The sequence below is a fragment of the Rutilus rutilus genome, assembly GCF_951802725.1.
Source record: "Rutilus rutilus genome assembly, chromosome: 8".
Classification (NCBI taxonomy): domain Eukaryota; kingdom Metazoa; phylum Chordata; class Actinopteri; order Cypriniformes; family Leuciscidae; genus Rutilus; species Rutilus rutilus.
Genome location: NC_140222.1, coordinates 25,415,777 through 25,559,955, shown reverse-complemented (window position 1 = coordinate 25,559,955; position 144,179 = coordinate 25,415,777). Strand labels below are relative to the sequence as shown.

At 37.9% G+C, this 144,179-nt stretch overlaps 7 protein-coding genes and 1 long non-coding RNA gene across 16 annotated transcripts; 4 read left to right on the top strand and 4 right to left on the bottom strand.

Annotated features, from left to right (window-relative positions):
* Positions 1 to 9,105: 9,105 nt before the first annotated feature.
* Positions 9,106 to 12,052, top strand: s1pr1 (sphingosine-1-phosphate receptor 1). The gene is made up of 2 exons (XM_084415639.1): positions 9,106 to 9,243; positions 10,141 to 12,052. The coding sequence occupies exon 2, from the start codon at positions 10,341 to 10,343 to the stop codon at positions 11,427 to 11,429; it is 1,089 nt and encodes a 362-aa protein (XP_084271765.1). The 5' UTR covers positions 9,106 to 9,243; positions 10,141 to 10,340; the 3' UTR covers positions 11,430 to 12,052.
* Positions 12,053 to 14,584: 2,532 nt separating this feature from the next.
* zbtb37 (zinc finger and BTB domain containing 37) lies at positions 14,585 to 20,822 on the top strand. The gene is made up of 4 exons (XM_084417779.1): positions 14,585 to 15,091; positions 16,423 to 17,393; positions 17,841 to 17,940; positions 18,186 to 20,822. Exons 2-4 carry the CDS (start codon positions 16,453 to 16,455, stop codon positions 18,705 to 18,707), a joined length of 1,563 nt encoding a protein of 520 aa, XP_084273905.1. The 5' UTR covers positions 14,585 to 15,091; positions 16,423 to 16,452; the 3' UTR covers positions 18,708 to 20,822.
* Positions 20,823 to 22,174: 1,352 nt separating this feature from the next.
* On the bottom strand, positions 22,175 to 26,496 carry serpinc1 (serpin peptidase inhibitor, clade C (antithrombin), member 1). 4 transcript variants are annotated; one of them, XM_084417782.1, is made up of 8 exons: positions 26,203 to 26,496; positions 25,347 to 25,708; positions 25,052 to 25,267; positions 24,837 to 24,974; positions 24,082 to 24,300; positions 23,826 to 24,000; positions 23,434 to 23,501; positions 22,175 to 23,328 (listed from the first exon to the last, which is right to left on the bottom strand). In XM_084417782.1, exons 2-8 carry the CDS (start codon positions 25,701 to 25,703, stop codon positions 23,149 to 23,151), a joined length of 1,353 nt encoding a protein of 450 aa, XP_084273908.1. In that variant the 5' UTR covers positions 25,704 to 25,708; positions 26,203 to 26,496; the 3' UTR covers positions 22,175 to 23,148. The 4 variants fall into 4 exon arrangements, with proteins under 4 accessions (XP_084273908.1, XP_084273907.1, XP_084273906.1 ...); XM_084417781.1 differs by having other exon boundaries at positions 25,347 to 25,797; positions 26,203 to 26,336; XM_084417780.1 differs by having other exon boundaries at positions 25,347 to 25,757; positions 26,203 to 26,336.
* A 2,897-nt stretch (positions 26,497 to 29,393) lies between these two features.
* rc3h1a (ring finger and CCCH-type domains 1a) lies at positions 29,394 to 49,043 on the bottom strand. 2 transcript variants are annotated; one of them, XM_084417776.1, is made up of 20 exons: positions 48,927 to 49,043; positions 44,547 to 44,982; positions 41,269 to 41,389; positions 40,082 to 40,327; positions 39,823 to 39,998; positions 39,200 to 39,400; positions 38,858 to 38,990; positions 38,636 to 38,754; positions 36,557 to 36,669; positions 36,191 to 36,478; positions 35,439 to 35,641; positions 35,003 to 35,358; positions 34,757 to 34,918; positions 34,108 to 34,254; positions 32,615 to 32,819; positions 32,440 to 32,524; positions 32,258 to 32,351; positions 31,944 to 32,075; positions 31,618 to 31,709; positions 29,394 to 31,343 (listed from the first exon to the last, which is right to left on the bottom strand). In XM_084417776.1, exons 2-20 carry the CDS (start codon positions 44,775 to 44,777, stop codon positions 31,187 to 31,189), a joined length of 3,261 nt encoding a protein of 1,086 aa, XP_084273902.1. In that variant the 5' UTR covers positions 44,778 to 44,982; positions 48,927 to 49,043; the 3' UTR covers positions 29,394 to 31,186. The 2 variants fall into 2 exon arrangements, with proteins under 2 accessions (XP_084273902.1, XP_084273903.1); XM_084417777.1 differs by having other exon boundaries at positions 35,003 to 35,355.
* Positions 49,044 to 49,570: 527 nt separating this feature from the next.
* Positions 49,571 to 60,409, bottom strand: stil (STIL centriolar assembly protein). Its single transcript, XM_084416497.1, has 17 exons — positions 60,160 to 60,409; positions 59,819 to 59,905; positions 59,604 to 59,711; positions 58,224 to 58,339; positions 57,961 to 58,142; positions 54,777 to 55,018; positions 54,611 to 54,694; positions 54,374 to 54,460; positions 53,704 to 53,851; positions 53,333 to 53,442; positions 53,066 to 53,192; positions 51,984 to 52,970; positions 51,782 to 51,914; positions 51,500 to 51,698; positions 51,271 to 51,415; positions 50,880 to 51,166; positions 49,571 to 50,803 (listed from the first exon to the last, which is right to left on the bottom strand). Exons 2-17 carry the CDS (start codon positions 59,902 to 59,904, stop codon positions 50,080 to 50,082), a joined length of 3,765 nt encoding a protein of 1,254 aa, XP_084272623.1. The 5' UTR covers position 59,905; positions 60,160 to 60,409; the 3' UTR covers positions 49,571 to 50,079.
* A 2,665-nt stretch (positions 60,410 to 63,074) lies between these two features.
* On the top strand, positions 63,075 to 91,455 carry eps15l1a (epidermal growth factor receptor pathway substrate 15-like 1a). 5 transcript variants are annotated; one of them, XM_084415850.1, is made up of 27 exons: positions 63,075 to 63,121; positions 64,663 to 64,704; positions 64,796 to 64,885; positions 64,969 to 65,016; positions 65,096 to 65,191; positions 65,270 to 65,335; positions 65,432 to 65,557; positions 67,329 to 67,388; positions 67,781 to 68,023; positions 68,101 to 68,258; positions 68,345 to 68,501; positions 69,686 to 69,748; positions 70,326 to 70,411; positions 72,276 to 72,308; positions 72,435 to 72,507; positions 73,711 to 73,872; positions 75,406 to 75,603; positions 75,821 to 75,985; positions 77,164 to 77,269; positions 77,474 to 77,524; positions 78,933 to 79,069; positions 79,163 to 79,223; positions 81,533 to 81,615; positions 81,806 to 81,896; positions 85,329 to 85,487; positions 87,857 to 87,873; positions 88,449 to 91,455. In XM_084415850.1, the coding sequence occupies exons 1-27, from the start codon at positions 63,095 to 63,097 to the stop codon at positions 88,593 to 88,595; spliced, it is 2,745 nt and encodes a 914-aa protein (XP_084271976.1). In that variant the 5' UTR covers positions 63,075 to 63,094; the 3' UTR covers positions 88,596 to 91,455. The 5 variants fall into 5 exon arrangements, with proteins under 5 accessions (XP_084271976.1, XP_084271975.1, XP_084271978.1 ...); XM_084415849.1 differs by lacking the exon at positions 87,857 to 87,873 and having other exon boundaries at positions 85,329 to 85,534; XM_084415852.1 differs by lacking the exon at positions 87,857 to 87,873 and having other exon boundaries at positions 88,449 to 90,937.
* A 3,137-nt stretch (positions 91,456 to 94,592) lies between these two features.
* Positions 94,593 to 97,379, bottom strand: klf2a (Kruppel like factor 2a). Its single transcript, XM_084415854.1, has 3 exons — positions 96,973 to 97,379; positions 95,645 to 96,542; positions 94,593 to 95,530 (listed from the first exon to the last, which is right to left on the bottom strand). Exons 1-3 carry the CDS (start codon positions 97,042 to 97,044, stop codon positions 95,355 to 95,357), a joined length of 1,146 nt encoding a protein of 381 aa, XP_084271980.1. The 5' UTR covers positions 97,045 to 97,379; the 3' UTR covers positions 94,593 to 95,354.
* Positions 97,380 to 105,393: 8,014 nt separating this feature from the next.
* On the top strand, positions 105,394 to 121,288 carry LOC311296259. The gene is made up of 3 exons (XR_014628542.1): positions 105,394 to 105,527; positions 113,887 to 114,002; positions 121,228 to 121,288. It is a non-coding gene; the product is annotated as an uncharacterized lncRNA (long non-coding RNA).
* Positions 121,289 to 144,179: the final 22,891 nt, after the last annotated feature.

The following is a 144,179-nucleotide window of genomic DNA, read 5'->3' as shown; positions in this document are numbered from 1 at the left end:
TGAAGCGAGCAGCCTAATCAGTTTACATCGTTGACTATGTCCATCACTAACGATGACTGACGTATTCAATGATGTTGTCGGGACAGATGAAGATGCCGTACATCCGGCTTAGTTGGTCGGTAGCTGATTGGATTTAGACATCATTGATTATGCAGTGATTTAATTAAAATTCATAATGAACTTAGATAACATTGTGACGGGCTTGTGCCCTGAGATTAGGACTAAATAAACAAGAGGGACGGAAGTAAACGTACGCGCTCTTGAAACAAAATAAACGCAAAACGCATATTTTACCGTCAGTCAGTGCACTTTCCGTACATGCAACATTAGATTACTATGAAAAACACAATTAAACTAAAGTTTAGTGGAGATTAGGTCAGTCTTTGTTCACAAACATTCTCAACAGGAACCCTCCCGCGTGCCTCGTACAAATAAACGACTTGTTCTCTTTGTATGTCAGACCTCCTCTGTGCGACGTAAATGCAACGTTGATGGCTGTATAGATGATTTATGCTCCTTTCATACACAGCATATGTGTTTTGTGAACGCTGACGTTTTTGCTTCAAGTTGAAGCGTTGATGATTGGATACACAAGCGCTTTGTGTCAAGTGCGTTCTTTCATATTATAATAAGCCATCCCTCTTCAAAAATATGTAAATTATCTCGGTATTATCTGGTTAAAGTGTAGGCCTATCCCACTGGCGTCTAATTAATGAAACAGGCATTTATCAAAACAACCCCGGTGAATTATTAATGAACTTGACGTTTTGTTTGTGTTACGTCTTAACGGCTTGAAATTTGTAGGCAGGTGAAATGCCTTTTCTCATTTATAATGGACTGAGAGGTATTCAGTAGGCATTTACATTTTATTAACTCTACAGTTGATTTAACATTACCAAGAATGGTTTGGATTCACAAGCATATCATTAGTGCGGCAGTCAGATTTATAAGACCAGCCATACATCAAAATGGGTTTATGTCCGTTGGGATGAAAAAATGCACTCATATTATTACTGTTTGATGGGACACCAAGTGGAGGATGGTTTTTTTGAGCCATTACGGAATATATTTAACACTTTTTGATGCTCACCTTTTCCAAGCAAAAAGGCAAATCTTTCAACAAAGCCCTTTTTTTCCCCTGTTGCTCAACTTGTAAAGCATTACACTAGGCCTATATGCCAAGGTCATGGGTTCGATTCATGGGGAACACACATAGTATAAGTGTTTAAATTTACATTCTTTCTATATTTTATACTAAATGTATACATGGATAAAAGCCATTAAAAGTGAGACTGAAGCTATAATCACCAGCTACGTTATTTAAACATATAGCAAAAAATTTTCATGTCAGTTTATGGGAAGGTTGCATATGGAATTTTTTAGAAGCATGTAGTTACTCCAGTGTAAAGTTTACTTTGGGATATTCCCGGGATGTGAACCCTCTTCCACCTGGTATGGCACTAGCCACATGATTATATGATGGGACGGGGCCAGGCTTTTGTGTTGAGGTTGTGGTGCTGGATTATACCAAAGGAACCAAGTGTAGGAAACAGGATTGGAAAATAAGAGCCAATCCTTCAACAGGACGGTCATTACTGCTGTGAGTAATGGTTTAGTCATCTACTTGCATCCTGGAACATGTATCCTTTAATGTGCAACACTCAAGAATTCAGTCTCATAGGGTTATTATAATGGAAACAGTGTTGCATTTTAGTGTACAAATGGAATTGAAGATACAGTCTTTTTTGACTTATGGCTTCAGTGTAATATTGGATTAGAGTAAGAGGAGATCGCTAGCTGTAACAAGCACGTCTGTGACTAAAGGAAAGCTTTAGCGTCTCGGCAGGGAGGCTTAGGCCATTATCTGAACAGTCAATCTGTAGGAGGAAATTAGACAATTGCTTGAGAACTGGATGTTTGTGAGATTTAAAATAATGGGATTTCAACTCTTTTAGCTTTTAGTGGTTAAGGGGCTGTTCATTAGAATAGCAGAAGACATAAAACTTTATATACAACTGTGTGTGTATATATAGACCTATATTAAATGCAGTTAATAATTTATATATATTATGTAATTAAATTAATATATATATATATATATTTTAATTATATAATAAAGTATCTTATGTATGTAATGATGTATTATAAATCTATATACGTGTATATTATATAGTATTATATTATGTTCTATATTATATTTCATTTCTATAATATATAACTATAATATATAGCTAAATTTAATGTATATGTTTTATATTTTAATGATATAATACAATATTATAAAAAATTATGAATTTGAACACTATGTATAGTAAATTAATGTATTAAGATTCTTATGAGAATTGCATTAATTTATATATCATATTTCATTTTATTATATGATACAGTACTTTAATATTAATTTGTTTATATTAATTTAATTAATATGTATGTAATTTATACACACACACACACACACACACACACACACACACACACACACACAAACATATATTATTGCTGTCAAATCGATTATATATATGCGATTAATCGATTTGACAGCACGTATTTATTATTGCATTATATATATATATATATATATATATATATATATATATATATATATATATATTCTTTTATTAATAAAATCTAAGAAAAATTAAATTTACTGTAATTCAAGATTAGCAACAGCATGTCCTCAAATGACAGCATGCATGCAAAGTTGGTTAAGTCCTCATGTTACATACAGGTTTTAAGATTATGCGATGTTAGTGACTAACCCTGGTTGACGTGCCTACAGAGGAACAGCGTCCCGTCCACTTACGTTCCCTCAACTTCCTTCCAGCAGCTCGGCCCTGAGAACTGAGTCAGACGGCTGCTGATAGACTGGAAGTTGTGTTTATATTCCTACAGAAGTGTGGCGGAATATCGATTGGAGCGGTAAGAGAGGTAAATCTGTGTAAGAAATGAATCATTGGAAAGGGAAAAAGTGAGAAGAGATGGTGACAATAGCATGGGACCTCTTGAGAATAACTGTAAAGTTTATATATTAGGTATGCTTATTGTGGCAGGTTTTGTGGCAATCGCGTTCAACAGCGCAATTTGTGGTTAAAAACGGCATTACCCATAATGCTGTGGAGAAAATTACGACAAAAGAGCTCTTTTGCGCCGCCCACTCCCATGAAGCACTGCGAATGACGTAATCAAGTCGGTCTCCCTATATGCTCTCAAAATACTTAAATATTTGTATATGTATGCATATTTTGCATAAAGCCTATTTTTGCATGAAGCAAAAGGCCTATTTCTCTCAAATATTGTTCACAAATCTGTCTAAATCTGTGTTAGTGAGCACTTCTCCTTTGCCGAGATAATCCATCCACCTCACAGGTGTGGCATATCAAGATGCTGATTAGACAGCATGATTATTGCACAGGTGTGCCTTAGGCTGGCCACAATAAAAGGCCACTCTAAAATGTGCAGTTTTACTGTATTGGGGGAGGGGGGGACCGAAAACCAGTCATTAGGAGAAATAGACCTTTTGTGTACATAGAAAAATCTTTGAGTTCAACTCAAAGGGCAAAAACAAAAGTGTTGCGTTTATAATTTTGTTCAGTGTAGATATTCATACAACCATACAATATACTTTAAAAGTGAAAATCACAGCAGAGTTATTGTCGAGCACAAACTGAGACACATTACTGGTGTTGAGAGGAGATGGCGAATGGAGAGGGGAAGAAAAGAGAGGGAACTGAGTGTGGACTCCGCATAGTTTTCCCTGCTCCGTGGCAACCGGTGTATAGCAGAGCGCTGAGATCTCTGAGATCTCCAGGCTTCAGTGCTACAGTTCTTCACCTCTCCAGCCCAAATCAGAGAAACAACAGAACTGCGCTGATATCTGCAGCGGGACACAGACACAGCCTCGTGGGAAATGGCTTTTTTCAAATGTACTAACATAATGGTGGCAAAGCCCACTTTTGTCATCTTCATTCACAATACATTTGCTCGTTTTGTTTGCTGCTTATTATCATCAACCGTTTTGGCAGCTGGCTTAGTGAATGAAGTGAGTCAGCTGTTTCAACAGCTATTGTGTGATTAACTAGCTGATTGTCATCTAACTATTTAGCCCTGTGTAGTTTTATCTTAGCTTCCACCGCTTATGTTGCCCTTGACAAAAAATCACAAATCGTTCCACAAGGTTAATATTTTATTTTGTTTAGCTTTAGTTTGTTTTATTTTTTAAATCTTTCTTTCTTTTTATTTTATTTATCTTATTTTATTATCTATTGTGTGTATCTTTATGTATTTAATTATTTATTTATTGTGTTGTATCATTTTTTATTTTATTTTATTATTTTATCTTTTTTATTTTATCTTATTTTATTTTATTATCTATTCTATTGTATTGCTTTCTTTATTGCTTTTTTATGGTTTTATTGTTTTATTTTAGCTTTTTTATTTTATGTTATCATTTATATTATTTTATGTTATGTTATTTTATAGAGTTTTATTTGTTTTTATTTGATTATTTTATCTTTCTTTATTTTATCTTGTTTATTTCATTTTTATTTATTTTTTGGATTTTTTATTATCAAATTTATTTTATTGGGTTGTTTATTTATTTCTTTAATTATTGTGGGTTATCTTATGTATTTATTGTTGTTTATCTTTATTTATATATATATACACTTTTCACTTTTTTTTCCACATGCATTGTTCTATGCCTCTGAGAAATGTCTTTTTTTTTTTTTGCATATACAATTCTTTTTGATGAAGGAGATTGCCCTTCACAATGACAGATCAGTTGCATTCAATAACTAAGTGCTGACATGGTGACCTTGGTTGTCCTTTGGTAGATTTTGTTTTATTTAGTTAGTTTTTTATGCTTGTTTCTGAACTGAGATCAGTTTTGAAATTTGAGAGGACGGAGAAATCTGCTCTATGGTCAGCATATAATGCTGTTTTTATTTTACCCTGCCTCTAATGACTAGGGTCCAATATCATCTTACATAACACTGGCCAAATCATGCGTACGTGTATGTGTGTTCATGTGTCCTGCGTTTAACCACAAAGTCTTCTTTTGTTCCAGAAAGCCTCAGTAATAAACAGTTCTGCAGAAAGGCTTACACTGAGCTGAATCACGCAGCGGTTGGATTTACCCTGGACAACAAAGACCATGCGGGTGGCTTTCTAGACTCTGGTCTCCACGGTTGTTTCACTTTTCCTCCGGCCCATGAACCATGAAGTGACACCAACATGATTTTACATGCTTTTCATCACTCTGATGTTGGTGGGATGGTCAAAAGTTATGACTTATGTGATAACCTGATTCAAAATGCATATTTAAATATTCTACACATTGGTTTTAAATGGATATAATTTCATAGGAACGTCATATTCCTTGTGCAAACTTCTTGACGTTGCAGTAAATATAGGTGTCTATAGGTGTTTAGCTGTTGTCTTGACAAGTGAAGCTCCACAAAAGCAGTCGAGAAACGTCATTATTTGGGAGAAATTCCTTCGTCGGCCCAGCTGGGCATGTGGAACTAATTACTGTTGAGGAATTTACACAGCAAGTGAAACCGAGAACGTGTGCTGCATGTCACGCAGCTTGTACGAAATGCTAGCAGTAACGACGTTGTTATGAGCGTCTTCCCGCCTCAGGCTTAATGGATGGAACCCGAGGTCAAGAGACGAGGTCACTGGCATATCAGTTAAAGTTTATTAATTACTAATGACTAAACCGGAGCAAATACACAAAGACTCTACCTAGCATGTGTGCAGTTAGTGTCTACGTCACGTGATGTGCTAGCTTTGCCTGTGAGAAGCAAAATGAAATTTTGGTTGTGAGTAAGAGGATAGAGTTTGACTCTCAGGATTGTCCGCTCTCACCCTTTGACCTGCTACTGACCTGGTTTTTGTGGACATTTGCGAAGCTGTTTAATTTTCCAATCTAGGATTTCAAACAAAAATATCTGGAATAACAGAAAGAGGAGCTATTTGTGCCGTGTTTTAGTGCGGTCAGCATGACCTTGGGAACTGAATATAGCTGTCTCACTCGCTTTTCCTTCTTTCTAGGAACAATATGTTTTCTTTATCAGTCACTTTTCCCATATTTGTCAGTTAAATCATGTCAGCCTGTGTAAACACCTGGACGGCCTTGTTAAAATAGCAGTATCGTGTGTGTGTTGGCTGGCTGGCAAATGAACAACTCATTTGTTGTTCATTTGTTGTTTCCTGAGATCATATTCCCCAGGAATGCTTTATGAGGTCAATTTGATCTAGTGACTACAAGTTGCAGCCATTTTTATTACCCATGCCTGAAGGGGCACCAGATCTTTACACTTTTTCAAAGACTTTAGACTGTTTTGTTAGTGGCCTACATCTGGATTCAAAGAAAATGTTCTGGGTTGTTCTGGGGCGGGCAGCTAGCGGATTGTTAGGAAAGATTAGATGAATGTGATCATTTTTTTGGGGGCCTGAAATCACTGATACAACCTTTATTCAAGTAAAACTCTATCGATAACATCTGTACCAAAAATATATAGTTTTGAATTGTTTAAGTCAATGAATGATTGAATCAATCAATCAATGAATCAATCAATTAGTCAGTCAGTCAAGTCAAGTCATTTATATAGCGCTTTTAACAATATAGATTGTTTCAAAGCAAATTTACAGTGATAATAGGAAATTAAAGTAACAGAGATTGTTTTGGCTTTACAGCAGCTCTAGGATAAGCCAGTCAGTCAGTCAATCAATGAATCAATGAATCAATGAATCTATGAATCTATGAATCTATGAATCAATGAATCTATGAATCAATCAGTCAGTCAGTCAGTCAGTTAATCAATCAATCAATCAATCAATCAATCAATCAATCAATCAGTCAATCAATAATCAGTCAGTCAATAAATTAATGAGTCAATCAGTCAGTCACAGTCAGTAAGTCAATCAATTTATTATTAATAATATTTTAAATATTTAAAAAAGTATATGTATTAGTTTTATTTTAAATGTATTATTATAATTAAAAGTATTTAAATATGTAAATAATAAATGTATCTATTATTTAAATGTATATTATTATTATTATTGTTATTATTATTATTAATTTTATTAATTCATTAATTCCAATTTAAATATTTAAATAATGCATGTATTATTTAAATGTTTTTATTATTATTAAAATAATAAATATGTTATCAATTATTATATTAAACATTAAAAAATCTATGAATAAATAATAATAATACAAATATACAAAACTGTAAATAAAATATTAAATAATAAATGTATTAATTTAATCAATGTTATTAATATTATTTAATATATTATTATTATTGTTAATAAAAATAATTATTATTATTATTTAATTAATGATAAAAGTAAAAAAAAATTTATGAAAGGTTAAAATGCATTTTTGTTTGTTTCTGTAAACTGAGGGATGAATGGAGTGGAGATGACTTGTTTTTAACCCTGAATTTATGTTTTTATTTTTAATGTTTTGCCTCAAAGAGTCATGTGAGTCATGTGAGCCATGTGATGGAAACAGGATTTGTAATATTTTCTGCGTGGGTCAAACATCCTTTGGATCCACCAATCATCAATTTGGCACTAATTGTAAAGCTTTTTGATCCCGAAATGTGAACTGCAGCTGTAGGGGAAATTATTGCATACTAAGTGCCGAAGAATGTACAGATTTTGTGTTGAAAGACTTATGTGCGAATTGTGCACGATGCTTCGGACACTTTCCTCGGAATGTTTACAAAATGGTCCGTTGTAATGGCCGAAAATCATCCGCGTTTTGCTGGCATGGGAAGGAATGGGGCGAGGAGTTGACAGGAAACACATGTTAGGTGAAAAGCTGGGAAGAGGAAAGAAACAAATGTCAAAACCTGTAAAATGTTGTGTAACCACAGTAGCCTACATCATGTGTCATGCCAGTGCGCCGTTGCACAGAATTGGGTTTGAAGTTTTTTCTAAGAAGACACACCAAATACTTTCGCCCCCAATGGGACTATTGCCTTTCTCTTTTCTCTGAAGCTGTGAAACAGTACCATAGGTGAAGACAGAGAAACAATTAAAAATACTGCTCCCTGTTCAACTTTGCTCTCTTCCCACCCCCCAATCCCATATACAGCTGCAGGTTTTCTCACAGCAGCCCCGGGTGTGTGAACTTTGACCCTTTGCAACCTTGACCTCTCGATCTGATCTTTGAAGAGGCCGCCTTAACATGAACAATCGCTCTTGAGGACGTGTCTTTAAGATTTTGTGACTTAACACCCTATTGCAACCACTCAAAAAACCTTAGCAACCACCCAGAACACTCTAACAACCACATAGCAACACCCTAGCAACCACTCAGAACACCCTGGCAACCACCAACAATGAGTCTGTTTTTCCCACATGACGGTGATCATAACGTTTTATTTTTTATCCTCTGTTTAGCCTGCGACACATCCGAGAGATTTATGGGTGGATGGATGACTTAAGTGTAGCTTAACACTTTTTTGGGGCCACTATATATTCAAAACATTCATAAAAATATCACAAGATGCAGATCACCCCTGACTGGGAATAAATCTATTAATCCAACTATGAAGATGTTCCTTGGAGGTGTAAATCCCTGACATATCAAAGAGCCACAGGCCTCTGGACCTGCAATAGAGCTTTAGGGGCCATTGAGAGCAGTAGACCTGAACAGACCGGGTAGCGCAAGTGATTAATGCTGAGTTGAAATTAGGGCAAATGGGGGGTAGATGAGCAGTCATGCTTGGCCTGCCCACCCTGTTCAGGTCGTGGTGTTTGGGGTGAGTCTGTACGCAGCTGGGACATTCCCATAGGAAGAAACAAAAGAACAAGGGATATGGGGTTAATCTGAATTTAGCATAATGTGATTTGACATAACACAAATCAGATCTACTTCTATAATGAACTATAACTATATTATATGAAATATGGTGCCATTCTTTATTATCGCAGTGTTTGAAGTTCATTGTTTTGGAATGTCTTGGAGAGCTTTGGATGCTGTGGAATAATAAGAGGGTAATGATTCTGAGGGAAGGGGGAGGGCTATGAAACTGGTGGGCTGAACTGCAGAGGGGAGAATTGGCTGTCCAGTCTCTCTCCAGTCAGAGAAAAATTACCCCTACAATCCTCCACACGAGACTCAAGCGAGAGAACCAAATACCAAACCTTTGATATCTGGCCATATTGCATCAATATTGCATGATTACACGGTCAAGACGTTTGGTCTGGAGTTTAAAGGTAAGAGAAACTCTTCTTGTCCAATCTTTAATTTTCCGAATGTCATGCGACAGCGATCTTAACCGTCAGTAAGTCTCACGTTTTGCTATAAAAGTTAGTAATGGACGGTTATAAATGTTAGTTTAAGTTGTAACAGAATATTTTTTTCGTGAATATGACTTTTTTTTTCATCGCGATTTTGACATCTCTTGTCATGTACAAATTCGAGACTGTTAAAATAACTATTCACAAAATGATATCGAAAATTCAAAGAGCGAATATTTAAAAGGTAACGCATTATTTAGCGCGATTATTCAGTTTTTCTGGGTTTAACAAACATTTTTTTTTAACAAAAAGTAAATTATTAATTTGCTTTGCTTTTAATTTTCTTACATTAGCAATACGTTTTTATATTTCCAGTAGGCTATAGGCTGTTTGAAATGTTGCTTTACGACTGTTGCTATATGATAGAAAAACTGTATAATCGTCTTGAGTTTATATATCTGTTGTGGCATTTCTTGGCATGTCGTCTAAATTTGACATTGCTGAGATTCGTATGAAAAAGAGAACACCGAACATTCCAGTAGCGAATACTGGACATTCGAATAGCGTTCTAATTTAGCGGGGTTATTTTAAATTATTAATCGCATTTACCCTGTGTTCTACATGTAGTGAAACTTTTTTTAACAAACGTTTTCATGTAAATTATTCTCTTTTAACAAGTAAATTATTCGTTTAGATATTATATATTTTTAATAGTTTTTGTCACGTGCTTTTTAATTAATTAATAAATAAATAAATAATTAAACTATTTTTCAGTGAAGCTGTGTTCATAACATCAAGAAATATAACTATTCTATTATACTAGGCTAATATGCCGTTCCAGTGTTCTAATTTATTGCTATTTATTTCTTCTAGCGTTTTCATGATGCAGTTTTTGGATTTGTGGACCGCATTCATCCTCTGTAAGGATTTTTACCTGACTTGAGAAAACCTTGCTTACATGACATCATACTGAGAGGAGAACTGGATACCCAGCTTCCCAAGTCCACCAGCACCCCTCTGTGGCCTGTGGTGGGTTGCACATTGGATATAAAAGTACCAAGCCAGTGTGAACCATGGATGACCTAATCGCCAGACACTACAACTTCACTGGGAAATTTCGTAATGTCGACAAGGACCCGGGACTCAAAGCGGACTCTGTCGTGTTTATCATCGTGTGCTGCTTCATCATCCTGGAAAATGTTCTGGTTCTCCTCACCATTTGGAGGACCAAGAAATTCCATAAGCCTATGTACTACTTCATCGGGAACTTGGCCTTGTCAGACTTACTGGCCGGGGTTGTTTACACGGCAAACATCTTGCTGTCGGGAGCCAACACGTATAAGTTGACCCCAACGCAGTGGTTCTTCAGGGAAGGGAGTATGTTTGTGGCTCTGGCCGCTTCAGTGTTTAGTCTCTTGGCCATTGCTATCGAGCGACACCTGACCATGCTGAAGATGAAGCTCCACAACAATGGCAAAACGTGCCGGGTCTTCATGCTGATCAGCACCGTGTGGTTCATTGCCGCCATCTTGGGTGGCTTACCCATCATGGGATGGAACTGCATCGAGAGCATGAACAACTGCTCCACAGTTTTGCCTCTCTACCACAAGACCTACATCCTCTTCTGCACCACCGTATTCAGCGTCATCCTCATGGCCATCGTCATCCTGTACGCCCGCATCTACGCCCTGGTCCGCACGCGGAGCCGCAAGCTGGTCTTCCGCAAGGTCTCCAACGGCCGCGGCAGCAACAAGAGTTCGGAGAAGTCCATGGCCCTGCTGAAGACCGTCATCATCGTGTTGAGCTGCTTCATAGCGTGTTGGGCGCCGCTCTTCATCCTGCTCCTGCTAGACGTGGCCTGCCAGATCCGCTCTTGCCCGATCCTCTACAAAGCCGAGTGGTTCCTGGCTCTGGCCGTGCTCAACTCCGCCATGAACCCTCTGATCTACACCCTGACCAGCAACGAGATGCGCCGGGCCTTCATCAAGATGCTCAACTGCGCCGTCTGCTGCCAACCAGCGGGCAAGTTCTCCAGACCCATCATGGGCGCCGAGTTCAGCAGGAGCAAGTCTGACAACTCCTCCCATCCCAATAAGGACGAGCCCGAATACTCGCCCAGGGAAACCATAGTGTCTTCTGGGAATATCACCTCTTCTTCTTAAAGGGACTATCTTCTTCATTTCCGTCTCAATCCATAGCAAGTGTTTGTCTGAATGAGTGTGTTTGTTCGGTCTTCGGCGTCCTCGTCGAACGGTAGCGGAGTGTTGGGAGAAACCAGGATTTTTTGGAAGCCCCAGCTTGCGCTTACATTTGAGTCTTCTGCTATTCCTGACAGCCCACCTGTTGAAACTTTTCCGCAACTTAGGGAAGCACTTAACAAACTGTTATTCATTGTATGATTTTTTTTTTTTTTTTATCCCAGTCAAATGGATTCCTGTAGACAAGCACTTTTCGGGGAATTGCTCCTTGAGAACCAACATAGGCATTACTGACTCGGTCTAAAATGGATTGATGTGAAACATACTAGCTTTTTATGGTTGTTTGTACTACATTTTTGAAATTAAATTGAAGAAATGCGGTCGAGAGGTACTTGTGTTTCTTTGAGTTAACACTATGGTATTAGGATGTTATTTCGCCCCTGATCCAGAATGTATTTTGTAAATGTATTTGTTTTTTCTTCACCTTTCAACAAATAAACTGTTGTTGTAGAAGAGTGTGCATGTACATTAGCTGTCAATATTAATTTATCTTGAAACAGTTCCAATAAATTTGAAACTTGGAGGGATGGAACTAAGTGTTGTGTTTATTAATTGTAAATATATTTTATTATTTTACTTTGATAGTATGCCATGTATTATAGCTTGTGCACATTGATCTGCTCTGCCACCCAGTTTTGTCTTTGCTGGGTTGCATGGCTCAACTCTAATGAAATTAATCTGATGGAATGGAAAGATCCAGAGAATTTAAGATTACATTTTCTGATGGCATGTCACAATAAAACAGAATTCCAGCTGGTTTATTAATGTACAGGCTTCTATTTATCCATATGTTCCTCATACATACAATCAAATCATGAGCCAGTTTTATCCTCTGTTCACTGTTGCACATTGTAACATCTAGCCTGTGTTTTTGTTCTGTTAGTTGTTAATAAATATTGTCGATGAAAAAGAAATCAAAGGTGTGATTTATATTTGATGTATTTAATGTTTTGTTTAGTATTTAGAATTCTAAAAGTTTGAGACCATGCAGAATCAAAGAACTCTGGAGAACATTATCATCAGGTTTGACACAAAACCATCAGCTGCTACTGTCCATGCTACTATTAAAGAAGATATTTTGAAGAATGCCAGTAACCAAACAGTTGATGGGCCCCACTGACTTCCATAATATGGAAAAAGAAAATACTATGGAAGTCAATGGGGACCAAAAACGGTTTGGTTACCGAGATTCTTCAAAATATCTTCTTTTGTGTTCAACAGAAGAAAGAAACTCATACAGGTTTGAAACAACTTGTGGGTGAGAAAATAATGACATTTTGGGTGAACTATCCCTTTAAGGCAGATATACTGAATACCGGGACATGCTGGTTTTTTTATTTATTTATTATTATATGAACTATTTCAAGTTAAACTCAATTTATTATGCTGAGGATATAATTTGTAATTAAACAAATCAATCAATCAATCAATCAATCAATCAATCAATCTATCTATCTATCTATCTATCTATCTATCTATCTATCTATCTATCTATCTATCTATCTATCTATCTATCTATCTATCTATCTATCTATCTGTCTGTCTGTCTGTCTGTCTGTCTGTCTGTCTGTCTGTCTGTCTATCTATCTATTATATGAACTATTTCAAGTTAAACTCAATTTGTTATGCTGAGGATATAATTTGTAATTAAACAAATCTCTCTCTCTCTCTCTCTATATATATATATATTGCATTTAGAAAAAATAAGCATTTTTACAAGTGTAATAGACTTTTGGACCCCATTGAATTTTAATTAAACAATAATGATTAAATAGATACACTTAAATTATATGACTATTTAATAACTCCTAAAGATCACAAAATTATGTGTAAATGTAAATGCAACTGATTCATTCACAGTGGCAAAGATTTTCACATTTATGATCAAATAGCGCCACCTACTGCATACCTACTGAAATGGCAACGTCCTAACTTTTATCAATGAATTATTATTATTATTTATTAAAATCGTTTATTACAATGTTGTAAATAATAATAATAATTCATTCGAAAAGCTTAAATGCTTATCATGTACACATTTACAGTGAAATAAAACACATTTACATTTAAATGGATGATACCATAGTATGATTTTTATGACATTAATATTCTAGATAATTACCATGCAAGTATGAGCATGCAGATAATTTGTTGTTTGACCTTAGATGTACATTGTTTATCCTTTATACATCCATAAAGCCTATATTTTAATCTAAAATCTTGATGTTGATAAAAAAAGACTCATGTTATGAATAACCCTTTTTTTTTTTTTTACCTAAAACGCATTTTCCCCTCAGTTATCGTTATACTTATTAGGCTAATATTATTCTAATAATAACGCAAATTAAAATGGAATTTCATTACTGATGAAGAAAATGTAGAAGACACTCTTCAAATTTATAAAATAGAATGTAGAAATGATAGAAATTATTGTGACAAGTTAAATGGATAGAAACAAAGATGTTGATAATACAATGATGAAAACATTTTTTACAGTGAACCAAAGCATTACCATGACAATAAACACAATAATTCAATATTGCAATAATCTGAATATGATTGTGAACACAATGCAAATAATGGATGGCAAGGTATGAATAATGGATGAATTGCCTAAAGAGTTTATTTTAGTTAGGACATGACTAATATATATATATATATATATATATACATTTTTTGAAAAATCAAATGGGTTCAATGGGTTCAGTTTGATTGATATCATGGAATAAGCCTGCATTGCCCTACAAGAGTTTATTTTACATGTGCGTAATTTATCCATCAAATGCAAAATATTCATGTTTATAACAGCATACAGTATTTCAATAAGTAAATGTCTCTTTGTTTATATCTTTATACTCCCACTCACACATACAATAGAGGAGGAAACTGTCACCAAAAAATGCAACCAAACTCTTTACCCACTTTCACGGCGATGGTAAAGCAAAGCATCATGGGAGCATAGTCCTTTTCGCCGAGTTTTCCCATTGCTAGTTGCTATGGCTGCGAAGCGACAGAACTACATTTCCCAGAATGCCGTTTTCTGTACATTGGCTCATGTTATACATGGGGGAATAAGAGAGCGGCGGAGGAACCGAAAGCGACAGCAGAATCCCTGGCGTTAAGTATAGCGATTAACAGCGATCGTGAAATGGGGGGAATTCAATGCCAAATCACTCAAAACAACGTGTCGTAAAAGGAAACTCGCATTTTGGCATTGTATTTTTTAAATATAAATTTGGCGTGGACCGGGGTAAGGCACCTCCCTGTCTTTTCTGCGCCGGGGTGTGTGCGTGTTTTTCGGGTAGGCTTCATCGCATCACCGCGCTGCAGTGTGTTACTGGAACCGAACTGAGGTGCCACGCCGCCGGTTACAGCTGCCCTGCGTCGTCGCCCGATACTATGTCAAAAACAGAGAGAGACAAAGTAACACTGCGAATCAAACATACTGACCTATGCAATGAAAAAATGGCAACTTTGCTCTCTAACAGCTGTGGTTTGTAGACATAAAGAAGTGCAACTGTGCCGAAAAATAGAGTGGAGCGATTTTTGTGCCTGGTAATAAAAAGGTGAGGTAAAGAAATTGCATCTCACTGCAAATGTAACTTTCTTAAAAAAAAAAAAAAGGGGGGCCACTTTACATTACAATGTTACAGTCAATGCTACGGTTTAATTGCATAGCTACAGAATGTTATTAATGAAATATGTATGTATGGTGTTTGTGAAACTGCTTGTAATTGCACAAGCTTATAATTGAACAGGTTGTTGTCATTGCTGCTGTTAACCCATAAATTTAGCTATCCATCATTCAGCATTGTAATACAAGTTTTTCAGCATGTTACATTGTAATGTAAAGTGTTACAAAAATATCTTGTCAATTGCTGAAGGTGAAATGTAAAATTTCTGTCCATATGCATGTCCATTGACCGAGAGCTCCCTGCAAAGTGGACTACACAGGGTCACTTATAGTGGAATTTTGTATTTGCACTGCATATGGCTTAGGTAACAAATGTACAGTTATGACTTTACAGGAAGTAGGAAGGGGAAATGTACCCACAAGTCATGTTATACCACATCGAGATTGTGTCTTGGGTATGAGTGCTTTGCTACAGTTCTGAATGAAAATGCCCGTTACATTTGTTTTAGCCAAACATATTCTGTGTCCAAAATCCCATACTATCAGAGTGTGTACTATTTTGATGAATAATTGACTAGGTTGACCAACATTCTGGTACCTGTAGCTCTTATATGTGGAAAGAGCCACCCGTCTAACTATTTTTATTTGTCAGCTTTTTGACAGCTCCTCAGTTTCATAAGACTTATGGGACAGGAAGGTGGCCCCTGGCTGCACACCTCAGTACTAGCTAACTGCAGTTGTAATCTGTCTACTACCCAAAATTTTCACCTACTGTTTCATGAATACTGCATATTTGGACACAATGCTCATTTGACATACTGCCTTTTGCATATTTTTTAATTAAAAAGATTTGCTGTTTGTATGGTAATGCATATTTACTTCTATAAGTTGACCCTACAAGGGACCCTGTGAATCGGAATACAGCTATACTTACTGTTTTTCAAACAGGTTTCCGGAACACTCTCCCATCGACCATTGGTCGGCTGAACAGATAGTCTCGCCCTAACTCGTGCCACAGAGAGACAGTGTTCATACTTTTTGTGGGAATCAACCTTCGAATGGTTAACTTAATAGTTTTCTCTGTATATAAATTTGGGATAGGAGAAATTACTTTCATACACATCACCTGCAAGGATGCAACATTGTTTGCTAATAATGCAGATTAAGTTTGGGATGTTGTAATGGATTTTATTGCTGACATGCTCAAAAAGTCCAACTGTGTCTTGTCCAGTATCCTAAACGTTTCTTGTTTTTTGTCAGCAGCTTTGAAAAGCAACGCAATAGGCAGCCCGCATGGAACGAGCAGGAAGCATTCAACTTGATATTCCAGACTTCAGCAACTCCGTCCTGTCGCACCTGAACCAGTTGCGAATACAGGGCCGTCTGTGTGACATTGTGGTCAATGTTCAGGGCCACAGTTTTCGTGCCCACAAGGTGGTCCTCGCTGCCAGCTCCCCTTACTTTAGGGACCACATGTCACTGAGCGAGATGAGCACCGTGTCGATATCAGTGATCCGCAACCCAACCGTGTTTGAACAGCTCCTTTCCTTTTGCTACACGGGACGCTTGTGCTTGCAGCTTGCCGATATCATCAGCTACCTGACGGCTGCCAGCTTCCTCCAAATGCAGCACATTATTGACCGCTGCACCCAGATTTTAGAGGGAATTCACTTTAAAATCAGTCTATCAGATGTGGAGGAGGAGCTCGGAAATGGGGCCCACAGGACCACCAATCAAACCATTGAGTCAGGAAGAGTTGGGACGGCGCTAGGTGTGTCCCGCTCCCTAAGTCCAAGACATACCAACTCCCGATTGATCAACACTGGGGTGATTAACATCCGTGATGTGAGGGAAGTCCGAGAGATCAGTCCCCCTGGGGAGTCCATGAGTCCCCAGATAGTGGAGCACAGCGGCATAAGCTCGGAGGAGGTGGGATCTGGGAAAGAGCCCATTCTCCGTATTAACCGAGCCGGGCAATGGTATGTCGAGACAGGGACTGAAATGGAGAGAGGTGGAGAGGAGAATGTGCGGATGGTGGAGGGGTTTCGAATTAAGACGGAAAGGATGGAGGAGTGGATGGGGGCAGAGACTCAGGCATCGGCAGAAGAGGGCAGTGGGGCCGAGGAGGGGCCGACAGTGATGATTGACACCTCAGGACGCAGCACACTGGTGCAGGAAGGAGGAAGAGGTGGGAAAGGTTCTCAGCCGTCCAGTAGCTTCAGTGAAACAGAGAGGTGCGTAAAATCTTTTGGAAGTTCACTTTCACTGTCAAAAGGAAATAAAAATGTACCTTACTTATTGCACATAATTCATCAGTTCATGTTATTCCAAAGAAATAATTTTTTTATTTTCCTTTATCAAAATGTAATACCTCTTCTATCTCTTTTGACTTGTCACCAAGCCATCTTACTTCTCAGCCCCTCGCCTTCAAACATTTTTTTTTAATGATCTAGACAATTCTAGGTGGATAAAATCTAATAAGTCACAGACTACATTTTGTTTTTGTATTGGATACGTATCCCATTCCACTCTCAAATATGGCATATTGGATGGAGTCACAAAAATTGTCATGTTGCTTTTAAGGTTTGAAAAATCCAGGTGTGATGCTTTAAAATGTGCTACATTTTATTTTGTCAACGTGTACTGTAAAAGATGTAACCCGTTATGGGGTTTTCTTTCAGGTTTAGTCCAACAGGAAGTGTGGTGGTAATGGCTGATCGCCAGAGAGCCAAGAGTGAGTCCCCAGGAAGAGTCGACGATCAGAGACTCCCCACCTCACAGGTTGGGCATCCTAAATGTAGAAGACTTGATCAAGAATCGACCTTTACACTTACTTAGTTTCAAATTAATATCAGTGAAGCACACCTTATTAAGCAAATAAGAAACTATAGATTGGTTACATTGCTCAGAACAGGTGGTGTGCCTAAGTTAGCAACAATTTTAAAGTGTAATTCAATTTGATTTCAATTTGGAAATTGGGTGGGGATCATAAAAACAAACAATGACCTCTCACCTTTTCCTTACAGGGAGAGGAACAAGCTGTGTTTGACATGGGGGGATACGAGGAGTACCTACGAGAACAGGTAGGTGACCGGTGGTTCCGCTACAACCCCCGTCTCACCTGCATTTACTGCTGCAAGTCCTTCAACCAGAAGGGCAGCCTAGATCGTCACATGCGTCTACACATGGGCATTACCCCCTTCGTCTGTCGAATCTGCGGGAAGAAGTACACCCGCAAGGACCAACTCGAGTACCACATCCGTAAGCACACAGGAAACAAGCCCTTTCATTGCCACGTCTGCGGCAAGAGCTTCCCGTTCCAGGCTATTCTCAACCAGCACTTCCGCAAGAACCATCCAGGCTGCGCTCCACAGGAGGTGTCCCACAGTGCCTCGCCCGAGACCACCACGGTCACCCCCCGTGGAGGCCAGAACGAAGATGAGTCGCCCTCCCAGGAAGAAGCCGAGGGCAATGGTGGAGGGGGAGGCGCCGGCTCGTCCTTCGGAGAAGGGGTCCAACCTTCAGTATCCACCACTGGGCCCGACTGAAACCCTTCAAAGGAGAACATTGCAAGTTTAGGGAGACACAGGACAGTGGGGTGCAACAGGACCTTTTCTCGAGAGATCCCTCTGTCCCTTGTCTCCCGCCATCTACACTGAAATTGCAAGTTGGAAGGAGTTGAGCGAGCAGGAGGTTCTCTCAGCTGCTGTCAACAAGGAACGGATAAAAAGGGAGAGTCTTCTGCGTCCTACTGGGACAAAGATCCTCTATTTTCTTCATGATAACAAAGATGCAAGGAACAGTTTGCTAGGAATAGTATACTCTAGGGATTTATAAATGGTATTTCCGCTTTAAACCGCATCTACCTTCACCATACAAACTGAACAGAACGTCAATATATGAAGACAAGCCACACTCCAACAACCTCACACACCACTGGATGCAGTGATTTTTGTTTTCTTTCTTTTTGTTTTTAGTCTTTCCTGTCTTTTATATGTTACTTTTTTATATTTTTGTACTACTACAAATCTTTCAGGATAAACAAAAAGAGAAGCTCTAGCCACGATTTGGTCAAATTGCGTTGAAATTGCCAAACTTCTCTGTGCCAGAAGATGAGTTTTAAAATGAGAGGACATCGTAGTCCTTCGCTACTTTGCCTTGAGACAATCTTGATAAAATTAATCTGGGGCTAGACGTTGCGCTCCCCAGCCATGGCAAGCTTAGGAAAACGGGTTCAGTTTTTTATTAGGGACCCTCAGGTCTGATCTAACATCAGATTCTTGATTTATTTTTTTCGTTTTTGTGTTAAGTGCCGATCTGGCCTGCCATAAAACCGAAACACATTTCTCACACTCAACGTAAGGAAATTGTTGCAAGTAGTTGTAGAACTTTTGGTTTATAACAAGAAACACTCAGATCATATTATTTTACTGTTTAATGTTGGTGGTAATACTGTGATATAGGCACGCTGTTGAAAAGATGATGGTAGAGGATAGCAGTTACATACTTTATTTATTCACATTTAATTCCTGTTAAGGCCTTCATACATCTCCGAGCTCAACAACTCAGCTGCTGAATGTTGACGATACAGTGATTTAAAACACAGGAAATTCTTCAACCTCAGATAAGCTACAATAGACCGCTCAGTTACCTCTCTCTCACATCACTACGCAATACCGATCTGTCGCACGCAGATGCGTGGATGCACTCGGCCGAATTTTATGTTCATTGTTTTTTTCTTTTCATACTTTTTAACTGCTTATAAGTCGCTCATTGAGATTCGCAAGTCTCACCAACTTGTTTTACTGGTCTGACAATGTTTTGTTTGAGCAGGGGGAAGGGGTCTCTCAGAGGGCGTAACCTTCTTCCTTTTTTATGTCAAGAATTGCAGGCTGTGTTGTCGATGCCGTTTAGGATAACGGAAACCGTATGTCTGTGATGACTGGGAAACGTTGAAATGCCACGGAATGACTTTGAGTGTAAGATTTCCCTTCATCTGATGGAAGGCACTTTAACCTTGGGGTCAAGTGCATTTACACTTGGCTTATGAACAGATGTTTCCAGCTGGTGCTATGACGTGAATTTACTGAAGCTTTCAGTAACCAAAGGAACTGAAATTTATTATGGAAGTTCTAAACCCTTAAGATTTGGAGGGCTAAGAGGGGGGAAAAAAGAGATTACATCAGGCACTTAAAGAAGGGGTGGGGGTGTTTTTTGTTTTGTTTTTAGAATATTTGTATATCTATATACATGTCACTTATGCATATTTAGACAAATTTATACTTGTAATAACTATACGGAGGCAGTTTCTAGAACGATCAACAAAAGCAAAGGTGTTTTACGCGAAAGTAAAGCTGTTATCATTTTTATAAGGCTGTGAATCACACTTGGTTGTGACTGATTTTTTAGGAAAGGTTTGATGCATATTATAAAAATCAGCTACTGATGTTTCCGATAGGGATTTTGTGCACCTCACTTCATATCAACACTTACTTTTACCCTTACTCACATCTGTGAACACAGGTCAGCAGGTAAACACTTACAAAAATCAGGAACTCACTGTTTACTTTTTGTGTTTACCTTTTTGGGTTATACCAAGCCGATTTTCTTACTTGGAATTCTAGCTCTGGGTAACTTGGGTCAGCAAATTTCACAAGTGCAGCAAAAGAAAAAAAGAAAAGAAAAGAAAAAAAAACATGCGTATGATCATTTTCTCTCAGTGTAAATACCCATGCTTCAGAAGCAGTGGCAGTGAATTACAATCCTGAAACTGTATAATTTGACGTTTGTTGTACAGTACAGAACCCAGGTAAAGAGCATGTTGATATTGCTTTTATTTGTCACAATGCAACCTCATTATAATAGAAAAGGGCAAATGATTTTGTCTGTAAACAACATAATCATAACCTAATATGTTACAATATATCAAGAAAATAGGTTCTTTTTATGGCCTTTAAGTTTAAATTTAGATTTGGGGCATGGGCCTGTTTTGTGTATGCCAATCATATAAGGGTGATAGTGTTTTAAATTATCTCTATGTGAATGAATTAATTGCAATTTAATAAGGGATCTATATCTGTAATCAGTCATTCCAATTATTGTACTGCACATTTTAGCAGTCTAAATTTAATCGTATTAATTTGAGTTTTAGGGCTAATGATAACTTTCAGCATGTTTTCCCTTTGTTGACCTTCAAAACATTGATGGTTGACCAACCTGCCCGTTTGTCTTTCATTTTAAACGATATTATTAATTCAAATATTATGTGTTTGGCTTCTGTATTTGTTTTTCAAGCTTTAAATAACATGACAGAGGATAGATGTGTTGCTACAGTGTATATATTAGGCTGTAATATTTAATGTTTCTGTATGACAATACATCTACTGCAGTTTATTGGCATTGACTGAACAAGTCATGCGTAACCAAATTATGTCTAATCCTAACACAGTGTTACTGAATGTGTGGAACTACATTTAAAGCAATATTTCACCCCATTTCCAAAATTGCCAAGTTGCTTTTAGATAAAGTGGGGAATTAAAACACACCATAACAATCGCAACATCTTATAAAACGTTGTGCAAATGTTGACCGACTGATTTCGACTAGAAGAAAATCATGTGTCCTGAATTTGTAAAGCAATTATGCATATTGGCAAATGTGATCAAATTTGTTTCAGCGATTACATTTACCTCATGGTTTTTTGTTAGTTTGGTTTTTCATGGTCTGGCTTGTGAAAAGTGATACAGTGCATGTCTCTACTTAGTTTTTTGGGTAGACCGAATGACAACACTGAGCCATATTTACAGAGTGTGTTCAGTCTTGTCGCAAGTCCCTCTGGAGCGAATATTTTGTACGTGCAGCACATTTCAGAAGTGGACACTTCAATGCAAATAGCCTACTTATATATTTCAACACTTAGTCTGTCTGAATAAGCAAGCAAATGTGATGCATTGTCAAAAAAAGTTGTCAGTTGTTTTCTTACCTCAAAAGAGTCTTTGTACAAGGAAACAAGACATTGTTTTTCAGTAGAATTTGTTTATTTGCATGTTGTCTGTCTTTTGTAATGGCCAAACATATAGACATTTCCAGGCATCTAAATTTGCACCAAGAGAAGCCAAAATATTGACATTTACGATTTGTCTTGCTATATTGTTTTATCTTGCAAAAAGCAATATAGTCTTTCCATGTGTCTTATATGTTAATCACTTTAATTTAAATCATACTTCAGAAAATATTTTATTTTACATAACCATGAAATAAAACAAAATATAACAGTTATTTTATTCTTGGAAATAAAAAGTCAAATTCCAAAACATGAGCATTATTATCTTAGAAGTCAATTTCTCTGATTTTATTTGCAAACCAATATATTTATTGAAATAGTAAATATGTTTAAAAATCTAGAAATTATATTCATATGCGATTAAGGTATAATTGCTTGTTTGAAATTAATCAGAGTTTAATGATTAGTTAATTTTAGACTTTTCACATTTAAAAAGGTACAGGAATCAAAAAAGATTAATCATTATTAATGTGAATGCCATTTTCACAATAACCACTATGTTTTTTTCCTCACTGGCAGTGTGTCAAGTCCATTCTTCTAAATAGAAATAAAGCACTTTAAGTGTAACTGTGAAGGATTTTCGATTATGTTCTTTAAATGTATAATTATGTAAGCCCAGATTGTGTGATACTGCTAAACCCAAATTTCTAATATGAAAAAATAAACCTGTTTTATCCTTGTTCTGTGCCTGTACATAGTGTTTTTATTTATTTATTTATTTTTCAAATCCTATTTGCATCTTGTTGCTCCTCAATGTGTTTGTTTCCAGTTCTTGCTTGGTGGACGGACAAAAACAACATAGTTACAAATTGAATCCTCATTATTAAGCAATAAGACAAGAAACAAGGCAGCCTTGTCAAGTTAAAAATTAGCCACGATCAATAACCGTCCTCAGCCTGTCCTGTCAAATCCATATCCAATCCATATTAGCTGCTCCCACAAGGATTTGCGACTCGGCCGGTGAAGATCAAGGCGTTGATACTGGACTCACGGATCAGCAGAAGGAAGGGCTGGTCCGCAACAAAAAAATCCCGGAAGATGTTTAAGGAACGTCCGGTAGCCACTACTGCTGTGGCGGCAGCCGCCTCACTACCTTCCTCATTCACCTGAAGAATGGGAAAATCAGGCCGTTGACTAAGAAACTGGATGCGGTATTGCAAATCATAAACAGATGGTACTTGATTTTACAAAAATTACTGAATGCGTCTTACCTCAAGGAAGGCCTTATGGTAGGCGTCAGAGATGTACAAGTTGGGCCCATCATCGCCGGCAACCATCCCTAGTGCAACATGTCATGGGGAAATATTATTTTGTGCAGTCATCAACTCAATAGTTCACCCTGACAATGACAATCCTGCTTTTTTCCAAACTCATATGATGTTTTTGTCTCCATGGAACATACTTCCATACAGCAAAAGTTCATAGTAATCACACCAAGATCAATAAAAAAGATCCATAATGTGCTCTAGTCTTATGAAGCTTTTAGGTTCTATAAGGAAGCAAGTCATACAAGTTTGGAATGACATGATGACAAAAGGTTCATTTTGGGGTGAACTATCCCTAAACAATAGTAACAGGTTTTCTTTTCAACCTAATGTCATACCTGGGAGACTGGCATTTTCTGGACTAAAAAGATCTTCAAGTCCCATTTTTGTCAGCTGCTCTTTGAGGCTGAAGCTGTCCTCGATACGGAAACGAGGAACCTGCACTGAAACTGTGGTCTCTTTCATGGCATGTATCCAACCAACAAGTTTCTTGAGGGTCATATTTGCCACCACCTTAATTGGATGAAGTTTTGTTATGTAGGACTACAGAACAAAATCTTTAAGGAAAACATTTATTGTTTATAATCGACTTACTTCCGACAGGGTTATACCATCAGTAGGTAATATGAGCACCATTGTGATGCCATCACCATTGTAGGGCAATTCAAGGATCTTCACTTTGTCATCACTGATTTTTGCGTACGGGAATTTCCTCTCTTGGTACATCATGGGAACAAGACACTTGTGTGTCTTGCTAACATGAAAGTCTGACTTTATGACATTTAGCTTATCAAACTTGTGTTTCCATTGACCCTGGAATGCAAAAAAAACAAACAGATTGTACAGAGTTCACAAGTCAGAGGGTCCAATCCTGCTCCTGGAGGACCACTTTCCTGCAGAGTTCAGCTCAACAAACCTGCCTGGATGTTTGTAGTGAGCCTGAAGACCTGATTAGCTGGTTCAGGTGTGTTTAATTGGGGTTGGAGCTAAAGGTGCGTTCACGCTATGTCGTACTTACCGTAACGATTCTGAACTGTAAAAAGCCTTCTCGTGCTTGTAGAACTTGTAATTACAACGGGTAAACTCGTCATTTTCTGAGAGCTACGACTTGTACCACCTGACCACTGCAGATTTAAAGTGTGTTCAACTTGAAGCAGTGCTGTTCAGACCGATCTGTGTACGACAAAAGGAGTACCAAGCATATGGAGCTTTATTTACGGTAATTACGGCATGGCGTGAACGCAGCATAAACTCTGCTGGAAGATGGCCCTACAGGTGAAGGATTTGACACCACTGTCATAGGTGGAAAAATTGCATCTTAATAGGTATCTCTCTACATCCTCACTTACTTTGAAGTAAATTGCGTTGACCAAGACTAATATGGTGTTGGAGTCTATTGAACCTTCAGGCAGGGTGTCTTTTATTCGGTTCTCCGTCTTGTTGGCAATCCATTCATTTATCGCCAGCCTCGAAACATCTGGTTGCTCCTGGAGGGCGAAACTTGAATCATTAGTATAAGGTCAAGGATCAGATACCCTACATTTGGCACTTATGGAAACGTAACCTTGAAATTGAGAGGCATCAACTTGGCTCCGTAGACCATCTCGCTGATGTGCTGGAAAGACTCATTAAAAAGCGTAGATTTGTCTCCAAACAAACGGTTTGCAGAGATCAGTTCTGTCGTCTCATGCTTTTTGCGGTATAGTCGACAGTTCAACTTGGCGAAGAAGTAGTGAACCTGGTCTGACGTCTTTTCCTTTATCGAATCGAACCGAAACACCTACATGTTAAGGATAGAGAAGTTGTTGACCTTCTCGAGTGATCAATCTTTATTTTAAGTTACAATTTCTTGACCTTACTTTCATGAGCTGCTCCAGTGTGGTGTTACAAGCCCCTAGCTTCGTCATGGCGAATGCTGTTGATATACTAATCGGCGACAGAAAGATGTTTTCATCGCTGGACTTTCCTTCGACAAGCTGCTTGAAAAACGAGATGGCGAAGAGGCTGTTGGCTTTGGACAGTTCCCACACTCGAGGGTTGGTGCCTTCTGGGATCTTCTCGGGATCTTTGGTCGGTTGTACCTCAAGATCTTGTTTGCGGTAGATGCACATAGGCTCCAATAGGTCTTTGGGCTTTGCGGTGCAGATATCTTTGGTTGCCTGGACCGAACAGAAGGCAAGTACCCACAAAGCCCACGTACATGCCAACAACTTCATCCTGCCTGAGGTGGAATGGGAACCCAGCCCAGGAAAAGTAGTTCAGTGCAAGTTCTGGTGGTCAGTCAAGTCATGGAATCATGTGATACAATGTCTGTTGCGAATTCGGAAGAGATTTTTTAAATGTATACTTCGTAGGTTTGCGCTTTACTAACTTGTTAAAATCAAATCTGCATTGACATAGTTAATAGCTTGCGCATTAAAATCCACAATGGTTACAAAGAAATAAACATTTGAAGTTTTAGCATAGCGGAGAAAATTTCGTCAATTTTGAACTTTATTAATCATACATGGCTAGTTTCCCAATCACAAATTAAGGTTCAGTCGGACTTAAATTTTACTACCAATGGATGAATTACTAATAAAGATCCACTTTATACTTGGATCGTGTCTGAGATAAGAAAAGTAAACGAATCGCCAAAAAACTTTTACAACTGTTCCAACAAAACTGCTCTTTTTTATCATGATATTGATTGCATTTATGAATCTTTCCACTTACCTGATGTTGTAGTTTTTTCTTTTTTTCTTTTTAAAGACCAGTTTTGGGGCAATGAGGTACTAAAGTAAGCAGCCAAGTGAAGAAAAACACTGCTCTCTGGACAGGTCAGTGCCCTTAAGAGTAGTTACTGGAGTGACTAAAGAGATGAATTTACTCAGAACAACCTTTGAGCTATTGATTGGTTTTGTTAGGTTAGACCCAAGTAAAGCAACTATGATTCATAATGTGGAACCCGTTCAAAACAACCATTGTTAAAAAGAACAATTTCAGTCCAAATGTGTACATCAAATGCCTTTTGAGGTCTAAGGTGAAACTATTTTGTTTGGCGACAGTGGTAAAGGGTCTTTTGTTTAATGTTCAGCACCTAGTGGTTGTTGTGTAAAAGTACATGAATTTGTAAGAAACACCAGGGAGGAAAATGGTTTACAATATCATTTAATCATAATCCATGCCAGAATCACTGCTGCACATAAAATACATTTCTTATTAAATAATTTTTTTCACGTTTTTTGATATCTAATTCAAAAATCCAGTTAGTAATACCCCCTGCCCTCTCAAAGAAAAGCAATTGTATTATACAAAAATGCAATGCAAAATTTCACACAGTGAATTCTTGTACAAAGAGAGAGAGAGAGAGAAAAAAAAGGTTTTACAACTACATCCACATTGGAGAAATATTCTAAACATTCCTTAATGGAGTATAATATACACACATTTATTTTCTTATTCAGGTTGAAGTTAAAGTGTACCTTAATTTAAGCAGTCTATCATGAGATAACATGGGAGAAATCATCAAAAACAATTATAAATCCCAATGTTAAGAATCATGGTATAAAGACCACAATTCAACACCCCATCTCACGAAAAATAGTCAATACATGAGTGCAAGCAATGAGTTTCAGTGGGAACAAACATACAGAAATGAGGTGGACAGCACTCTCTTTGGACACACCTTAACACAAACACGCAACCATTCATTTCAAAACTACTTTCTACAGCTATAAGCTAAAACACTAAAGCCTGTATTTGTGCACAACCCTTTTGTTTTCAAGTAACATTATGACTTTTCATAAATCTACTACGTGTGTACGTGCACGACGCATACTTTCCCCTCGAGACCAGGGAACAATATGTACCATTAATCGTTTTTCTGTGTGGGAAAACATACTACAATCTCTGGTGTTTCAGGCACTAAGTGTCAAAATTCCGATTTCAACCATTCCTACCTTCTCATTTTTACGACGTTCGACACTAATTAGTACTACATTCGTATTGAACCCTGAACACAGTCAACAATCACAATAAGAAAATGAGTTTCAGTGAAGAAACACTGAGGCTTTTTATTAGACACTGATCATAAATACAAATTTTTTTTTTTTAGAAGTCAGTATTGGGTGGATGAATCTCACGAATTAGTCATATTTCACCCCCCCCCCAAAAATGAAGCACATCTTAAGGGCCATTTATTTTTAAACAACTAAGCCAATGTACCTAAATGTAATTACCGCAATGCAAAAAAAAAAAAATTCTCATTACCGTAATACAGTAACAAACAAATCATTTTTTAAAAATCAAATCAGTACAAGTTAAACTATAATACTATAATGATGTATCAAAACTTTTACATTTCTACAATACAAAGAATTACTTGTGCTTAATGTCATGAAAATAATATCCACAAAGCAAAAAATAAAAGGTCGCAAAAATAGGCTTTGTTTAATGTAATGAATATACACTTACTTTAACTTTGGGATGAAATATGACAGATTTTTCCAAGTTTCATGAGATTCATCAAGTTAAACATTTTGGTTCCCTTTTCAAATCTATAGTGATTCCCATTGGCTCATCGGGTGGTCATGTAAATGTTGCTTTGCAACAATAGTTTAAAATGGCTGACTTCAAATACATAATTTCAAAACCACAAGAAATGGAGCCCTTCTGCAAGAGTGTTTATACAATCTGCGTTTGGTTCAAGGAAACATTGAAAATCAAAGGAACTGTCGAGGATTGTATCAATGGCTTATATGAGAACAGTAAACCTTGATTTGTTTACGTGTATTATCAGACCTCCAATAATGTCGTTAAATATGAGCCTTGATACTCCCTCTCTGAATATCCATATCAAACTACGACGATATTCACAGACTGTCCTTGTTTTCCTGTTCCAATCCAGACTCTTCAAAGAACCCTAACATCAAAAGACCACCGTCACACCATGAAGCATGCTTAAATACTCAAGTTCACTTGCACGAAAGATACACAAAATGGCTACAACAACAAATGACCTGGCAATAAATTCCTTTATCTCAGAAAGGATAGGCAGTACTCAGTTTGGCGGTCTAAAAGCCTGCAGATTCGAAGAGATCATTTAATATAAATGCTGACTTAGACTGAGAAGAGTTGAATATTATAAATAAAGATGGTTCAGCTACATCTACACACCCTATATGCGAATAACTGCAGATCTGCATAAAGGCACAGTCCTGAAGTCTTCAAGTCTCGAAACAGACAATTGCAGTCCTGAAAACAAAAAGAGTGCGCAATGCGACAAAGACGTTTACACCCAGATACACTAAAAACCGACCCTGAGATAAAGACAGGTGTTCCTTTAAAACAAAACAATGAAGGTGACGTTACCCAAGTGAACCTAGGACGCATTCTAGATCCTAAAAATTTAATTAGCCTTCACCTTTAACTAAACACCAATAAAGTTCGTAATCCATTTGGCTTCAAACCAACAATAAGAAAAAGCTTCTGCTTTTCTGTTTCTTTCCAACTAATTTTGGGTAAATTCGTGCTATCCTTAAAGTCTACACTGTGCATCACAGTTCTGTTACCTAAACGCAGAAATATCCAATCTTGACGATTGCTTAAAATGTCAAAAGCTCAGATCAAAGCCACAGTAATACCGTAATAACGTAAATAAAAACAATAGAAATCAACTCCAACTTATGAGAAGTTCCACCAAAATAGGTGCTTTTAAGGTTGCGGTAGGATGTCTCAAGAGACTATTATATGCTAGCAGGAAAAAATAAAATAAACTAATTTCCAACTTAAAAGACTTGTTTCGTAAGTGATGAGATCTCACCACCGAGGAAGCGATATACATGGAAGAATGCAAGTTTGAGATTTACAGTGCAAGTGTTTTGATAACCCGACTGCAGATCAGCTAACTGAAATATGACGACGTGTCGTGTCCTTTGACAATAAAGCAAATTTAACAGTCACGTTTTTTTTTTTTAGGCTCATCAGCAATTGCATGAAGAATCTGCGCACATCATCATCTTGTGTCTTTGCTCATTGTTTTCAGCTAGTTTGATAATGCGTTTCGCCAAAATCTGCACAGGAAATGTAAAAAAACGTCTGCAGATTCTACAAACTTTTATACCCAACAACAATCTATAAAGTTCTTATACGCCAAACGCCTTTCATTTTCGTCGTGAGAGAAAAACACAGAACTGGCTGGTGGTGGGAGTGACGTGATTACAAAATAAATTTTTTGGTTGGGTTGCAAAAAAACGATTCCAAATAATGCGAAATATGGAAATATTCTTAATTAGCAGATTGGCTATCTTAAAAGATAAGGAGTCCAACTCTTTCTAGTTCAAACAGTCAGACAGATCAAATGGCGTAAAAGATCCGTTAATCCCCCCATCAGTGTTTGAATGACGTTGAGGAGGATTGTAATGTACACGGTTTTGAGCACAGCCTGTAGGGGAATTCGATCAAACCGGCCCATCAAAACAATGGTTTCTTGAGGCGGCTACAACTGGATCAAAGTCTTTCTTTTTGCTCTGAATATACGCCACATCTTTCCAAGTGAAAATCACTGCATATATACGAAAAATGAGGCTTGTTCTGAAGATCGTAATTTCACTGACAAAGTGAAGAGAAGTACATACGGATTCTTACAACAGAATGCATCTGTATGCATTATCGTAGCGGCTTTCTTTCCATCCTCAGGATGGAAAATGTATCTTTACCCACTATGAAAAAAACTAGACTGACCTGGATTGTTATTTCTATCCACTAAAAAGAGGCTGAATAATGCATCCCTGAGGACATTACAGCAGAAGATGATGATGATGATGATGATGATGATGATTACAGGCGGTTCAATCGAAATCCCACAGGCAGTGTAGTGTAATACACTGAAAACAATATAAAAGGGCCATTTTAAGACTTTTGGGGCTTTTGGGTTTGTTGGCATGAGTGCAATCGAGGTCAATTCAGTTAACATTTGGGTTACGAGCATTTCTATAACACACAATAACGTGCATCATAACAATCACACTGTAAAAGCCTAAATGAAGCCTAATGTATAAAACATGATACATAGATTTGACCCTCAAAGATAAAACAAAATGTTTTCTGTTGGGTGAATATGCAGCAAGCCTGCGGTTATAGCAAATGATGAGTTTGAACACTGTAAACTCAGAAGAAGACAGAAGTGTAAACACCACACCAAGCACAAACAAGAGCGTAACTACCGAAAACGTAGCACATTATGATAAAAACGCAATTTTGAAACCCAAGATAGTGGATTAATGATCATTAAGCAACATAAGCGAGATCATGTTATATGTTGCCTGACAAATACTTAAGACTGAGGATATTTTGGATTCACCCTGATTTACGAGGCAATGGAAAAAGGCTTGTCTCAGGAAAAAGGATACAAAAGAAGAAAATACTCAACAGCAGATACTGCTGTAAAAAAAGAAACTAAATCAGGGCATGATTGTGCAAGTCTGTTGAGGCACATGCACAGTGAATCCCACCCAAACTCCACCCATATTTGCCTGACGGGTGTTGGAGGGTCAGCGGAGGAAGCTAACAATCAGGATTAAGTGAATGCGTGTCGTGTGTTAGACAGCGATTGCTGGAGAATCCTGCTCCAGAGGGTTCAACTTGGGACTGGAGCGCCGACTGGTTACTGAGCGCTCCGGTGGTTTACAGAAGGAGAATCTGAGGTAGAAAGAGTCGGCTAGGAGTGGGCAACTCCGTTCTTGGGCAGATCAGGGCTGCTGGCCACCTGTTCAGAGGACAAACTGAGAGATGACGTCTTGCTGGTCAGCGAGGACATGCTGCTGCTGACGAGACCGCAGTCCTGGACCAGTCCGATGGAGCCGTTTAAACCCTCACTACAACAAAAGAGAGAGAGGTGATGAGAACTACTGAGGTGGACAAAATAAACCACATTAAATTTCATTCAGTGTAGTGGATGTAAAACATGTATTTCTGAAAGCAACACAAGAGTCTCACAAAACCTGTCAGGACAAATATCCCCCCAAAATAAAAAATAAAGAACAAACAAATACAATTGACACACTTGAAATGTTACTGGTAAAAAAGGAGGAATATTTATTTATTTAAATTTTTTCTTGAAATAATTTTTGTAAGATTCACATATTTCACCTAAGAGTTAGTGGATGCTCCTCTCGCTGCAAAGCATGTTCGTCTTGTCCGTTTTCGACTGAGACCCGCTTGTACTTGCCATCGTGGTTCTCCTGAAGGCAAAATAATTTAAGCTCAAGCAGTGATGTAAATCACATGAACTTCCTGAACTTCACTGAGCCTCTACAATGAAAAAAAAAAAAAACCCTACTTCTACAAATGACCTTGCTTAAAAATGGATTTTCTGCTTAAGAAACGGCAGTGGCCTCATGAATTATTCAGAGGTAATAGAATATATTAATTATGAATAATTAATAGAAGCTCTATAAATTGCATGTCTCACTAACCATGGCCATCTCCTGTGTCCTCATGTCGATCTCTCTCTCCACCTGGTGCAGCTCGTGACTCAGCTGTTCACTGGACAAACTCCCAGAGGACCAGTCCGCTCGAGGCGGCTGGGACATCACTGAGCTTGGCTTCTGCCAAAGGAGAGGATGAGTCGCTGAATCATGATATTTTTATACACACACACAGTCCTGGTAAACCCTACGTTATGGGGACAAAACGTCCTCACAAAGATAATTTGGTACCATTTAAGGCCTTCAAAATTGGTACCATTTAAAGCCTTTAAAATGACATCCAGGTAGATTGACAATCTCACCTCCAGGCCACGGCTCTGTGTCTGTTGGCTGATTTGCTGGTTGACCTGCTGTAGCTCCATCCTCAGCTGCTCACGCGCCTGCACTGCAGGGGATCTATACGGAAAATATTTTGCTCATTTACAGATTAAGACTAAACTGAAACCAAGCGATTGCTTGTAAAGAGCGGGGCAGGGCAACATACCGCTCGCTGAAGTGCCCCTGAGACGTTTGGTGCGGCTGGTAGGAGTCGCCGCTCCACCCGCTGTGGTTCGCATAGGTGTAGTCGGCTTCAAAAGAAAAGACAAAGACCATTAAAAAAAAACTAAATAATCGTGCTGTCCCATTAGCAATGCTGATACAAAGCAGGAGGAGTTTACCGGTGTGTTTGGCAGAGTTAGGCAAGGGTGGCATCGCACTGTTTGGCGGGTAGCCAGATTTAGGCGTGCGTGAAATGACGCCAAAGCGAGACACGGTCGGCAGGGAGCCAAAGGGAATGATGGGGTCGTCGTCTTTCACGTCCGCCGCTCTGCGTTGAAGCTCCAAGTTTTGCGCTCTCAGACTTTTGCCTTTGTCTATATTTTGCTGGGAGAAATGGTTACAATTCAGCTGAAGAACTTAACTAAATTAGAATATGCTTAAACTCGTTTTCAGCATACTATTATTTAAATATTTATTTATTCCTAAATGTAATATTTAGGAATATTATCAAACTGTTTACATGGAATAAGACTGAACCATGAACAAAAATGTCACTGGTCCTCTGTTAATACATATATGGCCTTTGGTTTGTCAACAGTATGGTTAGTACAAACTAGACAGAATAAACACTGATAACCTTTTGTAATGGAACAGCCACTGAAAACAGCTCAAAATTGAATGTGAGGGAGAAAACTGGACCAAATCTACTTGGAATGCGAAGCCTTTCAGCTTTAATGAAGTCAAATTTACATTTTCTAATGCAATTCTTGCCCATAGAAAATTCTAAATTATGATGCTAAGGTGTTGGTTGGTTGCCAGTAGGGGTTGACGACTTCAGATTTTTTAAAGTCGACATTTATGTGATTAGTCACTGATGACGTCATTGATGAACAAATCAGCTTGAACCTCGAGCCGAGACTCGACCGCGGGTTACTTTGTGCACAGCTATGGCATATGACACAGCGCTGCCCAGAAGGCTATTGCTCCTACATGACAGCTTATTTTTATCAGTTCTTTTGTCTTTGGGTCGTTATATTTCTCACAGATTTCTGCTGGTTCTAATAAAGCAGCACAGTAAAGATTACATTTATATGAATGTATTAGTGAGAGAGCATTGCATGTGAATTCATTCTACCTGGCAGCGTCCCTCTACTAATAGTGAAGCTGTGGGTTTTAGTTACTAAGAAATATATGCTAGAACTTTTCAGTTTCTAAGCTATTTTATTGATGATTCACAGAACACATTACTGCGCTCCTGAATAATTCTGTGTGTGTGCGCATTCTGCACGTGCTGTGTGAGCTCCTGTCTGTATGTGTGTGTTACAACGCAGCAGCGCATTAGTTTAGAACGGCGATAAACTTACATGATTTATTTTCCTGTTGCGCCCTCTATAAGCCATTAACAGGCGACGTAAAGCTTAAAGCGTCATTGGAAAGTATTGAACTAGTCTGTGCAAACCCTAGTTGCCAAAGCATTGCTATGCGGTTGCTAGGGAGTTTCGTGTGGTTGCTTACAGCCTCAAGTCAAAAGAGCCCATTACTAAGCTTTTATAATATTCTATTCCCTAGAAATGGCTCTAGAAAGTCTAAAGCTTTTTTTCGGCCGTTTTATAATCAGGAATGTGAAAAACATAGAAATTCACCTGCTTCCCCATAGAAAGGCAAAACTTACTGTTTCCATTGAGTTCATGCCCTCTTTGGACTTCATATCCTTGCTGCCGATGTAGGAACCGAAGGTGTCACATGACCAAGGGGAATATGAGGCGGTGTAGTCCTGTTCCCGGAAGTGTCCAAAACCGTGGGGGTTCTCCTCCATGTACTGTGAACAATACGGACATGGCAACTCATTACCAAACGCTACCTACTAGGGCTGCAAGATTTCAAATTTCGAACTGGGAAAAAAAAGAAGAAATTCTAATAAAAATTGCGCTTTTAAAAAAAGCTCTACATTTGATTTGTAGGGCTGCACAATTTCACTCAATTTTGTGATTTTATATATCAATACAACTATAACATAATAGCAACAACAATAATATTTATTATCATTATTACAAATTATTATTAAATAAAACCATAAATACTATTATATTTCACTAAAATATAATTAAAAAAATATTACAAATTATTATAATCTTTCACTGTAAAATGATTACTGTTAATAATTAATAATTATTATATCTTATTTTGCATTACAACTGTAAAATTATGTCTGTCTTCGATTCTGAACGTTGAACCAGTGTTTTATTTAGATTAAAAGTGCAGCCCTTCTACCGTCTTCTTTATTATCATTATTATTTATGTGAAATATTCTCCTGGCTTACATGGCTCTGTCCCCTCATGTCCTGAGGGTAGCTGGGGTCGTATGAGTGCGAGGAGCCGAAGTGCGGCGGGGAAACCACCTTTCTCTCCTCCAGCTGGGCCATGATCTCCTGTCTGCGACGGTGCAGGTAGTCTAGGGAGGGCTGTGCTCGTGTGTAGGTATTCTGGGGACACATTATTGGGTTACATTTTCTTTAGGTTTGAAACGGGACCGGTGCAGTTTAAATATTTTAAGCAACGCATCTTACCCTGTGGTAATTCCTGATCTGACTGGAGTGGTTATAGTTCTCAATGGCGTATCTTTCCTGAGCTGATTCCGGTGGGTACGAGCCGCCAGTGCTTTGGGGCTGTAGTGGCGGGGGAACGTCCGGACTCCTTCGGACCAGTTCCTCCCGTGGGGCGAATGTTTGGGGATGGGCGTAGGCTGAGTGGCGACGGCCATCGTGGTGTGAAGGGTATCCGTAATGGGAGCTGGGGTTGGCATACTGATGCTTTGAGTAGGAGGAGCTGGAACAAGTGTCCAGATATGGTGGCATGCCTGGATCTGGAGCGGGATGACGGGCGTAGCGTGGTTGGTGGTGGTGGTGGGGATAAGGATTACCTGCTGAAATGAGAAAATTGAAACTTTTTCCATCTACACGTGCAACAACGTGTTTGTTTACATTTTTTTGTGTGTTTTTGTACCTGCAGAGTACTGGGTGGATTCATATTGGGCGGATGGTGGTGGCGGCGCTCTAGTTTCAGGGTAACACAGTTCAGACTGGTGTGGTGAATATGGGTAAGAACCTCTAGGCACAGCAGACATGTGCTTCTGCCCGACTGAGCCTTCGCTTGCCAGCCTATGGTGGGAATTCATGAGCATTCCAGATTTTGGGATGGATTCCAATCTGAAAAATCAAGAGAGAAAGTGCAGTCAGTCCGCAGTCTCGCTTTTTTAAGATAATAAATATTTTCAACTATTTTGACACTATTTTGATCATTTATTTATTATTTTACACTTTAAAGTTAATATTTTATAGATATTTAAAATATAATTTTTCACATAGCTCATTATACATGCAAATTCCTTTATATTTTAGTAAAATAGTCCCTTGCAAGGGGATCATCACATTTGGAGATCTGTGGAGTCAAAAAGTTTGAAACCCCCTGTACTGAGTAGATGAACGTGATTTTACCAAGTAAAACATGTTCCTGTCAACCAATCAGATTTGAGGGAGTTTTACAGTTAATGTCAAGTTTAGGCTTACAATCAGGTTTAGGTGCTTCAACATCAGTGTTATTCACCTATCATTCCCCTCTGATTTTAGGGGTAAGTTATGGGTTGGGTTTAGGAGTAGGGACAGGCTTAGGACTGTGTTTTTAGACAGCGATGTTGATCCAGGAACATGTCTTACTTGGCAAAATCACAGAGACACCAATCAATAAATCAAACTCACGAGTCTGGAGGTGAGCCAGGGGCACTGTGGCTCCCAGAGTCCATCTTCCCCGGTTTGTGTGGTGGATCATAAGACGGGTCCGAGCCTCTGGAAACCAGGTGGGCCAGAGCAGATCCAGGTCCTGCTGCTAGGATGCCATTGGTGATGGAAGAGGATTTGCGTGGAAGGCCCTCCATCAGCGGCCCCTCGTCAGTTAACAGACCAGCGCCGAAGTCTATCTCGTTCAGCTGGGTCAGGGACTGACTGAGCTGTCGGCGCAATCCCAGACGTTTATTCATCTTACGGTACCTGTCGTCAGAGAAGAGAAGGTTAAGCTGGTGCTAATGCTTATTCCGTAGTATTTAACATCATTAACGTGCCGCTCACTTTTCAAGCTCTTCCTGAGAGTGTGCGAAGGTGCAACTTGCTCCACGAGGACAGCCGCCTTTTTGTTTCATGTCCCGACACATGTAGGTCTTGTATTTGCTGTGCTGAGGTGGCTGTGGGCAGGAAGTGAGATATGTTTACTCGTATTTTTGTGCAAGGTATCTGAATGTTTGCAATCTGCGATTTTGTTTCCGACCTTTCTGAATAAATTAAAGCTAAATAGAAATCTTTAGAAAAAAACAGTTTCTAAATCTTAAACAGAAAATGCTAATAAGAAATATTATAATAGTAAATAAATACTAAAATAACACTGATATATATATAGACAATTAGTCAATAACTGTTTCCATCCACCTATTTTTATGCAAACTTTATATTGCATAAAAAAAAAAAACACTGAATGGAAACACCAAGATGTGAATACATTAAAAAAAAAGTGCATTAAAAAAAACATATGCGCTCAATTGAGGCGGATATTTTTTATCCGATAAGAAGACAAGCGCATAAACTACAGAGGAAACACATTTACCGAATAAATCCCTCGACGCGCAACAAAAAAAAACTCACATGATTTTGCCTCAGAGGATGTGATTGGATAACTGGATTAACCAGCTGACCAATCGCATCACACAGCATCTCAAATGTTGGTTTGATCATTCTGAAATGCCTGAGTCAAAGTCTGTCATCAAAATGATTTGGTTTAATGCCCCCCCGAGTCTTACACAATTGCGTTCCCAAACATCAGGGAACACATGCATTTCATCTGCGGTGCTCTGAGGCGCAAGTCATTTATGATGTGCGAAAAAGAGCCACAGTTTCTTCCCTTACATTATTATGACCGCCGCTAGCATAGCTAGCGAAAGTGGTCATATAGGGATTGTCAAAGGTTTTTTTTCTTTTTTTTTTTCGTCAATCTACTGAATTTTCCGTCAACGATACCAGGGACACCGAAACACCGGGGAACATGAAATTTGGTGGGCATGTAGCCCCACTAGACTTTTACGGAAAAATTTCGTTTGGTCCCCGGGGGCCACTCCCCCCCCGCGCTGGGCCCCCCCAAACCCAAAAAATGCAGTTTTTCCTAAATAACTACTTGAACCGTGGAACCGAGGATGAAGAAATTTTTATGGTATGTTGGTCTTAAGGGCCCACATCAACCTAGCCCATAATCACTCATTTGTGATTTGCGCCCCTCCCATAAAAAATGAAAATGCAATATTATTTTGCTTTAATCGCCCCTATCTTCAGTGGAGATGTTCAGAACTGCACCATATTTCATGTGTATGATTAACTTGACATCCTCTGGGGGTATGCTAAGTTTTGTAGAATTTCATCCATGGGGGGGTATAAAATAAATTCATTTATGTGCACATTTAGTGACTGTACACTCATCGGCCTGTAGATGGTGCTGTTGAGCGAAGGGTTGCTGGTTTAGGATGATACTGTCACACACACACATGCAGGAATACAAACAAACGCAAGCATGCACACACACTGACATCCACACGCACAGACACACACCCATACACACACATACAAATCCACATGCACAGACACACACACACACACACACACAAACACACATGCGCACACACACACAGACACACACAGACAGACATGCACATACTACTACTTTTTTTAGGTATATACATAAACACGCAATACAGCCAAATTGCTCCACGTCATTTATTTTTGTGGAAAGCCAGTGCAGGCCTGAGCGGCGGTCATATTTTGTACCGCCATGCGGTACATCTAGTTACAGAAATTTTTATTTCCCAGGAAGTCATGATTTTGTTCTCTTGAACACATGGGATGGAAACGGTGCTTTATTCGCAAATGTTTTGTGCGATATTCCAATTTTGCACCCAAGTTAAATTCCCAACTTTGGATAAAAACAACTATTGCTGCAAAAAATAGTGCTTCTGCTGCTACTACTACTAAAATAATAATAAATACATGCCATTTCATCTTCTAAACACTGGTTGTAAATCATGAAGCAATGATTTAAAGCTTTTAATAGGTATTAAATATTAAAATGTTGAAAAGTTCATATTTTATGTTTGTGATCTGGTTACCGACCTGCTGCTGATCACCTCCCTTCTTGCTATGGTTCTGGATGAAATCCACCAGGCCGTGAACGACGGTCCGCACCGCTTCCAACCCTTTGGCTAGCTGCTCCCATGTGGGCGCAGGGGCATCTATCAGCGCAAAACAACAGGCGTAAAAAATCCACACGATTATGTTTTTATGAATGTATAATGGTCGTACTGGCAAATGTGTGAATAGAGCAGGCCGACAGACCTGGGCTGGGGTCGATGTCAGCCAGCAGCTCCAGATGGGGTCTGAGGCGGTTGAGATTGGCCGGATCTCCGGTTCTCTGAAGGGCAATGGTGAGTTCCTGAACACTCTGAGCAAATGATGCTGGTGTCTGCAGCTGAAACACACAAAGCCACATAAACACATACTCCACATACCAACAGACAAAATCAACATGTTTTTATGCACGATGTGACGTTTGCTACACCCAAAATGCGCTCTCCACACAGGGAGGGGTGTTACTGGAGAATTTAAACATGTAACACTGGGTAGTACCTACAGCACCACCTAGTGACATCTTAAAATAATACTTTTGCGAGTTCATACCTTGTCTATAATAGACTGCATGTGGGACTTGTGGGACTGGTCGCCGTACAGTAGAGATGACCACTGGTCAGGGGCGATACGCAGTCCGCCCTCCATTGCAATCTGAACGATCTGAGAGTCGTGCTCTCTCCGAAGAGCCTCGTATGTGCGAAACTCCTCCTTCAGCTGCATCAAGGAGGAATCCTCATCACGTTTAGTGACCTGAGGTTAAAACAAACAAAATGTTATATATTTAACAAAAAATGATGAGCAGGGTTCCTACACATTTTCCATTTTAAATGTCCAAACCTCTACATACAGCATTATCTTTGGTATATAGTACAGCAATCTGTAAATATTTTGTTTTCTCGAAGTGAAAACATGCACTGACATGATGAGAAGAAACCTGAAACGCTTTATAACCGACACATATTTACCTCTGACACATCAGTTTGATACTGTAAATGTGGTTTGATGTTTAACGATCACCAGACAGCAAAGTACAGTCTGATTTAGACAATCATTTGCACATTAACTTTTGCTGGTTTGAGTGGTACACACACACACACACACACACATTCAAATACCATACTTATACAAACTGCGAAGGAACCCTGAATATGGTAAAGCAAAAGTAGAGGCACCTTAAAGCAGGAGGCCCTGTAGAGGAGCTGCACCACGTGTCCTATGCTGGTTTTTGAGGCCTGAGGAAAACGTGGTTCGAGTCTCTGAACCACGAACAGAACCAGAACCTTCCGTGAGAGGGCCGAACCATCTTCCAGAGCGAGAAGAACCAGCTTCAATGCTTCTTCCTGCATGGCTTTTGGACGACAACCAATTTACAGTTAGTACCCACATATGATTTCACCGGCCTGCTATCACGTTATGATGGTCAAATCTTACCAGGGCCGAGAAACTGGCAGCCTCTGGCTCTGACGGCGGCCCACAGGTTTGAGGAGAGCTGCTGGGGGTTCTGGTGCTGGAGGATGAGCTCAGTGACGGTACGTTCACCCAGAGAACGGGCCGCCCGCATGGCCCGGATGCGGCCCTCCTCCTCCACCAGCTGGCAGTGCACCAGAGTCACCAGTTTCCGCTGCATGGGTCTGCTGAGCACGCTCTGAGCGGCGCCATTCAGCCCTGCACCTGCACCTGCACGGACCGAGACCAACAAAAACAAGCGTTAACTGAGCCTTTTCACTCATTACTAAATGACACGAAGGATGATACACATTGGGAATGGTTAGGTATCCAAACACTTGTAAATAAATAACTTTAAATAAAAAGATTAATTACAATAATTAATACATTAATTTGGCATATAAATAAATTAAATTTTAAATATTGCATTTAAAAAATATTAAACCATTCATTATTCCTTTTTGCGCTGCAATCGCAATCTAATTATGATATTTCTATAAATTTTATTACGTATGAATGTTTATGTTGTTAAGTATCCAAACAATTTTTTTAAATAAATAAATGAGTGAATAAATAATGTATTTATACAAATGTATTTATTTATAAATACAAAAATGTATTTAAATAAAATATTACAAAATAAAATATTTTATTTAAAAAAATCTGTATATTAAAACGTTTTTTTTTGTGTGGCGCAATCGCAATACAATTATGATATCTTGATGCATTTGATGATGTATGAATGTTTATGATGAATTACTTAAAAACGATAAACAAGGTGAATTGTTAGGTATCCAAACTATTTGTAAAAATAATAAATAAAAGCATCAATAAATAACAATAAAATTAAATATTACAAAATAAAATAAATACATTTAATATATTACAAAAACTGTTCCTTTTTGTGCCGCAATCACAATCCAATTGTCTTGATGCATTTGATGACGAATGAATGTTTATGATGAATCATTTAAAAACCATAAACACATTTTTTTTTTTAAGTAATAAAAAAAAACGAAAATAATAATTCCAATTTTCTTTTTAGATCTTTTTGTTTCTTTTTGCGATGCAATCACAATCTAATTACATTTTGATGATGTACGAGCTTGATGATAAATCTCTTAAAAAGCATATGCTAACTTCTACTGAATAAATGAACAAACGGCAGGGACCTCTGGTGTTGCTCAGGGGTTTGAGATAGAGCGCCAGGTCTTCCACACATGTGCGGGACTCCTCATAGTGCTGGACGTCCTCTGCCGCTGTCAGTAAAGTGACGGGGGAAGGTTTGGGTACCTGCAGGAGAAAAAAACAACAACAACATTAGTCTGTTACCATGCTAAAGATAGTTCTCGTCTATAACGTCTTGCAAGAATTCTTCACATAACTGACCAGCGTTTGATGGGGCTGTGAGCATTCTTCTTTAACAGAACACGTTCACACCCACAGCCTGCATCACGCTGAGCAACCATTCTCATTACAACGCGATTAATCATCAAAAACAGAGAGAGGAACGACTGTTTTGACCATAAGGTTGGGCTGTCATGAGGTTTGGCTGATTAAAGGTCATATTAATAACTGCATTTCTGAGTGCAGACTCAGCTTTAGGACTGAAACTTTAAAATGGTACATTGATTTTTAATTATACCAATTTAAATGTTTTTTTTTTTAAGAAATTAATACTTTTAGTCAACAAGGACACATTAAATTGATCAGAGGTGACAGTAAAGACATTTATAAGTAACAATAGATGTAATTTCAGGTGTGTCTTAGTAGATTGTCAAACTTCAATCAAGCTTCATGTTTATAATAAAAATGTTTATTAGTACTTATTGATCACATATTAATGCCTTATTATGCATGACCATGTTCTTCATACTTACCCAATACCTAAACTTAACTACCTTACTAACTAATAAGCAGTAATTAGGAGTTTATTGAGGAAAAAGCCGTAATGTGAATTGTATATTAAACTAAAATGTCTGATTATCATATGTTTGTTTTGACATTTGAAAATGGCAATATGTATAAGAATACATTCTATATGGATCTAATGATATGAATAATATGATTTTAAATATTAAAATGGGAAGAAATACTTCCATCCACTTTGTGATTGCCAAGCCTGATTTCCATATTCACTGTAATTTTTTTTGGACCCATCCCATCTGAACAATATATTAACATATTAGTAGTATTAGTAATAGTGGTACAAACAAATATTTTACTACTCTTCCTGGTCATTTGCATGAATAAAAACCTTTGAGTTACCTGGGTAGAATTACATGAATAATATAATTCTAAATACTGAAATGTAAAGATATTTCGCACTAATTTTTGGTACTCATCCCAACTGAATAATATATTAGTAGTAGTAATCATTATTATTTTCCAATAGTAATGTTTTCAGAGCTAATTTCCTAACTTTTTTCTTTACTAATTTTAAGGCAGTCATTGTCCGTGTGTTGTTGACCATTTTTTAACATGCTGCTCATTTCAGATTTGGACAAACGCTCTCATCTACACACCTCATCAGCTTTGTGTGAAAACCTGAAACGAACCAAAATATCTGCCGTTACGCAAATGTGACAGCATGGCATTTTTGTGTTTGCTTAAATTCCCTCATTTGAATGCAGTGAAGCGCCCGATGCCTGCGGTCATCTGAAATAATCGCGACTAGACAATTATGTAATAGTTGCGAAAGTCATACCTGTCATAGAGTGTGCAGAATAGAGAAGCATTTTCACAGACAACCCTGGGAATGACTGGCAGATGTTGATTCAAATTCCTGGTTCTTTATTGGTGTTTGTGAAGAACCAGTGTGTTTTTATTGCCTCTGATCAAGCATTCTCACGCTTGGGTATGTCACATCAGGGCTGAAATGCAACCAGACAGGAACGACCGCGAGCTGATCTTTAGAAACACGACGCCCTGAGCTCCACCTCTCAATGCTGTACCTGACACGTTCTGCTCGTCCTCTTGATTCAGAACTGAGTGGATGCAGTAAAAACTGTGATAAACACAGTCACTCCACGAAAACACAACTGCTGTACTGTTTGCGCGATCGTTATCAAGGTAATTTGAAAAGGGGAAAAAGCACAATGTTTAAGTGACAAGGAACCACTGTAGTTTTACTTCCTCATCCTCGCTGTTCAGGAGTTTTGATTGATATGGGGGCGGGAGGGGGGCGCGTGCTCAACTTCATCCATATAAGGCAAACAAAGTCAATAAAGTAAAGGTGGTGTGCACTGGGGCGGCACGTAGCAGTGCATTAAGGCAGTGTTTACCAACCCTGTTCCTGGAGGCCCACATATCTTTGGTCTTCGAGTCTCTACTAAAGATCTGATAAGTTGAATTGGGTGTTTGATTAGGAAGAGTTGGAAAATGTGTAGTATTGGTGTGCCTTCAGGAACAAGGTTGGGAAACACTGCACTGAGGTACAGTCACATGTACAATTGCGAATTTTAGCTGGTGAAATCCAGTCATTTCAATAGGAATCTCTGCAATTGGGAGTTTTGTGTGAAAGAAAATGGTTTCCCTGCCATGTTTTGCTCAATTTGGTCATGCAAATTCAGGAGTTTGCATGCGCATTGTATCTGTGCATTAATGTGCCGTCATACTTATTGTTGCTCTGCAAATTTTTGAGGGTGAAATCCAGTGATTTTTTTTATAGGAATCTGAAAAGGGCAAAAAGTTTTCCTTTAGCTCATATTCAAATTGGTTACGAATTCGCGAGTTGTAGGGCTTGCATGGGAATTGTAGCTGTGTATTAAAGGTGCAGTAAGCGATTTCTTGTAAACACTGTTGATATTTGAAATCACCAAAACAAATACGCTTCTACCCAAAACGATCGCACCCCTATCTTGATGCCTCCGCCCCTACGTGTTCACGTTGGTCACGCAAATCCGCGAACTGAGGGCCTTGCGTGGGTATTGTAGCATTATGGTGCGGTCACATTTATCATTGTTCTGCACATTTTTACAGGTGAGATCTATTCATTTCAACAGCAATGAAAATGATGAAGTTTCTCATGCAGAGAACAGATTGGTTTGTAAGTGACTTCTATGTGAGCTGTACTTCATACATTGCTACACAATGGACTTTTTTGTCATGAAATTTTGCTGATGTGACTGCACATTTAGGGTACGTTTACACGACAACGATATGCTTAAAACGGAGACGTTTTTCCTTCTGACACCATTGTCAAAACGATCCCCTTTCACACGGATCCACAAAAACGACTAAAAACGCTCTATTCTGCTGCCAGGCCAGTAGATGGCGATGAAACAATAGACTGAACATGTAATACGCACGTGATTGACGTCATGACGTACTTTGTAGCCCGTTTTCAGAAACGCAAAACGCTGTTGTCGTGTAAATGAACGGCCAAAATGCGTAAAAAGTTTCACGTTTTTAGTTGAAAACGGTGTCGTGTAAAACCCCTTAGACTCACCTGGCCGCTGACGAGCTGCAACAGCGCAGTGTTGACGGGCAGCTGCTCGATGTCCGTGCTGATGGCGGTCTGGTCGAACGGGCAGGCCTTGCGGTGCAGTTTGTTCAGGCACATTTTGCACACGGTGTGTCCGCAGCCCAGGCTGATGGGCTTGCGGTGGCTCTCCTCGAAGGTTTGCGTGCAGATGGGACACAACAGAAACTCGGTCCATTGCGGGGCTTGCACGGGCATTGTAGCAAAGCGCGGTCTGTGATGCACCGGTCCCCGAAATCTTCTCTTATTGCTGCATTTGTACCAATGTGCGTTTTGCGTAAAGCGATACGGCGGTAAGTCCTAGAGGTTCCACTGGAACCGATAAAGCTCTTCCAAAGATCACAGTTCTTAAATAGTTCCTGGCATTGTGGGGGCGTTCAGCACATAGTGTGAAAAACATAACCTGCAAGACAAAAAAAACAACAATGATTTTACTATGTAAAAAATGTCTAGCTCATTCAAACATGCCAAATTAACCTATTATTTTATTCAAATAAACATTAAAAACACCTTTCTAATACCATACCTAAATTGAGCCTCATTTATGAAACATAAGCACAACAAACTTGTGTGAATCAATGTTACTTTTCTTGTTTTTTATTTGCACATCATTATTTTTTTTTAATTCATGTCCCCTTGTAATTTTGAATAAAAAATACTTCCCCTTCCTCTTCTGTGATGATGCGTTTACTGGCATGAGGGCGGGACAACCTGTCACTCACATGAGATCGACCAATAGCAAACCACAAAAATCCAATCAATTCCCGATGGACAAAATCAAGTCCCGTCCTACATTTCTTCTTGTTCAAGACGCCATTTTATTCGTATATACACCACAATAGGGAAGAAAAGACTATATCGCAACTTCCGTTTCATGTCGACTTTAAAATAACTATTGTTAAAGAAAATAAATAAATACTCTCTCATGATTTCAAAACTAACCAAAATAAATTGGTCTCAAATTAATTTGAGTTTTTTGATACAGAATATAACCAAAAAGGTTTAAAATGTGATAATCAGCCTTTAATTAAACATTAAAATCCCAGTAATTAACACTAGACGGCCCTGAGAAATGTAAGCTAATGCTGCTATTTAAACTGTCATTAACAACACAAAAAAGTAACTTAAAAAAAACTACATAAAATGAAAAAAAAAAAAATGAAAAAAAGAAAGAAAGAATGAAAAGTCTAAAAGTTAGTAAAAACTAACAAAAAAACTAAACTAAAAGGAGCCCGAACAAAGGCAATAAAAACAAAATTCATAAATTGTCACACTGAATTGTAAAGTAATAATTTAAATTAAATGGTTTCACTAAGTCTTTAAAAAAAAATTCAGCTCACTTTATAAATAAGGCACAAAAACTTCATCACTTTTGATTTTAGATCAAATCTCAGGAAAACTTCATGATCTCCAAAACTTTGTTTATTAAAAAAAAATACTTTTCATACTTGAAAAATAACTTTAAAAACTGTTTAGTTAATAATCAAGAAAGAAGCAAAGAAAAATTGTACTTGGCCTTTGTTGAAAAAAACAACGTTTACAAAGATTAGCCTACAATTATGCATAAAATCAGATGACGTTATTTTTGTAAAGATTTTTTTTTTTCCTCATCGTAGACAATCTTATCACTGACTCGAGTACGGTAGGTTTATTTTGGTATCAAAGAATACCAACCAGGAAAGAGCTTCCAGCTATCATCACATCATTCAAACTCTTTGGCTTCAGCCAGACAACGCCTCTTCAGCACAACAACATGAGCTCTATAAAACATTCAGACCCGGGAAGTCCAGAACAGCAGCAATAACCTGACTCATCATTTATTACAGCTCACGTCTGCGACGGAACCTTAGCGCTGCCCAATATAGCCATTATATAACCAAAACAACACCTCCGCAGCACAAAACCAAGGGGATTTCAAATGACTAATAATGAGTAAAACACAACTGCTTCGACCGCTCCAGAGGAAGACATCACAAGGAAGCGTTCGAGCTCAAATCAAGCTATGTGCCCCTCGCTGTGACTCATCTCAAAGCTGCGTGAACATGTTTTTAGGAGCAAGAAGGCAGGAATACTGACCTAAAAGGAACAGAAACATGAGCCATAACAAAGATCACAGTTTCTATCACACGCACCGCAGCAGTTGCACACTCATGCTTCATTGACAAAGGGAAGCTGAAAATAAAATGATAGGGTAATAAGTAACACACCTGTTTCCTTTCTGAATGTAATGGAAAAGGTGTACAAACCAACACTGAAACTATTCAGATTCAGGACTCCACCTGATCGCAATGACACCAACAAGAACTTTCGCAAGGATTGCTTTAGGTATTTTTAGCACAAGTTATGCACAAGTGTGTGAACTGACCCCTTAAAAAATGAGATAAGTAAACATAAACCAAAAAATATATAAACACTATATATAAATAATAATTTGTATATGTATATATATACACACATATAAACATGTAGGCTATTGTCTTACCAAATGGGTGCATGTACATGTGACATTCAAATATGTGCTATTATCTTCAGCAGCCATCCAAGCAACAAAGGTACTTCCTCTTGTGGCAGCCATCAAAAGCACCGTTTTAAGAGGCCACACCCACTCATTTTCTTTCTGACATAAATTCATTGGTCCCAGGATTTCCCAATAACTATATTTACGTTTGGTGGGTGATTGAGGAAATGGGAACCACTATATATATATATATACACTATTGAATATATATAAATAACACGCACACACACACACACATATATATATATATATATATATATAGCGAGCTTGCTAGGATAGCCACTAGGTGTGTGGGTGTAATATATATATATATATATATATATATATATATATATATATATATATATATATAAATAACAAACAAACACACACACATATATATGGCCATTTGGTATAATGTTAACTGTATTACCCAGCATCTCTAAACAAGGAACTGATGCCGAAAATGCAGTGTAATCATGACATTGTGACCTGTTTGTCAACCTCATGTGACTAATGTGAAGGTAAATGCATTTATTATGAATCAGTAAAGTAATTTACATTCCTGATCCTCATGCATGTGATTCAAAAAGAAAAAAATATGCTCAGATGCCAATGCAGTCATGGAAAAAACGACCTCAGTTCAAAGCATGTTGACTTGCCATTTGTCTATTGGAAACCCCCTAAAGCAGGACAAAAAGATTTTAAGCATCACTTGATTATCAAGATTATCGAGCTTATTTATACAACTCCACGTGATTTAACAATATACGAAACTATATCCATCTTACATTGTGCTAAGAAAGAGACAATAAGCACGTGTGCATCATCACATTCACGTTAGATTTAGCAGCCAAATAAGGCAAATCAAATGGATAATTATTAAATGACCCTCCAAGAAACTCGTAGTCAAACACTTCTTGAGAAAATCAGATTTCTATGTAATATTTTGCATAACATCGAACCCCTCAGGACAGGAAAGAAAGAGACAAAGCCCTTTGACTAGAGCTGGATATAACTGGAAAATAATAGAAAACGCACGTAAAACTTTACATAAGGAACCCAATTATACCTTTAAATATAAATATATATATAATATATATATACATAACCTACTCGTTTATTTAGCCAAATGCCACACTATAATAAAGAAACATTACTTATTTAAAAGCTAAGATTGTCAATCTGTTATGCTAGTCAGCTCGCAGGTTAATCAATAGCAATTTCTAATAAAACAAAAACACCTTACTAATACCTACCTAGCACCACGAGATGTTTTCTACATATAAACATTGAACATCAAAATAAAAGCTAATATAAATGTGCATTTCGGCAGTTTTAACCGAAATGAAATTTGAATATGAACAGCTAGCCGGTGTGCTAACAAAACAAAGCTTGTAGCGTTCGGCTAAACGTCATCTGTTCAGTTAAAACGGAAGTATCGTTAAAACCCTTGGTACTTGAAATAATATTTTGTTAATTTAATTTTTTTTAAAGCATACAAACTAAACACTAACCGATAGTAAAATATATTCTTAGTTTCTTACTGAATAATGTGCTCGTGAGCGTTAGCATTTATGCTACGCCGGTTGATGCGTCTTAGGTAACGCGTACAACGCTCGATTGTAATAGTTTAAGGCGTTTCAGTCGAATTACACCCATATTTAACGATATTCACTGCAGATATGTCGATTTTAGCGTTTTAAATGGGATTCAAGCTAAGCTGCTGCATTCCTAAGCTATAGACTCTTCGCATTGTTTTAGCCTCTATAAACGGTATATATATATAAAAAACAGAACAGTAAAGGACAATAAACCTACATTATATAAGCAGTACAATATATACTCACAATATTTGGTTCAGCTCAATCTTCACAGAAGAAGGGCGAGTTTCGCCTGCTGCTGTAATGAAAGTTTCTTTGGACTGTCTGACTGAGTCTCAGAGCTCAAGTGAGAGAGAAACCCAGGATTGCGCAACCGGAGATCATCCACAAATCAAGATCATGTCCTGCATGGAGTTAAGAGTCTCAAAACCGGCATAGACAGCATTGGTAATGTCCAGTGCTTATTGTTGGCTCAAAAAACGGCTCGGTTTTGAAACACAGCCCATAATCACTGATGAGCCTCTTTAGATTTGGTAAAGGGTGATGAGAAACTCAAGAGGTTGTGTCTAAGCTTTTTTTGTCTGAACAAATGTTTTTTTAGAAAATGGTTCTTGTGCATGCAAAAGTCACCACCATGAAATGGTGTTTAGTACTTTGCTATGCAGTTTCTAGGATGTTCTGGATGTAGAAACCATCTTCAGTGATAACTTACCAGCACAAATCAAAAGAGCCTCCATTCTGGCCCCTAGATATTTTATGCGGTTTTGTTTCCAGGTGTTTTTGCTAAACATTAACCTACTAATTAGTTGACTGAGATGCGTTTTTCCTGATCTATCAGGATATGTGAACAAGGTTATGATGGTCAGAGATAAAACTCACACAAGGAAGTTAAATAAAAGAATATGTAATTTAATTGAGACAGATACATGTACATACAGTCATTTAAAAAGAACATACAGAACACGAAAGTCAATAAAAAAAAACTTCTCCCTCTGAAATTGTGAGTCAAGTAATGCCAAAAACAAAAGAGAAGATTAAAAGCGTTTAAAATTAGTAAAGGAAATGAAACAATACTGCCCGGAGTAAGTCACTTCATACATGGCACTTTTCTCGGTTGCTGTTCCCTGATGACTCCTTATGTGTCATGTAATGTAAAAATCCTTCAAGTTTTCACATAAGGCCCCTTTGGGTTACAAAAGACAATTTACAGAAATAAAACCTACTTAAAATCATTTACTGAAAAGGGTCTGTACACTTTACAAAAAATAAAATCATGTTATACTATGTAAACAAACAAAGAAAGACACATTTTTGAGGATTGCATTAAAACAGAAAGACATCCCTTGAATCCCTTTCACACACAGAAACAACTCGGTGACCATTTGGAAAATGGTGCATTTTAGAAGAGCTTGGGCAGCTGCCGTAACCTACTCAGATCCAGGAAATTTCCCACTGACCCCTGAGGCTCCGTGACTTCCTGCGTCCTCTGGTTTTCAGTTAGCGAGGACCTACGTTGAGGCAGGACATTCTTTGCGTCATTCTCCTTCTCCAGGTTCTTCCCGCCACGCATAAGCAGCTGCATTTTGGGCCGCAAGTCTCGAATTAACTGCTCTTGAGAGTCAACAGGAGTCATATAGAGATTGGTGGCTGCCTTGTTTGTAATGTTTTTGAGAACCACAGCACTTTGTTCTTCACGGTCTTGCCTAACGCTCACGTTCTTGGACGTTTCATGCTGTATGGAGCACCCGAGAGCGGAGTCTACCAGAACGGCGTCCTCTTGCTCTTCCTCACTACTGTTTTCTCCTTCAATCAGTCCGTATTTCTTCATGTACTTACAGGTAGCTAAAGACATATTGCTGGGGGACAGTATACTGAGTCCAACACTGCTCTTTTCAGCAGAAGGTCTTCTCAGAAGAATTGCGCCAGGGTCTGGATGTGGCATGGAGGACTGACCACCCAATGAGAGTCTTGACAGTTGCGAGTCGCTTAAGTACTTAAGTGCAATAGCGTTGGCCTCCAGGCTAAGGTCTACACTGCCGCTTGGTCCCCAGATGCTGGTCCCCACTGGTTCGGAAAGAGCTAGTCTTGAAATCACTGCATCAGGGTTTATGCAAGCGAGGGTACTGAAGAGAAAAATGTGTTAGAAACACAACTTTTAATAATGCTTTGATTAAACAATCTGTCAGACTATGTCATTACCTGGCACTCTCGACAGTTGCACGTGTCATCCTTGCTTGGGAAGAGTCCAAGTCTACGTTCACCCCGAACTGTTGGAGTTGTCTCAACGTTGCAGTTAAGACACGGTCCTGATCTGGTGGACTGGATCTGTGCTTAGCTTTTTGAGTTTGGGCTATGGATGTCGTCGGAGATTTTCTTGACTGACGACCTACAGGGGACAGACTTTGTCTGTTTGAGACACTCTGCTGGTCTTGCTCTACCTTTTCAACCACAACCGTGGAGCCTTGCAGACGACTTTGCACCTGACCCTGGAGCAGGAATTAAAATCAAAGTTAGTTTGAACATTAATACTGTATCAATTTCAAATTAAACATGTGAAAATTGCAACTAACGCATAAAAATGGGGCCATACCAGTAGTTCTTGGTAAAATCTTGGGTCGTCCATTTCTCCATTTTGAGACAAATTTTGGCTCTGTGACTGTGAGGGATAATACATGCTAGCACTCTCTCCCAACACTGGACTGGAAAACGAATGGGCTCCAAAACCAGACGACATGCTGCATAAAACAAATAAAGTCACAATAAACAAACACTGCCTGGAAAACAAAAACATAACAGCCTTCTACAAATCAAGTCATTACTCGTGTTGTGGAGATGTTGGATGTCGAGATCCTGGACTCTGCTCTTCAGAGTAATGAAATGCATTTTCAGATCCGAGTCTGGAAGTGACTGTACTGTTGTTTTGACCTTCAGACTTTGGCTCTATCTCGGTTTGCCAATCCAGACTTGAGGCCTTATGTGTGGGGGCCTCTTGGGGAGCGGTCCAAAACAAACTCGCCCCTAAATAACAAACAACAATAGACAAGAACTTCATGACATTGAAAAGAACAGATAATAAATGCAACAACCTTCCGTCAAAGTACCTGTTCCTACAGCAACACTGACACTTGTTAGTTTAGGTGGAGATGTTCCCATCTGATTGGCTCTTTCCTGCTGAGCATGTTCGCTAGATGATACTGGAGTCGTCTTGCTCTGAGACTCAAGGAGTTTTTGAATCTGTTGAGGAAAGTCTGTTAACAACCAGCGGTGACAGGTCAAAGCAAAAACAATGAAACTAATACGAACCTGGAGTTGAAGTAGCTTCAACTGACGCTCTTGATCCATGAGCATCCTGTACGCATCAGCAGGAAGCAGACCCACAGAGGTGTCCTGGACTTGGCAGCACTGGGCTTGACAGGAAGGGACCTGCTCAACAGAACCTTTGATGGGGTTAACTGTGGGGAAACACGGACTGGGTGATGGAGAGTAGTGAACTGGAACAGCAGGATGGCAAACAGGACTTTTAGTGGGAGAAATGCGACAACCCAAAGATTGCCGAGAAGGCGAGAGGCAGTGATCCCTAGGTGGGACACTCTCAGCGCCGCACTGAAAACCACAAGGATTGTGCACAACAGTGGGATACACTGGTGGCCCTTGCCAGTTGTTTTGATACATGGGAACATGGGTGGGTTGGTTGGTGCAGCAGCTGCAAGGGTTGGTGGCTGGGGTGCTATGGAAGAGTCTGTGTTGGGACGGATGAGGGATGGGGGTCTGGCTAGGCATTATTGAACTTTTTCTGGCACTGCATTGACCCGATGTTGGAGGTTCGGAGTAAATTGATTGGGGTTTGGTTGGAACACCTTGTGAAGAACGGTGCCTTTGTTGATGAAAAGAGCCATTGGGCGAAGCAGAGTTCTTTGTCGAGGAAGAAGATGAAGACGATGATATGGATGATGCTGACGAGCCCTCTCTTGATCTTATTGAGGGCAGGGATTTTCTATTTGCATTGGATTGTGGTGTTTGTTGTCCTGGATACGGATGTAGTTTGTTTTTCGGCTGAGAGAGGATAGAAGTTAGTGGTCTTCGGATTGGGGGTGGTCCAGGGACACTACTCTGTTCTGGAGGTCTCAACACTGAGAGGCCCTGGTGGGCAGGACTAATGCTTCTCCGCTGAACATTTGATAGGCTATGAGGAACAGGAGTTGAGTCTTGTGTTTTAACAAAACTCGCATCCAAAAAACTGCCATCTAATACCATAGAGAGTTCTGGAACTGAAGGATGAACACGCCTAGTCTGAAGAAAAGAAGAAGAATATTTGAACCTGCTAAATGGTAATCCATCCTGAATAAAGAGGTATATTACGGGTGCAAGGTCACAAGTTAACAAACCTGCTGACTGACAGGATGAGGGTTTGGAGATGGCCGAGGAGAGAGGTCTTCATCTTCTACACCTGAGTCATGATCACTGATAGACAATTTATTCTGAGGAGCAACTGAAGATGCTGCAAGAGTCATCCTGATAAGGCAAAGCAGATATAATGTGTTATATTTCTTCTTGCTTTAAAAATATTGTATTCTGTCAGATACACTAAACAGCCAAACATAAATCTCAATTAAATAAAAATTAGAAATTTTAGATAAATAAAAAGACTGTACCCTGTTAACACAGTCTGAGAGAGCACTTCCTCAAACAGCACAGTTTCCTGATTTTGGTTCTCAGCACTAAGCTCAAATTGTAGAGGCCGTCCTTCTGAAGGCTCTACATTCTGTTTTGGTAAAATATGTAGTATGATGAAAAAACTTTTATTAATTAAAGCAACCCTAAAAAACAATTAGTACAATATATGCAATACAAAAACCAAAGATCAATTGGAAAAACACATTTGCTTAAGACACATTACAAATTTATTTCATAATCAGATTACACATTATCAGTACAGGTTGCATGAAAAGGGGAAAAATGTTTCCTATACACCTTGGCATATTCAGATTTAATTTGTCGAGTACAAAGGCATAGACGGACTGACCTTGTAAAGTGTGAACGACTCTTTGCTGGTGAGCAGCTGAAAGCTCATTTGCTGCTGCCCGACACATGGCTTACACTGATAGAACTCCGGATCCCGGTGAGTCAGAGAATACAGGACCACCAGGAAAGCACCTCCCTCTGACATCACTCTGGAAAACCATCAGATGTAGACATGAACAGGAATTTTTTGTTTTGATCATCATTTTTCAAAGATTTCACAAAAATTCTAGCAACACAATGAAGAGATCACATTTACTTTGATTAACATCAACAATAATATTAAAACAATGCTTTCATAAACAACAGATCAGTAATCTACAATTATCTATGAAAATAAATAAAACATGAAACTGCATTCAGAAATGCATTTCATTTCTGTAATATGATCAGCATCATGATTATATCATGAAAAGTGGGGCAATATTTAGTTATTTAACTTTAAACTTTTTTATTAAATACTTATTTATTTAATATTTTATGGTTACAAAATCAGAAAATTCATTTCAGATGCAGAGAAAGCTATTATAAATGAAAGATTATGAAAAAACATTTAATCAGAGTAACATACACGTATACGTACATACATTTTAATTTCATGTTGTCTTTATATTTGAGCCCTTCTTGGAGTTAACTGACTTATTGGCAAAAGAGCAGATGGATGGGACACTCACTTGTCTTGGAGGGCGGAGCTGTGCAGGTACCTCAGACACCACGCCCACACCAGAGGATTATGGATATGTGTAACGCCACTCAACCATCTGCCACAGGAGAACAACTGTTACACACCTACACTGAACATCTTGCAGGACTCCAAGCATGTAATTAATGGGGCTGAATTATTATACCTTCCAACAGGCTGAATAAAGACAGCAAGACAGTCACCATTTTTAAACACTTAAAGTACTTACATTCCTACTAACGGGAGAGTGTAAGCCTTCGGATCGGATTCAAGTACGAGGAGAAGTTTCCTGGTCTGATCCATTGTTAGAAACCTGAGACAGAATGTCACATTTTAAAACACAAAAAGATTCTGAGGAGGATACATGGCCATATAAGAAAAGAGTGCTTCCTTACCCACGTTTCCTGCTGTTTTGGGTCACACCTGCTGGGCTGCTGAGGTTCCTGGCCAGTGCGGTAGGGATGACGGGCACTGCCCGGACAGGGACGGCATCTAGCGTGCAGGCCAGTGTGACAGCCGCCCAGGACAGGTCAAAGGTGAGTCTGTCCATGTTCTCGGAGCAGCTGAGACGAGCTCGCAAGGTGAGGAGTTTGGACAACTCCAGCGTCTCTTTACTGCAGCAGAAATGTTGAAGCATCTAGAAAGAGACATGAAAGTAAGCATTAATGGACCATTTAATCTAAATGTACGTAAAATTTAAAAGAAAAGGAGGAGTGACGATCGTGAAGGACGAGAGAGGACCAGGCCTGGACTATTTTTTGTTTTATTATGTGTGGCGGCAGTCAACCGTGAGAGGCTGCCGTCTTTACTTTCGTTTTTGTATTTGTTTATTTATTTTATTAAAAGTCTTTATATGTTCGCCGGTTCCCGCCTACTCCTTCTCACAACATCTAACCTTGTTACAGCTACATTTACACTACAAGCCTTGGTGCTCAATTCTGATTTATTGCTCAGATCCATTTTTTTTTTTTGGGGCTGTTCACATTATTTTTTTAAAGGACGGGAAGGCAAAAATATATTCTGTGGAAGTCTCAGGACCAAAAAGTTTATGTCTTGCCTGCCTGTCAACAGATGTATTTCCATACCTCCACGCAGACATCCCACTTCATCAGCGCGTTACGTAAAGCTATACAGAGTTATAGACAGACAGTCAGAGTGCCACAAACAAACAGCAGCCACCTTTTACAGTTCCTCATAAACCAAAACAATGAAGTTATGCTGCATTCAAGTCATGTCGTAACCGTAATTACGTGATGGCAACCCGTGACGTTCTTCTCGTCCTCAGACTCAAATTTATGCGTTTCTATGTCAACACTAATCAATGCTGAAATGATTCTGCAGCAGTCAGGTGGTACAAGTGAGAGCCCTGTAAATTGTTTACATTTGTTATTATTATTGTAATGTTATGTGCTTTGAGATATAAGGTCATTTAATGCCGTCTCTCGTCTCGTGATGCTTTGCAGACTCTGCTATGTGCGACCGTTCATGTGTTTTGAAGACGACGTGGCATTAGAGACGCTCTAAAGGAAGGGTGGGATCTTATGCTTTCAAAGCTAGCTTGCTATTGCAAGCCTCTCCGAAATTGCCTAAACATTTAAATGTGGCCAATATCAGATTCGAGTCTGAACAGGTCACAATCCTGCAGTGACCCGCATGTGCAAAAGAACAATAACAAAGATGACGCGCAGCACGGAATAATACGGAAGTAAACACAGAGGTTACTGAAAACAACATTCATTAATAAGATGATGCGTTGCGGAAGCCAGCGAATTTGTGTGCAGTTCAGTTCCAGTTTATTATCATATGCATATTAGTACAGAGTACCACAGCAATGAAATACAATGTGCCTTGGCACTCTCTCAGCACCAGTCAATAAATAACAATTATAATAACATTCAAATATCCAAGCACAGTAAACATAGTAACTACGCTCAAACCTCAACGACGAGGACACAGACGAGGAGGCAACGTTTTTCTTGTACAGTCTTTCCTCAATGTTAAGACTTGATGTTGCATTGCAAAACATCAGGGCCCGTATTCATAAAGAATCTTAATGCAAAGAGTAGCTCCTAGTGACAAAATTCTAAGAAAATTCTTAGAAATGTGGGCGTTTACTCTTAAAATTAAAGAAAAACTCCTAGTAAAGAAAAAAGTAATTCAGAAAGCATCTTAACCCTTAAAAGAGGTCTTAAGGTCAAAATTGTTAGGAGCACGGATGAGGACTTTTAAGAGGCTTAAGAGTTTCTTTAGCAGAGGAGAAAATGGCAGAAAGACGAAGAGGGAGAAGAAATGTGTTGCAGACAATGGATGACAGTGAGTTAATAAGACGCTATAGATTAGATCGTGCAGGGATCATGTTTGTGACTGATCTTTTTAGAGACACGCTAATATCTCCGACACAGCGCAGAAATGCCATAGCGCCTGAAATGAAAGTAATCACTACATTACGATATTTGGCAACTGGGAAAATTCCATGTTTGATACATTAAAACCAACATTCAAACCACCGCTTAAATAGACATGCCAGCAATCAGTGTAATTGGAAAGAGTGGAACAATTTTTATCATTCTAAGCAATCAAATACCTTATAGGAAATCAACAGCATGGTAAATAAAAAAAGGATTTATATACACATATATAATGTGTGTGTGTGTGTGTGTGTGTGAGAGAGAACGATCAAATAGGAAAAATTACGCATGTAAGTTCAAAGTGGAGGCTTAGAATAGACCCTATACTTAAAATCACTTTTTTTTTCCTTCTTGGACAACCAACCAATCACAGTCTTCAAAAGATTGTGTCATACATAGCAACGGGGTCAACCCCGCCTCCTCACTAAGATAAAAGTTTTTGTCTTTTCCTTACTCAGAGTTGCTCTCAGATCGGTCCCGAATCGCTCTTAAGCTAAGACTCCTACATAAAAGTTAAGCTAAATTAAGAGTTTTCTGAGAGGATTCTTAGAATCTTTATGAATACGGGCCCAGACCTATAGCTGATTTAGGAGCACATATGAAAGTGGCCCACATCAGTAGGGTTTTGGGCCGCTTTTGCCTGCAGTCTGAACATAGCCTTATATTCTCACTCCAAGGATGCATTTATTTAATCAAATCTTTCAGCATCATTACTCCAGTCTTCAGTGTCACATGATTATTCAGAAATCATTCAAATATGCTGACTTGCTGCCCAAGAAACATTTCTTATTATTCAAAAGAACAGCATTTTACACTTTTACCGGTACTGCCATTAATTTAATACATTGATTCTTGCTGAATTAAAGTATTAGTTGTTTTTTTTTTTGCAATTGACCCCAAACTTTTGAACTGTAGTGAATATTAAGATTTGTCTCATATTAATAACACATACAGGTTAAATTAAGAACATTAATAAACCACGGCAGATGGAAGCAGTGCCGCACGCACACACATATTATAATCACCTGTCTCTAAGGAACACTGAGTCACAATCAGGGCAGCTGTTACTGACAGGTTATTATGCCTCAATAAGTTGCCATAGCAACAAGAGGAAAGTGCCCCAGCCATTCGATCCTAAACATGTCCTGTCAGCAATTCTCAGATCAGTTACCTTAAACGAGATGTTCAAATCCTCCCCCGAGTGCACCGTGCTGATAGTAGCATGCTGGCCTTCAAATACACATGGCACAAGGATGTCTCCGGGGAGCAGGGCAGTTGGTGCTTTCCCAGGACATCCTGTCTGCTCTCTGCCCGGATCAAAACGATCCAGGGTTATCGTCACACCTTCCTCGTCTTGGAAAATAAGATCTAGTCACTAAAACGCATCGAAATATGAATCATTGTAAGATGTCCAAATACAGGCACTATACTAACCGCTCTCTACTGCCAGCGTCCCAAGCAGGAAACAGAAAAACTGAGGCTTGTTGGTCTGTCTAGCATGCCGGTGAGCTAAACGTAAGGCTTTTTCCACAAGTAACAGTCTTGGATTCCTGAAAGATACCAAATGTTAATGCAATGTAAAAAAAAATTTTTTTAAGTACAATCAACTTGGATGTTTAAGTCATTTTGACTTAAATTACATTAAGCTTAAGTTGAAAATTGCTTAACTTATTTTGATGAGTTAAAGCAACGTAAAAACATTTGTTGTCATAACTTACTGATCATATAATTTTTTACAGTGTGAGAACATAAAAATCATAAAATGATTCCAACAGTGTTTTACAAAATACTCTATTAAAAGTCACCTTCAGTAATTGCAAAAGCTAAAATATAATAAAATATTCGATGAACAACTATTTCAGTTAGTTCTAATTTTTGAAGTTAAAAGTTGAAGAAGTAAATTGACTAAAACGAAGTCTGAAATAAAAACTAATTAAAGTTAAATGGGAATAGAAAAATAAGAGACACTTTACAATAAGGTTTCATAAGTTAACGCCAGTTAATGCACTCACTAACATTGAGCAATTCATCATTTATTAATCTTTGTTAACATTAGTTAGGCTGATAACAATACAACTGTTCGTTGTTCATGTCTACTCACATCCATTAAATAATATTTACAGATACAACTTTTGTTATTAATAATGTTGAAATTAACTAAGATTAAAAAAATTAAGATTTGTGTTAACAAATGGAACCTTATTGTAAAGCGTTGTGTTACTGAAAAAAAAAAAAAAAATGACAAAGGTACATTCAGTTACTACACTAACCCCCGGTTTCACAGACAAGGTTTAAGCCTAGTCTTAGACTAAAATGCATGTTTGAGTAGTTTCAACCGAAAGCAATTCGCACTGATATATCTTAAAATATGTCAATGCCATTGCTTTGTCTCAAGATGCACACCAGTAATGTTTTTTTTCAAAGGCAAGTTTATAAAAGCTACTTAAATGCCCTAATTGAACTAAGGCCTAATCCTGGCTTAATCTAAACCCTGTCTGTGAAACCGGGCCTATGTATGTAACATTTTAATGAATAATACTATGATAGTTTTTAAATTGTAGTAAAATGGACTTTGACTGCAAAGAAATGGCCAAAAATGAATTTAATTTATTAAATTTTTTTAAATGAACACAGCGATAAACATCAAAATAAGGCTAAATGCAAAATACATTTGGCTATCATCATCACTAGTACATAAAAATTAATCAAGATTGTGTTTTTTCCCCCAGTAAGTAATCACATGACGTTGATTCATAAATAATGAAAATATGGTTCACCCATAAACTTACAAATATAGATGACAGAAAGGCTCACCTATAATATGAGAAATGCAGACTGACAACATCACCACTGGGAGATGGATCCCAGAGAGAGACTTTAGATGTTGGGAATGTCAGTGGACTGTGGGCATTGTCCGATGACCTTAAAAGCATGCAAAATCATTACTTTTATGAACAATAACAACGTTTTAAAAATAACGTTAGTGGTTTGGGTGCAATTCATGAGAAAGCTTAAGTAACGTTAGATACCTGAGGTTTTGAAGGGTTTCTGTTCTAACACTGTTCTCCAAGATGTGGGCTGGCAACCCTTTAAAATCCACATGTACACGATTCATTCTGTGGGAAAAAAAATGCCTCTCTAATGAACTGAATCTGATCATGCACCGATGCTTTTGCCTGAAGAGTACGCTTTCAAAATATCTTAGATAACGTTAACGTTACTCAGATAGGATGTTTTGATATGTTTGGCAGGTTGGGAGACTTAGCTTTCATGCTAACATTTACATTACAATACTACTAGAAACGGTTAAAAAACCGAAACATACCACTTAAAACTTCTTATAACTGATGTAGGGTATTTAATGTCTTACCTTTGGGCTGTTTGAACGCTTTGCTCATGTCTTCGTCGTGTTTTAATCGCGACGCTGCAAATCTTGCAGGGTGTGAGCGTGAATATGGACCACGAATGTGTTAAAACGGTCCTTCCAGCCCTTCGAGCGGTATTAACCGCGCCAAGACGAGTGTAATGACCACTGAGTTAATAATTTATCTCGTTTAACGTGTCAGAAAACGGAGAAATGCCAGTTGTCGTCAATAAACAATGAAATACAAAACGAACGCATTCAACAAACGCAACAACTCGAAAATAAATTGTGGCGCTGTTTCCAGGTTCCAATGGCGGGGCGCTGCAGCAGGGTGGCTCAGCCAATAGGAATCCACTTGCGAGGGACGCTCGACCAATCAGAAGAGAGGAACCGGATCCCTTGCTTGCGGAGTGTTTTTGAATGGATGGAGAGTGTGAGAATATTAGCGTACTATTTTACACGTGAATTTAGCTTTTTGAGGCTGTTTATTATAGAAAATAGAAGGATGTTATAGAATATATGAGTTTATATAATGGTATAGTAATCGTAACTTTGTGATCCTAACTGCTTTGTGTATCTTTAATCAAATTTTATTCTGATTTCATGGGTCAACATCAATATCTGACATAAGTAGAATCAAATATACTCACTCAGCACACACATTTGCATAATTAAATTGATATTTACATCATTCTAGTTTAGCTGGAAAGAAAGATTCATGTATTTAGTTTGATTTTATTGTTTCCTATAAATGTAAGAATTACTACTGACAGGTGCTAAATGCTTGTCAAGTTACTACGCACTCATTATTTGATTATAGGTCAGTTTTACTTACACAAATGTAAATTAATTATTTTTAAAAAATTGATCCAAGCTATTATTTCAATCCTTAATGCAACTTAAAAAGTATATAGCAACTTAAAAATACTTGCGCAATATATATATTAAGTTTAATTTAACTTTATAATTTACCTTTATATATTTATTATTTGTAAGTTATTAGTAGTAGTAGTAGTAGGCTACTAGTATCATCATCATCGCTATTATTATCAGTGTTAGGTGTAATAAATTAATTACAATCATTTAATTACTTGTCCCTTGGAAAAGTAAAGTAAGGGATTACTCTTAATTTTTTTGTAATTTCATTTCAGTTGCTTCTGATGTAATTGCTTTAACCCTTTCATGCATGAATTATGACAACCTCGGGTAGGATTTTTTTACCTATGTGTTTTTATTGCTCTTAGGGCATGAAAAACAAGATCTGAAATGTATTATGCATTTTTTTATTTTAACTGAAGAGATACTGTATTTAACATAATACAGTAATACGACAGCAATATTGTGTATGTATTTAACAAACCAATTAATACAATTATATAAAATGTGAAAACTATAAAATATACACAAAAAATAAAAACGCAATTTTTTTTTCCTGTTCGACCAGTTGACAAAGAACTTCATACAAGTTGACCTTTGCGTGTCTTTGATATCAGAACAAGAGGATGTGATTCCATCAAATATTTCTACAACCTGTCAAGGTTCAACTGTGTGGAAACCCAACTCAGACAGAAAAAACTAGTCTAGAGCTAGTCGAGAACTAGTCTAAACCCTCAAGTCTAGAGTTTGTCGATTTACCCTTATTAGCTGATAATTCTGTTCATGTCTCAAGATGGACACATTTCTACCCATAGCTCTCCTCTAAAAAAACCTAATGATGTTTTCAGACTGTGAAAAAAAAAAAAAAAAAAACTAGTGATCAGATGTTTTTCAATCTCATCTGAAACAGTGTTGGGGTAACGCACTACAAGTAGCATGCATAACATAATCAGATTACTTTTTTTAATGTAACGAGTAAAGTAACGCATTACAAGTAACGTGCATTACATAATCAGATTTCTTTTGTGATATTACAAGTAAAGTAATGCATTACAAGTAACGTGCATTATGTAATCAGATTACTTTTTGACGTTACAAGTAAAGTAATGCATTACAAGTAACATGCATTACGTAATCAGATTACTTTTTGACGTTACAAGTAAAGTAGGCCTAATGCATTACAAGTAACGTGCATTATGTAATCAGATTACTTTTTGACGTTACAAGTAAAGTAATGTATTACAAGTAACGTGCATTATGTAATCAGATTACTTTTTGATGTTACAAGTACAGTAATGCATTACAAGTAACGTGCATTACGTAATCAGATTACTTTTTGATGTTACAAGTAATGCATTACAAGTAACGTGTATTACGTAATCAGATTACTTTTTTGATATTACGAGTAAAGTAATGCATTAACATTACGTAATCAGATTACTTTCTGATGTTACAAGTAAAGTAACGCATTACAAGTAACATGCAATACGTAATCAGATTACTTTTTTGATGTTATGAGTAAAGTAATGCATTAACATTACTTAATTCGATTACTCTTTGATGTAACGAGTAAAGTAATGCATTACAAGTAATGTGCATTACGTAATAAGATTACTTTTTTGATGTAACAGTTAATTTTTGATTATTCTGTAATCAGAGTTCACTCCCAATCTAAAATCAACACTTGGAAAATGTTAGTGTTTTTTTTTTTTTTTTTTTGTCAATTCAGTTGTTTAATTTCTATAGGTTTTATAACATTCTAAAAGCTCTTAATTCCAGAGATACTACTAACTGGTAGGTTATTATGGAACAATAATAAAACAATGCATTGACATTTACTTTTTACTTTTGATACTTAGGCTAAGTACTTTTAAAAACGAGTAGCCTACTTCTGTAGTTACTTCAAAGTAAAAATCGGTCTTTACAAAATTTTCCTTGTAACAGAGTGATATTTGACCAGTAGTATCTGTACTATACTAACGTTACTATTATTATTATGTGATGGTTGTCCTCTTCAGCCCCCCCTCATTCCCTCATCCGCTGTTTCCGCAGCAACAGGGAAAAGATGGCAGCCCTCGCGACCCTCACTCAGGTAATACCTGCTAAAAACACCCATTGCAAGAGAATTGTGAGGAAAAACACCGGTATGTAGAAATAAATCTAAGAATTAGACACGAATCGATCTCATTATTTGCGCTACCGGCTTGTTTTATCGACACTTATAGTGAAAATGTCACGGGCCTCGTATGTCGGGCTCAGATTGCTAACCGATTAGCTCGCTTTATATCGCATGTCTGTGATAAAATACGAAAAAAGCAATGTAGTTTTCAATGAAATTTGCGATAAACATTCAGTAGCAAGAACATATAACGATAACAGCCATTTATATGAATGAGAAATATAGTAAACCGAGATGAACTAATGTAACTAGCTAGCCGCAATATATCAGAACATCACTTTATATCAGAACACTTTAAAACTGTCAAGACGCTTCACGTATAAAGTCGTAATTTCAGTATATGTTTATAGTACAATAATTAAAGCGGCTTAATTATACCGAACAACATTGTAATATTGATATTAACTCTCATAGCCTATATGATAATGGGTGTTGAACCGCTAGTTTAGCTTAGCGGTGATGGGAATTAGTGAGCATCAGTAATCTTACTGGACTGCCTGCCTTATGAATTGTAATGGAGTATTGTAAATACAGTTATGTGCACAACACATATTAGAATAAATATAAAAAAAAGCAATTACATGTATTATTATATTGCATCACCAGCGTTATTTTAAAATTATTTATATAATATTATAGTTTTTATTCATATATGTTTTGAATGAGCTTTTACTTTTCACTTTATTTAATTTTAGGTGAAGTTTTAATAATTTGATGTGCTTTTGTCATTTTTATTATTATATTTGGCTTTCATTTCATTTTTTGTTTCAGTTTAGTTGTAGTTATTTTAGTACTCCACTTATTTGCCAAGGCAACCGTTCTAAAATTTTCAAGTTTAGGTTTTGAATCCAATATTTATATTTAATTTAATTTGAGCTTTTATTTGTATTTTAACGGCTTTAGATAAAGGGTTAGTTCACCCAAAAATGAAAATTATCCCATAATTTACTCACCCTCAAGCCGTCCTAGGTGTATATGACATTCTTCTTTCAGTCAAACACAATCTGATTTATATTAAAAATGTATCCTGGCTCTTTCAAGCTTTATAATGGGAGTGAATGGATTTTGAGTCCTAAAAAAGCACTTCCATCCATTATAAATAATCCATACGGCTCCAGGGGGTTATTAAAGGCCTTCTGAAGCGAAGCGATGCGTTTTTGTATTAAAAATATCCATGTTTGTAACTTTATAAACTATTATCACTATAACTATAATAGTATATTTGGAAGAATATTGGTAACCAGACAGATGCTGGTCCCCATTGACTCCCATTGCATAAAAAAAAAAAAAAAAAAAAAACTATGAGAGTCAATGGGGACCATAATTTGAGTAAATGGGTGAACTATCCCTTTAACAATTACATAATAGTAAAATTAATGTTACAATTCTCAATAATCAGGCATGTTTGCCTTATACCCTAATTTATTTAATCATAAAGTTTCTCTTTCTCTTAGCTGTCAAGCGGGAACCCTGTGTATGAGAACTTTTACAGACAGGTAAGGCTATAATTCTGTTATTCTAAATTTGTAGATTATCACAGTGATCTTTTTTTAATACATCAGTCTTTGTTTGCGACAAAAACCATAGGTCGACCCGGGAAACACCGGGAGGGTCGGACCTACAGAGGCTGCCTTGTTCTTGAAAAAATCAGGCCTGCCAGACATCACATTAGGAAAGGTTGGTGTTTGGGGTAGATCAATGCACAACTTGTTCTGAAAATGATACGTGGATATTCATAATCACCAACTGTTTCTTCTCAGATCTGGGATTTAGCTGATCCAGATGGCAAAGGTTTCTTGGATAAACAGGTAAAAGTATCATAGTTTAGAAGAGCATCAGTCAGGATCAGACACTGAATGTTAACTTGATCCCTTTGTGGTTTATCAGGGGTTTTACGTTGCTCTGCGACTCGTGGCCTGCGCGCAGAGCGGGCACGACATCAGCCTTTCCAGTTTTAACCTCCCCGTTCCCCCTCCAAAATTCGTAAGTCTCAGGGTTTAGGGTTGAAATCATTGAACTCCGCGCAGTATGAGCTCACAGATGTTCTCATTTCTGTTCTAGAAGGACCACAGCAGCCCGTCACTGAGTTCTGTGACATCAACCAATGAGAGCCACTGGGCTGTGCGGGTAACTTATTTTGATTGGTTATTGGTTTTTCGACTGCAAATTGACAAAAGCGTTTATGATTATTCATCCTAAATCCTCTTGGTTTTGTTTTTTCAGCCTGAAGAGAAGAACAAATTTGATGGTATTTTTGAAAGTCTTGCCCCAGTGAACGGATTACTGTCCGGTGAGAAGGTCAAACCAGTGCTAATAAACTCCAAACTACCTGTGGATGTTCTCGGAAAGGTAATATTCAAATAGGTACTTAAATGAAATAGTATCTATCTATCTATCTATCTATCTATCTATCTATCTATCTATCTATCTATCTATCTATCTATCTATCTATCTATCTGTCTGTCTGTCTGTCTGTCTGTCTGTCTGTCAATCTATCTATCGTTCTATCATTCTTTCTGTCTCTCTATCTATCGTACTTTCTGTCTGTCTGTTTGTCTGTCTATCTATTGTTCTATCGTTCTTTCTATCTATCTAGCTATTGTTCTATCGTTCTTTCTGTCTATCTATCTATCTATCTATCATCTATCTTTCTATCATTCTATCGTTCTATCTTTCTATCGTTCTATCTATCTGTCCATCTATCTATCTATCTATCTATCTATCTATCTATCTATCTATCTATCTATCTATCTATCTATCTATCTATCTATCTATCGTTCTTTCTATCGTTCTATCTATCTATCTATCTATCTATCTATCTATCTATCTATCTATCTATCTATCTATCTATCTATCTATCTATCTATCTATCTATCTATCTATCTATCTATCTATCTATCTATCTATCTATCATTCTTTCTGTCTGTCCATCCATCCATCCATCCATCCATCATTGGGGAAAGTTACTTTTAAAAGTAACGCTTTACAATATTGGTTTACTCTTCAAAAAAAGTAATGAATTGCGTTACTTTTTATGGAAAGTAATGCGTTACGTTTCTTTTGCCTTACTTTTCTCACCTGGGCTGATCTTGCTTGTTTGAAATTTTTTAATAATGAAAACCAAAGTTCTATTTTTGGCAAATGTAAAGACAATATAATGTTTAACACTCTTACTTCAGCAAATAAAAACTAAAAACAAATAAACACAAATTTGATGTTTATCTAAAGTCATTTTTGCTTATTAGTGTGGTTGAATTGGATCATCGAAGGTCAGCAGCAAAGACGTTGGTTAATAAAGTGAGATTAAATACATACAGTATATTTGTGTTATTTAACATGTTTAATTATTGCAGGTTTGTGTAATATTCAGAGTTTGCATTTCACTGTTTTAATTCATTTTGAGGAATACACAGCGCACACAACGCCTCTGCCTCTTACTCACGATTCCTCTCAACATGGGGACAGGAGAGATGTCAGTCTATAAATGGGATAACAAAGTAACGTGCGTTACTTGTTTGAAAAAGTAACTCCGATATTTTGTTGTAAATATAAAAGTAATGTGTTACTTTGATTTTTTTATAATACAGTACTATAGTAAGAATGTAATAAATACTAGGGATGTCCCGAGCCAATCGCAAAGATCAGTATCGGGGACAATTAAGCATTTTTGTAATCGGTATCTGCTATCCTAAGCCCGGTCCTTTTTTACGTCAGCTGTCATGCTGGTGTTAAAAAAAAAAAAAAAAGAATTATTGCAATTATGCTGCTTATTTTGCATATTAAATACAAGAAGTATATATAAATAATTGTGACCACACAGTCTGTTTACAATGTCCATTGTAACAGATGTTTACATCTACTAATGTCTATGTATATTAAACATCTGTTACAATGAAAATACTTTTTTGTATTTTCTATGAATACTCTGTTTCGGCAGATACTCAATATTCAATAACTCGGATCGGATCGGGAGCACAAAAAAACTTGTTCGGGACATCCCTAATAAATGCATATAATTGAATATATAATAAATTGAAATATTTATTTTTAGTTATTAATATTACATTTTAAAATGTAATCGTTAAATAAAAATATCATTATTATATGACTGTCTGATCAGGTGTGGGATTTGAGTGACATAGACAAAGATGGACACTTGGACAAAGATGAGTTTGCAGTGGTGAGTAATTATTTTTTGTGTTCGTGTTATTGTTGTGTTATCACACTCATAATAGTTACACTATAACATATAATAGTTACACTCATAACTACATACAGTTATCCCATGATGCAATGCACTCCTCTTCATCATTAAATATATTATTATTAAAAAAAAGTATGCATATTATGCGTATGTATTGCATATTGCATAGTGCGTGCTATTTAACAGTACATTTTAATTGTGTGTGTATATATATATATATGTATATATATATATATATATATATATATATATATATATATATATATATATATATATATATATATGTATATGTGTTATATTTTAAAAAATTGTAGGCAGTAAAAAGAAAGTGTTAAAACGGCATAATGACATCAATTTCTTTTGTCCAGGCTATGCATCTGGTGTACCGGGCCCTGGAGAAGGAACCCGTGCCCTCCGTCCTGCCCTCCTCTCTCATCCCTCCATCTAAAAGGAAGAAGTCCTCCGGGTCTTTGTCCAACATGGTGCCAGTGTTACCAGGCAGCCCACCGCCACCTAAAGACAGCCTGCGCTCGACCCCCTCTCACGGCAGCATGAACTCTCTCAACAGCGCTGGGAGTTTGTCCCCAAAACACACCCTCAAATCCTCACAGGTATTATCGGTGCGTTTTCATTTTGATGATGTACAGAAGAATTGAAGATGGCCTGATGGTTTAACTCTAATCATCAGCATTCGGTAAACTGGGTGGTACCAGTTGCAGACAGAGGGCGCTATGATGACATCTTCCTCAAAACTGACTCTGACCTCGACGGCTTCGTCAGCGGTCACGAAGTTAAAGATATCTTCATGCATTCAGGCCTTCCTCAGAACCTCCTGGCACATATCTGGTACTATTTCAAATGTGCTTTTGATTTCTCTTCACTCTCGCTGTTGTGATTGTCACATTCATCGCTTCCTCTGTTGTGTTTGTCAGGGCTCTGGCGGACACTAGGCAAATGGGCAAACTCACGCGCGAGCAGTTCTCCTTGGCCATGTATTTCATTCAGCAGAAAGTGAGCAAAGGCTTGGACCCTCCACAAGCTCTGACTCCAGACATGATCCCACCGTCCGAACGCGGAACACCGGGACCTGTAAGTCACATGAGCACGTTTACAACTGCGTGCTTATAATGGGCTTCTGCACCTGACTGAAAGGTTACAGGTTTGAATCCCAGAGGAAGTGATCCATGGTTCATGAAGACTGTACATGTAATAAGTGTACTGTCTTTAAATTAGTAGTATCTGCCTAAATGACTGCTTGAATGAAGTGACCTGGTCCAGAGTTGTAATTGTTAACAAAAACACATTTTTTAAGCTAAAATGAAATAAATAAATATATATAATAAAATTAAATAAATAAATGCAATAATAAAAAACGTAAACTGGCAGGATTCTGAAATAAAATAAGTCTAAGTTGAAGTACTAAAATTACTAACACTAAAGCGGAGATAAAAATAAAGCTAAATAGAAATCTTAAAATTTATTAAAAAGACAAGCACGTAGCAAAATTACTCAATCTTAATGAAAATTACTAAATTACTAAAACTGAATTAAAACTAAAAGCTATAAATACTATAACGGTATTTAAATAATACTAAAATAACTGTCCTGTCCTGTCAAAAGTAAAAACAAAATATGTTTTTGCCATATTTTGCATTGTGACACAATTTTTTCATGCAAAGATATATTATTTAGATATATATTTATATTTATTTGTCATGTATATTATGTATTGTACTGAATTGAATTAAAAAATGAAGTAAATCTCATTCTGACAATAAAATAAATCTCATTACTGTAATACAGTAATAAAAAAAATCCTCCTGTCCAGATACAATGATTAAAAAAAATAATAATAATGCAAGTTTCATTAAAATCAGCATAATTTAAATGCAAAAAATAGTACTATGCTAAATAAATATTTAATTAAAAAACAGATATTTCATTTATTTATAATTTTTTTGCATTTCAGCCTGAACAGTCACAGTGAAAATAAAGCTGATTGAAACGGCCCTAAAATAGTTTGAATTTTCCTTGTGCAAAATGCAATTTCACATTTCAGTAAAAATATTTTATTGACCGATTTTTGTATTTATTTTTAGGTACCCACCTACATTGACTCAGTACGTATGAGCAATGTGAACTGAAACAATATCACTTTATAACTGAAATGAAATGACTGATCACAAATACAGATTTTCTCTTGCTTTAATGGGTTAACGTGAATCAGCACAGTTTTGTCCCTCATTTGAAGAGCTTCCTCTGTTTTTTTTCAGAGTCTGTCAGGATATATGACACCAGTGGGCTCTGAGATGGCTGCACTGAGCGAGATGCGCCGGGTAAACAGCCTCTTTCTCTCTCTCTCTCTCTCTCTCTCTCTCTCTCTCTCTCTCACGTTCTTTCATTACATGTATTTCCATTTCTTCAGTTAGGATTTCAAACCCTAAATATTTAATAGATGAAACTGTAGTCATTCACAATACATCAAGAGAGCCACTAACATCTTATCACGAACGCAACCCGAATATCTTACCAAACAATCTTCTGTTCCTTTTCATCCACGTTTCAACGCTGCTGATGTTTTATGCCGTTATTCGCTGGCTAAAATCAGGCAATAATGTTCAAGTTATGGGTAGGTAACGCTTAGAAAAAGACTGAACAAATGCTTTCGATGGTCTGTTAGCCGAGACGTTGAGTTGGAAAGCATTTGTGAGAGATCCAGTGCTGTGAAATGGTGCCGTGTCTTGACTTCCCCATGTTCTGAGCATCAGAGGTGGAAGACAAGCTCGTCTCTGCTCCCGTGTGGTGGCTCCTTTGCTGTTCTCTACCCTTCTGTTTGTGTGGTGCTCTGTTTATGTGTGGTTTTAATGCATCAGGACTGACTTTCTGTGCTGGACCCCCCCCCCCCTCATACAGGACAGCTCCAGCTCTGTGGGATCAGGCGAGTTCACCGGGATTAAAGAACTGGACGATATAAGTCAGGAGATCGCACAGCTGCAGAGGTAATACAATACGCTGGCATTTAAAGGTGCTCTGGGATAGATCTGAGCTGCCAAAAGAACAAAAGTTCACGTCACATGATTCATTATTTATTTTATTTTTTTATGCATTTTTTTTACAACCAATGTCATTCTTTACTACTATTCAAACGTTTTTTTTTGTGGAAGAAATGGAGATTTTTTTCACCAAGGATACATAAAAAAAATCAAATGTGTCTTATAATGTGATTTATAATGTCACACAATAATTAAATTATATATATATATATATATATACGGTATATATATATATATATATATATATATATATATTATATTATATTTTATATATATATATATATATATATATATATATATATATATATATATATATATAGAGAGAGAGAGAGAGAGAGAGAGAGAGAGAGAGAGAGAGAGAGAGAGAGAGAGAGAGAGAGAGAGAGAGAGAGAGAGAGAGAGAGAGAGAGAGAGAGAGAGAGAGAGAGGGAGAGGATTAAAAAATCATATTTTGGAAATTAAACTTAATGCCTCAATTTAAAAAATTAGGAAAAATCCAACCTTTAAGGACACCAATTTTCTTTGTGAATGAATAATGTATCGTAAATAAATAAATGTTCTTCCTTAAAATACAGGGTGCATAAGTGAGTACACCCCTATGTTAAATTCCCATAGAGGCAGGCAGATTTTTATTTTTAAGTATTTTTATTTATTTTTTGTTTAGGATACTATGCATCCTGATAAAGTTCCCTTGGCCTTTGGAATTAAAATAGCCCCACATCATCACATAGCCTTCACCATACCTAGAGATTGGCATGGGGTACTTTCCATAAGATCATCTCTCAATGCAAATCAAACTAGCTTTTAGGCTAACTGAAATAAAACCATGCCAATCTCTAGGTATGGTGAAGGCTATGTGATGATGTGGGGCTATTTTAATTCCAAAGGCCAAGGGAACTTTATCAGGATGCATAGTATCCTAAAAAAAACTTAAAAAAAAATACTTAAAAATAAAAATCTGCCTGCCTCTATGGGAATTTAACATAGGGGTGTACTCACTTATGCACCCTGTATTTTAAGGAAGAACATTTATTTATTTACGATACATTATTCATTCACAAAGAAAATTGGTGTCCTTAAAGGTTGGATTTTTCCTAATTTTTTTAATTAAGGCATTAAGTTCAATTTCCAAAATATGATTTTTTATTCCTCTTTTTAGTCAACTTTAGCATGGGTGTCTAAACTTATGCATAGCACTGTATATATATATATATATATATATATATATAAAATTGTATTATTTTGTATTATAATTTAATCCTGAATATGTTAATTATAATTATATATATATGGAAATGTTTCTATGTAAATCCATCCAAAAACATCCAATTACTGTGCAAAGTGAATATTTTAAGTACTTTTTAATTCATTTTTTTAAGGTAAAAATTGTGTATTGCTGAACAACTTGCTGTAAAGCAAATTAAATTTAAGCTTTTTTAAATTGCACTTGCAATTGAATGTAATTTCAGTTTTTGCGGAGGCGCACCTTTTTTTTTTTCATTTTGCCTCCTCCCATTTTTGTTGTCCTCCATTTTTCTCAGTGGCCCACCACACCAAACCTAGTATATTTGTCCCTTCTGAACAGTTCCCCTATAGATGACCCTGAAATGACCCTCATGCTCACATGCACACTTCAGAGGAAGAGGAAAGGTACCTTGAAAGCTCTTGGTGGTGGATGAGTTTCCCTCTCCCTGACAAATCCTCATCTCACCCCCTTCCCCTCTTCACAGTGTCCGTTTAATGTGTGTAGTTTTTTTTTTTTTTTTTTAAAGAAATCTCTTGTTTCACTTGCTTATTCATGCTGCCTCAGCACTCTTGCTTTCACACACTGGGATACACTCAGGTAAAACCCTCTCTTGGCTGTCACGGTTCTTGTTTTGTGTGTGAAGGAGGCAGGTATGAGGGATGTTTTCTAGTTGCCAACAGTTGATAAAGGTTTTTGCGTTTCTTTTTCAAATTATTTCAACAGAGAGAAATACACTTTGGAACAAGACATCAGAGAAACAGAGGAGGCCATCAGACACAAAACCACAGAGGTTCAGGTAAACCTGGCAGTGCAATTATTATTTAATTATTATGAATTGTTATTTTTATTAGTAATTAAACAAATATACTGAAAGTATTGTGTGTGTATGTGTATGTGTATATATATATATATATATATACACACACACACACACACATATATATATATACATATATATATATGTGTATATATGTATATATGTATGTATATATATATATATATATATATATATATATATATGTATGTGTGTGTGTGTGTGTATGTGTGTATATATATATATATATATATATATACACACACACACACACACACATGCATATATATATATACATATATATATATGTATGTGTATATATATATATATATATATATATATATGTATGTATGTGTGTGTGTGTGTGTGTGTGTCTATGTAAATGTTTTAATTTAATATAAATATTATTAAAATAATCAAAGCATTATATTAATAAAAAAATATATTTAAAGTACTAATATAATAGTATTTTATTATTATATGATAAATATTAGAAAAATATACTTAAACTATTATTAATGTATTTAAAAGGAAAAATATTAAGTATTATTCGCATTATAATCAGGAAATTATTTTTTTGTAATAATATTAATTATAAAATATACTTAAAGTATTAATATTTATGAGTAAATGCATTTATAAACATTTTAATATTTTTTATAATTATAATAAAGATAATTATTGTACTATTATTATTTGTATTGTAATTATATTAACATATATTAAATTTTTGTAATACATTTTATTTAAAAGTTATCTCATTTTTATAAATGTTCTGTGATAAATATATTAAAATACACTAACTATTATTATTATTATATTTAAAAGTAAAAATATTTTAAGTATATTTTCATAATTATAATACTACAAATATTTAATATGAATATATTATAAATATTTAAAGTAAAAATACATTTATAAATGAATTTTACTATTATAAACATATTTAAACTAATCTTATATTATTATAAATATTGAAATTGTATTCATTGTTTTGTAATTATATTAATTATAAATATATTATTTAATAAATTTGATCAATCATTTTTTATAAACAACAATGATGTGAAATGTATTATTAATGCACTATATTTAAAGGTATCTATTTTTTAAAATGTTATTTCTTTTAATATGCACAAGTTATATGTTGGCTTCGTTGTTAACTGGATGCGGTTTGATTGACAGGAGATGCAGAATGATCTGGACCGAGAGGCGTCCAGCCTCCAGGAGCTTGAGGCCCAGAAGCAGGACGCTCAGGACCGGCTGGAGGAGATGGACCAGCAGAAGGCCAAGCTTGAAGACATGCTTAATGACGTACGGCAGAAGTGCCAGGAAGAATCGCAAATGGTGAGCGAAAAACAAAACAAGACAATTTACTAGATCCTCAGATGACATGTTGTTGAACGTTAAACCCAGGGCTCGAGACTAACGGCGTCCTATCGTCCTGGGGACGATAGAAAATGTGTTTAGGACGAACAGAAATATTCTCTAGGACGCCTACAGGACGAAAGACATTTTTGTATGTGTGTTCATTTATTACTAGCCTATTAGGGTAACTTACTTAGAAAATGTCAAAATTAACCGACCAAGCGCTGACTACAACGGAGCGCGTTCTCATGCTGTTACTATAGTTACTATCACTGGCCGGCTACTCACCCGGAGACTTGTTTCGCGGTACATCTATCACATGGCTTATTTTCACAGACAAAAACGAGACGATAACTAAATAAAAACTAGTTTTGAATGACAAAAACCATGACGAAAATCTATTGACATTTTCGTCAACGAATAAAAACTAAACAAAAATGTTAGATAGTGACGATTTGGGAAGCGATCCAGTCAGAACTGATGTCCTGCGTTTGTGGTAGATGCGCACATTTGTACTGTAACGTTCTGATCTACCCAGCGGCACACGGGTTGACATGCGCTGCATGTCTCATAAAACGTAAAAAAATGTAAACGCCTGGGAGAATGAGTAGAGCAGACATAGATCTGAATAAGAATAAGAACTCAAAAAAAGAGCTGTATTCAGTACGGTTTTCTGTGCGCACACACCCGACCCGAAGCGTTCCGCCATGCACATAGACACCTATACAGCGCGTGAGTACTTTTGAGCTCTCTTTCGTGTCTGAATGGACAAATACACACAGCATTATGTCGAAATGTCCGTTTTGGAGAGTATTCACGTAAACTACGTTGGTTATGTCTTAAACAGTTTTGAGTGTATCGGATGTGCATCAGCGCACGTCACTGGACATGATCCGATGTCTTAAAGTGACAGTGGGTAATAAACCTAATGCGGTCTGTGTATTGATCAAGCAACAAAAGAAAAAGAGAAAAGCATTCACTGCTCGTTAATAGCTTTAATAATAATTCATTATATTTAATTCATACAAATAAATATGTCTGCTGCTTGAAAGAATAAAGAATGATGATATTTTTTAGATATGTTGTCACCAGTATTTATTTGTTATTTTTTAATCCAACCAACTCCAAAACGTTTTGAGCTGTATGTATTTTTATCTTAATTTTCGTATATGTAAAAAAAAATAAAAAATTCTGCATGAATACAAAAAAGCATACACTCCTGTTATTTTTTATTTAATCATTTTTTTACCTGTTTACAGATAATTACTTTGAATGGAGCTAAATAAATATAATACTATAAATCATAAACATTTTAATGGTGTTTTTGTTATGTGACTAACAACTAACAACTATAGATGATAATAACAAAGTACAGAAACAACATGTTTATTTTGGGACGGTTGACATTCACTTTAGGACGGTTCAAATCGTTTTTCAGGACGGTTCCAGGACGGAGGTGAAAAAAGTTAGTCTGGAGCCCTGGTTAAACCGATCCGTATTATTTCTGTTCAGATCTCATCCCTGCAGAACCAGATCCATTCGCAGGAGTCGGACCTCCAGAGCCAAGAGGAAGAGCTGGGCCGGGCCAAGGCTGACCTGAACCGCCTGCAGCAGGAGGAAGCGCAGCTAGAGCAGAGTCTACAAGCTGGCAGGATTCAGCTAGAAACTATCATAAAGTCTCTCAAAGCCACACAGGACGAGATCAACCAGGTTGTGCCTTTGGAACATTTGATGTATGAAACAAAAAGTGTACGCTAGGGGGAGACAAACCTCTAAAGATGTCTGTTATTTCAAACGCTTTCATGCAAATTTGATACCTTAGGAAATTAGAAGGCAGACACCAGAAGCTGATATATTTAATAATGTCAGAAGAATGTGCTAAGCATGTAAGTATGTAACAGATAACTGACGTGTGTGCATGTTGCAGGCGCGGAGCAAACTCTCCCAGATCCAGGACAGCCAACACGAGATCAGTAAGAGCATTGAGCAGTACAGCAGCACCTTGAACGGGACCCACGGGGGCAGCATGACCAACCTGGCCGACATGAGCGAAGGCTTCCCAGAGAAGGAGAACGGAGGTTTCGGGGCCATGGTGAGATGTCTCTTTTTTTCTTCTTGTTTTTTTTTTTTTTTTTGAGTTGGAAGTATTTAAGGTTGAATTTTAGGCCTCTCTCAGAGCGTGAATGTCAATAAACTAAATTTGATCGTAAAACAATATTTCTATATTTATTTTTAGAATGCACAATACATCATAGTAGTAAGCAAAGTTTGAACGTAAACCAAGTTGTATAGTCGTACTAAATCCATGGGTTATTAATTGTAGTATCAAGCTAGTATGCAAGGTCTGTACCAGTAAAAAAATTAGTTTTTATATTTATATAAATATGTATTTGTAAGTACAATAAAAATGTTATGTTGTATTTTTTTTATATATATATATATATATATATTTTTTATAAATATACAATATATATATATATATTGTATATAAAATATATAGTGTATATATATATATATATATATATATATATATATACACTGTGTATGTATATATATATATATATATATATATATATATATATACACTGTATATATGTATATACACTATATATATGTATATAGTGTGTGTATATGTGTATATATATATATATATATATATATATATTTTTTTTTTTTATATATATATCTTAAAAATATATAATAATAATAATGTAAAAACATTTTATACACACACATTTGGTATTAATGTATTATTATTGTTATTATTTATTATATAAATTATTACTATTTATTATAACTGACTACTTTTTTTATGATTATGTTCATGCTCATACTTTCTTACTAGCAAGCATGAACCTCACTACTCACGTGATTGCAATCAAATTCCTGTTGACATTCTCTGGTTTCTGATGGAAAACTTGCTTGCTTTTCTTTCTGATTTATGCCTCGCATGCAAAGGTACAATTTGGAAACCCAGCACTGTCTGACCAACAGATCTTCTTATGTTTTTTGGAACAGCTGAGGCTTAAACTGCAAAATGTAGGCACAAAATGACTGAAATTTATACTTCATTCTTATTTCAAGTATTTTTTTTCTCCAATGAGTTAGTGAAAGAGAATATTTTCGGCTGGACCTCGAACACAGTGTTGGCCTACTTAGATGGTTTTTGGACTGAAGCTAGATTCAGCTAAAAAACGAATGTGACAAGACTTCTACGATGTCTTCCAGAAAGGAAACACATTGGCTAATGGTAATTTAAACTCATTACAGGAGGACCCTTTCAAAGTGAAGACCACTGTGTTCAACAGCACCCCTCAGGAGATGCACACGGACCCTTTCCAGTCTGAAGACCCATTTAAAACAGACCCATTCAAAGGTTGGTTGTGTAATCGTTTAATCTTTCTCTTTTAATCGGCTCAAAGTAAATACGAAGGGTCTGGATGCTGTACTAACCGTTTAGTTGATTATTAAGTAAATTCATTCCTGTTTAATTTCAAATTCCACATTTGTGGGACCAAGCTTTTGTAGCCTTTGCGAAGTCTATTAAACGGATCACCCTCTCTTTTTTTGTTTGTTGTAGGTGATCCGTTCCAGAATGACCCATTCTCAAAGCAGACCACCACAGTTGCAGGTATCCATTTCAACAAAATGCATGAAGTGCATACAATTTTACTTATATATATATACATATATATTAGTGCTGTCAAACGATAAAAAAAATTATTCGCACATTTTTCTTTAATTCATTGTGATTTAATCGCACATAACATTAAAGTTTATATTAAAGTAATATATTTTCACATTGTAAAAATATCACAGGTAATCTCCAAATTAATGTGGAAACAACAAAGACAGTTATTTTAAATATTTGATCTTACAGGTAGGAATGGACAGAAATTGAATAAAGTTATTATAAATAAATTGAATAAAAGTTAATATAGATTAATCCTTATTAAAGCTACAAAAGTGATTCAGTCAAGAGCAGTGAGTTTAATGTTTTACATTACATTAATGACAGACATCACAGCCACAGGTTTGTTAGGGTGCGGTCACTTTAAGATCTGAAGCACATGACTAATGCAGAGCAGAACTGTTGTGCCTTTGAATGAATATGTGTTTTGAGCGAATCAATCAGGTGATCTAATGATTCAGTGGCCCATTCACAAAGAGAGCCATTTACTTCAATCCTGAATGAAATTTTGAATCAGCTGTTTGAACGGATCGAATTAATGAATGACTCAACAACCTACTAATTTGGACGTTTACCACTAGTACTGTATCTACTGGCAGGTTTACTTTAAATATTATTTCAGATTTTTTTTCTTCTTCATATTTTGTGAATAGTTTCCCCCAAAATTCTTTCTTTTGTGGAACGTATTTTGAAGAATATTGGTGACCAAACTCTTTTGGTCTATAAATATATCTAGATACCAATTCATGTGCAGCCTCACCCCCATCCCCCCCCCAAAGTTTATGTGTAATACATTCTATGTTGAATAAAATAAAATCTTTCTTGCTAAAGCTACTTTTTGTAATGTCTATTTGATGCTTTTCTCATTTAACCCAACTTTAAATAATATTTTGGGGGTAATTTCTCAGCCTAAGTTGATGTGCGATTAATTCGATAAAAAAATGTAATCGCTTGACAGCCCTAATAATAATATTACTTACATTTTAAATAAATGTGTATGTGCGTAGCAATATAAATGAATTTAATAATGAATGAATTATGAAATGCCACTCGTTGTTGATGCATGTAACGGTTCCCTTGCAAGAAAATGTTTAAAATGGAATATTTCATTTCTGTTTATCAAAAGACACCACAGTTCTTGCACAAAGCTTCATGGTATTGAACATCATGTTCAGGTACCTTGGCACAGTTCCCCCTTAGTAATAAATGAGGTTTTCAGTTCCCCAACTCTCATCAAATGTGGGCTAAAGATAGAAACGTGATAAGATGATATAATGTAGGGTAAATGATGATATTTGAATGCAGAAATGTCCCCTGGACAGTTACATTAACGTCTAAACTCTCTCAGATCCTTTCGGCGGAGACCCTTTCAAAGAAGCCGACCCATTTAGGACCTCTTCCGAAGATTTCTTCAAGAAACCCTCGAAGCCGGACCCCTTCAGCAATGCCGATCCTTTTAGCAAAAGTGCCACTCTTCCTTCAAAGGTACCCGGAAAATCAACAACATCACATTAAATCCCCTTCAGGTTTGAACTTTTGGCTTACGTCCCAACCATGTCCTCTCTTCTGTTTTTTTAGAGTCATCATTTCTCAAGTAATGACCCCTTCATCTCCACCAGCCCGAAACCAAAAGGCCCAGGTACTGTTTGCACGACGTCTCTCACTTACTCAGCTGAATCATATCATCCCTGCCACTCCCTTTCTTTGAAGATGCTGAGCGGAGATCAGCCTCTTAGTTTCTGCACACAACATTCTTGAACCTGCGATCTGGCATCAGCTCAAAAAATGGCTTGTTTTCACTCATGAACATGCTCAGGGTGCATTACACAACTCAAGATGCAACTTTTACACCTCGTGCCCGCACTGTCTTTTTTTTCGAAGACCACTCACAGAACAATTCGAGAGTGCTTGTGTGAAGAAGCCGTCAAAAGAGTTCCCATGCAGTAACGTCCGCTCGCATGCCCTTTGGCTGCCCCGACTACGTGAAATTCCTCTGCAGTTTCAGTAAACAGTTAATGCAGCATTCGCTTGCAGCATTGTTGAACACTGAGGCGATGCCAGGAAATGCTCAGCACATTTTTTTTTAAAACATTTTTTTTAAACCTGTGGGTTGAAGGCAAAAAAAAGAAGAGAGAAAACAAAGCAACTTGATGCTTGTCTCAATTTTGTTTTGAATTTTTGCAATGGAAAATATATACTCCTAATTGATTGCTTCAGTATGCATCTTATTTTTATTTAATTGCTATTGTGATTAAGGGAAGGAGTGTATATTAACCACACTTATTGACTTAAATAATGAAATAAATGTCATTTTATTTATTAAATTAGATATTAGTCTATAAAAGTCTTCAAATACTTCAGTTTTTACATACTCATTTAATACTTGAAGTATTTATTTGGCCACTTTTATTGGCTTATTTTTTATTTAAATAAATAAACTAGGGCTGTACTCAACCAAAGAAAATCTTGGTCGACTGAAGTCCTGAAGTTTTCGACTAAAAATCGACTAAAATCGAGTAAAAATGACGTTAGAAAAAAAACGTTAAATTAATTAGCTGCGCAGTGTGCGCAGTACTTGGTAGCCTTGTTGTCCGCCTAAATGAATTATAAATAAACATAAAAAACTAGTAGGGTATTTGCAGTATTAAATCGTTTTTGACGTAATTCATTTGCACTGAAATGGGTCTGACACACGAGTCTGTCGGCTGTCGGCTCTGACAGCGTTGCATCACGTGCACCTGCGCAATATCATAGCCTATGATTTCCGAAAATAGTACTATGTTGTCAACTAGTGATATCATGACAAGAATAGAAGAATAGAATAGAATAGAATAGAATGAGGCATTTATATAGCGCTTTCATATGTACTACTGTACACCCAAAGCGCTTTACAATCATATCAGGGAATCTCTCCTCAACCACCACCAGTGGTTGAGGTTGACAAGAACTTTTGAGGAATATGTAACATAATTTAGACAATTGTTTCTGTCATATGTAACTGACAGACACTATCATTTCAGCCGCTCTGCGCTGCTCGCACAGAGTGAGGCTGAACCTATTTTTTACAGTCTATGGGCTGAACATAGGAGCTCAGCTTCGCGGCTGAGACACAAATAGACTGTTAACTTAAAGCTTTTACTCTTAAACACAAAAGGCACGTCCACTTTAATAAAAAAAGAATATTTATTAAACAAACCAGATCAAGTAATATTCAGCAAACCTTCTAGTAGCCTACTTTCTTCAATCTGTCCGTCTTCTCCGGTGAGTTGGGCTAATCCAAAAGAAGTGAAAACAAGGGGGGTGTTCTGAAGACAGACTGTTACCTGTGAAACAGGGGTGCTCTGAAAACACCCCCATTAGAAATTAGTACTTTCCACCTGATGAAATGAACGCGGCAAAACTGATGAAATGAACGCGGCAAAACTGATTACCGGTAAATGAACGCGACAAAACTAATGAAATGAACGCGGCAAAAAATCGACCAATCAGAATTTTGGTCGAGCCAGAACGTATCGACCAAATAATCGACTAATCGACTGGGAGAAAATAAACATATATTTTATTAGTACTTTAATTAAAACCTGGTCGAAAAATCAGTGATCTCGCCTTGACCTTTATTTTAAGTAATAAAAAATAAAAATAAAAGGATTTTTATTTAAAGTCCTATCGAGAGCAAGTATCACTGAAGCAAATTACCACTTTTATCGACAGAGAAAAGTGGAAGCAGGATAAGAAATTTCATATTTTATTACAAATATGACCCTCAAATATATCTCAAAACATTTTAAAATGTCTAACATAATTTTATTTTTTTCATTTTTTTGACTTTTAGTACTATTACAGGCTGTTTTGAAATACATTTGGGACAAACTGTATGATACTTATTTCTGTGGACACATTTAACCATAGGAGATGCATGCTTCATTTGTTTTTCTCTGCCAATTCCAGATTTCTTTGGTACTCTGGACCCGTTCGGGAGCAGTACATTCGGCAGCAATAGCGGATTTGCAGACTTCAGCCAAATGTCGAAGGTAGTGAACAACTTTCATTTGTTATTTTTCCTTCTTAAGCATAATGGAAACTTAACTTTCTCACGTGTTTGTAGCGTGACATTTGTAAGATGTGGTTTTGATTGATTGTTCCACCCATAATTTGCGTGGTTTGCACCTTATTCCCTGATAACGTCCCTCTGCTTCTCCTTTCCACTGCGATTTAACACAGGGCTTCGTAGATGACCCCTTCAGTCGAAAACAAGACATGCCAGCCCTCCCGCCCAAGAAAAGCGTGCCACCGCGGCCCAAACCACCCAGTGGTAAGCATTTAACCTTCATCTTGAGGCCCACAAACAAACGGTGACCCTGTTCAAAAAGTTTATATACATATCTTAACCATAAAAGGTGATTAATCAAACTAGTTTTTAGTATCTCAAGGTAAACGATTACTAAAACTATACACAGCTGTTGTGCTGGGAACCTGGTGCAATAAACAAAATGTAGACAAAACAAGCAATCTAAACGAGCAACATGAAAGACCCGTCGAATGTTGTTTGGGTGGATCACTCTCTACGCTTCTGACACTGATATTTAAGAAGAAAAATCTTCAAAGTGCAGCAGTAACATCTCTTTTAACTAGTTATTTGTTAGCAGTGAGAGTAAAACGGCTTTGAACAGAAAGTTGTTGACATCAGCTCACACACGTTCACGTTTTGGAAGTCTTGCAGCTTCTGGCGAAACTGAATTTTGCCTGTCAATAATGGTATCTAAGACATCCTCGCTCTTCCTCCGTTGGTTGTCAACAGGAAATCGAGGTACAACCTTAATATGTTTTGCTTAAGCTTTTTTTCTTTTAATTTTTCCAGTCCGCAGTGGCGTGTTCTTATCTCTGTCCCAACTCCAAAACGGTTCACAAACAAACCTGAATGGAAGGATACATTATCACTTGGAGAAAACGAAACCTGCGCTGTTTCCTCTCTGCAGTCGGCAGTTGGAGGAAAAGGCGAATCTGTGCTGCTCACTCTTTTTCTTTTCTTTTTTTTTCTGCAGCAACATGTTTTTTTTTTTTTTTTTATCCTAGAAAACAAGGGAGTGCTTTCCTGGTGTAACCGAGGTTTAAAGTTGGGTATAGAGGTTAGAGAGAGAGGTTTGTTCGGTGTGCTCAGGGTGGTATAGCTATCATGCTTCGATGATTGCGGTTAGTATGCACTGCCAGCACTGTGTGCTGATCTACACACCCCTCCCCACTTCCTGTGTGTGTGTGTGTTCACACACTCTAAGTGGGTAGTGTGGCCTAGCTGCCACAACTTTTCACACTTGAGTATTTAACATTTTAACCTTTCCCCTCTCTTCAAACATATTTCGAACAATATAAGTGGCGTTAAATTATGTATACCATAACATGTTGATATATATAGTGTTTTGAGCAGTAACTTGCTTAATGGCAATAGTATACTAACAAATTGAATAAAAATTGAAAGAAAATATGCAATAGACAAGCAGTATTTTGCTGATTAATTCCCTAAAAAAAATTCTGTAATTACTTGAATTTAAAGTAATAAAGTGATTCTTTTATTTGTGTTAATGCACTGTCTCATTAAAGAGCACTGCTTGTTTTTGACCTCTTTCCCCTGAGCAGGGTGGAGTCATTTTGTGGTTTAGTATTCCGTTTACTGACAGAAAGAAACTGATTGCTGGTCTGGTATAAAAACAGCCCTATTGAACATGCGGTTAACACCTTTAGAGGAACCAGCAACCAGTTTGAAGTTCTCACAAGCAAGTGAATGCCAGTCTCGGCAAATGGTGCAAGAGGGGGGGGGAAATAAGTATGCATAAGCAGTTTTTTTTTATCCGAAGATCCTTGCCGGTTTGTGATTACATTTCTTGCGCAAATCTCTAAAATAAGCAAATTGCTTGTGCAAAGATTCTGCTTTCCTATAAAAGATAATAACAGCGTTGAGCCATATTTAGTGCTCTTGTTGGGCGTGTTGAAAGAAACCGACATTTCAGTGTTGTTTTGAATCGAGATACCGCATCATACTCGTTTGAACCACTGTGGGATTTTTGGTTGAGCTTGTGGAGAGATGTGCAAATGACAATTATTTGATGATTATTTATTTAATAATTCAATATTATTAAGAATTACACTACCATTCACAGGTTTTGGGTCGGTAAGATATTGTCACAAAAACAGTCATTATTGTGAAATAATATTACAATTTAATATAACTTTTTTCTATTTTTAATATATTTTTAAGAGGTAATTTATTCGTGTAATGCCAAGCTGAATTTTCAGCATCATTACTCCAGTCTTCAGTGTCACATGATACTTCAGAAATCATTCAGATATGCTGATTTACTGCTCAAGAAACATTTCTTATGTTGAAATGAAAATCTGATAAATGGAAAGTTCATGAAAAACAGCGTTTATTTGAAATATATATTTTTTGTAACATTTAAATGTCTTTACTGTCACTTTTCATCAATTTAATGGGGATTGTATTACTATTTATATATTATTCTTCATAATATTAATAATACTCGTTTGAATTATAAAATGTCTTAAAGTCATCAGACTGGTTTCTTCTGTGCTGTAAAGATCTGGGTTGGTAACCCAATTTTTGTAAATCTCATTTAAATTTTCTAAAGTTATTTCTATTATTATTATTATTGAGTAAATAAAGCAATCAGAGCTTGTTTGACAGTTATTATGAAGTTATACCGTTAGGGGTGTAACGGTTCACAAAATTCACGGTTCGGTTCAATACGATACACTTGTGTCACGGTTCGGTACGTTTTCGATACAGCAAAAAGAAAGAAATGCCAGAGAATTTTTAATTTTTTTTTATTAAAACTAACAAAGTATGATATATATATATATTTTTTTTTTTACTTTGAGCAATGATGGAGCTATAATAACTCTTCTTAGGAGCATATAAAACAAAACAGCTCCTTGGAAAAAATGAAATGTAGCCTACTGTTGTAGTAGTTATAAACAAAGGTCTATTTTAGTTCAGATTTACATTTGAGGGCATCAGTTTTATTCATAATGTCAAAATAAAACCAACGTAATGTTACTTGAAAGCATTATAGCCTACTATTCCTGCCAAACTTCCATGGATGCAGTTAGTGTTACTACAGTAAATCCATGGTGAATGTTGCAGATCTGTGGACACTGGATAGTTTGTTCATGGCACAATGTTTCTTCCTGGTTTCCACGCGCTGTTTGATCCGTTAATAACAGAGAAATGTGAATGTTTCTCACTAGATCTCGCAGCGATGTTATTAAGTGGCGAATTCAAATTATTTCTTTACTGGACCTCTTAGCGCTGTGTAGTAACAGTGTCGCTTGATCAAGATCGGCTCGCGCTGCACTGGTCCAAACTTATAAACGGTCCGTCAACCACACAATAAACGAGTAGCTCAGTTTCGTTTCGCCCGTTTAATGTAGAACTGTGTTTTGGTCGCGCCGGCGTCTTACATTATGAGCGCGCTTGCCACACGCGACCCGCATACATTTGAAATAACAAAATTTTGGTCGGCTGGAAAAATGGTCCAATGAACCGTTCGGTTTGAAAATGCGTACCGAACACCGAACCGAAAGCCTTGTACCGAACGGTGCAATACGAATACGTGTACCGTTACACCCCTATATACAGTCAAGGATTTTAAACCCATGTAATTTCACCTAGCACAATGGAAATGAAATGCAACGGATGGTTTAGACGCTCTGTAAATCTTTTTTTCAACAGGTAAAAGCACTCCTGTAAACGTGCCGGGATCAGCAGATTCGGCCAAGACCAGCGATCCCTTCCAGCCCTTCAGTGCCGAGCCCGTCGATCCGTTTCAGAGTAAAAAGGGGGTTGGAGACCCGTTTAGTGGCAAAGACCCATTTGCTCCATCTGCCTCAAGTAAAGCCTCTAAAGACTCTTCATTGGGTTTTGCTGACTTCAGCTCTGTAAGTTGAGCTTAGTGATACTCTTCTCTTGTCCGGTCCACTTGTTTCTTTCCAAAATCCAATTAAACCCAACCAACAATCCAAAAAAAAAAAAAGTGCTTTCTAGCGATCATCAGTGAGGTTTCCTAGAGCAGACCGCACCATTGGCTTCTGTACCGCTCAGTCTGTCGCCTTGTCCCGGCTACTCATTTATTTTCCTCCATGTCTGCAGTCCATCTATCTGTGATTAACTCACCAACGCACAGAATTTTGGATAATAAGCCCTAATCAAGCAGCCAGACATCTCTCTCTTTCAGTGACTCAAATGCAGTTGTTTGTGGTGCACATGGGTATGATGTCATATGTCGTTTTGCTAAGCACTTGCACGGGCTTGTGGGAAGAGGAGCAGTCGCACTCGGTGAAACCAAGCGCCCTCAGCTAAGCTAATGTGGCTTCTCACTGTTCTTCTGTGACTTTTTTTATTAGCTTTGATGCAAATGTGTCTTGTTTTTTGCGGAATGTATTTAAAATCAAGATGAGATACTATATCGTTTTTGCGAATTTTAGTTTGACAGTAAAAATGTAGCATCTTGCAAAACAGGGGTTTCAAATTATCAGATATTTTCATGTTTACTTGTAAATTTAAGTGACCTACAAAAACATCAGTGTTCATCATTAGAATCGATGTGAACGTGTCAGTATTTTTGCTTCTTAGTTTGCATTTTCTCGAAACCCAAAAGATTGTTCTCTAAAAGCTTTTTGTACAAAGTTTTTTATGTCAGTGTTTTAGCTTTATTGTCTGCAAAATGGACTATCTCACTGGCTCCTAAAGGAAACCCGTTTCACTAGCGTCAGTGTTTGAAGCATAATCTGTGCCCAGTGTCGGTATTTTAAAAAGTCTGTTAGCTAGAACAAAACGTCAGTGTTTATAGTGTTATTGTTGTGTCTGATGTCAGTATTGTCGCCTCTTGTTTTTTATTTTTGTCTGCAAAATGAACAATCTGATTGGCTCCTAAGAAGACTGTAAATTTTCTTGCATCCTGAAAGTTTGTTTGCTTAAACAACATCAGTGTTAGTGTAATCAAATGTCAGTGTTTTCATCTCCTATTTCGTTTTCGTTTGTTTTACCGATGTGTCTATTTTCGCCTGATGGTCCGCAAAGTTGAACCGTCTGATCGTTTTCAAAAAGAAACGTAAATTTTCTTGCATCTCAAAAGTTTGTTAGTTTGTTATTTTTGTTTCATGATCCTGCAGCTTTGATCCTCTGATTGGCCTTTATGAGAAACGTTCATTCCCTCGAGCAAATCGTTTATAGAATTACCAATGTTAAAAAAAGCATGAAGTTATTTCGTTTACTTTCTTATATCAAGTAGCCTTCTAATGAAGTCCTCCTGAACCAACTTTGGTTCTCACCGTTCTCTTTATCAGTCATCAGTTCATGTTTCAAGAAGTGTGGGCAGATTGTATTGACACATCTGCCGTGTAGTCACACTTCCACAAGTTAGTGGAACAAGCGTAATCATCATCATCTTATCTCAACCAATGTGTTTTCAGCTCACATAAAAGTTGATTTAGGAGGAGAATTGAATTCAAAGTATTCCCAAAAATGACTGGGGGTCCATTTTCGAAGTTGATAAGAGGAGATCGTATGACGTGGGAAGTGTCAGTATCACTACTCAGCTCTCAGGCTGTTGTTTTCTGCGCATGGGATCAGTGTGCGCTCCATACTGCAAATCCGCTTTGATCCTAGTGTTTGACGTAGCATCATTTTCATCCGCCCTGCCTCCTGTCCTTAGTATCGCTTTGCATGACTTGGGTGCGATGGACCTGCTAAACCATCTCTGATTTACCATGTGACCAAAAACTCCCTGGAAGAACGAAAATTGCATCGTTTACAGTGAAAATGATGATTTTTACTATAAATCCAGCGGTGTTATTACTTTGTATTTTCAAAAAACAGTTTTCAAGATTTATATGTCACTTGTAGCTAGAGTTTATGTATGTGATATACTCCAGGGTGGTTTAGCAATGCTCTCACGCTCCTGCAGTCAGCTTAGTGTGCATGTTGTGTTGCATATAATATTACGCCTATTTATCAATGTACACGATTTGAAAAAGCTTTGTAATGTCTTTTCCTTCTGTCATTTTCTTGCTGCATGAGATCAATGCACGTTCATGACATCATTCGCTATTAATGACCAAATTAAAAAGGTCCATCATGAGTCATCAGTGGTAGTGGTCTGTTGGTGTCCAATCGGCATTTGTGTGCAGTTCGGTGGATGGTTGCGTGGTAGTTTGGTGTAAATCTCTTTTGTGTTTTTTAAATCCATTCCTCTCTTGCAGGAACTGAGCGAAATAAGGTAAGATCTGTCTGAAAATGTGGTGAATCTTTCTTGTCTTTTGCTGTTTTGCAATTTCAATTGAAGGTCACTGACAAAGAAATGTTCAAAATGAGCCATGCATGCTTAAATTTTTCATTTGTACACGCGTGAGATCAAACTGTGCACTTTTGATTTTTAATCTTTCATCAGCGGATATTGAGCAGATTGATTTCTGTACCCTTATCAGCACCGAACAGATCTGCAAAAATCTAAAGTTTCAAACGGTCTTCCATTGTTAGGACAAACCCCAAACTCACCTCATTGGTTGATTCACTGTCAGATGGATTGGTGTTGCTAATGGCACAGAAATTACATGCTTAATGTTTTTTGATGACTTCTAATATCAAAACACTTTTTGGTAAAACGTGGCACAAAAAGATTATTATCTGTGTAGCTGTTTATATATATGCAAGTGTAATCTATGTACCAATTTAAAGTGGATTTTTTTAAAGCACTGTACCGATCAGTTCAGACCGCAACTTCACACCACTGTGCAATCCCCAATTTGGGACCGATGGGTCTTAATGTGGCGTGTTCCTGTTTTTCCGGCCCAGTTTGGTAATGAAGCCCAGCAGATGGAGTGGGCGAAGCGGGAAAGCGAGAGAGCGGAACGGGACCGGCTGAAGAGACTGCGCCAGCAGGAGCAGGAAGACCTGGAGCTGGCCATCGCTCTCAGCAAGGCCGAGATGTCCAACGCCTGACCGCCATCCCCTCAGATCCACCCTTTCTGTACACTACAGCGAAGATTGTGTGCGTGCGTGATGGACCAAGATAAAATACTTGCAAGTGGGACACAGTACCTGACAGTTTCAACCTCTATCCTTTTGTGTTCATGTGCAGGAGGGCGGCCTATGGTTTGTGAATCAGCTAACTCATTCTACATGCACTGCATTAACCTCTCAGATGGAGCATATAGTTTATTTAAAGTGTATTAGTGTGTGTGTGTGTGTGTTTGTGTGTGAATGTGCATCAACAGAGCCATGGACATTTAAAGACCATTATTGGTCTCTGCAGATCACTATCTCCACTGGTGGGGAAAAAAGGGACTGAAACCGCCAAGAAAGTTACGGTTTGATCCCGGTTCGTACCAGAAACTTGAATTACCGACGCTACGAGCCCTTGAGCAAGGCACTTAATTCCAGGTTTCTTCTTGAATTCAATCGCTGTAAGCATACTGTAAGTGGATTTGGATAAAAAGCATCTGTTAAATGATAACTTACTGGCCCTGGCTGTAGTCAGTACGGTACACACTGGAATTACAGCAGAGCCTGCAGACTAAACGTCTGTAGGGAGATCTTGACGTGACGGAAAGCTGAACAAATGACAGTGTGATTTCGTAAGCGTCGTTTAAGAGTTTGATTCAGAAGTGAACTTGTTTTCTTTCACAGAACTGTTCAGATGAGAAGGATCATCAAAACTTCTACAACTGCACTGATTGTTTAAATAGTTTTTATTTTTACCATGTTAAAAGGTTTAGCTGGTTAACACCACTGCAGGACTCAACAGTAAGGTTTTTTTGGGGGCCTCATGACAAAGTTTATTCTAGAATTTATTTTATTTTCCTTTAAATGTTACATTCTCTTTAAAAGAGTTTTTTTTCTTTACATTTCTGTCCATTCGATTCGTCTATCGGTTTGTCGTATAATTTTATCGATTGTTTTATCGATTACTCTGTTCTATATATTCTATCTATTGTTCTTTCATACTATCGTTCTATTGTTCTATCTATCGTTTTATCTAAATGTACGTACAAAATCAACAAGTCTACGATTTTTTGGGAAAAGGACTTGCCAACTGGCCTGAAAGTCTTTCACACATGCAATCTAATGAGCCAGCCTTTTTGTTGAGTTCTGCACTATAGTGTAAAATTTGGTTGCATAAAACAAAAACAGATGCCACCATGAGGGAACTGATAATAGATTTTTCCGTTTAGATTTTCGTCGTCTTCAATTCGTTACTAAGTGTGTTTCGGCATAATCCGTGGCATAGTGATAGCATTTTTGCTTGAATGTGAAACGCATTTTTTTCCTTCTTTAAATGCGAACATCTGCCGAACGGATTTAAATGTTAAAATGTCAGGAGTACTAAACCCCTGTTGGTAGCTAAAAGCACAAATTAGCCAAAATGAAATATGCGGCGATGTGAACTTTGTGAATTCAGGCGCAGTAGATTCCTTTAAAAAACTGGCAATTGTTGTTGTCGTTTACTGCTTGCTTTGCCCTACCTTTTAGTCAGCGTTGAATTTGACTTGAACGTTTTGGTGATGGTACTTCCTGGCACATTTCAAACCTGTGTTTTTGTACGATTGAATTATCGTACCACGTAATATCAACGTTTTTTTTTACCGTACCATCTGCTGTTCTTGAACAGTAGACTGTTTTACTGGTACTATTACCACGTTTTATCCGTGAATGATCTGTATTCATTCATCCAACCTTGAATCATTGGAATTTCTTCGTATCTGTAATGTGGTTGGTCATTACAGGTCGAATTTTTCTGCGTGATGATTGATGCTCATGTTCAACATTGTGGACACAAATGTGTAATGTTAAGACGAACAACTGTGACATATCCCAGTACACTGCTAACTTTCAGCTACGTCATCTTTCTGTTTCTGTTTTTTTTTTTTTTTTTTTTTACTTTGTTCCTCTTTTTTTTCTTTACTCCCAATTAGCTTGTGTTGTTTTGACCGCAAATAGCTGCTTGACACTCCCTGGTCATGTTAGTGTCACACTAAACAGTGTTACTTTGTCTTATTTAAAATGTATTAGATGGAGCCTAGCTCACAATGAAACTCGTGCGGTGGTTTTTGAACCCTGGTTTATCTGATTCCAGTACTACACTAATCTTCAACCGTACGTCTTCAGGACTGGAATCGAAAGCCAGTGTGTCCCAGACACAGATAACGTCAGTTTTTGGCCTATGAAGGTTTTTTTTTGACGTAATGAAGGCAAGTGGGTTATTCATATACTGGGGGCTTTGGTCCCGGCTTTTTTGCCTTCTACTGTTACAAAAATAAATAAACAAGATAACCGAACCATTCAAATGAAAAAAAAAAATCGCAAACATTTTGTTTAGCGCTCCTTTTATGCTGTATTTGTCCTTTATACCTCCATTGTGCAATAGTTTGTATATTTTATTTGTTGTAATACCTGTACATTCATTTAATGTTTTCATATCCTGTTTTATTATCCATGTTTTTTCTCTTTTTAAAGAAAAAAAGTGAATATTTTTTTAGTGACTGTCATAATTTGGGGCTTATGTCCCATAAAACGAGCTGAATGCATTCCTTTTTGGCCTGCCTTTAACCCCTCGCCTGTGTAGATAAGACCGATATTAACCCGATAGAGAAATGCATAAGATTATACATAAACCATGTATATTATGTGTTATATTTGTCCTATGAAACATGAGTAACTGCACATGTGTAACTCTAAACATTTTAAGGATTTCAGACTGCATTGATAGTGATTAGTGATGCTTGGATTCCTTTGGAAATGTTCATGCTCCGTATGTTGTCCCTTGATTTCACAGAATAAACAAAAGATAACATTTCAGACGCATGTATACGTCACTCTATTCAATTCACGTGTTTGTCTCAAATGGTGTAATGTATAACCAGAAACCCCAACATTTATTCGGACACTAAAAAGTGTGTAAATGTCACTTTGTTGACATTTGACTTTGTCACTTTTGTCCGTCTGTGTTTATAGTAATCTCACATGCTTAGCCAAATGTAACTGCGCCTTAAGTAAAAACGTGTCCATAGTTAAATCTGATGAACTAGACCTCTGCGAACTTGAAGGGAACTGACCAGTTAAAATTGTAATGAAAATCGCTTGGAAAAATGTTGTAAGGAAAGGTCTAGCATCATTTGTTTGCTGATGCCACTTAGTTTGATATTTGTCAGTGTCTTTAATACAAATTAAGCGTGACTTTTAAAAAACCTTGTTGGGATCATTATTTTTGGGTTAAATTGTGTCAGCATTTGTTTTTCTCAGTAGGCCCAAGGTGCAACGGTAGGGGAAATTCTTGTATAATACTGCATGTTAAATTGCTTTATTGTATCTACTAAAGTCAGAAATCCAATCTGAATGCAGAAAGACTGAGTCATACTTGTAAAGCTTCTAGTTTCTTGAGGACTTCCTTGTAGCCCAGTGGAAACTATCTTGGAACATGAGAACCTGCACACAGAATGTTAACTGTAACAGGAAATTCCGAGATTGGTATTTACTTAGTTTTGTGTGCTTGTGAACTTTGAGTATCAAAACGCGTCCAAAGAGCCTCCCAGAATTGACTCCCTATGTTTATTCCACATGCCTCATTAGTTATTTTACTTTTGTTGGGAATGCTTGACATTTCTAATAACTTGTTTACGAAAAACATCTTTGACCCTTGTAAATGCATATCTTGCTTACATAAGCAGGGAGTTTCTGGGAATAATGGCTATGTCAAGCGAGACGGTCCAGGTGTGCCAATAATGCTCTTGTGTTTTACCAGAGCAAGGTGAGTATGTTAAATGCGACACACATGTACATGTTGAAGGTCTGGATGGGGTCATCATGGTAACAAGATCCTCAGTGCGCTCTCACTTGGTTGATTGGATTCGAGGGGACCCTTTCACGGACTTGAGCGTATTGACAGCTGGCTGGGAAATGTTGGCCCGCTCCCGCGCCAGAAATTGCTCGGAACGGGTATTGATTTAAATCAGCGCGTTGACTAATCGGACCTCGATCTGCTCGTGAAGAGCTCCAGACCCAGGCTGGATTTTGTGTATTTAATCAGCTGGGCCTGGGCCAGGAAGCAAAGGGCTCTCCACCGAGTAATGCTGCCCTGGGGATGTTGCGGTGCACTGACGGACACTCTTCTGCACTCCACCAGGACCGTCAGCTAGAGGTATGCTGGGAAATGTAAGCCAGATGGCCACTTTCCATTATGTTGTCACACAAATGTGGTTTTTCTTCAACCATGGGGATTATCATTTTTCTGTCTTTGTTTTGTTGGTGCTGAGGTGATTTTGAGGAACTGACATATAATGTTATTGCCTCCCGATGCAGCTATTCGCCTGGATTTTGATGGTCTGTCCCAAGTTGGCCCAAATGACGTACGAAACATCATGTCCTGACGTTGGCTCCATGGGATGTATCACTACGAAAAGGTTTTGACAAGTTGTACAATGGCTCACAGTGTCTTCCGCTAAGACGATTCCCGTGCAAGTCCAGCAGGTGGCAAACTCTTCCCATGACATTCCCAAGCTTTCCAAAGGAGTCTGCACCAAAAGCACACGTGAAAACAAAGCAGCTACATGGACAAAACGATACTGAGTGGTATAACAAAATTCCAATACATTTTTCCATTGCAACCTCATTATTTTTTGTGTATTTAGTTCATTAAGTTTGAATAAAGCATGTTTTTAAAACTGAATTTATCTCTCCAGGTGCGGCTATAATGATTGATCCCAGGAGAGGAAGTGGAGTTAAATTAGTATCCCTGGTTGGTGGGTACATTTTAGAAGAGAATTCAGGTTTTTTTTCCATCTAAGGTCATTTATAGTTTGTATTTTAAAACGTTTTGCTGCCAGCATTAGGAATACCCTCAAGGCTTTAATAATACCATCGCTCACTCTTACAAAAATGTAAAAGAGTCTTGTTTTTATCTTTTTGCATGAAACCCGAGGAGCATTCTGGCTTGAAGCCAGGCAATTAACATAATCTTAAATGCATCATTGGTGTCTTTATCAGTTTCTTATGTAGGTTAAAAACCATTTCCTAGGTGAATAGTGTCAAGTCTCTGCTATCTCAAGGGATGTGACCTTTGTAGCAGACCCTTGAAGTTCATTGGAGGATTAGGGAATCGTTGTAAGCTGAAACGGCACACATTAACCTGGCTGATTTATCAACTATACAGCAACTCCGAAAAGTGATCTGAGACCAACCTGAAAGTGATATGAAAATGTTTTTCTTACTTCACAAAGTTAGCCATCCATTGACACAGTTTTAGTTCCTCATTTCCTCAAAATAACCATGCAGTGAATACCTCTCAAACAAGTGAACGGTATAATATTTCCATACCACTGCACAGGGCCCATAAAAACACAAGAGAGGGGTCTAATAGTATTATCATACAATACGGAGATGTGCTTTGTTTTTTTGGACTAGTGTCACCATAAGATGCATTATTGGATGTGATTTCTGCTGTGTGACCTGAATATACTGTCCCAACTGGTATTAAGCACCCAGGGGACAGTCTTTTGTTTAATAAAGAACATTTAGTGCTCTATTTACATTAGGACTTTGGTGCCAGATACCCTCAAGCTCTTGATATGTATTTTAATCTGATTGACTTTACAGCGCCTGTAAAGTTTGAATTCTCAACCCAGCCGTAAAAAAGTAATTTGAAGCAGAAAGTTCACCCACTTCTTCCGTTGTTTTTCCAAAGCATCTCTCTCCTCATCTGTGGTGTAGCCCTCTGCCCAGACAGGGCTATATTCAGTCTCAACAATTATGTAAATGTAATGTTTGTATTTATAGGTCTAGCCGCAGCTCTCTGGCATGGCGAAGTTGCAGCTGGGAAAGATTGCAATCTCCCTCAAGGCTTTTAACATCTACCCTTGGGCGATACCACCGAGATCTTGTCTGAAGGATTCGAAAAGATTGACCGATGTGCTAACATATTGGACATATCGACAGACACACACGTTTATATCTCAATTAAGTTTAATATGTACATTAAGTACAATATTTACAGTGTATAAATTATGTACATAAAATGTTTGGTCCAGAACAACTCACATAGCCCTTATCATGTCATCCGAACATGGGACAGTCTGCAATTCACGTTAACAACATACAAATTTGAAAGAATACGTTAGAAAAAAAAGAAAAGAAAAAACCATAAGACCCTGATTTTTAAATGTTTATGTCGATAAATGCACAAATTACTTCAAACATTCAGTTAACGCCCTTTTGTTAACTTTTAAGGCAGTTTTGAAAGAAGAAAACATTGTCTTACAAAGCTTATTTAGTTTCTTGAAACAATAGCATACAATTTTTTTTAAATGCCAAGAGTATTTATGGCACTCGTGAGATGTATACATGAATTAAAAGGCACTGTTGTCATGACCATAGTACATCATGTTAACTTAAACACATTTAACTGTCTGATTCCAGTTCCGTCTTGAGGTTTAGGTCCAGCCTAACATGAGTTGAACTTGTTTGGCATTTGACAAGCTCTTTGGAAAAGTAAAATATATTTTGTTTCTTTAAAAAAAATCTGTAAAGAAATGAAGTGTAGAACCAGCTACAATGCAAAAGACTGTGTAGGATTCAGCAATAGGTCAAGTCAGTTCATGTTTCCTCTTTTGTCATACTTTAAATAAAGAGTACAGACAAAATGCTTGCTTTGAACATCCACGATGTTCACTGTTCAGTGCGTTTAGTCCAAATATTCAGAGTCAGTTCCTACATATGGCGTTTCATATGGAGGGCGAGATGGTCGGACCGGGAGAAGGCGCGCTCGCACAGATGGCACTGGAAGGGTCGGTGTCCGGTGTGCTTGCGGAAGTGACGGGTCAGTTCATCAGAACGGGCAAACTTCCAGCCACAACCTTCCCAGCTGCAGTGGTAGGGCTTCTCACCTAGCGAAAGAGAAGAAAAAACAAGGCACGTTAATATTTATATATTTTCAGCAATAGATTATTGTCATCACATTTCAATTTCAAAAAGAGCAGTCAAGTGTGATGTTTATTTACCTGTATGTGTTCTGTGATGCGCCTTTAAGTGGGAACTTTTTGTGTAGGTTTTGCCACATCCAGAAAAAGTGCAAGTGTGAGACGCTGTCCGTTTCCTCGGCCAGGTGCGACGTCCCCTTTTTGGTTTGGCGTCCATCTCCAGAGGAGATGAGGGTGGTGTCAGAAGTACTCTTTGGTTGGCGTTGGGCATTCCAAGCCCGTCGTCGCACATGCTGAAGTGATGCGCATTTGAGTAAGACAGGTGCATCTGTGGAGGTGCGGCATGGGGAAACCCCGTGTTGCCTTGGTAAGCCTGCTTGAATGTCATCGCGTGGCACATCTGTGACTGACAGTCTGTGTTGATGAGCTCCGCGGGGCTCTGCGGTGGAGTCATGCTGCCTGCCCCCTGGGGCGAGTTGGCCAGTCTTGGCTGCTCATATGACCTCATGCATGCACCGTTGCCCTCCTGTTTGACTTTAGGAACCATTCCTCTCGCAGGTCCATAACTGTCCATGCAGGGCTCCACTTTGATACACTCCGAAATGTCCTGATTGGGGAAGATAGACCTGACCAGGAATCTTCCCTGGGTGTTGTTGGGCAGAGATGGCTGGCAGTAGGTGTCTACATCGGACTGCAGAAGCTCTGCCATGAGGCTGGTAGTATACGGCGGAGGTGACGGGTTGATCTCGGGCACCGAGTATGCGGTGGGGTTGTACATGTTTCTGGATTCTTGCATTCTGTAATCGCTTCCCATACCGAGTCCGAGATTATCAGAACCCGCAGTGTTGGCCAGAATAAACTCCAGATCCAGATATTTATCAAGATCTTCGTCGTCTATTGTTCTGCTGAGGTTGTCCATGTTTGTTATGTCAGCTATGCAGCTGAGATGCATGGACCTGTCCAGTTCATCCTTCCACCTCTGCAATGGAACAGATAGATTAAACTTACTTTGAGATTTTAAAAGCAAGAATGCACAAACATTTATAGTATTTAAGTCAAGAATATAGTAAGGGGTCAAGAATTTCTGTCAATAATTTTCAATGCGTTTGAAGTTCATCTCGCAATGACAAAAATAAATAAATATATATAATAAAATATATAGTCGATGTAAAATCGAGCAGTGGTTGCTATGGTTACGTCCTCAGGCTTACGCGATTTATTTTCGCGATGATACTGTATGTTTAGCGCACTGACTAACTTGCAATATAACTTTTGTAGTTCGTGAAATTGTTTGAAAACGCTTTTAAAATGTGTGTATATATATATGTGTATGTAAAAATAACTACATATACGAAAAAAGAACTACATAATCATAATAATGATGAAATAAAAAGAAATAGGCTACTCACGTTTTCCCAGCATTTTTCCTTCTGTGCTGAAAATGTGGAAATAGACGGTAAAATTGTTCCAGTCAAAGCCATTTCCAGTCGTCCCAGTAAAATTAAAAAAAATTAAAAAGTGATCGAGGACCAGTTGCAATCCCTCAAAGAAACTTTGGTTGTAGTGCACTACAACTCGGTTTCTGCTCTTACACTCTCTGTTTCACACTCATGCAGCAAGTATGAGTGGTGGAAGACCTTATCTTATAAATATCACAGCAGTAGAAGCTGGACCAATTGTACGAAGCGGAGGAAATACGCACTATCCGTCCCTAATTTTAGCCGCGCTATATAGCTGCTGCTCTCCGGCTCGTGCGCCTTTCGTCTTGGATGGTGAGAGTGCACGGGCTCCTTCTTTAAATCACCGGAGTCACTCCACGCCCCCTCGGTAAAACGAGTTAAACGAGTACAACATGATGCGAGAGATCCCTCCTCTTCTCTCCCTCTCCTGCCTTTGGGGAGAAATCAGAATGGGAGAAAAATACACATAATTAACACGTTGTTTAAAGACGAAAAGTGTCGATACCAATTGCGCGCGCCACTGTGAGCCCTCGAGACACGTAGAGCTATTACAAAGGGGATTATGACCTCGGGCATTATTGCATTTTAATAATGTAAAAATTCGCTGGCTCAAGAGCTAATAAAATGAATCCATTTAATCCTATTGTTTTTCTTCTTCAGATAAGTGAACACACATGTATTTTAATCCATGCATTTCCTAAATAAAACAATCAAAGTTTTAAAGAAGTTAGTAAAAGTATGTGTTTTACGTTAGACTTTGCTCAGTTTTGCGAAATAACATTACCATTTTTAACAAGCAATTGTTGGGTTAATTTTGTATGTTTTATGACATCATAAATAATAAAGGCATTTATATTTTACTTTAACTATGAAATCTGCAGTTTGATGATGTAAACCAATCAGTTACTTATTCAAAATGGGGCTTTTTATTTTCCTACTGCAAACAAATATAACCACTGACATATTTACAACAAGTATTGTGATAATGATTTACCTGTGAGTATATACATATGCTATATAAAAAGAAGCATTATTAAAAGAAACAACAAAACAGTAGTGGCTTTATGGAGATTTGACTCAAACATCTTTCAGACGGGCAAACTAGAATTAAACCTCTTGACTATTTTAACATTAGCCATGTAAAAATGCTCACATGAAGTCAACATGTCTGCCCTTTCATTTATAGTTCATGGCTTTGCAATACATCAACTGTTTTTAGACACTTAAACCCCATCTTATTCACAAATTAGTTGAATGTTAAATGTTAAAGTGAGACTGCGCATGCACTGTATATCATGCTGTATTATGATGTAAGCGTGTGTGATGTTACTCCTTGCACCTGCAGCCGCAGCCACAACTTTATCGGATTTGCATATCATTGGACCGAAATATTAACAACAACACGACTCTCTGTGCTTTTTAAAAACCCTTTCAGGCTCCAAATGTATCTGTAGTATCAAGCTCTAAACAAAACACTTGCCATTAAGCTCTTAAAACCCCTTTCATTTGCAAATAGAGCTGAGGAGGCTGGGAATCCCCCCCCCCCCCCCCCCCCCCCAAATAGCAGGTATCGGACAAATTACTTGTGCTAGTCTACGAATAGATATTTTTAGCTTCCAGCAAATTGCAAGGTACAGTCACCCACAATCCAGTGCAAAAGAAAACATTAAATGGTGGTTTGTGTGAAATTACATCACTTCTCTATTTTTGTACGTCAAAAATAACACGCAAATGGTGAGAACGTTCTGCATGAGAGTCCAAATGAGGTGCAAGCCGGGTGCGACGTGAAGCATTCAAAGTAGAAACGAATGCCATTCCCTTTAACATACCATTACCAACACGTGTTTTGACTGCATCAACTGATATGATTCAATACCCAATTTAGGAGAACAGTATGTTATTTGGGCACGGAGATTTTTATTATACAGTACAGCTAGTTCTCCCCTCAGGGTAGCATGGGTCACACATTAATATGTTGGTTTCTGTTCTCTGATCGTGCATGTTGGAAGTTTCCGACACACCCTCACACACTCCACCTGTACAGGTAGACTTAGTAAAGCTTTTTTATTGGCATCTATGGTTCAATGAAGAACCTTTTACAAAATGGTTCTTTGATGGTTCCATGCAGAACCTTTAACATCCATACACAAATGTTCCAAAAGTGGGGTTTAAGGGTAAAGAACCATTTTTGGTTCCCCAAAGTACTTTTCAGTCAACAGTTCTTAAAAGAAGTGTGAACAGAAAATGTTAATCCGAAGAACCTTTTTCCACTATAAAGAACCTTTTGCGCAATGGAAAGGTTCTTTGCATGTTAAAAGTTCTTCATGGAAACATTGATGCCAATAAAAAGAGTGTGGAACCTTTACATTGCACAAAAGGGACTGGAAAAAGGGTTCTTTTAACAACTGTTCACTGAAGGGTTCTTTGGGGAACCAAAAATGATTCTTCTCTATGGCATTGTTGCGAAAACCCCCTTTCTGAACCTTTACTTTATGTATACAGGCCTATATGCTGTCTTGTTGCTTGGCATGCTGAACTATGCTTATTAAAGTTCTGTTCTGGCAAAGAGATATAGAGAAATTCCTCTTGATTTTGATCTGTTTATGTGTTGTATCCCACATATCTGTGTTGGTATCTTTGATTCTTATCAGTTTATCAACTTGTGATGCGACTGCCAATAGATAACCATTCACTTTTCCTTTTAAACGATCTGTAGTTTTGGAAAAGATATTATGCTTTGCGTGTGAACTGAGCTCAAGTAACCCGCTCGGCATCAAGCATTTATTTGGAAAAAGTTTTTTTTCTTTCTTTTTCTTGCTTTGGTTATCCAGTGTAATGCATAGTTTGCTGCTTGAGTCAAACCCTGGGAAACACCTGCTCTTTCTTCACAGCGGGACGGCGTTGTGGCTGCCCTAGGCCCTGCTTTCGAGAGAGAAGGAAACCGAGAGTCCTGCCAGAAAGTGCGCGAGTGAGAGTTTGAGACGGAATGGGATTCTGTGCAGGCCTTTATATACGCAACTATTTTTAACCCCACTCCCTCTCGCCTATCACAGGGCTTCCTCTCTCGGACGCTCAGGAAGCAAGCCTGGCTCGGCTTCCTGCCTTCATGCCGGGCTCTTCAGAGCCAATCAGGGAAGGATAGCGTTGTGATGACCAGGCACTGACTCAAAAGGAAAAAGAGTCAAAATCATGCCACATATTTGTGTGATTAGATTTCAGTGGAGCAAGTGGTCGTCTGAGAGGGAGTTTGACATGTAGCTCATGTTTTTTTTTTTGAGCCTTCTAGATTAATGATGAACTCAAACTGAAACCATTTGTGTGTCATGCTGCCACTAACAGTATTTATTTCTCCTTAATCAGTGTTTCCCATTTCTCATTTTTGTCTAATGTACCTCCACAACCCCATAAGTAAGTCCTCCTAAGAGCCTATGCATATACAGTATGTGTACAGTATGTATATATATATATATAGGCCTGCTATGTTGCAGCATATATCCAAATGTACAATAACGGTTATGTACCAATACTTAAGAACACTAATGAGTAAAAGTTTACAAATAACAAAATGGCTATTAGCATTCAATCTGACTTCCTCTTATTGCTCACATTTCTCCATCCAATTTCACCATCCTATCACTTTCAAGTCCTGCCATACATTCTTTTTTTCATTTGGAAACACTCCACATTATGAGTTTGCAAACAAATTCACGTTGATTTTAAGTACCACCCTGGTGTAGACTGCAGCTAAAACACTTTCAAAACCAATTTGTTTACCGACGACACTCAGAAATGCATGTCTGTATATTCTCAGGTCAACATCAACAAGGAGTTTCATAAACATCTCGTCGTAGCATTCATCTCCTCTAGGATGGAGGAGGAGTTGACAGCGCAAGATAGATCGTATTCCGTGGGGGGAGTTTTTCCAATTCTGTTTTTTTTCTTCTTTTTTTTCGGTCGGTTCATGTGGATTTAATTGGTTTGGTAATTCTCCTGAGAGGCGGCCAATTTATAGCCTGTTAACACTTGACATCATGCAGGTCGTGCGTTATGAGAGCAATTTGCGAAGTTGGCTGTGAAATATGTTTGCAGTGAAGATGTTTACAGCAATTAATCAAGAAACTTTTTTCCCCCTCTCTTATAATGTCCAGACGACCTCCTAAGTGGTCCATTTTGGCTGTGAAAATGTAACGACAAACCTATCAGTGGCTTCTGGATAGCATGTTCCTAATTTTTGTTATTTTACGGCCTCAAAATGTTTCCAGGGTTTGATATGGTGTTGATTCTGTGGCCCTTGGAGAAAACGGACTACGTCCAATCTCATACTTTAGACCGGTCACAGCTGTAGCTTGACCAAAACATAAATTGAAGTCATGTGCGATTTCAATTAATCTCCAAGCAACTTTTCCTTTACTCCTCGTCAAAGTGATACCATGAGAACATTACAGAATTGTGTTGTGAGTGATGAATCCAGAGACGGCGGATTGGGAAATTATAAGCTTGGGTTGAAATGTTTTGCAGTCGAACCTGGCAGCGTTCGTGTAATTTCAACATCTCCCTGTTTCACTGTTATAAGTCTTAAAGCCACAGGAATTGCCATGGTGGGCTGCCAAAATCCAGTTCCTTTTTATGCAGAAGTAGGAATTATGGACAAAGAAAGCGAGGGAGTTACAATAGAGAGTTGAGTCTCTAAAACCAGGCGAGTTTTTATACGCCAGCCTGACCACAAACGTGTCCGCGTTTCCTTAAATCTTGCCAGCTGCGTAAATACACCAGCCTGCAGTTACACACAGGTCCCTTTCTATTCCGGCTTTGAACTCCGTTCGTCTATGTTGTGACTGTAATGTCATGTATACACCTAAAATGGAAGGCCCAAACCACAAATTCACCAGACATTCCTGAGTCACATGACCCTCAGGGGTTACTAGTACTGGAGAAGGTACTAAGGTACAGAAATATCAACAATGTTTTCGTGATAAAGGTACGTGTTACGAATTAAATGTGTGCACGTTATGTGCCCAAACACCAGGCTATTTTTCCGTTGGCGCCTTGCGAACCGTTTATTAAGTTCAATTAAAGTACATTGTGTGCCACCATTCATGTTTACTGTCTTGCCTAGTTTCTATGTCCTATGTAGGAATGCAGTGTGGTATGTCTTTCCCTCCCATCAGAACGTAGTGACACACATTCGCCTCACATGAATAATAGCTCTCAGGCAACATAAACTCTTCGTGCACGATCGTGCGCTGGGGAACAGCAAGTTCTGCGGTTTTTCTCCCAGGCCATTCCTGATGATTTTCCAGGATTGTTGTTGAGGCATGCTCTGTTTGAAAGACGACATGCCAAGGCGTGTGTTTTTAAATATTCTCTTCATTGACTGACTTTTTTTGGACTGATTCAATATCTAATGGGCATGTACCAATGTGCATCCCTTATCGACCATTTTCAACAGTGTAAACAAAAATATGGTTTAAACTTAAAAGTTCCAGCTCTTACTGAGCAGTGCATTTTTTGGATATCTCTGCTCTACTAAAGAGCTGATGATATAAATCAGGCCTTGTGGTTCACCACGACCAGGATTGAAAACCACTGCAGAAGACCATCGATGCACTTGATGCTCTGTTATCAAACGATACATACAACCATCTGAAGAACCTATAGACCTTATGTAGCCCCGCCCCTTTTCAGCGCCGCGCTCGTTGTCTTTTGACTTCCGGTCTGTATTTTCACAGCGCTTTGCGTGTTTGTTAATGAACGGCTCGTTTTAAAATCTTCCCGGTCGACTTGCATTTGTTAAGTCACCTGCACCTCATGATAACTTTCGTTAACTTTACATTAAGTAAATCCTCTTCAAAAGCTAATTACTCCTGTCCTGGACAGAAATGCCATAGAAATATACAGAGCGACCGCAAAAACGGAAGTTAAAAGACAATATTCTAAAGATGGCGGCGCCATTGTTTCTCTGGCGCATAAGGTCTATAATGAAACAAAGAAGGTTTTTGGTCTGCAAAAAGGCAACTTGAGATTATTTACGGAAGGTGCTGCAAGGTAGTGTTAATTTCGTCAGCCATTTTGTTCTTAGTCTTGTTTTAATCATATTTTGGCAACCTTGTGTTTTTGTCAAGTTTTAGTTGACTAAACATCTGGGCCTTTTAGTCAAGGAAATATTTTCACATTTCCAGCATTCTGCGTAATGTTTAAATTAATAATCTTGATTATTTTATTTGTCTGTGTTTTCGGATCATTGGTGGCATTTCTGCAGTCCAGAGAGTTGCCAGATTGCAAGGAATAAGTAAAGTTCTTATGGCAGATGCATCTTTTTTAACAGAAAAGCTCTGGTGGATTTTAACTCTTGACATTTGAAGAGGCTGTAATATTTTGTCTTCTCTTTTTAGTTTTTTTTGGTAAAGTTTTTATTTTACACCTACATTTTAGTCTAGTCTTTTTTCCTCAACAATATTGCATGTTGTCATAGTCACAGTTATCGTTGATCTTATGACCTTGGTGTCATCTCGTCATCGTCTCGAGTTTTTTTAAAACTTGTTTTCCAGTAAAAAAAAAAAAAAAATTCGTTCTATCTTACACGGCGTTGCATTTAAAGTAAATTCGTCCTTTTTATATATATATACTTTTATTGGAATGTAAAACTGGAAACATTTTTTTTGCAAACAAAAGTTCACAGAACATTTTTCAGTAGGTGAAATCAGGTTCTCCAAACGTGGGTCAAATTGTGCTTTCGGAATTCCAAATTGGTGTTCCCCACTTCAAACATACGGTGCTTTTCCACACCCTCTAAACTGTTTGTATGTATTTTTTTAACACCCAGTGCTCTGTTCTTTACTGCATAAACACCCTTAAGGGGCCGTTCACACCGAACGTGTTTTTGCATTCCACTGTTCTGCTTTTCTGCATTTTAAGGATTTTTGTGCTATATTTATATGCATTGTGGGTATGGTGCGTTTCAAAGATGTAGAGCAGGGGTGTCCAAACTCAGTCCTGGAGGGCCACTGTCCTGCAGAGTTTAGCTCCAACCCCAATTAAACACACCTGAACCAGATAATCAAGGTCTGATTATCTGGTTCAGGTGTGTTTAATTGGGGTTGGAGCTAAACTCTGCAGGACAGTGGCCCTCCAGGACTGAGTTTGGACACCCCTGATGTAGAGGATTGACGCGGTGCTTTGCAAAATCATCAAAACTAATTAAAGCATGCAACAAGTCTTAATATATTATGCAATGTTGCTTTGCAAATAAATGTATCTTGTTTTAAGGATTTTTAGATTCTTTTACTGGAAAATACTGGAAAAAAACTTTGTTTGCAATGTGGGAATGGTGCATTTCAAGGATGTAGAGGAACGATGTGATGCTTTGCGAAAGTGACGCCCTCAATTCGACTACCAAAAGTTGTTTGAACGCACTCTAAAATCCATCGAGGTGGGTCCATTTGTGTTCCCGCTTGATTTCAAACATACAGGGCATTTGCAGGCTCTAAATGCGGTTCTTACGCATTGTTATCCATCTTTGAGATTTCTCTATCACATGAATAAAGCCAAATCTCTGTCTTCACATGCACGAGCATTAAAAGAAAACCAAATCATGCCAATAGAAGAAAAAAGGGTGCATCATGCTTCGTCACATCAGATAGTGGTTAACAGTTATCACCTTTTCATATATTTTGACTCATGTTTTTTGGAATCAGTTGGATAAAGCCTCTCAGTGAAGCACATGTGTGACAGTTTGATTCTCAAGACAAGCTGACGGGGTGTAGTAAACAGATCGAGCTCTTGTAAAGCTGTGTTTTTCATTTTTAGTGTGAGCCAGGTATGCCATTTGTGGTTTTGCACAATGCTTGATCAGATAGACTAGGCCTCCCTGTACCATTGGTTCACACTTCAGCCTGGTGCACTCGCTGCGTACTGTGTGTGTGTGTTTGAGCGAGGGTTTTCAGCTTGTGCATCTACAGGATGTGTGGTCTGTTAAACCGCACCTCAGTTTCAGTGCAGACCAGCTCTCGTAGCAACCATGTGCCCCACACCCAAAGCTGCACACTCTCAGCGAGATGCTAATGTCAATTGTTGTCACCTTTGTAAGACAATGGAAACATGATCATGCTTTTTGTCGTCTTGTTGTGTCAGAGAACTCATCTGGTTTGGGTTTCTGTGAGGGATTTGCTGTAAAACACTTCCATTCTCCAAGCTTATACTTTGAATGTGAAGGAAATAAAAGTATGATAAATAACAAGGAGGAGTAAAATGATAAACACTTCCTCTGTGGTTTGCATAAAGGCCTGATGTGCTTTTGTATTCTTTGAATTCACTTCTATCTCACTTCATCTGAGGAGCAATGTTTGCATAATGTATAATGGTGTTGCGTGTAATATTTAAAATAATGAACCTTCAATAGATCAACCGTGATACCAGGCGTGCTGCGTAAAAGCGCAAACAACACGAGGAATTAGCTCGGAGGCTAACAGCAAAGTGCTGCAGTAGAAAATCACACCAGACAGCAGGTGAGTTGGATTAATGCTTTTTAGCATTGAAAAAAAGGGTTGTGGTTCAGTCCCCTTCACTCACTTCCCATCATGCACTAGGGCGTGAATAATTAATATGGCCCCATTGAATGTTTGCTATTTTTATTCACACTGTTGTTGAGTTTGTTGTCATGTTAAGGAACATATTGTCTTCTGATGTCAGGATGATCTTGTTTCTCTACTTAAAAAGAACATATGAGTTGGTTGTTGCCAATCGTGTGTTTAGTGTTGATGGTTGAGTGTCGCATTTTAAGGTATTTTGTGTTTTTATATCTGCTCAAGATGTTTATCCTCAGAACTTTTTTTTTTATTACTTTATTGTATTTAAAATTTGTATCTTTGTTTTATTTAATCTTATTGTATCGTTTTATTATCTTGTTTATATATACAGTGGGTACGGAAAGTATTCAGACCCCCTTACATTTTTCACTCTGTTATATTGCAGCCATTTGCTAAAATCATTTAAGTTCATTTTCTTTCCTCATTATTGTACACACAGCACCCCACATTGACAGAAAAACACAGAATTGTTGATATTTTTGCACATTTATTAAAAAAGAAAAACTGAAATATCACATGGTCCTAAGTATTCAGACTCTTTGCTCAGTATTTAGTAGAAGCACCCTTTTGATCTAATACAGCCATGAGTCTTTTTAGGAAAGATGCAACAAGTTTTTCACTCCTGGATTTGGGTATCCTCTGCCATTCCTCCTTGCAGATCCTCTCCAGTTCTGTTAGGTTGGATGGTAAACGTTGGTGGACAGCCATTTTCAGGTCTCTCCAGAGATGCTCAATTGGGTTTAAGTCAGGGCTCTGGCTGGGCCATTCAAGAACAGTCACAGAGTTGTTGTGAAGCCACTCCTTCGTTATTTTAGCTGTGTGCTTAGGGTCATTGTCTTGTTGGAAGGTGAACCTTCGGCCCACTCTGAGGTCCAGAGCACTCTGGAGAAGGTTTTCGTCCAGGATATCCCTGTACTTGGCCGCATTCATCTTTCCCTCGATTGCAACCAGTCGTCCTGTCCCTGCAGCTGAAAAACACCCCCACAGCATGATGCTGCCACCACCATGCTTCACTGTTGAGACTGTATTGGACAGGTGATGAGCAGTGCCTGGTTTTCTCCACACATACCGCTTAGAATTAAGGCCAAAAAGTTCTATCTTGGTCTCATCAGACCAGAGAATCTTATTTATCACCATCTTGGAGTCCTTCAGGTGTGCTTTCATGTGTCTTGCACTGAGGAGAGGCTTCCGTCGGGCCACTCTGCCATAAAGCCCCGACTGGTGGATGGCTGCAGTGATGGTTGACTTACTACAACTTTCTCCCATCTCCCGACTGCATCTCTGGAGCTCAGCCACAGTGATCTTTGGGTTCTTCTTTACCTCTCTCACCAAGGCTCTTCTCCCCCGATAGCTCAGTTTGGCCGGACGGCCAGCTCTAGGAAGGGTTCTGGTCGTCCCAAACGTCTTCCATTTAAGGATTATGGAGGCCACTGTGCTCTTAGGAACCTTAAGTGCAGCAGACATTTTTTTGTAACCTTGGCCAGATCTGTGCCTTGCCACAATTCTGTCTCTGAGCTCTTCAAGGCAGTTCCTTTGACCTCATGATTCTCATTTGCTCTGACATGCACTGTGAGCTGTAAGGTCTTATATAGACAGGTGTGTGGCTTTCCTAATCAAGTCCAATCAGTATAATCAAACACAGCTGGACTCAAATGAAGGTGAAGAACCATCTCAAGGATGATCAGAAGAAATGGACAGAATCTGAGTTAAATATATGAGTGTCACAGCAAAGGGTCTGAATACTTAGGACCATGTGATATTTCAGTTATTCTTTTTTAATAAATGTGCAAAAATGTCAACAATTCTGTGTTTTTCTGTCAATATGGGGTGCTGTGTGTACAATAATGAGGAAAAAAAATGAACTTAAATGATTTTAGCAAATGGCTGCAATATAACAAAGAGTGAAAAATGTAAGGGGGTCTGAATACTTTCGTACCCACTATATATATATATATATATATATATGTATATGTGTGTGTGTGTGTGTGTGTGTATATATATATATATATATATATATATATATATATATATATATATATATATATATATATATATATATATATATATAGTTATTTCTTATAATTTTTTTTCCGTATTTATATCTTATTTTTTCCTGTATATTTTATTTTAATTAGTCAATTTCTTTCTCATTTTTTCTCATTTTATTTTGTCCTATTTTATTTTTTATTTTATTATTATTTCTATTTATTTTTTGTATTTTTATTTAATCATCTCATCTATCTAATTTGTTTTATCCTATTTTTATTTTATTTTATTGTATGGTATTTTTATTATCTAAACTCTTTTTGTGGTTAAGAAATCTTTTTAGAATTAATCTAAATATTTCATTTTTGCAATGTTGTCCAGTTTTAACTCATTGCAGCTTGACCTTATGTTCAGTCACGACATTTAAAAAAACAACAACTACAAAAGCTATATGCAAACGGTTTACCTTCATTTTTTGAACATCTACAAACTCAATTTTTACAGTGTCGATGTGTCACAACTGTATGCAGCCATTTGTTCAGCAATACCACTAATGGCCTACAAGTTACAGGGGTTGATGTGAAGGCTAAAGCGGCGGAGGGTCTAGCTGGGTGTTCCACGTGCAAGCACCAGGCGGCCATGTGTCTTTAAACCCAATAGCTGTTTTATTAGAGCAGTAATTACACGTCAGCTAGATGGGGGGTCGGTCGGGACCTCAAGGCACTTGCAGCCACTTATTACAGCTCAGATCAACGTCTCGATATAATGGCCTCAAACCGCTAGCGTGGCCTCTCTCGGGGGGTTTGGGCTTTGAATACGCAGGTCCCACTTATCTGGGGTTTGACAGTGCCTTCCTGCCCCGAGCCGACTGTCCCCTGATCTGTGATTACACCGTAATTAAGCGTCTGCGTGATGGGACATCAAACAGAACACGAAGTGTATTTTTTGGTATTCTCTTCAGAAGATCAGAAGATGAAGATGTTTCTGCAATGAAAATCGGTGAAAAGTCACCAAGGCATTCAAGTAACTGAAGCTGTGACTAAATGACTCACAATATCACACAATAAGATGATTCGGCAACAGAAAGTGCCTGAAATTGCTCATTGCACTAATGAAACGTGCACAGATGTGGCCTTTTTTACTCCCTCGGAAACGTGGTGACTTTCAGAAGCGGTAATTGCTTCCGTTTAACTGTTAGAAGAAGGAAGGTAGAAAAAGCAAACTTGATATTATTCATATCACTTAAAAATAAAGGTTTATGGTTCCATGAAGAACATTTAACATCCTATTATGCAAAAGGTTATTTATTGTGGATGACGGTTCTTTAGATTTATGTTTCTTTTAAGAATTGAAAGGTTCTTTGGGGTGGAAACCCCCTTAGTGTTTTTAAACCTTGTGCTTATAATCTGCACTTTTAGCTCCCAGCAGGCGGTTCTGCTTATGCTAACGTTGATGTAACGCTTTCAAAATGTTTGGCTCGGACTGTTTATGTGGGATCATATGCTTTTCTCTTACATCAGGGCCAGAGCTTATGTCTTTCATTCGCTTGGTAATTATGTCAGCATCCAAGTGCCTGCACAACATAGTAATAAGTTGCCCATGTGAGCATGGAATGTTTTTAGATTCACAGTGTAGTTTCTTAGCAACACCAGATGTTTATAGGCTGATGTTGGTTTTGTTGCGTCAAGAAAATGCATGTTTTTAGCCTTGTGTAAGTGCAGTGAGATTACAGTGGAGCATGTTCCTGCTGAACTAACTTATGCACAAGTTGAACTTAAGCCGAGATGAATTCCTCCATGGTCACTGTGGTCACCTTATCTCAGAGAAAACATCTGGCAGAAACTCAAAGCTCGTAAAACTGGATCATCGTGATGAGGACCAGTGAAGTGGACAATACTTCATTTTCCAAATGTTAATTATCTGATCCATCAACTTTGTTAATTTGATATATCTGCCTTTAATGTGAAGATATTAACCTTTAAGAGTTTTAAAATACAAACATATTCATCTTCAAGAAAAGTGCTCTTTGTATTTTTGTCTTTATTAAATAGTGAATTTAATTGTCCTATATAACCATTACAATCTTGGCAAGTTTTTCAATTAATACTAGACGTTGAGTGCTTCCTGTTTTTACTCAGCCTTTTTTGTTTATATTTGCTCTGGCTCGAGATTTAGTGAAATCTTACGACTCTGCTGTCGAGCTTCAGATTTCAACCAATGATAAGGCTTTGTTTTCCTTCAAAATGTAAGTGAAAGCAGGTGTGTATGTGTGTTTTCCTTTTGAATTGTAACCACTTCCCTTTCACTTTGCAGATATCTGAAGTCCGTTCTTCTTCTGAACGTCTCTTACACCCATTTTAACCAAACAGATTGTAACCAACAGCGGTGTTAACGTATGTACGGAAACACCCATTCCTGTCAATAGGGCCTCTAACAGAGCTGGTACACATATGTAAAATAACACTCATTCCCATGTACTGAATTTGTTACTTTTAAATAGGGCTGCACAATTAATCTAAATTAAATCTGAAATGTTTCGTTGGGTCTCAGAGTAGTTCATACTATATAACTGTCCTACATGCTTAAAGTTATTGTGGTTTGCTTCAATTGCATCTGCTTTATTTAACTTATTAGTTTCTTCCTGCTGCCAAACACCTATTCAAATCTACTGACAGCATTTCACCAGATTAATATATTGAAAATGCTTGTCAATTGCAAACACATTCCTTAAAGCTCTTCTGTTTTCTTATAAAAATAAAGGCCAGGTGGTTTAATTTGGACCACTTCAGCCTGAAGGAGCAAGGAGAAAGGGAAAATATTGAGACGGAAATGTATTACTAGGTTCCAAAAAGGGTCGAGGTACAGTGTGAATGCACAGGAAAGTGGGTTCACTTGGTTCACTATTGGGATCACAAGTGGACGATGCTACAGGTGTAAACGGGGTCTTAAACCTTTTGATCTTGTCCACTTTCTGCCACTTCCAGAGGTAGACGAAAACGCATTTAACCGGATTGCTTTTGTAGCGTAGACACTTGTGGTCGAACCATAGACTGTAAAAAAATATGGACGTAGTCGTCCGTGACGTCACCCGTAGGTTTCTGAAGAGCATTTTTGAAGCCTAAAGTAGGCGGAGCCGGCCTTGCGTCACTCCTGGATAACAGAAAATAGGCAAACAGGCCAGGCGGGCGTGAGTGGAGCTGAGGAGCCTGGCCATGCCGCCATAGATATGAGCCTGGCTATCTGAAATCACCTAGCTCGACGTGATCGAGTTAGCTGATGATTGAAAGCCAATTAAAAGTTCCTATTTTTGCCCTTTGAAATATTACAATAGTTAAAAGACATGGCTACAAGTGAGACTGTGTATTGTGATTCTGTACTATTCTGCTAGTTGAAAATTTATTATGCAGTAACTTAATATTACTTAGAGAGTGTGTGTGTGACAGTGATTTATGTGCATAGCAGCTAACGTTACATGTCAGTCACTCTTTCTTATGGTCCGTCAGCGCGGCATCGCTCAAGTTCGTAGAGAGCTTATTCAGTCCATTTTAAATTCTGATTTTGGCTGCCTCTCAAATGGGTTAAACCATACCCCGTTAGATATATTGCCTATGAAGTTCAAGTAAATGCGCTAGAAAATCCGCGCTCATTCATGTGCATTTATAGCACGGACGGAGAAAGCGCCGACGCCTGCATGATTTCATCTGACGGTAACGTTACATAAGCATATTATAATCTATATCTGTTCCGTGAGAGCAGAACGAACTAGCCTTTATTGACGGTTTTAAATTTGAAAACTCCAAAAAGCAACGAAGTTGTCAGACATCTATTAGTGCATGTTCACAGAGGAAACCAACTGAAATACAGCGCTGGTTGTTCTCTCGAACGATACTCGACGACAACGACGGAATCCAAAGCCGTGGGCTTTGTACCTAAGTAATGGGTGTATTAAATTGTATGAAATAATCCCGAAAAAAAACACAAACACTGCAGAGATGGCAAGTTCAGCAGCTAACATTTGCTGAGGTGAAGTGACGGCTAGTAACAGCAGACAAACGGCTAGCATTGACAGCGGCAATCCATCTGTCACTCAAGTGGCCACACCCTTCAATTTAAATATTAATCAACTAAACGGATGAGTTATAAAAAAATTCACCCCCCTCACAGTTGTTATGAAGGGAAAAATGAGCTGTTTAGACCAAAGCCACATAGAGATCCAGGCTGTAAACGTTTTTTTTCTGCTGTAAAGTTGGTAATTTTAACATGGGGGAGATACAGATTTGACTCACTTCTGCAGCCAGCCCAAGCGGCCAGTCAATGAATTGCAGTTTAACTCACTTCCGTGTTGGTTTCAAGAGAGAGACGGGGAGGTTGCCGCTTGGGTCGAACAGCCAAAAAAAGACTGTTCTCCACCTACTGACCTAATGTGTGTAAACATTATGAGAAGTGCTCTAGCCCGACGGGATTTAAACTTGAAAAAAACTTACCAAGTACAATGTTCTCTCAACATTCCTGATTTCTAACACGTATTCACCATGTCCGTCGTGGTCTTAAAGGTGCCATTGCATGGATTATTTTATTATTTTAGAATGTTTCCTGGGGTGCCCTTATAATGTTAGTATGTTGTTTAGATCAAAATTTGTTATAATTTAGAAATAAAAGGCATTTTTCCTAGCCTGATTTTAGCCTCTGATTTGAACGCTCTGTTTGAAGGGGCGTGTCTGTGTGAGACTTCAGTGTAAACGCCCACTGCTGTGATTGGCTGCTGTGAGACTTCAGTGTAAACGCCCACTGCTGTGATTGGCTGCTGTGAGACTTCAGTGTAAGCCTGTTGATCACGTGAATGAAGATCTTATCATTGCAACGCAGTTTCTGCACTCTCACTTATGATTTCACCAATGCAAACACGATGTACGTACAGTAAGAGCTTCCTTGTGCAGTGTAACAGCGTCATTGATTTCATAACGAGTTTTGGCAGGTGTCCAGATAAACTCGCGCTGTGTGATTGACAGCTTGGGTGACTGGAAAGGGATTGTTCTTTGATCGCTTTCTGTATATTAATCACAGTTTAAGTAAGATTATTTTCATCCTACTAAGAGAAACGACGTGAAGTTCATCGTTTAGTCACTGTCTTGATTTACTGATGCATAACCAGTATTGAATGACTTTGAGAGAAAGATTATCTGTCTGAACTTGAACAATTACACATCAGACATTCACATAACCCACTGGTTCTTCAGAGGCTCGGATGAAGGGACTAAAAAAATACCTTTGTGTTCATTTGTACATCCAAACACTGAGTAACTGCCATGCTTCGCTCGTTTGCAAGCCATGATGTCTCTTGAGGAAAAATGATTCGGACGATGATTCGGCTGCGCAGTTCCACCTGGCCTTGAACATGGGCTGGCATATGCAAATTTTTTGAGGCGTACATATTAATGATCCCGACTGTTGCGTCACAGTCGGTGTTATGTGGAGATTCGCCTATTTTTCAGGGGTGTTTTTCAAAAACGAAATTTAAATAAGAAGGAGAAAACAATGGTGTTTGAGACTCACTGTATGTCATGTCCATGTACTGAACTCTTGTTATTTAACTATGCCAAGATAAATTCAATTTCAAATTCTAGGGCACCTTTAATTGCGCGAGCTTATTTCATCCATTAGATTGAAAGATTTGAAAACCTCATACATTTACCCACTCATAAACCCTCGCCTAGACAGAATCAAGACAGAAGGTCGAAAGTTTCCCTCGTCTACTGATCAAACTAAAACGCATCTTAAAAGTGCAGTAAGCCTTTTCTGAGAAATGCTGTTGAAAGTGGATCAGACCGAGCACCAAAACACACTTGTAGCCAATCAGCAGTAAGGGCCGTATACACTCATTAGGGGGGAGGTGCCTGTGTTGCATAGCGTGGTAGTGAATTTGTGGGCGGAGCTATCAATATATTGAGTGATCCTTTTGGAAAGGGTATGTTTTGGTGATTTTCAAATATCAACAATTTTTCAGAAATGCTTACTGCATCTTTAATACCAGCTGTAAACAGGGCCTTAAAGGACAGAAGTTTCAGACTCTTTCCATTGGAAGTAGTGTGTGAGGGAATCATGATTTAGCTTGAAGACAAAGGCATGTTTTGTATAGCCTGAACATGAAAGCTGCTGTTTCATTGTGATTTTATGACTTTTGTTCTTTTAGCTTTGATATCGAAGCAGCAATATGAGATGTTAAATGTTTATCAATGTTCATCTGCTTGCACGATTGGATGAAATGAAACACAATCTCTTTTGTTTTCTTTAGAGCGTTTGTTTTGGTGGCTTGTGTCTGTGTGGATGGACATTATTTTGGAAGGAAGTGGGCCTGACAGATGTTGGTGTCTCTCTGGAAGCATGGTGACGCTGTGAATCTCCTCTGTGGTAAGATCTCAATCCACAGTCATGCAGAAAAACAAGCATTTCTCAAAGCGGTTCTGCCTAAAACCCAATTCACTAAGAGCTCAACCTCCATTTTCCCTTTTGCTTTACCACATCACGATTGATAAACATCGCAAACTGCCGTGAAGGTTTTGTACGCACTATACACACACATACAGGCCTGGTCTAAGACTTGTGTTGAGTGGTTAGACCCTTTCAATGAGTCGATGTGAGTGCTGCAGAAATGAAACAAGACTTTATTGCAAAGTGCTGATTAGTGGTTTCATTCAGTCAGCAGCACCTGCTGTTTTCTGTGATGTTCCTGTGAAGTAGAAGTTCATGCCGTTTAGACCCTCAATTATGCTGTATTCTCGGACTACAGGGAACTGAGCAGAAAAAAATGGGAATATGACAAAATGTACATTTTTGTAGGCGGTGATCTCACTCCATTTAATGCCATAGTATATATGGTAATGTATACTATAAGTAAGCCATTTGTATAGGTTCATTTCCCAGAAGACTGTAACCCCTGCTTTCAATGTTTCTCTGTTTGTTTGAGCGTCCCAACCAATGTTGTCTTAAATACCTGTAGAAAACTATTCCCATTCATCTCAATGGGAGTTGCTCTGCTATAATGGGACTTCTATAATCCAGAAGTATATGATTTGATGGCTGCTAAGCAGATGGAAAAATGCAAGTCTATTTCATTTCTATTTCAGCCCCAAAAGAAAAAATGTTGGCAGCAAAATGTTACAGTTTACGGCATCTATACCAAATGGCTCATGCTAACCACCCAGACAGTGTTTGGCAGTATGGGCTAGTTAGCTGGTATTGATCTCGGCATAGCAACAATAAGGGTGCTTTCACGCTTGGTTTGATTGCCTGATCCGAGCCCCAGTATAGCCGCTTTTCCACCGAAATTACCCAGAACAATTTGTCCCAGGAACTTTGTTTCCCCCAGACCTGTTAGCCTACTGTCTGCGTTTCCATCGCAGTCTAAAGTACCGTGAAGATTAGGCAAATTAGTCTGTTGACGTAGGACTGCGCGCAACTTTCCAGTTCCCGCTGAATTTCGTCCTCCGCATATAAGCTTAAAGGTGCCCTAGAATTTGAAATTGAATTGATCTTGGCATAGTTAAATAACAAGAGTTCAGTACATGGACATGACATACAGTGAGTCTCAAACACCATTGTTTTCTCCTTCTTATTTAAATCTCGTTTTTGAAAAACACCTCTGAAAAACAGGCGAATCTCCACATAACACCGACTGTGACGCAACAGTCGGGATCATTAATATGTACGCCTCCAAAAATTTGCATATGCCAGCCCATGTTCAATGCCAGGCGGAACTGCGCAGCCGAATCATCGTCCGAATCATTTTTCTTCGAGAGACATCATGGCTTGCAAACGAGCGAAGCATGGCAGTTGCTCAGTGTTTGGATGTACAAATAAACACAAAGGTATTTTTTTAGTTCCTTCATCCGAGCCTCTGAAGAACCAGTGGGTTATGTGAATGTCTGATGTGTAATTGTTCAAGTTCAGACAGATAATCTTTCTCTCAAAGTCATTCAATACTGGTTATGCATCAGTAAATCAAGACAGTGACTAAACGATGAACTTCACGTCGTTTCTCTTAGTAGGATGAAAATAATCTTACTTAAACTGTGATTAATATACAGAAAGCGATCAAAGAACAATCCCTTTCCATTCGCCCAAGCTGTCAATCACACAGCGCGAGTTTATCTGGACACTTGCCAAAACTCGTTATGAAATCAATGACGCTGTTACACTGCACAAGGAAGCTCTTACTGTACGCACATCGTGTTTGCATTGGTGAAATCATTAGTGAGAGTGCAGAAACTGCGTTGCAATGATAAGATCTTCATTCACGTGATCAACAGGCTTACACTGAAGTCTCACAGCAGCCAATCACAGCAGTGGGCGTTTACACTTAAGTCTCACAGCAGACACGCCCCTTAAAACAGAGTGTTCAAATCAGAGGCTAAGGCCCTGTTTACACGAGAACGCCCGCGGGTGAAAACGTAAAAATATTTTATCAGATGTGCCTTTCGTTTAGACGGCATTGGCGTTTTTGGGGCTTAAAAACGCAAAAAAGTGAAACCACCCTCCAGAGTGGAAATCTTAAAAACGCTCCACCGTCGCGTTTCCGTCTAAACGGTAAAACCGTAAAAGTCTGCTAGACAGTGAAGGCACCGATCAGTGCTTCACATTGCCACCTAGCCGCCTGGAGTGCATACTACATTGAATTTCACACACTTTTGCGTCACCATATGCACGCAGATTTCCCCCCCATAACGCTCGTCTAAACGCAGAATAAAAAGTGATCACTTTTGCGTTTTCTCTTCAGATCGTTTCCGTGTAAACGTAGCCTAAAATCAGGCTAGGAAAAATGCCTTTTATTTCTAAATTATAACAAATTTTGATCTAAAAAACATACTAACATTATAAGGGCACCCCAGGAAACATTCTAAAATAATAAAATAATCCATGCAAGGGCACCTTTAATAAAGCCAGAACCTCGTTGTCTGTACATCGTTTGTATTTTTTAAACTCCATTTTTGTTTCGAATAGCAAACAACTCTTACTGCACGCACCGCAACAGACTTTTAAAAATGGTGGTTGAAATAAAATGCTGCGTGGAGTCAACCAATCAAAATGCTGCGTGAACTCAACCAATTAGCATGTTCAGCTCCCAAGTCCCACTTCCGAAAGTTCCTGAACTTTGAAAAAGTACTACCTCACAAGCAGGGACTTTCTGAGAGGGAAATTGTTACCCGGAACTTCATTTAGACCCTGGTCCCAGCGGTCGAAATGCGGCTTTAGATTGTGTTCACATTATATTATTTGGGTTCGAAACGGAGTGAATTTGCGTCATCAAAGCAGCAGCTGTTTCCCCTGTTGGTTGGTAACAACAATGTAAAAAATGTTGCTGCAATTAATAACAACTTAAAATTTGTTGCGATAACATAAATATCCAACTAAACAAAAGTTAACTAAACTTAATATTTTAAGTCAAGCACGAACGCATACTTTAAGTTGAAACAACACATTATTTATCCTAATGTTGAATTTTAAGTTGTGATCAATAATCACAGCAATCATTATTTACAGTAAACAAAGCAGGAGAAGGCAGCAAAATGCATAGCGTTGTTCACCTCACTTTTATATTTGGGTTTTTGATTACGGCACTTGCATCCATCTGCCACGAATGTACAGCAAATTTTCTAAAGAATGTGGGAGTTTCTTCTTATTTCTTCTCTCTGCTGGCAGTGCGTCAGTTTGCCAGAAAAGGGAGTGAGAACACACAAACACACAGTTTTATCAAATCATACGTCACTTCCACAATTCCCATGAATACGCCAGACCACCCTTTTTATTGAGAATTGGGTACGGTTCGGAAAGGGTGAGAAGTTCGGAAAACAGCGTTCACATCATCCGATCAAACCAAACTCTGATGTCAATCGAACCCAGGTGTGCACCAAAAATGCAAGTGTGAAAGCACCCTAAGTAACAGAAATAGTATGATTTCAGCCGGACTAACTCTAAAAAAGCTAATTACTGCTTAATTCCAAATGAAATCGAACTTTTAAAGCACATGTAAACGAATCTACGGAAATATTACCATAGTTCACTTTGCATTTTTGTAAACCAGCAGTACACACATGCTTATTTAGCAACTATATTATTACCTTTGCACAAGTACAAGCATGGATTATTATGGGTAACAGCTGGAGGTTTTGCAATAGGAGTCTACCACTAGCTGGTACTAACTCTGACTGATTTGGCAGTCCCTGGTAGAATCGTTTGTCTTGAGACATTCCATATGCGAAGATAGCACGCTTTTCGACCTCAGCCAAACCGTGATGATAGCGATAAGTTCTGATTGGGTTGGCGCAGTGTAGAGTCGTGTGCTGTATATCTGTACCTCCATGTCACGTTTTATGAAATGTTCATGCGTTGGAACTACACGATTGATAGCAGAAGAATGCGTCCGAGCGGGAGTGTTCGCAAGCCCCTGCCAGGAGTTTGATAAAGCGGCATGTCGCGCACTGAAAGTTGAATCTTTCTTGAATGTTTTCTTATAACAGAGAGCATCACGAGTTTCCAAGAATGCTGAGAGGATCCGAACATTAGCCCGCACACAGCATTCTCCTAAGGGGAAGATGTAGAAGTGAGGGGAGGAGGGGAATTGCTCCATCCAGCGCTGTCAAAGAGCTGCCAACTCCTGTTGGCCACACATCTGCTGTGCATTAAGGCCTGGACTCTTCGGTGATGAAACCCAGCCTTGGCTCGCAGGGGGAAAGCCTGTGATTGGAGCACCGGCGCTCTGTCGACTCCGGGGCTCGGAGCCCAACTCAGTCCTACAGCTGGGTGGGTTTCCCCCTCTGTTGCCATAGTTTCCCTGCAAACACGAAAATCAGGCGCCTTGCAAAAGCATCTGGGCCCCCTCTCTTCATGCCTCAGTGTTACATCATGTGGATTCCAGCACTTTATCTTCCTCTGGTTGGTGTCCATCTCCCATTGCGTCCTCGGGCAGACTCGCTCTGTTTTGATTGTTCGGTTTCTGTTGTGCTACTATGACTAAGCGGTAACACTGTATTTTACAGTGTCCTTGTTACACGTTACATGTACTTTAACAGTAAATTATGCATTATTACATGCAACTAACCCTCCCCTAACCCTATAGTAAGTACATGTAGTTAATTACTCAGTACTTAAATGTATAATTACACCTTAACAATGACACCTTAAAATAAAGTGTAACCCTTACTAATTGGGATTTGGAAATTGCAAGGACATTTATGCTACGTCCACATTAATCAGGGTAAGTTTGAAAACATCTTTTTCGTTATGTTTTGAAACAAAACCATCATTTTCAAATATATCCAGATAGCCTTAGCATGCGTAACACTCAAAAACATCTTGATTCCTGTGGTTTGACTCGATACACAATGTGTAACAAGTGTGTGAAAGGTGCTTCTACCCCAAGCAGAAGGTTCATGCAGCTGCGCATACCACTTTGGTATCCCACACCTGCCACTGCTTACAAAGAATCAGGTCAGTGTTAGCTGCATGCACCGTTGCGGTTTTAGTAGAAGTGCTAACTCAAGTGCTAACGTTATGGCAACCCCCTTGTAAAACAAAAGAACAAGTGTGCATCTGTGCATAAATGCGGTCTGGAAGCAGCCAAACACTGGTACACTTTACCCTGCATTAGGGTGTGGAACTTAACCAGCTCAGAATCGGAGGACGAGGCTAACCTGTGTTTCGCGGACATCTAGAGTGCAACAGTTTGATAATACAACTTTTTAGATGTTGTTTTAGGATTGCTCAAGTGGGAAATATCCCTTTGTCCTTTCATTCAACTTTGATGACATACTCTTCGCATGACAAACTTCCCCTTCTAAGAAACTCTGAGGGTTCCTGCTTGATGGAAAGTTGCAGAATGTGAATATGATGCTGGTTTCAGACAGAATTTCAAGCCTTGTGCATTGACGCTGTCCAATTCTACATTCCCCCAAACCAACTACCTCAAAAACCCAGAAGGAAATAGTTTTCATTACATTCTTTACAATTAAATCAGTTACTTCATGTGACCCTGACCTTTTTACTGTGTTGCCTTGAGGTATGCCTCATTATATTTTTAGGAATGTCATTTTAGCTTATTGTTATTTTAGTGCATTTTTATTTTATTCACTTTTTTTTTTTTTAAATTGAGTGATTCTGAAATATCATAGCTGCACTATGTAAGAAATGCTTTTAATAAGAAATGTTGGTAACACTTTAGTTTAGGGTCCAATTCTCAGTATTAAGTAGTTGGTTATTAGCATGCATATTATGATATTGGCTGTACATCCCTTAATTCTGTACAATACCCAAACTTAACAACTACCTTACTAACTAATAATAAGCAGTAATTAGGAATTTATTGAGGCAAAAGTCATAGTTAATGGTTAGTTAATAGTGAGAATTGGACCCTAATCTAAAGTGTGACCGAAATGTTACTTTCAGAGCATTAAAGCTTGAAGTTCCACCATGTTTTTTGCTCTTCTTAAGAACGGTTGCTCATTGATGGTTGGCCACACAGTGCTTGTTATAGCATGATTTAAAGCAATGTCTGCAGTTCCGGTTTTCTAGAGAGTGAAAAAGTTAAGAATTAGGCATAGGACTTTACATGACAATAACATGTATGTAACTACAGCAATTGCATTTATCACAGCTTTGGAATATATATAATATATATATATATTCTAGTTAACTGAAGTTGAAAATGAACCAATAAATTGATGCAATGGAAAGAATGTAGTCTACGATGACTTCTGGAATATGGTGATGCAACCACAGATGAGACACCTTTAAAAAGACAGGTGTGAAATCCCTCATAAAACTTTCACACTGATCTCTTTAACCTGACCCCCCTGTAAAAGGCAACAAAACAGGTGGAACATACTTCACAGTGTTAGGCAGGTGGACAGCTATGACACAAGAGGAAAGAATTGGGCACTGGTGTAAACAGATTTTAAGAGAAGAACTGCCTCATCAGATCTCTAAACTGGTGAGCTCCCAGACCACAAACTGATCAAATCACATGAACTACTTTGATGGCAGTCCATGAACTAGTGGATCCAGATCCCATGAGTCTCTTGCCTGCATATCCCACATCAGTATTATCTTTATTTATTTTTCCAAACACCCCTTTTGATGTGTCTTTGCTATGGAAAAGCTGACACATAGCCACAATCTGAGGATTAATTCTGGATACTCTGCATGCTTCCAAAAGCCTGTCAACAATAATGTGACTGAATAAATTATTTAGTGTTAAGTAACCATTTTTACATTTTTTTTTCATCCCCAAACACTGTAAAAACATTTTAATCAACTTGGATCATTTGGGTCATTTCAACCTAAATTACATTAAACTGACTTTAAAAATCAGTTGAATCTTGTATAGCTTATAAAAAATAAGTTGACCATTACTTAACTTATTTTGATGAGTTAAAGCAATGTAAAAATATATGTTGTCATAACGTATTATTCATCTATTTTTTTTTACGGTGTAGCCCTGGCAGTGATTGAAAAGAGTTTGTGTTACTAAAAGGGATTTGAAGTATATTTGTGCTACAGATATGAATACTAACTTGAATTATGTGGCTTGATGCAGTATTAGGGTGTGCTATTCTTTAGACTTACATTCTTTGTCTGACAGATGATAAAACGTGCAGAAATCTTATAAACCTCCTTGAATGAGGGTCTGGAGCCATATCTAGAGATCCCAATGTCATGGCGATTTCAGCTGGACTCCTTTGAAGGTAAGCAAACACAAATTTTCTTTGGAAAATTTCTTTGGTTATTTGTTGTAGCAATGATTGGCGACTAGCCCACTATTATACTTTGTTTATAGCGCAGAAAGGGCACATCAAATAAACATTTAATCGTTTAGTATTTGCCCGGAAATTGAAGCACACAAAAGATCAGATCTTGATCATGTATGTTTTACTTCCATGTGTCACAAAGCTAGCCACCCTTCTCGACAGGCTAAGCTAGGTTCAGGCTTAGCCAGGCTAGTAAAAATTCCTGGGTGCAGGTGTGCAGCAATAAAGTAAAAGAGCAAAGCCTCTTTTCCACCACTGCTTTTCCACTACGGCAAACCAACCGTCACTTTCACCAGAAACCATGACTCACACAACTCTCTCAGACAACACTGTAACTTTTCAGTGTTGAGCCGCAGAAACAGGTGTCACAGTAACCGATGACAAATCCCGTATGTCATTCCTATCAGTAACCACAACACTACAACACAAATTCTGTGACTCCTCAATGTGACTAAATAATAGTTAGCTCATGGCAAGATATCCATATGTCCAGCAAACACTTGATTTGTCATTGTGAAGAAAAACATTTTCCACACAGAAAAACGGTTGCTAACACGCCTAGCGGATTTCATAGACTTCAGGGTTTATAGAGAAGCTTAAAATGTACTAAACAAATCAAATTGCTTTTTAAACTAAATTAACTTCAACTGTTGGTGTTTGCATTTAGCCTGGGTAGGAGTTGGCAAATACCGCCATGGAGCGCCAGTAGCCATGTTTTGATTACGGAAACGTTGATGGTTGTTGTTGTAGGCACGCCGTTTGCAGCAACAGGCGCCAAGTAATTGTAACGTGCATTTTCAATAAAAGCTGCTTTTGTGCTCCTGATTTCTCACAATCTATATTTGTGTTTTAAGACAACCCCGATAAGACAACCACTGGATTTCCCAGCACTGATAAAGCATTCCAGGCGTAATCGTGACTCTTAGTAGCTTGCTAATGAAGGGATTTCAAAGCTCATTGCTGGTGTTGTATTTACAATCACTCTCTTGTTGAAAAGCCTTGTGTATACACATTTCACTGTAATGCCTTGAGCTTTTTTTAAGCGCTCTTTGATTGATACCAAAAGCCTCACTCTCTACTTCCGAATGAAAACATTTGTTGTGCCATTTGATGAAAATATGTGCTAATTTGGTCAACAAAGTACACGGAAGTAGACTAATGTTATGTAGGAAATCACTGTTTGCAAAGACTATATATTTCTGATCTACTCCTAATATTAGTACCATAAAGATGCATCGTACCTAATGGCCTGGTTTCACAGACAGGGCTTAGATTAAGCCAGGATTAGGCCTTAGTTCAATTAGGACATTCAAGTAGCTTTTATAAATGTGCCTTAGAAAAAACATTACTGATGTACATCTTGAGACAAAACAATGGCACTGACATATTTTAAGATATGTCAGTGCAAGTTGCTTTCAGTTAAAACAGCTCAAACATGCATTTTAGTCTCGGACTACCTTAAGCCTTATCTGTGAAACCGGGGGTACATGTACTACTAATATGCACCTTTTAGGGGAAGATAAAGTACAATGATGCATGTGACATTATGGTCTTTATCATACAGGTTAAATTGTTTTAGACGGTACACTAGTAGTTATTCATATTTTACTTAAGAGCACAAGGAATACTTTCAAAAAGTACCGTAAAAAGTACCCTTGTGTACCTCTACCTCTAAAATGGTTCTCTATAGGGTGCATATTAGTACTTTATATGCACCATTAAGGTAATAACATGCGGTAACACTTAACGCAGATTATATTTGTTTCAATATAAACATTGTTTGACAGTTCCGAGCTGTTGATTTCATTGTCATATTTCAGTAACACTTTATTTTACTTTGCAACTACATGACAACTAACTCTCATTGGATTATTAGTAAACTGTCTGCTTAATATCTGCTTTGTGTTGGTCCTCCAACAGATATTATACTGACTATAAGTAACTTTGCAAGTACATGTCAATTTATTCTAATCCTAACCCTACTAATACTCTACTAACACTCGAGTAGGTGCAACGTTACTTAAAGTCAACAGAATGTGTTAAAGGGACCATCAAAATAAAGTGAAACCTAGGGGTAGATAAGATACAATCATGCAGTTTTGAGGGTTTTGAGGGTATTTCCTATACAAGTAAAAATGTATGGATGGTATACTAGTAGTTCTCCAGAGCCGGACAGTAACGGAGTACATTTACTTGAGTACAGTACTTAAGTACAATTTTGAGGGATTTGTACTTTACTCGAGTATCATTTTTGGGGAGTACTCATGACTTTACTCAAGTACATTTGAGAGGCAAATATTGTACTCTTTACTCCGCTACATTTCTATCCATAACCGTGAGTACCCGTTACTTCTTCTAAAACAAAAAAAAGGAAAAAAGAAAAATCTCGGAAACCCTTAAACGTGATTGGATTGTGCAGGCGCTGATTGGGACAGCCTATCAGCAATCACCTTCAGCTTTTCCGCCAAAGTCAACTCCATGGTCAGATTTAGATAAGAGACGAAACCATGGACGAAACAATGGATGAAGACACGGCAGGTCCATCCCGGGAATGTGCCAACCCGTGGCCCTACCTCGCCAGACAATTTCAATTTTCTGAACAAGTTAATGATAGTTTTCGCTTCAAGTATTTGCTGTGTTTACCAATGTAAGCACTGTGGCAGTAGTAATGCAATATTTAGAAAATGTACTCTTGTACTCTTTATACTCAAGTACTTTTAAAAACAAGTACTTCAGTACTTTTACTTAAGTAGACATCTGACTGTAGTACTTTTACTTGTACTTGAGTAAAATTTAGCAAGGGGTATCTGTACTTTTACTCAAGTAATGAAGCTGTGTACTCTGTCCACCTCTGTAGTTCTCTACATATTTTGCTTAGGAGTTTGAGAGAAGACCTGATTTAGCAAGTAAGCCATGAGCAATGAAAGGTCTTGTGCAACACTAACTTTATGACTGATCTTTCATATGTAAGCCTTTGCAAACTCCCTTCGCATTACTCAGTTCCCAGTTTACCAGGAAACTTCTACTACCAACTACCTCATCCAAACTCTGCCGCATTGACTCTAAGCAAGTCTGCTTATATAGCCTCTCCCAAAATAGCTGCGCCCTCATTGGTGGAACAAAGGTTCTCACTGAATCACTTTGGACCAATTAGAGAGTAGCACTTCCTGTTCTGCGAAAGATGTTTCCTGTTGATAGCCAGGCGCCGAGGGACAAGACATTGCAAAGCTGGCCGTGTTTTGCTGACCTCTGTGAGGTCTGTAGAAACACAGTTGGTGATAGCAGTGTGCCGTGTGCAGGAACACATGGCTCCGTCAGCTGCGTGAGAGCCAATGTTTTGGTCCGAGTGTAAACACACGCGCTGATGAGGTGCCTTGACTGTAAGCACATGTGTCTACGCTGGCTTCCCGGTGGCTCGCTATGACACTAATGATACATCAAGGTCTTCTATTTGAGCTAGTAATGCATTAGCAAAGGATTACAAGGACTAAACAGTGTGTGGTTGTATACAATGGAGAGTTTGATTGAATTATTTGTTGGATCTTGATTCCCAAACCCTCCCATTAAGGGTTGACAGTGCAAGGTTAACATCTGATGCTTTCATTTGTGATGTTTATGTAAAGTCGGTGCGTTAACATCCTCAATTTATCACCAAGAAATTAAGAAGTGTTTAGAACTTAGGGTTGCTGATTACAAGGGTCTTCAAAAAGGATCGATTTCGAAATGGGTTTTCTAGTTCCCTTTGGGTAGCGATATACACTCAGCTGTTTTTTTATTGTTTTTTTTTAAGTTTAAATCCGAAAGCTTTTTCAAAGTCATCCAGAGCCAAGCACAAGGCGTCCAGGATTCAGGAAACAGTGTAGTATCCTGAGACCGATTTCTTGGGGAAAATTCTCTGTTGTGAAAACATTGCATTTCCTTGTTCTTAAAACAGACAAAATGAACGGCTAAAGCCAACAATGCAACTTTCACAGCACTTTAAAAGGGAACTGCCACTTACAAAGTGCACTTCACACATGCTGAAATGCATGGTCAATTGTGTGGCGTTGTTCTCTGGATGTATTACGCAAGTTAGAGAATTTATAGGCTTGCGACAAGCCTGTTGAACTGGTTATTAATATTGGTAAACTGATAACTGTCCCTAACATTTATTTTTATTTTCAAGCCGATTATATCGGTCTAAATATAAACTTTGATTGACAGTTCTGAGCTGTTGATTTTCATTTTCATATTTCTGGTAACACTTTATTTTGATGGTCCCTTTTGACTATAAGTAACTTTGTAACTACTGTCTGCTTAATATCTGCTAACTCTTTATTCTGATGGTCCTCCAACAGACATTCTACTGACTATAAGTAACTTTGCAAACTTATTCTAACCCTACCAGTCTACTAATACTCTACTAACACTCTGTAGTAGGTGCAACGTTACTTAAAGTCAACAGAATGTGGTAAAGGGACCATCAAAATAAAGTGAAACTCATATTTCTTTAAAAATGACTTTTAAAGTGCTTTTTTTTTTTAGGAGAAAACATGTCATTTCAGCATCTGTTAACTGTTAAAGTATGATTATTTTGGGTGTTTTAGCATTGTATACCACAAAGTACACTACATCATAATACTTGACATTGGCATTGACGTAACCTGTGTTTATACCATGACATTTAGTTACTGATCCTGATTGACCGAGAAACACTGGAAGCTGTTGATTAATCTGAAAGTTTGCATTATAGTTTCATATCACTTTCCATAGCGGACTTTATGAGGATGAATTCATTTTCCATAATTCATCGGTCTGTCGTCCACACTTGTTTATCCAGGCTACGATGGCAAAAAAAGAGAGACTTTTTTATTAATGTTAGTGATGATTCATTTATTTGTTGAGAATTTTTTTTTGTTTTATTTCCAAAACCGCACACACACATACGTAGGCCTACATACTTTCACACACACCATCACTTATATCCTAAGCATGCATGCAATGTCCTTGCGGCTTCAACAATGACTACATGAATGCATAATAATTATGCAGTTTATTATGCAGAGTTGTGTCAACTCTGTTGAGTTTTATTCTTCATACATGATTTTGTTATTATTTTTTGTAATTATTTATATACATTTTAGATTGTACTTTCATGGATGTACAAGGTGAGTATGCATTTCATATTATAGATGTAGCTTTTTCTTTTACATTTTAAATCGTTGTAATAATCGTTGCAGTCACACTAGCTCGTTCCATGTTACTTTCTGGTTAGTTTACCTGCAAATGAGGCGAATATGAATGAAATGCTCTCCTTTTTATTTCCAAGCCGCTGTTTGACATGGGATTGCGTGAAGCAATGACGTCCCTTCTTTGTGTGCCAAGAACTGTTCTGAAATGAAGCCAAATTAGCGTTAGTCATTGAAGATGGTTGAGTATTCCCGAAAACGCTACGTTAAGCACAATAGGCCTTCCTTTTTTTTATCATGTTCACAGGAATCACACACAGAGGCCTTTTCTTTTTTCTCAAACAATGGCTGATTGGCTTGACGTTCTCACATTGTGTCAATGTTTGAGTGTGCATTGAACTCTGGCGCTGAGGTAATATCCTCAGCACAGCAGCACGTTTGATGTTTGTTGCATTGAAACCGAGTCTGAACGTTGACATCATGGCTAACTTTGGGCTTGCGGGACAATACTTGGTTTTCTAGAGAGCTTACGTGGTGTAATATCATATCATTGGTTGTAACTGTGGCATCCCAGTGCAAATTAACCTTTGATGGCACTAGTGAGTGACTGTACGCAAACCCACACCGCTACTAAAAGCGACAGATGGTAAGTGAAGTCTCTAAATAGGCCTTTGAGAGGGAAGGATTGCTATATGTAAACATACTTGTACTGTTGACCCACACTACATAAAGGCACTTTGGACGAGTACATGTGCCATAAAAGAGTCCTTTGTGTTAAAAACAAAAGCTTCAGAGTTTTTCTTGCACCTTTACCTACAGCTTTACAGTTATTTGGTGAGATTAATGACTGTAGAAGTAAAGAGTTGTGTTTACCTTAGTTGTGTCCTGCTAAATGGCTAAAAAAACACTAGCGATCAAAAGTTTGAGGTTGGGGTTAGTATGATTTTTTTGTGTGTGTGTGTGTTTTCTAAAAGAAGTCTCTAATGCTCACCAAAGCTACATTTATTTGGTCAAATGGAATATTGCAAAATATTATTACCATTCTAAATTCTAATTCTAATTTGGTGCTCAAGAAACATTTCTTACTATTGTCAATGTTGGAAACAGTTGCACTGCTTAATATTTTTGTGGAAACCATGATACCTTTTTTCAGGATTGCTCAATGAATAGAAAAAAATTTAAAAAAGCACTTATTTGAAATAGAAAACTTTTGTAACATAAATGAATTTGCTGTCCCTAATGCACCCTTGCTGAATAAAATTAATTTCTTTAAAAAAAAAAAAAAAAAAAAAAAACATTGACATTTCACAGCGTTGTGAGTACATTTAGCCTGTTACATAATCTGTCTTGCATCTTTAGACCGCAAATAACCTAAACTAAATAAGACATACTGTAGTGTAGTGTGGCTTAGGACCGGTTTGGCGAACGCACCTCAAGGTTTTCCAGGTATACACAGAGTACAGGATCAGAATGTAGTAATTATTTTGTTGACGGTTATTCTTAGAATTAGCATTGTTATTCCAACAGATCGTTCTGTCCCAAACGCTTACCACTGGTTTCTCCACTTTCTCTATTATGCTGAGAAGAAAAAAAAATGCATCTTTCAACCTAAAGACATACTGTACTGTACATTAAGACAGGTTTGGAGAATGTAGCTCTAGGAATTCCATATAATCACAGCGTACAGGATCAGAATGTATCTGTGCCTTATTTGCCTCTAAGCTAAGACCATCTTGTAGGACTTTTATTCTCAAAATGTTGTTGTTTTGGAGCATTGTCAGTCCAACGGATTGTACTGTCCCACACTCATGCCAACACCATTTTCTGGTCTTAGCTTTTGCCCAAAACCCCTTCTTAAACCAACAAACAGAGCAGAATGCAATATCAATTAAAGACCAGACAATCATTGGTTTTAAGCTACTTTGTTACCTTTATTCCTAAAAAAACATTGACATTTTACAACATTGTCAGTCCATTTATCCTGTGAACATCTTGCATCTTTAGATCTCTCTAGCCTAAATAGGACACACTGTACTGAACATTAGGGCAAGTTTGGTGAATGCAGTTCCAGGGTAATCACAGAGTATAGGATAGAAGGTATCAATTATTTTTATGAGTGTTTGTTCTCAGAATTTTGACGTTTTGGAGCATTGTCAGTCCAACAGATTAATTTGTCCCAAACCCTTGTCACTTCCTCCAATGTTTGTCCATTATGCTAAAAAAAAAAAAAAGAGTCTTAAACCAGCCTAAGATGGCTTTCGGTCTTTTTAAAACCAGCCAACCAGACCAGCTGGCAAGATCAACTACGAGTAGGTGGTTTTAAGATACCTTTTGGATCTTTGTTTTCAAAAACGTTGACATTTTGCAGCATTGTCAGTCTGTTTAGCATGTGCTCATTGCATTTTTAACCCTTAAATAACCTAAAGACATACTGTACTGTACATTAGCACATGCAGGTTTGGAGAATGTAGTTCTAAGAATTCTAGATAATCACAGAGTACAGGATCACAATGTATCTATTGTGATATTGGCCAATCCATGTTACTCTAAGCTAAGGCCATCTTGTACGACACTTATTTGGGAATGATTATTCTTGGAGATTTCCTCCAATATTTGTCCAATTTTGTCAAACCTTTAACATCAAACATTTAGAAACAAACCAAACCTTAAAAGAATTATTTTTTTCTAAGTGTGAAGAATATTTATATAAAAAACTTTTTGTGAAATGAATATTAAAGTTCTTCATGGAACCATCAATGCCAATAAAGAAACTTTATTTTCAAGAAAGGATATATATATATATATATATAAATAAAAAAACTCAGATTGTGTTTGACTGAAAGAAGAAAGTCACATAGGATGGCTTGAGGGCGAGTAAATTATGGGATATTAAAATTTTTTGGGTGAACTAACGCTTTAAGGTACTTTCTTTGTCAAAATATTGACATTTGCCACATTGTCAGTCTGTTTTGCCTGTGCACTTTGGTTAATAACCTTAGTAAGACATACTTTACTGTACATTGGGACCAGTTTGGTGAATTCAGTTCCAGGGGTCTCATTTATGAAACTGTTCATAGGATCCTTTCTAAAAGTGTACGTGCGGCCGAAAGCCAAAAAATATTCAGACTTATAAAACCGTGCGCACGCCAGAACCTGCGCAAAATTCCCTTTATAAATCCCAGTCAGCGGAAGATTGTGCGCACATGTGTCTCCCCCGAAATAACCATATATGGAGCTAACGCTTTGTTTTACTATGCATATCCTCATCTGCATATCATTTGCATATGCATCTATGTGATACCATGTTTAACGGTACAAGACGTTAGGGAAATCTGAGATACATCACATTAAATTGCTAAAAATCATTTAGTAGCCTATCCATGCCTTGTTTTTCAATGAATAAATCAAAGAGTATAAAATACGTCAAAGTTTTTCTCAATAGTATTTTTAATTACTTTATATTTTTAATGGAAACAGATAGGCCTTACTGTGCATTATTGATCATTATTTGCGCGAAAAAAACATTTTCTGCTTTTATCATGCGCTAAGCAATCCTCGCTGTAGTTAAAACATTAAAACACAGCATGCCAAAGGAAAAGTGTTCGAAAGCATCGTATCCACTACAAATATTTCTATTTATTAGAATATAATTTTTTTTGTAATTTTAATGATTTCATGTAATTTAAGTGCTTAACCCTATTAATGAGAATGACATATTTGATCTAAATGTGTATATCAGATGTAAAACTGTTATTGTGAACATGCACTGTATTTATGATTAGGACTCATAATGAAGATTTAAAGTGGTTTTCCTTCATCTGCCGTCAGCAGACTAGACTAAAACCAGCAAACTAGACCAGACTGCAAAATCAACTAAGAGCAGAAATCCATCTTTGGTGCTTTTAAGCAAATTTTTGGACCTTTATTCTCAAAAACTTTGACATTTTGCAGCGTCGTCAGTCTGTTTAGCCTGTGCACGTTGTCTATCCTGCGTTTTTAGACCTCAAATAACTTAACCTAACTAAAACATACTGTATTCTACATTTGGACAGCTTTGATGAGTGAAGTTCCAGGCATTCCAGTTCATGTCAGCATACAGGATCAGAATGTATTTTGCAACCTTAAATACCCTAAAGACACACTGTACTGTACATTAGACTGTACACAGTTTTGGAGAATGTAGTTCCATAAATTCCATGAAATCACAGAGTACAGGATCACATATCCGTTCCAGAACAGCAAGATCAACTAAGACCAGAAATCCATCGTACACTTACAAGCCTTTTTGGTTCCCCAACGAACATTTCAGTGAACAGTTTTGACAAGAACCATTTTTTTCTTAATGTAAAGAATATTTTAATAATCTGAAGAAACTTGTCCACTATAAAGAAGCTTTTGCACAATGGAAAGTTTCCATGGATATTAAAGGTTCTTCATTGAACCATCAATGCCAATGAAGAACCTTCATTTTCAAGAACCTAAGTAGCTTTTATGCTTATTTTTGGACCTTTATTCTTTAAACTATTGACATTTTCCAGTCTCGTCAGTCTGATTAGCCTGTGCACATCACATCATGTCTTTAGACCTCAAATAACCTAACCTAAATAAGACCTACTGTACTGTACATTAGGACAGGTTTGGTGAATGCAGTGCCAAGAACTCTAGCTCATGGATCAGAATGTCTCCGTGCTTTGAACTGTTTGTTCTAATAACGTGTAATTGTCTGATCTGTGTTATGTGCCTGCGGCGCTTTGCTGCTGCTCCATGTGAAGATTCTCTTAGTTAATTTCATCATTCTTTCAAGGAACTCAAACAGTTCACAACAGAGGTATCTGGGTCAACTTGAACCTGAACGCGTTTTTGTTCTATTCCTGTATTAGTCCGATAACTACAGTATGACTTGAATATGATTAAAGACCACGTCGCTCAATAAAACGATCAAAACTCAATCAATGCCGCCAAAGCCATATCGAGTTCTTAATATCTAACTTGCTGCATGGCAACCACGTGTTTGTTTGGGTTTTGATCTGAAGCACAATCAATAAGGGAAAGAAAGGAGAGATGGACTGCGAGCTTTGAGCCTGGAAATGTATTTCACCATCCCTGCCGCATTCCTTCAGATCGTTTGATGAGAACCACTCACTGGGAGAAAAAAAAGGCTCTTACTTGCAAGTGTTTGCTGAATGAGTCATTTGCAGTGTAAGTACATATTTGTAAAAGGTCTCATAATGACAACAGTGCGAGTGACAGGCTGAACAGGAAGCCCAGCAGGAACCTTTGCACAAACAGAGCAGCCGGTTTTTTTATATGCTGACCTGATGGCAGGAGGGAAATAAAGAAAAAGTTTTTTTTTTTTTAGTTTTTTTTTTTTTTAGTTTATGGTATAAAATGCATATATAACAACATATAAATAACATGGCAAAGTTCATCTTTTCTCAATTTTCTGTCAATTAATTTTAATTTGTGCATGAATACAATAACATTTCTTTAACTAATTTAAAGATAAAATTATCTTTTGTACCATTGAACCCATTTTTTTAAATCCATCCCAATCCAATCCATCCATCCATCCAAATCCAGTCCCTTCCATCTGTCAAAAAATCTCTCTATATATATACATTTTGTGTCAAAAAATAAAATGAGTAAATTAGAGCATAATATTACATTTAATATTTATATTTAATATTAAATAATTGTATTGACCACTATTGGTTGAGAACTGAGCTGGAAGATGACATCACTTTTTTTTTCTTTCTGCAGAACTGCTTTATAGATGAAATTAACTAATTAAATAATTGAAGATCTTTTACAACGGAACTAAATCAACACTGAAATGACTTAAGCGGAACAATGACATTTGTTTTCTTTTCGAGCTGCTGTACAGCTGTTTGCATCGTTGAATCATTTCCTGTTATCACTGTAAAGCATTTCCACTCGGTCTCAGATTTTTAGATCCCAGTACGAGCTAGCATGCAAAGACAGATAGTTGTTCTCACTAACGCCTCGGAGTGAAAAACAACATTCCTTGCTGTCAAATGTCCCTGGGATTCATTGTCACAAGTTTAGGAATAACTTATGTGCCTTGGAAATGGCATTTGGGGTCTTTGTGTTTAACCGAGACCGTTCAAACAGGTCTGAGCAACTGGCGGATGCGTGAAGGTCACCGTGAGGGTAGGAGCCTGATGGGCCGCACGTGTTTACCTACTCATCAACAACAAAAGGCAACCATTGCGAGCTTAACCGTGCATGCTAGTTTAATGGAGTATGCAAAGGATACACTTTTGTCTGGCTACAGCCGTCATCAACTGTAAACGCTGTTTTTGCCCTAAATTACAGTGTTATGCCTGTGCCAAGTCAACAATTTTGCTACGCAAAGTCTTTGAGGTATAGTTACAGGCCATAAAACGTAAGACGCAGCTAGTTTTATTGTGTTGGAGCCGAAACGCTTATTCCTTTCGCGTATTAACATGGACCCAGGGTGTGTTCGGACTGAATTTTTTTCCCTCTAGTGAAACACACGTCTTTGTTTTATCTGATCCCCCCCCCCATCTCACGACTGTTTTCGTAGGTGGTTATATTTATAAGCACCCGGGGAAAGCCTTCTAAAAGCACTAATGGAATGAATGTGTTTTCATTGTCATAATACATCAGTAAATGGGCCATCCTTGTGCGCGGTGCCCACGTGTCAAGTGTGAGTAACCTGTTTTGACTCAAGTTGGGCACAGATAAAGTGATAGTAGATCAACTGAATGGATGACGTAGGAGGTCTTATCACCTAGACGAATGTCTGGAGCACATAGTAGTCGAATATTTATGGAAGAAGCCTCCGCGGCTTGTCTTTGAGTGTCTCCGGAGTGCAACCCCGCAGTTAATCTTTGTTTAAGCCCCTGAACGAGTTTCAACCATCTACTTATAAAAAACACAACTTTGTCCCTGGCAGTTTATTAGTGCTTTTGGGAGCTGTGGAAAAACTGTGATGTACCTGTAAATTTGATAGCCCACAGGATGAAAAGAAAATGATTGGAAATTAGCCTAAAGTTGCAGTTAATTTTACCATAAAAGACTACTGTTAAGCATTTTATGGGGTTACGCTGTAAAATATGGCTCTCGGTTCTTCCAAGAGTTTGAATTCAAAGAACGTCGTACACTTGTGTTTGCTGTGTAAATAATTTAATACTCTGTGAAACATTTTTAGATCCCCGAATGAGTGATTGAGCTGGATGTGGATTACGGTGTTGATATACGATACGAAGATGCAGTTGCAATTGCGTCTAACAAGGTTTGCATGGTGTGTAAGTCCAAGAGGAAAAGTCTAAATGCTTTACATTTAAACCTATTCGATTTCAAGTTCCAATGCTTTTAGATACTTTAGACCACCAGGACTTTACTAGATTTCCCCCCCTCAGGCACACATGACAAGTCTTCAAATTCTGGTAAACCCCTTTGCTTTAATCATCCTACTACGCTTAACCGCACTTAAGGGTTTAACGTTCTGTAGAAACGCTCAGCCTTGAATGTTGCAGTTGGTGTTTTGATCTCATGTATCGCTTCATAAAAAGAAACGCAGAAACTCGCGAAGAAGATTGATCTTCTTTCATCTGCTTGTTCTGACAATCTCATTGAGTTTCGTTAATAACGCCTTTTTCACACTCTTTCCATCGTGCGGTCCAGGTAGAGTAAACGTGTAAATGTGTCAGGCCGTGTGTGTGTAAACAAGATTATTCAAATGTCAAAAAGAGATCCAACACCCTGTTAGATAGTGAGCTTGGTTTGTTTACCCTCCTTTGTTTGCCTTGGTCATTTAAGAAAGATATTGCATCGAGCAAATACGGCTCAACTAATTAGAGTTTCACGACCACTCGATGAAAAGTGTGTCAAGAAAGTTCACTGCATTGCATGACTTCGAGTAGTTAGAGAAGCAAACTACATGCTATGTTGTTTAATTGAAAGGATTTTTCAGCATAAAGTGAAAACTCATGTCGTTCCAAACCTGTATGACTTACTTTCTTGTGTGGAACAGAAAAGAAAATATTTTGAAGAATGTTCCAGCTGCTCTTTTCCATGCAATTACAATGAATGGAGGCTGAGGCTTTAAAGCTCCAAGCATGCAAAATTTTATAAAATTGTCCACGTTTATAGTACTTTTATGCATACAATAAAGTACTAAAGCCAATCAATTGCTTTGTGTGAAATTTAAGATGTCGTCAATTAAAATTTTGGTGTGTTCATGAGAGAAATAATGTCCAATTCTTGAATGAATCGTTTATGATTTGTTTATCCTTCGAACTAATTTGTTCTTTTGAGCCTTGGGTCTTTTCAATCCTTTCAATGTATCAGTTTGATAGATTCAGGTCACAAAATGTTCTAAACGATTCACTTGATTTAGTTGCAAAATGAGAATATTTGCAATATGGCGCATGAGTAATATGGATCACTTTAATGCTGCTTTTGCAACATCTTTTTTTAAGCCTATCTTTTTAGTTTTTATTTAATTCCATGGAAAAGAGCCACTACTACAATTCAAGGTATCTTGTTTTGTTTTTTCACAGAAGAAAGTAAGTCATACAGGTTTGGTACGACATGTGAGTAAGTAAATGATGACAGAACTTTTAGGTGAGCTATCCCTTAAAAACGTACTTAAACGACAATCAACCCGAGTCAAAAGAAGCGCAAAGTGAGCTGTAGGTATTTGTTGACTTTTCTTTTTCTCATCAGAGGTAATGCTTGTCATTTTGTTGTTTTCAGGCCTTCCTTTTCGCATTGTTGAACCTCTAATTTGTGAAGGTAAAGTTCAAAAGATCACCAAGCGCATAATCACGACTGTTATGTCTATCTCGAAGATGTTTTGTTCTCCAAACTGAGAGCTGAGCAAACATTTCCATTCAATTGATCTGTTGCGGTGCATTCTCTGTCAGTTCGACTTGTTACTTTCAGCCCGCAACTTTGGTGGGCTCCTGAAGCGCACGCACGCATGCAAACACACACACACACCGTCCTCTGTTTCTCTTTCAAGTCAGGTGTAGACGCATAATTATGTGCTTCATTCAGGCCTTTAATACAGGCCCAATTTTCAGAGTTGAAATGGACGTTCAGAAGCTGTTAGTGTTTTTACCGTTTGCATCTGCGAGGGGGGTTGAAAAAGCGACTTGACCCGGGGTAAAACAGACAGTCATCCGACAGGAACAAAGACCAGGTAGACAATATGCCATGATTGGATGACTTTTGTCAAGTATTTTGAATAGTGTGCAATCTTTCATCAGATTTACAGTCCAATAAAAATAGATGTGCTGAATACATATTCTTAAATAACCACAAAAAGGTGAAAAAATCCAGAAAAGTGCAGATGCAAATCCGTCAGTCATCGTAGTCTTGGATAACATCAAGTCTCTCATGAGGTTCTGTTGAGTAACTTTGGATTTTTACACAATGTTACTGATATTGTTTTAATTCAAGTTGGATTTCATAAGGATAATGCATTCAGACAAGATCGACGTCAGTATTTTAACTCCAAGCATTTGTCGATTTGTCTTAAAATCTAGTTTCTAAATCTCCTGCTAATACTATGTTTTCAATAAACCTTAGTATTCATCCATGAATCTGGTATTTTGATGGTTTGGGTGAACAAATATCAGGCTTCAATATTTTCTGACCAACATACTGAAAAAAAAAAAAAAGCATATACTTAGCTAAGAAACATTATTTGTTTAGCCTTGATTTTAGTTGTTTCTCAGCCATTCTTTCTTTTGTTAAGGAGTTCTCATGTAGCAGTAAAAGAAAACTCCAGGATTATGAATGTGACAGAAACACTGCTGGAAGGGGTTGAGTTTCATGGGAATGAGGACAACTAAGGCGCCTGACCCAGTACACAAAATCTCAGTTATTTTGTTTTAATAGTTTGGTTTAACCGTTTTGGTTTAACCAAATTAGTTTGTGTTCATAAAAAATGACATGCCTTAAAATGCATGCTTCCACCTTCAGGAACTGTCAACATTCTTCTAATAATCCTGCACTTAAAACAGAAGTTTTAAGTAAAATAAGCTAATATTTGACAGCCTGTTATGTTGTTAATAACCACATAACTTGTTCTTTCAGTGTGTTGAACGCCGGCCCAGATGCAGAGATCCTGTAATAATCATATTGACTGAAAATTTACCCTGAGGGGAAGTTTAGTTGCATGGGAACACAGTGATCCCATGCACAACGTGACCCTGGTTTGGTCTCGAATGAACATCGGAGAAAGTACACTGGGGTTGTTAAGAATAAAAAAACGAACTGCACTACGGTTAAATCAATTAGCAATTACAGTTGGGGAAATGGGCACTGAAAGCACATTCAGAGGCATCAAAGACATCTCAGCAATAGCGCAAAGTTCAAACACCTGTCTTTGAGCATTTGTGCAAGGGTGTACATGTAGTAAAATTGCGTAATTATGACTATTATCATTTGTAATCGCACATAAAAGAGCATTGGTTTTGTGATATTAATAGAGCAGGGGCTGAAGGTGCTAAAACTACAAGTCAGAGTTTCCTTTTCATGTGGTCAGCAGTGGTTGTTATACCTTTTGAGTGCCTTGATAACTGTGGGAAACATGTTACAAGAGATGAAAATGATGTTAGCTAGCGTGTGAAAACCTCCTTTTCTTGCCGGTCCAACAATCTGCGCCAACTATATTTGCATATACATGAGCGACTTCCTTTTAGCATAGCATTAAGGTCTGCCGATCGATCATGTGGCCCCGTTTGCTCCGCAATGTGGTTATGATTAGCAAGATCAGTGACAGAACCTGGGGGTCGGTATCTACCTTGGAGCCTCTCCTGATGCCCACCTGCACTCACAAGGCAATGTTTTGCTGATGGGGAAGAAAAATTCCCCAAGCTTCTCCATTTCTGCCCCTGTAGATCTTGGCCCGTCAGCGGCTAGGGTGAGCAGGATTTGAATGCTAATGCTAAGGCCTGGGGAGAACAGAGAAGGAGATGGGTTATTGTTGCATGTTCAGGTTAAGACAATAAACTGAAGAAAGACGAGAGAGCAGGCAGCGCATTCCTGCTGCTGTAAGCTCCGGCAGTTTCCCACAGGCTCCCACTGAAAACCTGCGGAGGGGAAAATATTTAGCTTGGAGGTTCACACGGCAGCAAAGGCAGGCCAAGCTAAACCGCACGTATGATGACTATGGTTGGGAAGGTGGAGGCGGAGACGCCGACAGACGGTTGCTACGGTACGCGAGAGAGTCTGGAGCCTGACCTGACATTCCGGCCGCACTGTCAGCATGTCGACTGGAGTAACTTAATAAGGTACGGTGAAACTCTAGTAAGCCGGTTTTCCACACAAAAATGGCCAAAAAGTTGACCAGAATTGAGTTGTTACAGGAAAATGAAGGTCAGGAGGGTGAATCACAGGAGTTTGGGTATTTGGTTTTGGTTGATTTCCCTGTACACGTTGACAGCTGTTTCACAAGGTTTTAGCTACTGTGCACTCAGAAAAAAATAGCAAAATTTTTACTTGTACCTGCAGTGACCTTTAAACACATCTTTGCGCCTTATTTACCCCTAAAGAATTCATAGTAGTACCTTAAGTAGAGATGCATGATATATCAGTCACCATATCGGTAGCGGCCGATATATGTTAATTTTAGATGTTATCGTTATCGTCCCAATAAAAAAAATTGGCATTTATATTAAAGTCGATAAATAATGGAATTATTTCCTTCGGCTGAGACCCTTCATGCACTGTTTGCTATGTTGGTTTTGAATTGCTTGAAATATGATTGGAATAACTTTTGTTGGAATAACATGTTCAGTGCAACATGTGCAGCACAAGTCTGTCATATAGGCTACATAAAATTATAATGAGAACATTATAATTGTGTGCTTGGGACATGGATTTTAATGGTGAGACATGTTTATGGATTTAGATTTATCGGGCAATATATCGGTTATCAGCTTTCAACTATAAAGAATTATTGGTATCGGGCAAAATTTTCATATCGGTGCATCCCTAACCTTAAAGGGGAACTGGGTAACTTTTTTAACTTAATAAAACTGTCTAGAAATCATTTGGATGGTTAAACAACCTGTTCTGGTGATATTGGTGACTTTTCCCGCTCCCCCCAGCGTTCCCAGGCGGAAAACCAACCTTGCAACTTGGGGACTACCGTCCCGGCAAGATAGAAATGGGAAGTCTCCTGAGAAGCGAGAATGAGAACGAGCGTGAAACACGAATTGCTTTACGGCAATTCGACATAAACACACACGCATGTATGATGTATTACCAGATTACCCACCTCGGTAGACATAGCTCCACACGATACAGTTGGCTTGCTCCGATCAAAACAAACGCACATGAGCAGCAGTAGAGAGGGGGAGGAGGCCGCCGCAAGTGAGTTTTTTACGACCGTGTTGTGAAATATACGCCCCCCCACAGCTGTAGGGGGAGCTCGTGGGGAAAACATGTGACAACAAAAGAGAAAATCAGCGAAGAAGTGACTAGAGTTCGCTAGAGTTGCCGAGTTCTCCTTTAAAGGTATAGTGGAGGATTTTCTTTTTCCGGGTGGATCATCAAGACTATTGGTCCTCCTAGTTGTCAATCATTCTGGTGATATGTTTACGTAAGGCCGTCGTACGTGCTCGTCCCTAGGTAGTTTTAGCTTTCTGTTTCAGCCATTCATTGAAGCTCGCCGTTCTCACCGGGTTTTTTCTAAATGTCTGAGGGTCGCAAGAGAAAAAGTGTCTACGAATTGTATGACAAGAGAAAGGCCTCTGAAGAAAGAAACAAGACCAGAGTGTTTTTGGGAGAATATTTCACACGCTGGCGTGCGCTAAAAGCACAGGTTGGGGTTCCCACTGATGCCTCAGTCGCGAAGTTTCTACTCGACAGGTAAAGTTTGGCATGCTATGTGGAGAAATCCATTTAAAATCACTGCTAGTAAAAGTTCATGTAAGCTATGATTAGAGATGCTAGCCCTGGCACAAGTCACGCACTAGGCTCGTCCATGCTCTCTCATGCACACGTTTAATAGGCGTTCCCTCTCGGGAGCAGGTAGAGTGTTGCGCATGTGCATTTTTTCAAAAAGTGGAGAGGGCAGTTCTTTTCTAAAATTCTGAAAATTCCTCCTCTATACCTTTAAGGATTCGTATTAGTATCCTAAGGTGGTAATGTGGGCTTTTAGGGCCCAAAAGTTTGTCACAGGGGCAGTAAAGAAATAACTTTTTACTTTATTTACCCTTAAAAGTGTCATAGCACTACCTTAAAGGTATTTATTACTATGCACCTTTTAGGGGTACAACATCTGTTCACTTAAAAAGATACCTTATTTACCCCTAAGAGATTTATAGTAGAACCTTAAGGGTACGTATTACTACTCTAAGGTACTGAAATGCACTTTTTAGGAGTAGATAAGGTACAAAGGTGTCCTTTTAAAGATACTGCCTCAGTGACAAGCTGTTGAACTCCTAAAGGCACAATTTTTTCTGAGAAGTGTAAGGGACGAAAATAGGTTGAGTCAATTGGACATTCTTTTATAGAGTCAACCGGTTCAATGCTCCAGTTCTGGTCCATCGTATTTCAAGAACCTCAGCTACTGGCTTGTCTTTAGTACATGGAGCCTCATCAGTCTTCCTGAGATTTGGAGGAGAAATTATTTGTAAGGGAACTGAAAAAACATTGTGAAAGCTTGTTGACGGTCAGGTGCAGGGTCGCCGGAGTCTACGATCCATGACTCCCCCTTAACCTTGGCAGATAAATTAGGTTTATGTGAACCCGGGGTTCTTCAAAGAATCCTAATGGAGATTAGGAAGCAAGAGTTTGACCTGGTTAATTACCCCTGCAACTACTGCAGGTATAAATGCAACCCCCCTTTTCTTTTTGTCCACCCCCGACGCATTGATAACATCTCCCTCCGTCATGGACCTTCAGACTAGCTTTAACATTGTACTGCTTCCTTAAAGAAGGCATTCAGACAGGCTGGAGACAGCGCTCACTAAAAATGCCTCTGTAGAGCTGAAGCCTTCTTTTATTAAGCTAATTAGACCTTGTGGAATAAGGAGGCTGGTGGAAAGTGCACCCAGCTGCTAATAAAATCAGCGCCCTGACATCTTTAAACACCCAAATGCTATGTGTTTATCCTTTTTCTTTAATTTATACACTACAAGAAGTGATGCAGAAAGGATTTAGGATAAGAAAATAAGCCAATTGCAGATTGTCGTGACCAGTCTAAAAGTGCAACACTATGCAGGACTGTTTGTTCAACCAAAGGCGGAAATAAATAAAAAAATCCCCTTTAATTTGAAAACCTATACTGGACAACTTTTCTTTTGAATATCAGCACTCTGCTTTATAGACCAAGCACTACCAACATCCACTGGTGAATAATTTAAAAATAAGGTCAAGAATGTGCACTGAGAAAGTAAATGGAGAACAATTTGATTTTACTTTATGCTGATAATCCAGATTATCACTATAAAAATGAACAATTCTTTTTGATTTCCCCTCCAGCCTAGTTTTCTACTTCTCCCTGTTCCATTCTTTGGATTCATTCTTCCAAGCAGAAGAATTGCTGAGAGTGCAAGGTCTGTATTCTTTATCATCCTTCTTATTTTCCCCTCTCTGCGTTAAGGAAAAACATTTGGGAATGTTTGAGACTGTCCGTTTAAGAGTGTAACTGAGGACTCTTCTTAAATCTGTCAGCATCTAATTTCAGCCATGAGACCCCAATTAAACCCTGTGCCAAAACATTTACTGCATACGGCACAAGCACCTGCTGATTATTAATATGTCCAGTTGTATATCAGAGGATGTGTGTCTGAGGAATTCATTCCCTGTGGACTTCAGGAGCAGGCAGGTGCTTCACAGCTGCAACAATGGAATTCCAACCGCTCTGACAAAAGAACTTATCTAGATCACAGACGAATGGAATCGCTGCTTTTAGTTCTGACCTACTCAGCTTAAAATTTACACCCCATGATTCCCATGTAGCTCTAAAGGAATCCCATTGTTTTCTGCCGTAAGAGATTTGAATAGACCTTTCTTCAGGACCAAGCTCTTGGCCGTTTTCCCAATCCCATTGTTGTGTGTTTTACATTTGATGTTTCTTCATGTCATCTTGGGTTTCAATTTGGAGTTGAAGTCATGTTAAAGAAAAAAATCAGCATTTGACTTAGAAATGAATGAAATATTCCATTAATTTCAATAAAGCTCTAGTGATGGGACCTGAAACAGCATCCAGAGCTCAAGTGTGGCTGAACGTGACGGGTGTGAGGCCTGAATCCATTACGACAACTTTCCTGCTGTTGACGCTTGTTTGCTGGCAGTCAACACTGAAGTGTTTTGGCAGTCTGATGGTCTCAGGTTGCACTTATTTTCTGTGTGAGGTCTACAGATGGTTTTGAAACGTTGCCCGAATCCTCCCCCGTTGAAAAGCAGCGATATTATTTCGGCGAAGCACAATTCATCCCATTCCTTACGTCTGGAGATGTTGCATCAGTGTCTCTTGGGGATTGACTAGCTTTGCAAACCTCATTGCAAAAGATTTAATGAGAAGGATTTAGTCAACGTTGAAGTTTCCTATATTGTTTATGGAAAACAATAGTCTTGACATGTTTGAGTCATCCAAGTGATGTACATAGGATTGTATTATTGTTTCATGTTACGCAAGTAATGCAATGCGATGAATTTGAGCAATTCGTTTAGAATAATTGGTTTAAAAGTTTAATTTGTGAGTCATGTGAGATATTTGGCATATTTAAACCAAATTATGTTTTACTCAGTGTGGCTATTCTTATAGTCCAAGTGCCTTCGTTATATAGCTATTGATCCATGTACAGATCTTTTCGACTAATATCTTTCTCATACCCTGGGCGGATGCTTTACATGAATGCTAATAAACATTTAATAAAGCATTTTAAGAGCAAAAATGATCTGGTTTTGATATAACGGATGAATGTTGTGTAAGTGTATAAGGCCTAAAATATTACATCATAAAAATGTAATTAAATTTAATATTAAAATTAAATATAATTCTAAAAATGTACAAATTTAAAATGATTTAAAAAAATACATTTAAATCATAACATTTTATTCAATTTGACATTTAAATTTAATGTTATAATTTAATATATATAAACGGAAAATATATAAAACGGAAAGCATAAATGTATTGATAAATGTAATATGCATGAATGCATTTTTATTTTATATACATACAGTATATAGTATACGTTTATATTACATCAGTTGTTTATTTTCATATTGAATAATTCTATTCTTTTTATTTTTGGATTATTTATTTATTATTATTTTATTTTATACTAAATTATATTTTATTCATTTTATTTTTGAGTTGAAAATGTATTCGTGAGCTAGATTTAAAGATAAACAGTTGAGGGAAGTATGACAAAACTGAAAGGGATAGTTCACTCAAAAATGAACACATTGTCATAATTTACTCGCCCTCAAGTTGATGTTCTTTCTTCTGTTGAACACAAAATAAGTTATTTTGAAGAATGTCTGAACTGTCTGAATGTGAACCGTTTGATTACCAACATTCTTCAAAATATCTTAACTTAATACAGGTTTGGAACAACTTGAGGGTGAGTAAATGATGACAGTTTTGGGTGAATATCCCTTTAAGATCTATTCTGTCGTATATTATGCAATACTTCACTCTTTTGTTTATATCTCACATTGTATAGACGTTATGTAGCCCCGCCCCTTTTCAGAACTGCACTCTTTTGTATTTACAGCATGAAGGTGAGATCTTACAGATTTATGAATGAACCTCTCGATCTTCCAGTTATACTGACATTTGTTATGACATCCGCTTCAAACATTATAATGTCCATGATAACCCTCAGTTAACTCTACATTAAGAAAAATCCAATTCACTAGCTAATTCTTCCACAGCGATGCCATAGAAATATACAGAGCTACCGCAAAATGAGAAATTCAAAGACAAAAATCTAAAGATAGATGCGCGCTTGTTTCTCTGGGTCATAAGGTCTATAGCATTCAAACAACGTGTTTAGCATAAAGTAATTAACCTCAGCAAATTCCTTATTTGGCTGATAAATTTCATGTCAACTTCAAGTTCTTTACTATTTCCGTTCAGCTTCCCACAGCTGTAGGATGGCGTGTCTAGTCCTGACTCATCTTTTGATGAGACTCTGATTTCCTGGCTATCATGGCCTACAGGAAATTCGGTCTCTGCTCAGTCCATAGTAAGTGGCGGCCATTTCCTCCCATCTACAGCTTGGCCTCGGGGTCTTGGAGAGCCAATGGGCCGTCACCACAGGATATGCGTAATCAGCTGATAGGGGACCATCAGAAGGTCTGGGCATGGAGGATAGATGGCACATCTGTCCCTGGCACCCTCAAACCCAAACAAATGTCACCGGAAATGAACACTGATGACAGTCATTGAGTTGGATCATGCGAAGGGAAAATGAAAGTTTTACAGCAGCTCATGTAGCAGTCCAAAGTGAGTTATTTTTATCTACATTTCCAAGTTAAAAGGAAAAAACTCAATCGACAGCACTTGTGGTATTAATGTTGATTACCACAAAAATTAATTTCCACTTTTTCCAAAAAAAAAAAAAAAAAAAAAAAAAACTGGTTACAGTGAGACA

Coding starts and splice junctions, on each gene's coding strand:
- s1pr1 (XM_084415639.1), top strand. CDS start 10,341: ATGGATGACCTAATCGCCAGACACTACAACTTCACTGGGAAATTTCGT.
- zbtb37 (XM_084417779.1), top strand. CDS start 16,453: ATGGAACGAGCAGGAAGCATTCAACTTGATATTCCAGACTTCAGCAAC. Junction 17,394..17,840: donor AGCTTCAGTGAAACAGAGAG/GTGCGTAAAATC, acceptor GTTTTCTTTCAG/GTTTAGTCCAACAGGAAGTG. Junction 17,941..18,185: donor AGAGACTCCCCACCTCACAG/GTTGGGCATCCT, acceptor TTTTCCTTACAG/GGAGAGGAACAAGCTGTGTT.
- serpinc1 (XM_084417782.1), bottom strand. CDS start 25,703: ATGAAGTTGTTGGCATGTACGTGGGCTTTGTGGGTACTTGCCTTCTGT. Junction 24,301..24,836: donor TCAACGCAATTTACTTCAAA/GTAAGTGAGGAT, acceptor TTTGCATTCCAG/GGTCAATGGAAACACAAGTT. Junction 24,001..24,081: donor ATGGTATAACCCTGTCGGAA/GTAAGTCGATTA, acceptor CATCCAATTAAG/GTGGTGGCAAATATGACCCT.
- rc3h1a (XM_084417776.1), bottom strand. CDS start 44,777: ATGCCCGTGCAAGCCCCGCAATGGACCGAGTTTCTGTTGTGTCCCATC. Junction 35,359..35,438: donor ATCCACCCAGTACTCTGCAG/GTACAAAAACAC, acceptor TTCTCATTTCAG/CAGGTAATCCTTATCCCCAC. Junction 32,820..34,107: donor GCATGAACTCAATGGAAACA/GTAAGTTTTGCC, acceptor CATTTCTCCCAG/CAAAATATAGACAAAGGCAA.
- stil (XM_084416497.1), bottom strand. CDS start 59,904: ATGAATCGTGTACATGTGGATTTTAAAGGGTTGCCAGCCCACATCTTG. Junction 58,340..59,603: donor CTGCATTTCTCATATTATAG/GTGAGCCTTTCT, acceptor GGTATCTTTCAG/GAATCCAAGACTGTTACTTG. Junction 58,143..58,223: donor GACGCTGGCAGTAGAGAGCG/GTTAGTATAGTG, acceptor TTATTTTCCAAG/ACGAGGAAGGTGTGACGATA.
- eps15l1a (XM_084415849.1), top strand. CDS start 63,095: ATGGCAGCCCTCGCGACCCTCACTCAG. Junction 64,886..64,968: donor CAGACATCACATTAGGAAAG/GTTGGTGTTTGG, acceptor GTTTCTTCTCAG/ATCTGGGATTTAGCTGATCC. Junction 65,192..65,269: donor CCGTTCCCCCTCCAAAATTC/GTAAGTCTCAGG, acceptor TTTCTGTTCTAG/AAGGACCACAGCAGCCCGTC.
- klf2a (XM_084415854.1), bottom strand. CDS start 97,044: ATGGCTTTGACTGGAACAATTTTACCGTCTATTTCCACATTTTCAGCA. Junction 96,543..96,972: donor AGGAAAAATGCTGGGAAAAC/GTGAGTAGCCTA, acceptor GTTCCATTGCAG/AGGTGGAAGGATGAACTGGA. Junction 95,531..95,644: donor GCATCACAGAACACATACAG/GTAAATAAACAT, acceptor CTCTTTCGCTAG/GTGAGAAGCCCTACCACTGC.